General features: G+C 35.7%; 20 protein-coding genes, 4 long non-coding RNA genes, 2 other non-coding genes and 6 pseudogenes across 37 annotated transcripts; 15 read left to right on the forward strand and 17 right to left on the reverse strand.

The window, feature by feature from the left end:
• The first annotated feature begins 1,165 nt into the window (after positions 1 to 1,165).
• LOC104741192 (uncharacterized) lies at positions 1,166 to 5,412 on the forward strand. The gene is made up of 4 exons (XM_010461986.3): positions 1,166 to 1,545; positions 2,118 to 2,267; positions 2,369 to 2,972; positions 3,246 to 5,412. The coding sequence occupies exons 2-4, from the start codon at positions 2,169 to 2,171 to the stop codon at positions 5,153 to 5,155; spliced, it is 2,613 nt and encodes an 870-aa protein (XP_010460288.2). The 5' UTR covers positions 1,166 to 1,545; positions 2,118 to 2,168; the 3' UTR covers positions 5,156 to 5,412.
• A 308-nt stretch (positions 5,413 to 5,720) lies between these two features.
• LOC104743517 (uncharacterized) lies at positions 5,721 to 7,859 on the reverse strand. Its single transcript, XM_087485672.1, has 2 exons — positions 7,440 to 7,859; positions 5,721 to 7,335 (listed from the first exon to the last, which is right to left on the reverse strand). The coding sequence occupies exon 2, from the start codon at positions 7,333 to 7,335 to the stop codon at positions 5,896 to 5,898; it is 1,440 nt and encodes a 479-aa protein (XP_087341798.1). The 5' UTR covers positions 7,440 to 7,859; the 3' UTR covers positions 5,721 to 5,895.
• Positions 7,860 to 8,641: 782 nt separating this feature from the next.
• Positions 8,642 to 9,670, reverse strand: LOC104756883 (CLAVATA3/ESR (CLE)-related protein 9 pseudogene; annotated as a pseudogene). Its single transcript, XR_015580574.1, has one exon. The product of XR_015580574.1 is annotated as a CLAVATA3/ESR (CLE)-related protein 9 pseudogene (transcript).
• Positions 9,671 to 10,539: 869 nt separating this feature from the next.
• On the reverse strand, positions 10,540 to 11,608 carry LOC147928066 (uncharacterized; annotated as a pseudogene).
• A 525-nt stretch (positions 11,609 to 12,133) lies between these two features.
• Positions 12,134 to 14,466, reverse strand: LOC104756884 (uncharacterized). Its single transcript, XM_010479541.3, has 2 exons — positions 13,868 to 14,466; positions 12,134 to 13,774 (listed from the first exon to the last, which is right to left on the reverse strand). The coding sequence occupies exon 2, from the start codon at positions 13,753 to 13,755 to the stop codon at positions 12,475 to 12,477; it is 1,281 nt and encodes a 426-aa protein (XP_010477843.2). The 5' UTR covers positions 13,756 to 13,774; positions 13,868 to 14,466; the 3' UTR covers positions 12,134 to 12,474.
• Positions 14,467 to 14,956: 490 nt separating this feature from the next.
• On the reverse strand, positions 14,957 to 17,778 carry LOC104776626 (uncharacterized). Its single transcript, XM_087485671.1, has 3 exons — positions 17,128 to 17,778; positions 16,616 to 16,768; positions 14,957 to 16,503 (listed from the first exon to the last, which is right to left on the reverse strand). The coding sequence occupies exons 2-3, from the start codon at positions 16,758 to 16,760 to the stop codon at positions 15,188 to 15,190; spliced, it is 1,461 nt and encodes a 486-aa protein (XP_087341797.1). The 5' UTR covers positions 16,761 to 16,768; positions 17,128 to 17,778; the 3' UTR covers positions 14,957 to 15,187.
• Positions 17,779 to 17,886: 108 nt separating this feature from the next.
• LOC104741196 (UDP-glucose 6-dehydrogenase 1) lies at positions 17,887 to 20,290 on the reverse strand. The gene is made up of 2 exons (XM_010461992.3): positions 20,049 to 20,290; positions 17,887 to 19,529 (listed from the first exon to the last, which is right to left on the reverse strand). Exon 2 carries the CDS (start codon positions 19,506 to 19,508, stop codon positions 18,063 to 18,065), a length of 1,446 nt encoding a protein of 481 aa, XP_010460294.1. The 5' UTR covers positions 19,509 to 19,529; positions 20,049 to 20,290; the 3' UTR covers positions 17,887 to 18,062.
• A 492-nt stretch (positions 20,291 to 20,782) lies between these two features.
• LOC104741197 (beta-glucosidase 40) lies at positions 20,783 to 24,539 on the reverse strand. Its single transcript, XM_010461993.3, has 11 exons — positions 24,006 to 24,539; positions 23,032 to 23,157; positions 22,850 to 22,925; positions 22,674 to 22,745; positions 22,417 to 22,504; positions 22,079 to 22,334; positions 21,880 to 21,995; positions 21,559 to 21,782; positions 21,443 to 21,474; positions 21,256 to 21,358; positions 20,783 to 21,171 (listed from the first exon to the last, which is right to left on the reverse strand). Exons 1-11 carry the CDS (start codon positions 24,156 to 24,158, stop codon positions 20,885 to 20,887), a joined length of 1,533 nt encoding a protein of 510 aa, XP_010460295.2. The 5' UTR covers positions 24,159 to 24,539; the 3' UTR covers positions 20,783 to 20,884.
• A 6,296-nt stretch (positions 24,540 to 30,835) lies between these two features.
• Positions 30,836 to 32,640, reverse strand: LOC104741198 (uncharacterized). The gene is made up of 5 exons (XM_010461994.3): positions 32,508 to 32,640; positions 31,740 to 31,885; positions 31,533 to 31,642; positions 31,142 to 31,284; positions 30,836 to 31,048 (listed from the first exon to the last, which is right to left on the reverse strand). The coding sequence occupies exons 2-5, from the start codon at positions 31,873 to 31,875 to the stop codon at positions 31,006 to 31,008; spliced, it is 432 nt and encodes a 143-aa protein (XP_010460296.1). The 5' UTR covers positions 31,876 to 31,885; positions 32,508 to 32,640; the 3' UTR covers positions 30,836 to 31,005.
• Positions 32,641 to 33,853: 1,213 nt separating this feature from the next.
• On the forward strand, positions 33,854 to 37,414 carry LOC147928067 (DUF724 domain-containing protein 3-like). Of its 2 annotated transcripts, none has more exons than XM_087484671.1 (5): positions 33,854 to 34,130; positions 34,463 to 35,035; positions 35,202 to 35,919; positions 36,014 to 36,349; positions 36,560 to 37,414. In XM_087484671.1, exons 1-3 carry the CDS (start codon positions 34,065 to 34,067, stop codon positions 35,673 to 35,675), a joined length of 1,113 nt encoding a protein of 370 aa, XP_087340797.1. In that variant the 5' UTR covers positions 33,854 to 34,064; the 3' UTR covers positions 35,676 to 35,919; positions 36,014 to 36,349; positions 36,560 to 37,414. The 2 variants fall into 2 exon arrangements, with proteins under 2 accessions (XP_087340797.1, XP_087340798.1); XM_087484672.1 differs by lacking the exon at positions 36,560 to 37,414 and having other exon boundaries at positions 33,897 to 34,130; positions 35,202 to 35,679; positions 35,790 to 35,919; positions 36,014 to 36,142.
• On the forward strand, positions 35,784 to 37,296 carry LOC104743519 (DUF724 domain-containing protein 3-like; annotated as a pseudogene).
• Positions 37,415 to 37,487: 73 nt separating the features above from the next.
• On the reverse strand, positions 37,488 to 39,021 carry LOC109128769 (uncharacterized). Its single transcript, XR_002035084.2, has 7 exons — positions 38,884 to 39,021; positions 38,732 to 38,790; positions 38,334 to 38,412; positions 38,150 to 38,228; positions 37,978 to 38,035; positions 37,793 to 37,893; positions 37,488 to 37,695 (listed from the first exon to the last, which is right to left on the reverse strand). It is a non-coding gene; the product is annotated as an uncharacterized LOC109128769 (long non-coding RNA).
• Positions 38,868 to 42,552, forward strand: LOC104741202 (DUF724 domain-containing protein 3). Of its 3 annotated transcripts, XM_087484674.1 has the most exons (9): positions 38,871 to 39,412; positions 39,502 to 39,708; positions 40,028 to 40,098; positions 40,391 to 40,480; positions 40,581 to 40,742; positions 40,845 to 40,964; positions 41,050 to 41,160; positions 41,245 to 41,327; positions 41,644 to 42,552. In XM_087484674.1, the coding sequence occupies exons 5-9, from the start codon at positions 40,593 to 40,595 to the stop codon at positions 41,654 to 41,656; spliced, it is 477 nt and encodes a 158-aa protein (XP_087340800.1). In that variant the 5' UTR covers positions 38,871 to 39,412; positions 39,502 to 39,708; positions 40,028 to 40,098; positions 40,391 to 40,480; positions 40,581 to 40,592; the 3' UTR covers positions 41,657 to 42,552. The 3 variants fall into 3 exon arrangements, with proteins under 3 accessions (XP_087340799.1, XP_087340800.1, XP_010460298.1); XM_087484673.1 differs by lacking the exon at positions 41,245 to 41,327 and having other exon boundaries at positions 38,868 to 39,412; XM_010461996.3 differs by lacking the exons at positions 38,871 to 39,412; positions 39,502 to 39,708; positions 40,028 to 40,098; positions 40,391 to 40,480; positions 40,581 to 40,742.
• Positions 42,553 to 42,641: 89 nt separating this feature from the next.
• On the reverse strand, positions 42,642 to 44,937 carry LOC104741199 (uncharacterized). Its single transcript, XR_015580135.1, has 8 exons — positions 44,160 to 44,937; positions 43,935 to 43,975; positions 43,697 to 43,740; positions 43,539 to 43,612; positions 43,344 to 43,434; positions 43,172 to 43,229; positions 42,986 to 43,086; positions 42,642 to 42,888 (listed from the first exon to the last, which is right to left on the reverse strand). It is a non-coding gene; the product is annotated as an uncharacterized LOC104741199 (long non-coding RNA).
• On the forward strand, positions 44,218 to 46,728 carry LOC104741203 (uncharacterized). The gene is made up of 9 exons (XM_087484675.1): positions 44,218 to 44,579; positions 44,669 to 44,886; positions 45,068 to 45,182; positions 45,450 to 45,539; positions 45,644 to 45,805; positions 45,913 to 46,032; positions 46,123 to 46,233; positions 46,320 to 46,401; positions 46,493 to 46,728. Exons 1-9 carry the CDS (start codon positions 44,442 to 44,444, stop codon positions 46,546 to 46,548), a joined length of 1,092 nt encoding a protein of 363 aa, XP_087340801.1. The 5' UTR covers positions 44,218 to 44,441; the 3' UTR covers positions 46,549 to 46,728.
• Positions 46,729 to 46,870: 142 nt separating this feature from the next.
• On the forward strand, positions 46,871 to 48,058 carry LOC109128759 (putative F-box protein At1g26515 pseudogene; annotated as a pseudogene).
• Positions 48,059 to 48,586: 528 nt separating this feature from the next.
• Positions 48,587 to 49,752, forward strand: LOC104743523 (DUF724 domain-containing protein 6-like). Its single transcript, XM_010464592.3, has 2 exons — positions 48,587 to 49,188; positions 49,298 to 49,752. The coding sequence occupies exons 1-2, from the start codon at positions 48,685 to 48,687 to the stop codon at positions 49,658 to 49,660; spliced, it is 867 nt and encodes a 288-aa protein (XP_010462894.1). The 5' UTR covers positions 48,587 to 48,684; the 3' UTR covers positions 49,661 to 49,752.
• A 2,255-nt stretch (positions 49,753 to 52,007) lies between these two features.
• Positions 52,008 to 53,149, forward strand: LOC104741204 (DUF724 domain-containing protein 3-like). Its single transcript, XM_010461999.3, has 4 exons — positions 52,008 to 52,291; positions 52,379 to 52,457; positions 52,547 to 52,671; positions 52,790 to 53,149. The coding sequence occupies exons 1-4, from the start codon at positions 52,148 to 52,150 to the stop codon at positions 53,021 to 53,023; spliced, it is 582 nt and encodes a 193-aa protein (XP_010460301.2). The 5' UTR covers positions 52,008 to 52,147; the 3' UTR covers positions 53,024 to 53,149.
• Positions 53,150 to 53,381: 232 nt separating this feature from the next.
• LOC104741205 (putative pentatricopeptide repeat-containing protein At1g26500) lies at positions 53,382 to 55,710 on the reverse strand. Of its 3 annotated transcripts, none has more exons than XM_087485674.1 (2): positions 54,595 to 55,710; positions 53,382 to 53,918 (listed from the first exon to the last, which is right to left on the reverse strand). In XM_087485674.1, the coding sequence occupies exons 1-2, from the start codon at positions 55,579 to 55,581 to the stop codon at positions 53,853 to 53,855; spliced, it is 1,053 nt and encodes a 350-aa protein (XP_087341800.1). In that variant the 5' UTR covers positions 55,582 to 55,710; the 3' UTR covers positions 53,382 to 53,852. The 3 variants fall into 3 exon arrangements, with proteins under 3 accessions (XP_087341800.1, XP_087341801.1, XP_010460302.1); XM_087485675.1 differs by lacking the exon at positions 53,382 to 53,918 and having other exon boundaries at positions 54,028 to 55,045; positions 55,125 to 55,617; XM_010462000.3 differs by lacking the exon at positions 53,382 to 53,918 and having other exon boundaries at positions 54,028 to 55,681.
• TRNAA-UGC (transfer RNA alanine (anticodon UGC)) lies at positions 55,680 to 55,752 on the reverse strand. The gene has a single exon. It is a non-coding gene; the product is annotated as a tRNA-Ala (tRNA).
• A 192-nt stretch (positions 55,753 to 55,944) lies between these two features.
• LOC104741206 (14-3-3-like protein GF14 iota) lies at positions 55,945 to 57,621 on the forward strand. Its single transcript, XM_087485676.1, has 7 exons — positions 55,945 to 56,164; positions 56,252 to 56,558; positions 56,653 to 56,740; positions 56,821 to 56,930; positions 57,015 to 57,163; positions 57,241 to 57,305; positions 57,385 to 57,621. Exons 1-7 carry the CDS (start codon positions 56,083 to 56,085, stop codon positions 57,388 to 57,390), a joined length of 807 nt encoding a protein of 268 aa, XP_087341802.1. The 5' UTR covers positions 55,945 to 56,082; the 3' UTR covers positions 57,391 to 57,621.
• A 104-nt stretch (positions 57,622 to 57,725) lies between these two features.
• Positions 57,726 to 58,909, reverse strand: LOC104741207 (uncharacterized). The gene is made up of 5 exons (XM_010462003.3): positions 58,747 to 58,909; positions 58,527 to 58,599; positions 58,297 to 58,348; positions 58,126 to 58,195; positions 57,726 to 58,015 (listed from the first exon to the last, which is right to left on the reverse strand). The coding sequence occupies exons 1-5, from the start codon at positions 58,861 to 58,863 to the stop codon at positions 57,929 to 57,931; spliced, it is 399 nt and encodes a 132-aa protein (XP_010460305.1). The 5' UTR covers positions 58,864 to 58,909; the 3' UTR covers positions 57,726 to 57,928.
• Positions 58,910 to 59,032: 123 nt separating this feature from the next.
• On the reverse strand, positions 59,033 to 62,047 carry LOC104776638 (pentatricopeptide repeat-containing protein At1g26460, mitochondrial). 2 transcript variants are annotated; one of them, XM_010462004.3, is made up of 6 exons: positions 61,239 to 62,047; positions 60,714 to 60,936; positions 60,145 to 60,627; positions 59,748 to 59,954; positions 59,521 to 59,658; positions 59,033 to 59,418 (listed from the first exon to the last, which is right to left on the reverse strand). In XM_010462004.3, exons 1-6 carry the CDS (start codon positions 61,877 to 61,879, stop codon positions 59,224 to 59,226), a joined length of 1,887 nt encoding a protein of 628 aa, XP_010460306.2. In that variant the 5' UTR covers positions 61,880 to 62,047; the 3' UTR covers positions 59,033 to 59,223. The 2 variants fall into 2 exon arrangements, with proteins under 2 accessions (XP_010460306.2, XP_087341799.1); XM_087485673.1 differs by having other exon boundaries at positions 59,748 to 59,948; positions 60,139 to 60,627; positions 61,239 to 62,015.
• Positions 62,048 to 63,686: 1,639 nt separating this feature from the next.
• LOC104741209 (carbohydrate-binding X8 domain-containing protein-like) lies at positions 63,687 to 65,514 on the forward strand. The gene is made up of 4 exons (XM_010462005.3): positions 63,687 to 64,143; positions 64,311 to 64,550; positions 64,644 to 64,671; positions 64,903 to 65,514. Exons 1-4 carry the CDS (start codon positions 64,092 to 64,094, stop codon positions 65,192 to 65,194), a joined length of 612 nt encoding a protein of 203 aa, XP_010460307.1. The 5' UTR covers positions 63,687 to 64,091; the 3' UTR covers positions 65,195 to 65,514.
• Positions 65,515 to 70,206: 4,692 nt separating this feature from the next.
• LOC147928068 (uncharacterized) lies at positions 70,207 to 71,776 on the reverse strand. The gene is made up of 2 exons (XR_015580730.1): positions 71,487 to 71,776; positions 70,207 to 70,978 (listed from the first exon to the last, which is right to left on the reverse strand). It is a non-coding gene; the product is annotated as an uncharacterized LOC147928068 (long non-coding RNA).
• LOC104741211 (carbohydrate-binding X8 domain-containing protein-like) lies at positions 70,958 to 72,995 on the forward strand (annotated as a pseudogene). Its single transcript, XR_015580729.1, has 4 exons — positions 70,958 to 71,391; positions 71,559 to 71,798; positions 72,167 to 72,194; positions 72,423 to 72,995. The product of XR_015580729.1 is annotated as a carbohydrate-binding X8 domain-containing protein-like (transcript).
• A 1,173-nt stretch (positions 72,996 to 74,168) lies between these two features.
• Positions 74,169 to 75,282, forward strand: LOC109128763 (uncharacterized). The gene is made up of 3 exons (XM_019235703.2): positions 74,169 to 74,414; positions 74,563 to 74,649; positions 74,981 to 75,282. The coding sequence occupies exons 1-3, from the start codon at positions 74,346 to 74,348 to the stop codon at positions 75,080 to 75,082; spliced, it is 258 nt and encodes an 85-aa protein (XP_019091248.1). The 5' UTR covers positions 74,169 to 74,345; the 3' UTR covers positions 75,083 to 75,282.
• A 743-nt stretch (positions 75,283 to 76,025) lies between these two features.
• Positions 76,026 to 76,778, reverse strand: LOC147928069 (uncharacterized). The gene is made up of 3 exons (XR_015579282.1): positions 76,630 to 76,778; positions 76,491 to 76,549; positions 76,026 to 76,333 (listed from the first exon to the last, which is right to left on the reverse strand). It is a non-coding gene; the product is annotated as an uncharacterized LOC147928069 (long non-coding RNA).
• Positions 76,779 to 82,623: 5,845 nt separating this feature from the next.
• Positions 82,624 to 84,825, forward strand: LOC104741214 (ureide permease 5). 3 transcript variants are annotated; one of them, XM_087485677.1, is made up of 6 exons: positions 82,624 to 82,816; positions 83,037 to 83,307; positions 83,412 to 83,731; positions 83,793 to 83,910; positions 83,989 to 84,363; positions 84,437 to 84,825. In XM_087485677.1, exons 2-6 carry the CDS (start codon positions 83,041 to 83,043, stop codon positions 84,599 to 84,601), a joined length of 1,245 nt encoding a protein of 414 aa, XP_087341803.1. In that variant the 5' UTR covers positions 82,624 to 82,816; positions 83,037 to 83,040; the 3' UTR covers positions 84,602 to 84,825. The 3 variants fall into 3 exon arrangements, with proteins under 3 accessions (XP_087341803.1, XP_010460311.1, XP_010460310.1); XM_010462008.2 differs by having other exon boundaries at positions 82,638 to 82,816; positions 83,412 to 83,751; positions 83,831 to 83,910; XM_010462009.3 differs by having other exon boundaries at positions 82,632 to 83,307; positions 83,412 to 83,751; positions 83,831 to 83,910.
• Positions 84,826 to 84,974: 149 nt separating this feature from the next.
• Positions 84,975 to 85,048, reverse strand: TRNAN-GUU (transfer RNA asparagine (anticodon GUU)). Its single transcript has one exon. It is a non-coding gene; the product is annotated as a tRNA-Asn (tRNA).
• A 628-nt stretch (positions 85,049 to 85,676) lies between these two features.
• LOC104741219 (berberine bridge enzyme-like 7) lies at positions 85,677 to 87,519 on the forward strand. The gene has a single exon (XM_010462013.2). It carries the CDS (start codon positions 85,774 to 85,776, stop codon positions 87,358 to 87,360), a length of 1,587 nt encoding a protein of 528 aa, XP_010460315.1. The 5' UTR covers positions 85,677 to 85,773; the 3' UTR covers positions 87,361 to 87,519.
• Positions 87,520 to 95,136: 7,617 nt separating this feature from the next.
• LOC104743524 (berberine bridge enzyme-like 6 pseudogene) lies at positions 95,137 to 96,951 on the forward strand (annotated as a pseudogene). The gene has a single exon (XR_015579384.1). The product of XR_015579384.1 is annotated as a berberine bridge enzyme-like 6 pseudogene (transcript).
• The last annotated feature ends 4,988 nt before the right edge of the window (positions 96,952 to 101,939 follow it).

Raw genomic sequence — 101,939 nt, forward strand, 5'->3', positions numbered from 1 at the left:
TGATCCTCTTGTTGGATAGTATCCGTAATTAGTTCTTCATTCCATCGCTGGTGAGTGCCATTGTTTGTGATATAGTCAATGAGTTTTGTGTCTGCATTTGGATCAATCTTGCAAATAGGCTTTGGTAGATGAGCTGTAGTGATATTGTCCTTGTTAACACGTATAGATTCACCATCTCCCAATATGTATCTCGAACGGAGCTTGATTATATTGAGTCCTTCTAGTATTGAAGCCCAACCGTATGACTGATTTTTCCTCAGTTTTGCGTCCAAAATAGAGTCATTTTTGAAGTACGTAGCCTTTGTATACTCTTGCAAATAAGGTATCAGGTATCAAGTGATAATACCTAGCCTTGTATAATCACTTGATGACTTAAACGTATATGTTAGTACGTGGTATAGCGTATGATAATGTTGTCCTGTATTATTAGTCAAAATTTTCGCTCGCATATTCATAAATATTCAAATTATCAATACCATATTTACTTGTATTGACATATTTTTTTTTTTTGCAGTTTTCAATTTTCAATTAAAAAATAATTGTTTACATGCATAAAATTAATAGTGTGTTGTCTAGTCATGTTATCTTGTATTTTTAGTCAAAAATATTCAAACAAATTTAAACCCTCAATACCATATTTACACATTTCTTGCAAAAAATTCAAAGAACAAAATAACAGCTTAGATGTATATAATTAATACAATGTTATCTAATTAGCTGTATTGTATATGAGTCAAATTTTAGAGGGCGTGTATACATGGAAGTTCATCAAAAAGTTTTGAAATTTTAAAATTTGTCAATACCACCATATTTGTTTTAAATGTCAGATATAGTATTTACAGCTCAATTCAAAAGAAAAAAAAAAAAGGGGAATCATAAGGTAATCCAATTAAATGCATGCATAAGATAACATTTTAAAAATGATTAGATCATGAAAGAAAGAAAAAAAAAAAGGAAAGAAAAAAAGCAAAGAGAAGACCGAGTGTTGACAAAATATCATGTCACTGTTATTAGAAGAACCCACATTTAATATATTATTATTTTTTATTTATTTGAGTAATATAATGGAAAAATAGAAGAAAAAAAAAAACACCAAATCCGAGAGAAAATAGAAAAAAATAATTACAATAATAATATAAAAAGGGGTCATATTCTTTTATATTTCACTTCATTCGTTAAAAAGAATCTGAGAGATAGAAAAAGCCACAGAGAGACAAAGGAGAGAAAATCAGATAGATAGAGAGAGAGAGAGAGAAGAGTTGGCCCAGCGGATCGAAGAAGAAGACTGTTCTTCTTCTTCCATGGAGTTTTGATTTTTATTTGGCACACTCTCTCTCTCTTTTTTTTATTTTTTTTTTATAAAATTGTTCTGAGTGAATCTAGGAAACACTTTTTATTCTCTTCGCTTTTTTATTTATTTATTATTATTATTATTATTATTATTGTTTCATTTTTCGATAAATTGACGACGATTTAGGGGATAGAGAGATTTTTGTTCTCTGTTCAAAATTGCGATCAGACGATGATGATGTGGGTCTGATATAGGTATATAAATCTCTATCACCAGATTTTGTATTTTTTTTCTTTTCTTATATAAATAATTTTTTTATATATTAATGATTTGATTTGCCAATTTTAATTTTATTTGGTTCATGTTTGATGAAATTAGGTTTAGTCATTTCAAGTCAATTTGATCCTAAATCTTTTTTTTTTAGATTTTTATGTACTTTGATTATTTTTTTTGTACTTTGATGTTTTATTCGATTTTTTTTTTTTTTTTGTTAATCTTGTAATTGTTTTTTGTTTTGGGGATTTGGTTTGCGTGTAATCTGGTTTATTTTTTTTTTTCCATTGATGATTATTATTCCCTTAGATTGCACACAGCTTCCTGTAATTGCAGTAGAATCTTTGCTTTTAGATTCGACTAATTTAATTTTGATCATCTCATCATTTACATCGTAATTGTTCTGTGATTGTGTTTTAATAAGGTTTTTTGAATCAGAAGAGTTGTGTTGTTGTTTTAGTGGGAATTGAAACAAAACTGTGAGAGTCCACCACACATTACTTCTCCATGAGAGAGATCTCAGTGAAGCTTTTTGTTTTTGTTTTTGATGCAGTGTGGTTGTGGAGGAGATGCAAATCTGCGATATCAGACGGGTTTGTTCGCAATGAGAGATGCGGCCGAGGGTTCATCATCATACCCAAAATACGAGAAAGATTTCTTGAAACAAACGATACTTGAACACGAGGCTGTTTTTAAGAATCAGGTAAAAGTCAATCTTTTGTGATGCTTCTTAATACTCAATATGGTTCATTTAACTGGCAACCCGATTTTCATGTTCTTGTTGTTGTTTGTATTTTGATGTAGGTGCACGAACTCCATCGTTTGTATAGTGTACAAAGGAATTTAGTGGATGAAGTAAAAGGAAAGAACTTGAATGAAGCTATGAACGTGAGTGATCATACATCTGTTAATGCAACTAAAAGGATGTTACCCTCTGGATTTCTCTTACCAAATGCTACTACATATGGAGAAGGAAGCAGCTCTCAAGCTTGCAACGGTCGTTTGCTAAATGGGGTTAGCTCAAAAGATGCGGGGGACGGGTTACATGTTAGAGAATCGAAAGTCAGGAGAAGAATGATTGATCTTCAACTCCCAGCCGATGAGTATCTTCATACTGATGAAACTACTAGTGGTACCGCTGAGAATACTACTATCTGCCATCCATTCCTGCAGTCAAAATCAGGAAGAGGCGAGGCTTTGCATCCGAGCTATCCTTCAGGATCTCGTTCGGATGTGAAGTACGTGAATGGCTTAGCTGACTTGAATGAGCCACTCAAATGGCAAGGTTCAGAACCTTTTGCTCCGTCAAGGGATATGTATTCTCATTATGGAAGAAACAATGCTGATGTTCGGGGTCAGTGGTTGGAGAAAAATCAAAGTCAAAATGAATGGATGGTCCTTCAAGCAGGTGAGATTTTCTTAATAAGTTGCTAGTCACATGCTCTTCACTTATATTTGATTCCTCTATAATCTTTGAAATGATGTGAAACCGGGGCGCAAGTTTTTTTTGTGTGTGTCTCGCTGCTCTATATGTCTTTAATGTCTCTATAGTTTCTTATTATGCATGTACGTCTCGATGGCTCATAGTATGGTTTTGAATTTTATCCTGATTCAGTAATCTGTTACCATTTCTGTCTATCTTCTATTTAATTGTTTTCATGTGGCTGTGTGTTAATAATAGGGCACGATAGAAGCACTCAAAGAGATCAGTTGCATCTGCCTTCCTATTCTGGACAAGTACTTTCGAACAATGCATTTCAACCTCAGAGCTATCCTACAACTGATCATAGCACGGCAAAATTCTACGGGGAAAGAGCATATCGCGAGCTTGAAGTTCGCTCAAAGGCTCCTCAAGTTTCTTATGATAGCTACGCGGAATCAAGTGTGGCATCTAATGCTCCAAGATTACACAATGACTACCGCCCTGACTTTGTCAGACCATGGACCCATTGGTCTTCTTCATGGGAGAACCCTATGAGCAGCAGCTCACATCACAAGTCTTACCCAGTTCAAACAAATCCCTTCATGCATTTCGACCCACATGCAAGAGCAGATTCGAGTTTGGAGACTAGAAGCCGTGTTTCTAATGGGCTTTATCAAGGATTATCTTCAGGGTCTAAGCAGTCTATCTTTAATTTCCCATCAACCGGCTTTAAACCAAATGCTTCTCTAGGCGAGGTAGCGAAGAGACAGAGTTTTGAAAGCCTTCAAGGGCCAAGAAAGCAGGAACGCTCAACTGGGTTGCCCTGGCTAAAACCGAAGCCAGCTTACAAAAGTGATATATCCAATGGCTGCTTTGATTTGAATGCTTCGACAAATCAATTCATGGATGGAACTGAGACAGGGGGCAACCTGACTACTGTTTTTCCTCAGAATGGTTTGCGGTCTGCTTCGTACTCTAATAGTGCGAACATGGGAAGAGTTGAAATCAAGCCTCAGAGTAGTTCAAGAATTATTGGGGGACCAATCTTTGAGAAGCAATTTATTCGCAAGCAGGAGCATATGCCCCTTATCTCTCATTCCTCGTGTATTGCTGATCAACACAAGGAAGTGAATCACTTGGTAAAGCGAGACCTCGATATCAACATGCCATGGGATGCCTCGGTTTCTGCTGACCAGCGTGGTGCTAAAGCCGTTTGTGTAGACAAGAAAGAAGGGAGCAAAGCTGCCAAATTCAGACACTGCATTGATCTGAATTCATGTGCTAGTGAGGATGATGCAGATGCCGGCTTGCGTTCCAGTCTGAGAGAGAAAAAAAAAGGAAGAACTTGGATAGATTTGGAAGCTCCCCCTACTCTCGAGAGTGAAGAAGAAGGAGATACCTCGCAGGAGAAAGCAAAAGAAGAAACTTTGGGATTGATGCAAGGCCAAGACAGAAATTCTATGAACGAACTCATCAAGGTAGCAGCAGAAGCAATAGTTGCCATCTCATTGTCTGATCACCAACGCCATCCCGATGACGCAGCTTCCTCTTCAACTGATCCGGCTGCGGAAAGCCGGCTCTCTTGGTTTGCAGACATAATCATTTCTTGCGATGATGAGTTAAAAAGAAAGGGTGATGGTTCTCCAGAAGCCACAGACTTTGAGGGTTACCGTGAAGAATATTCTTCTGGGGAGATTGATTACTTTGAAGCCATGACCCTGAATTTACAGGAGATGAAGGAAGAAGAGTACATGCCAGAGCCATTAATCCCTCCGCATCTGAAATTCGAAGGGACAGGTATCAACCGGCCTAGAAGAGGACAAGCAAGACGTGGAAGACCAAAGCGGGATTTCCAGAGGGATATTCTCCCCGGACTCTCTTCTCTATCAAGGCACGAAATAACTGAAGATATGCAATTGTTTGGAGGGCTTACGAAAACCACAGATTATTCTGGATTGGCTGCTCGAAGGAACTCAAAGAGAAAACGACTGGTCACTAACATAAACCAAGCTCCAGTTGGCTCATCAATGGCGCAGCCAATGGATGAGAGCGTATCAGTGGTGGGACTCGAAGAAGGGAAGCTCACAGGATGGGGACAAGCAACAAGAAGACCGAGGAGACAAAGGTGCCCTCCTGCAGGTAATCCCGCAACCGTGATGTTAACATGATAGTTTCAGGAAATAATCGGAATTTGCCAAACTTTAAAACTCTATAGAGGGGGTATAAAACAGAGAGATTATAACAATCATTTATTTATACAGTAGACTGATGTTGTTAAATTGGTCTCACCTATTGTTTTGGGTGATTTGTGTCTTTTTTTTCTTTTTCTTTTTTGTATATCTCTGTCTTCTGTAAGATGGACGAAACATGATTTGCTTTGTATTATAGCCTGGTTGGTTATAAAACAGATAGATTTCTTTCTTAATTGTTGTCACTGTTTAAACTGAACCAAGTATCATAACGCTTGTCCAGTTGAAACTTAGCCAGCCCAAAACATGATTTGATTCTATATACGTCACATCAATTTAATCTAGGTCACAACATTTAATTGGTTGCGTGTTACATATGTTATCTACACCAAATTAGATCAGAGGAGGGTCCATACATATGTTTTACGATAGTTTTGTTTTTGTATGCAAGAATCACTTAAAAGAAAGAAACTTTATAAGGAACACTTTTGCCAAGAGTTTCTTCTTAGAGGCCAATAAAATGTGGTCCTTCTTAGAGGTTCACTTGCTCTATTTCAGTTGGATTATCATTGAACTCTGCCACAAAAGCACCAAGCTTTTATATGATTATGAACATATAAAAGAAGACTTTGATTTACCTTCTAAACCAAAAGCATTCTTGAATCTGAAGCAAAAGAATAAATAAACAGAAAAGAAACAATGAAGAGAGCAAAAATCAATCATTCATCAATAGGAGCAGGAAGATTGAGATCGATGAGTGTATGCATCTCATGAGCTACTTGGTGTTGAATCACAAAAGTCCTGTGTTCTTGATTCCCGATGAAATGTGATCTCTTGTGACCACCTAAAGCTTGTCCCGATTTAAACACCCTGAAGCAAATCGGACACTCGTGACCTTTGCTTTTCTTCTTTACAGTACCACTTGCTTTCTTAACCATTGGGGACTTACTATGATGAATCTTGATAGTTCGGTTTGTGTCCGCACATGAATCAGTATCCAAGCTGTGCTCACCACTGTCATAGACAGATTCGCTGAACTCGTACTTGATTTTCTTACGGCCATAAGAAGGAAAGCCTCGTTTGCTTTTCCTCAGATCATACTTTGTAGAAGAACGACCTGATCCTGATCCTCCTGACCCTGACCCTCCTTCCTTATACCATTCCTTTCTGAATCTGTTCATGTCCTTGTCCTGTTTTGTTGGGGAGCTGTTGAATCCGGATCCAGATCCCATTACAGCCTTGTTATCAAACCCACTGTTCCTGGTGAACCCATCAACAGAAACATCTGAGTCCAACTTCTTTGGTCCATTCCTGAAGTAGCCAGAATCAGAATTATCTGAATCATAAAGAACACCACCATTATCCTCACCAGATCTCGTCTTGTTATCCACACCAAGTTTGTTCTTCTTACAGAACGCTTCAACATTGTTCACATTGAACATCTTAAGCAGTTCTCCTGAAGATGACTTATTAGTCTCAAGAATCACAGAGTTGTTGTCAGATGACTCAGCGAAAGAGTTCACCACCAAGTTATGCCCTTTCTTGAAACCAGAATCCATCGACAGCATCATCAGGGACAATGCCATTTCCTTCTGCTCAGGCTCAATCTCAGAAGCATCAGAATATGCTGAGTTGAATTGGTTCATGATACCATTATCATCACCAACAACAAAAGCAGCTTTGTGGTGGTGATGTTTCACAACAACTCTCTTGGATCTTCTTCTGATAGGAGAGGAAGAAGCCTCAGTATCAGATTGACTGTCCATGACAATCTTCTCTCTCTCAGAGTGACAAGCCATGTGACCACAAAGAGCTTTAGAAGAAACAAAACCTTTACCACATTCTCTGCAACAAAGAAGCTGGTGGGGTTGCTGCTGCTGCTGCTGCTGCTGCTGATGATGATGATGATGTTTCAGAGCCATGATCTGTCTGTGATCCACAAACCTCTTGTTCTTTTTAGGATTCTCTCTGAGACCGTAACTAGATTGACCACCATTATCATCAACCATCTTGAGCTTATTAGACTCATCATCCTCATCATCAGAATCAACTGAGTTCTCGGTCATGTGAGTTCTGATGTGACCTCCAAGTGATTTCCCACAAACAAACCTCTTGCTACAGAACTTGCAAACAAACTTCCTCTCTTTGAACTGTTCCATCTGATCAAACAAACAAAGATATATATATATATATATAAGCCTGCAGGATCATCATAAGAACAAGAAAAAAAGTGAAATTAATGAGAAGCCATTAATATACATACCTCATGAAAATCTTGAAAGAAAGCTTCAGATGCTAAGAGAAGGAGGAGGAAGAGAATCAAGCAGAAAGCTTGATACTATTCCCAGAGAAGATGAGAGTTTGGGAGATTTAACAGTAGTCTTGTTAACTAGAGATCCTACCATCAAGCAAAAGAGGAACACAAAAACAGGAAACAAATAAAACTGACTTTGAAATTTCCTCAATATCTAAAGTTAGCAGATTTGCTTTCTTTTTGGGGTTGGGATTTATGATGAAGAGATTAAGTAATTATAATATGATTACAATTTTATGCAAAAAATTATCATCTAATTTTTTTACATTAATAATTTAAAAAGAAAAAAAAAGATTAGGAGAGAAATGAATGGAGTGAAGACGTGACCATTGTCTTAGGCCGATTTCAGCTAAAAGAGTGAGAATACACGCTTTTATTTTTTAGTCTGTTTTTGGTATAAAAGCCAATCAAATTAAACATGTAAGAGATTTATTAGCAAATTAATCTCAAATAAGAATTTTTAATCCGATCCGATCCGACACTCTTTAGCTGACTCCATCATTTTGTTGCGATTAGACCGGTCGGTCCGGTCCGTTCCAGAGATTTGTAACCCCCAAACAAGTGATACTCATACTACTAGACAAATACTCGAAATTTACAAACAAAAAAACGTAACTTTTTATGTTTCACAAATTTTTTCTTGGTTTTATATTTGGTTTACACTATATGTTCATCATCATCTTAAACGTATAAATTTTTGGGTTAAGTAAAAACTAAAAAAAAAAAAAAAAAATCCATCAACTCATACATGCACTGATGCACATTCTAATTAACCTAGGCTACGATACGAAATAGTAATACACACTTTGCGATAAACATTAAATTTAGAACTGTACAATTAAACATTTGGTTTTAATAAAAGATTAGTTTTGTCTACAATGTATAATTTTGTTGATTTAAATCGGATAATAACACGGTGCCAAATGCCAAGTGCCAACATTAGTGAAAGTAAACTAGACATACAAAATATGGTTGGCAAAAATAAAAATAGCATTATCAAAAAAAAAAAAGGTTTAGAAATAGAATAGGAAATCGCAATTCACAAGTTACATAAATAAATAAAAATCTCTATATTTGCTGACTTATACTAGTGTGACCTATTGACAGAGACAAGCGAAATAAATATCTTTACAGTGAGATAGAACACGAGAGAGAGAAGAGCTTGCATATGCATATGCACCCATCAATCTTTTTATTAGTATTCATAGACCAATGGAAACTTCAGAGTTACATAAATACAACTCCCAAATTAATGGAACTCATGCTTTCTCCACCTCTCCTCTCTCCCAACTATACTAACTCTTTTCTTTCACAACTGGCTTTTCAAAATTATAATTAATTATTTTCTCATCAGAAAGACCTTTGCAAAATAACACTCACTATTTCCAAGATTGTTTCCACACTCTCTACAAAGCCCCAAAAACAAGCGTGGAAATAGTAACAATATCTCTCCATAACGTAGGACTCCTCCATTACAAGATCAAGAGAGAGTAGAATCAAGAAAAGATCCGCTAAGAAGATCAAGAAAAAACTCTATGAAAACACACATATATCTGATCTCTTTCTTGAACATAAAAGTCCAAGAAACGTCAAAAAAATGTGTTAATTAGAAAGAAGAAGAAAAAAATGTAACAAGGGTCGCGGTCTCTGTATAATATGTATTATGTATAGAAACTTGAGGATAGGGTTTTAGTTGTGAAGCGGGTTTGGACCGGAGGGGACAAGTCTTTTGTCGACGCCGTACCTTGGGTCAATCTCCAGCGGAGGAGGAGAAAGAATTGGCTGCTTCCGACTGCTGCGGTGGATTCTCTGAAGCTCAATGCACATAGAACGCGCGTACGGACGAGTAAAAGAGTCGCACGAACCGTGAGGAGGAGTCACGTAGTACGGGTGGTGAATCCTCGGGACGAATCGGTGGGTTTGGTAACGGTAGCTACTTGATGTTATGTTTCCATTGGCGACTGTTGCGGTGGAGGTTTTGAGAAGGAAAGAGACGACGAAGAGGAGAAGGATCAAGATCGGATGGCTCGTATGAGTCGTCGTCGTCATAGTTTGGTTTCCAAGAGAGAACGAGAACGAGAGAGAGAGAGAAAGTGAGAAGTGTTTTGTTCTTGGAGAAGGAAAAGTTTAAAAACTTGAGAGAGGGAAGAGAGATTTGGTGGATATACAAAAATTGGGATTTAAATGCAACACAGAAGATGCACATGAATCGATGTTATGACGGTTTGTTTTAGTAAATGAGAGGGCAAAACTGGTTATACACAAATGTGGGTCACCTTTGCTTAGTTTCGTTTTCATAGACATAAATACCAACCCGTGAAACTTTATAGTATACATTTCCATCGATTTATTTCACTTTTGTAGACTGTAGCTTTTTACAATACGTACAAACTCGTGGGTCTACTACGTAATTTACATGAAATGTGTAGACAAGAACCTTCATACAAGAGAATGTGTTTTTGAGTTGTTTCGTGAGTCTCAAGCTATCTGTTGGTGGTTTTATTGGGTTCCAGGTTTTTTAGGCCATTGTCATCCATAACAAAGTGTTATAATATAGTAAAAATACCATATTTGGTGTTTACAAATGTTTTGGGTTCTCTATTTATTTATTTTGCTCTTCCTCCTTTCAATTGAATCAACATCTTAAAATTGAACACATGAACACAATTCTTTTGCTGTTGTTGTTGAAATCAAAACATCATCATTAAAGCAAGAGACAATGTCTCTTGACTTTGGCCTTATAGGGTGAAAGCTGGAAAAAGAAAATAGAAAACTTAAAGGTGACAGCTAACTTTGAAGACAAAGAAGAATGAATCTCTCAGTAGGAAACAAGAAAGGTCTCTAGAAAGCTGAAGATACATCAACACTTGAAGCTGAAGAAAGGTCTCTATGCGAGAAGCATCTATTATATGAACAAATCAAAAAACGTTTTGATCTACCTTTCAAACCTTGAGCAACTTATAAAAGTCTGGAGCAAGCAAACAAACAAAAGGAGGGGATGAAATGAAACACCAGAGCTGAGAACAAGAAACCGGAATAAGTTCTAGTTTCAGGTTTCGATTCGTTCATCATCAGTATCTGAATCTGAATAGTCAACAAGCCTTAGATTGATTTTGTTAGGCATTTCAGCTACTTGGTTGTGTTCTCGGTTCCCAATGTAATGTGATCTCACGTGATAATCTAAAGCTTGGACTGATTTGAACACCTCGAAGCAAATTGGGCACTCATGACTTTTGCTTTCCTTCTCTTCACCACCTGCTTTCTTAACAACCTCTGGAGATTTGCTATCTCTGAGCCTATGAATCTTGCTGTTTGTATCTGCACGTGAATCAGTTTCATACTTTGATCCTCCCTCATCACCATTCCTGAACCTGTTCATAGAGTTGTTGAATCCAGATCCAGTGTTCCTACGAGATCCGTGAACAGAGATGTCTGCGTCAGAATCAAAGCCATCTGAACCACAGAGAATAACACCTTCAGCAGATCTCAACTGGTCACCGTCTGCAACTTTACCTTTCTCTGAAAACTTGACTCTTCACATAAGAGATCGTTATAAGCTTCTTTCCTGAAGATGACTTCGTCTTAACAACCTCAAAGTCGTCCTCGTGCATAGAGTTCATCACAAAGTTATGTCTTTCCTCGTAACTACAATTTTCTACCGACTTCATCATCATGAAAATATAAGACGCCACACCAACATCTTGGCTTATACCAGAACCAAAAGACAAGATCTCATTACTAAAAGACTCTGAATCTGATGATCTTCTCATCACTTTCTTGGACCTTTTCTTCGTAGTCTCAGAGTCAGTATCAGATTGGCTATCTAGCAAAATCGCATCTCCCTCACTGTGACAAGCCATGTGATCTTCAAGAGCTTTCAAAGAAACGAACTTTTTGCGACATATCGTGCAATCTTGTTGTTGTTGTTGTTGTTGTTTCTGCTTCTCTCTCTGACGACCCACCAAGCTCTTCTTCTTGTTGCCATTGTAACGATCTGAATCAACTGAATCCTTCTTGTTCGAATAATGGATCCTAATGTGACCTCCGCGTCCTTTCGCAGAAGCAAACGCCCTGTTACAGAACATGCACACAAACTTCTTCTCTTCCCCATCATCCATATCTTCTCTTTGACAAAATGATCAAACACAACAAAACAAGCAAGAATCAAGAAAAAGAGGTTTCTTTACGAAACGCTTTCAAAAGAACGCATTAGTTTTTAAAAAGTAATAGTGAATGGGCTTGCCTCAAATCAAAATCTTTGAACAAGGATGCTTGCACAAACCGAAAAAACTGTAAAATTCCCCCAAATGCTACAAGAGAACGTGTTTTTGAGTTGTTTCGTGAGTCTCAAGCTATCTCTTGGGTCTTTATTAGGCTTCAATAGGGTGAGGAGGCCCAATAAGAGTCTTCTCTGATTCCCTAACTAGCTAGCTAGTAAACCACAAGTGTTATAATATTAGTAAAAATACCAAAATTGGTCTTTAAAAATGTTTTGGGTTTTCTTTTTATATATTTTGTTTCTTTCCTCCTTTTTCAGTTGAATCAACATCTTAAATTAAACACGGTTTGTTGTTGTTGTTGTTGTTGTTGTTTATGTTGTTAAAATCAAAACATCATCATAAAAGCAAGAGACGACGCATGAATACAGGGAAAGGCCTTATAGGTGAAAGCTGGGAAAAATTAAAAACTTTAAGGTGACAGCTTTCTTTGTAGACAAGAAGAATGAAGCTCTCAGTAATTGTAAGAAACAGGAAAATTCCCTAGAAAAGCTGAAGATATATACATCCAAATCCAACACTTGAATTCATAAAAGAAAAGAATTGGCTCTAACTGATGAATAGCTTTATATGAACAAATCAAAAAATACTTCTTGATCTAGCTATCTTCCAAACCTTGAGCAATTTTTAAAACCTGGAGGAGCAAGGAAACAAGCAAAAACGAGGGGGGAAACAAACACCTGAGAGAAGCCTGATGAGTTCTAGTTTCAGGTTCTCTGATTCCATTGATCAATATCTGAAGCAGGAACATTGAGATTAATTTGGTTACGGATTTCAGAAACTTGGTTGTGTTCTTGATTCTCATAAGAATGTGATCTCTTGTGACCACCTAAAGCTTGGCCTGATTTGAACACCCTGAAGCAAATTGGGCACTCGTGACTTGTCTTCTTTTCACCACCTGCTTTCTTTACCACTGGAGATTTACTATCTCTGTACCTATGAATCTTGCTGTTTGTGTCTGCACATGAATCAGTTTCATAAGAACACAAGTCCTTTTTGCTTTTGCTCAGCTCATACAGTGATCCTTTCTTATCACTATTCCTGAACCTGTGCAATCTGTTGTTGAATTCAGATCCAAATCCAGTGTTCTTAAGAGATCCCTCAACTGAAATGTCTGAATCCGACTTCTTTGGTCCATTCATGAAGTAATCAGAATCAGAGCCATCTGAATCACAGAGACTAACACCGTTATCATTAGCAGATCTCAACTGATCATCTGTCTCTATAACTTGACTCTTCACATTTAAGATCTTCAGCTCCTCTCCTGAAGGTGACTTAGTCTCAACAATCCCAGAGTTGTTGTCAGATGACTCACCCAGAGAGTTCATCACAAAGTTACGTCTTTTCTTGAAACTAGAACCTCTCGACAACACCATCAACAAATAAGCCCCCTCTCCAACTTCTTGGTCTATATCAGAATCAAAAGACAAGCTCCCATCACTAAAAGATTCTGAATTTGATCTTCTCATCACTCTCTTGGACCATTTAAGAGCTGAGGAAGTCTCAGAGTCAGTATCAGATTGGCTATCCATCAACATCTTCTCTCCCTCAGAGTGACAAGCCATGTGAGCGCTAATAGCTTTCAAAGAAGCAAACCCTTTATCACATATCTTGCAAAAAAACTGTTGTTTATGTTTATGAGCCATCACCCTCCTAGACCTTTTCCTCAAAGGAGCTGAGGAAGTCTCAGACTCATCATCATCAGATTGGCTATCCATCATCATCTTCTTCTCTCCCTCACAGTGACAAACCATGTGAGCTCTAAGAGCTTTCAAAGAAACAAACTTTTTACTACATCTCCTGCAACAAACTTGTTGTTTCTCTCTCTGATCCACCAACCTCTTCTTCTTGACGCGATTGTAACGATCTGAATCAACTGAATTCTCGTTCGAGTGGATCCTAATGTGACCACCGAGTGCTTTCCCAGAAGGAAACGTCTTGTAACAGAACCTACACACAAACTTCTTCTCTTTCCCTTCTTCATCCATATCTTCTTCTCTTAGACAACTGATCAAACACAAAACAAACAAGAATTACAAAAAGGCTTTTTCCTCAAAAGAACTCATCTTTTTTCTAAAATCCTGAATGAGCGAGCTTTACCTCAAATCAATATCTCTGAACAACTAATGCTGCACAAACCGACAAAAAAAACTGTAAAATCCCCCAAATGCTACAGAGAGAAAGAAGCAGCAAGTTTGATTCTTTCTTTGTCAACAGAATTAGGGATGTGACAGTTTAGTACAAGATCCGACCTTCAAGCTAAGATAACAGGGAGAAGCTTTTTTTTGTGTGTGTAATTTCCACTGTAGTATCCTCTTTTAAAGTTTTGATTTTTAATTTTTGTTTGTTTGTTTGGGAGGAAAAAAAAAAAAAAGAGAAAAAGAAAAGAGAAGTGTTGTTACTAACACGAGTAATCAAAAGGTCAGCTGCATTTTTGGATCTATTCCTTCCTACTCAACAAACAAAAACACTATCTTCTACTCTTTTATCTCTTTCTCTCTCCATCTCTCCCGGTGTGTTTGTGTTTGTGTGTGTGTGTGCTGTTCAATTCATGCATCGAATCAAAACAAAAGATATGAAAATAAAGGAGAGAAGAAGCTATTGGACGGTCTAGATCTGTTATAATTAACCCCATTCCTCATATTTCAAAAAGGATCACACATTTACGGTAAAGTTTCAATTTTTTTTTTTTGGCTATCAAAGATTTTTTCCCTTATTGAAATAATCTTTATAGATTGTTGAATTGGAACAATCTGTTATTCGGGTTAGTAGTGGGTATAACAAACCATGGGGCCAAACATAAGAGACTTCTTGACGTCCAAACAAACACACCTCACACACAAGTCACACTACAAAGCCTTTAAACGTTGTCCATGAGAGAACCATAATTGGCTCTGCCCACATATTCTCCTATTCTAAAGCAACAAACTTTGGCATTGAATTTTGTGATGTTTGTTTCCTTTTTTGGTGTTTAACAATGAAGATCTTTTTTTTTTTTTTTTAATTCCTTTCGCCACCTAATGTACAAGGTTACATTTTATTTAATTTCCTTTACATGTTTCAAAAGTGTTTTTTTTTTTTTTTTTTTTTTGGTTACTCACAAACTGTGATGATGGTTTCTTAAGGCAAAAGCAAAATTTTGCCTTCAAACTTCATGTAGATAATTTAAAGATCAATGAAGAGAAGATCTTTTCTGCAAATCAGAGAGATTCTGACATACTAAGCAAGAATTTTGAGCAAGAGGGTCCCAAGAAAAGTGGAACAACAGCCCATTCACAAAACTCCACATGAAAAAAATCTTAAGTCTACAAAGTCTCTCTCTCTCTCTACTTTTAAATAGGAACATTTTTGTAGGAGGACCCCATAAACCCCAATATCTCTCCCAGGATTCTGCAAGTTGTTGAGAATGATGTTGCTTCTTCACTTGTTTCTTGCCTTGTTTTCCCAGGATCCATGACCTAATATCTCCTCCATGATGCTTTGGGTTGGTTGAAGGTTTCTGCCATTCCTTAAAACATTTGTGCACTTCGTAGCCTCACGAACTTTAGCGTCATCAGTACTCTTCTGATGCTCTCCAGGAACAGTCTCATCTTTCTTTGCACAGTTGACTGCATCATGTGCAAGTTCAAAGGAAATGCACAAGTCATCTTCCCCGTTCAATCTCTCTCCATTGTTCCCAGAAATTACATCCATATATTTAACTTTTGAATTCATCGTGGGCTCATCATACAGTCCAGTGCCACTTTCTCTAGTATCAACATAGGCATCATCATCTTCATCTTTGCTGCTATTACTGGCATCTTCTTCACCCTCTTCATGATGGAGTGGATACACTTTCTCAGTCCCTTGATGAAAAGGAGACTCGATAGCAGAATCTTCTTCATCATATCGAGCACCCGAAGAGCCACCATAACATCCATGCCATTCATCATCATCGCTATCAATGTCCAATATAAAAGTTCTGTTCTGGATGGCTCTTCTTCGGAGGACAAAAACATTAAAGTAGAAGCTAACTATCTCTTTCTGAGTTCGGGAACAAAATGCAGCTTCCAAGTGCTTCCAAAAGTTCCGACCCGATGTAACAGGATTGGAATAAACAACCTCATGAAAAAGTTGTGCATCTTCATCACTCCAGTTCCATGCAACTTCTTCCCCCATATCACATAAGCCCAGGTCTTTAAATCTCTCAATTCCAAACGTCTTAACTAATTCTTCTCTAGCTTCTTGGATGTGCTGGCACACACACCTGACAGAACCCCTATCCTGGCAGACACAGAACTTTCTACCCTTCCCTACTATGTCATCAATATGTGCAGATGTATTCAAAGCAGGCATGGGAACAACACACGTTCCAAACGGCTTCTCACCATCAGCAAATTCAATAATGTGATTTTGAACCGACATGCCTGTGGGTTCTACACACCCAGTCTGACTACCTTCCCATTCAGGAATTTCAGCTTGAAAACCTGGTCCTATGGGGACTTGCTTTCTAGCAGGTTGATCGATGAGAAACGAATAGAAAGTCGCAACAGGAGCAAACACTCTTGGAGGTACATCCAGCTCGAAATACTTTCCAGAATGGAGAGAGTGCGTTGCTTCTCTTCCACCACAACCGTTTGTAACCCATAAAGTATCATCCATGTCATGACTGGGGTAAACAAAATTGGACTCTTCATCAAACATATCACCATTAGATGATTCACAGCCTTGTGACTTACACAGATTTCCCTCATTCACTATTGTCCAGTAACCCCATTCAAAAGAGACAGCAAATAACATAAGCAGGTTTATTCTTTCAAAACAAGAGTAAATCCTGCGAAGAAGTTATTAATTACACATAATATTTACCCATGGCAACAGGTTTCTGGAAAACAGCATGGCGAGGACCAACTTCTTCAAACTGAGTCGTCTTATCAGCATAACCAAGCTGTCTAGAATGTTTGAGCGGGAGCTCATGAAACTTCTCATCTTCAAAAGGGCGCTTGGATCCCATGTTTCAACCTGCATAATAGGTGATAAATTGCAGTAAACTCTAAGGAAGAATAGAAATGAACATAGAACTCAAACCATGAATCCTTATAAATGAAAGCAACAACATGCGCATTTGGACAGTGAAACAGGTATACGGCAAGATTCAGGATTCATACAATTGGTTAAAATGAATGCAAGAGACTTCATACAAACCCTATGTAGGATGGCTCATTATATAAGTTCTCCTTGAGACAATAACTATACATTATCATGCTACTTTAACAGACATGCAATTCACCCAAAAACAAACTAACATAATCACTAACGTTAAGGAAGACCTATTCTGTTCAGACAAGAAAAAATGTCCAGTTAACATGAATGTTATTTACCTCTCTAAAGGGGCAAAGCTCGGATAAGGTTTCAGGCCAATACCACAAAGGATAGAACCAAACTAGAACTTCACCAGAAGACTCAAATACGATAATATAGGAATAGCCAATAGGAACTTTAGGCGTTTAGACGCTTAAGCTAGAAAAAATCGAAAATCCCCAAATCAGAGAAAACCCTAACCCCAGAATCCGGCCTACCCAAAAAATTTAACCAAATCAGGTGTTAAATGGATAAGAATTGACAAAATATATACAAATCAAGAGAAAGCCCTCTACTAATTTACAGATCTAGGAAGCCCCGAGATAGATCGATAAAAATATGAACCCTAGATCTTAATCGGGGACGAAAAACATGAAATTGACATCAAATTCAAAAGGGTTATTTATGAAAATAGATGTAAACAGCGAAATAAAACGGTGAATCGAGATACTAAACAACTAGAGAGGAGATGAACAACCCTAACCCTAGATATACGATGAACAAAAATTGGGGAAGAAGACGAGAGGAGATAATATCGAGAAAAGTGGATACGGTTTCGTGGATCTATTTTTTAAAAACAATTCAAATTTGACCCGCAAAAATCCCTAAAATCAAGCTGGACCCCAAATTTAAAAGCAGTACATTTTTTAATCTAGTCCTTAATGTTTTCTAAGTTTTACACATTATTCCCTTATTTTGTTCGATGCCACAATTAAACTCCGATTTTGTTGGAGATATTTACCATATTATTAATAGTCTAATCATGGTTAATGCATAAATTGAAAGATACTATAGTATTTTTATTCATATTCTATTCCAACTTAGGCAGATTCAGAATCAGCAGATACATATCATTTGTTTCAGCTTAGTAACAATGAGAGAATCAGATATTAAAAGGAATCTTAATACTACATTAAAGAAAAGACATAATAGTTTGGTCCAAGTTTGGCCAACTTCATGCCACAGCAGGCATGTCCTTGAGCCATGAATCAAGTGGTTTACCAATAGAGTATACGATAAACCCGATCTCACGCAGCTTCACTGCATCAACGACGTTTCTACCATCGAACACAAAAGCAGGTTTCTGCATATTGTCAAAGATTTTCTTGAAGTCCAAGGATTTGAACTCATCCCACTCGGTTAAGACACAAAGGCCGTGCGCATCTTTTGTTGCTTCGTAAGCATCTGAGACGACCTCTACTTGCTCTGAGATACCTTCAGCTTTGATCTGCTGGAGAGGAACCGCATGGTCCCAGTCAAACCTAGCCATGGAAAGATCTTTTTTGATCTGTTCTTCAAGGACTTGTGGGTCGTATATCCTCAGCTTGGCCTTGTCAGCAACTAATCTGTTACAAACATCAATGGCTGGAGTCTCTCTCGTGTCACCTGTGTCTTTCTTGAAAGCAAAACCGAGGATGGCGATTTTCTTGCCTGAGACTGTGTTAAACATTGAAGAAACAACCCTGTTTGCAAAACGGATTTTCTGATAGTCGTTCACCTTTATGACTTGTTTCCAGTAATTAGCTGCTTCGGGCAAGCCGTTGCACTCACAGATATAGATAAGATTTAAGATGTCCTTTTGGAAACATGATCCACCAAAACCAACGCTAGCATTCAAGAACTTGGGACCAATTCTAGAATCTGTACCCACGGCATGCGCAACTTGTGTGACATCAGCACCGGTTGCCTCACATAGAGCTGACATGGCATTGACAGATGATATCCTCTGAGCCAAGAACGCATTTGCTGCAAGCTTAGAGAGCTCAGCAGACCAGAGGTTTGTGCAAATGATCTGTTCCACTGGAACCCAATGAGCATAAACAGCTTTCAAAGCTTCAATAGCCTTTTGCCCCGCAGCAGTATCCCTACCACCAATTAGCACACGGTCAGGATTATAAAGATCCTTAATTGCAGTACCTTCCGCAAGAAACTCCGGGTTAGAGAGAATCTGAAACTCTATGCCTTTGCTGTTATGTATCAGTATCTTCTCGATAGCCTCTGCTGTTCTCACAGGAACCGTGGATTTCTCAACAACGATTTTGCTAGACTTGGAGACATCAGCGATCATCCGAGCAGCACTCTCCCAGTAAGTAAGATCAGCGGCTTTGCCAGCACCAAGACCTTGCGTTTTGGTTGGCGTGTTGACTGAGACAAACACAATGTCACTCTCAAAGACATGTTTCTCCACATCTGTGCTAAAAAACAGGTTTTTCCCTCTGCATTGTCTCACCACATCGTCCAAGCCTGGCTCGTAAATAGGAAGCCGATCACTGTTCCAAGCATTGATCCTTGGTTCAGAGATATCCACAACAGCTACTTCAATCTCAGGACACTTAAGAGCCATCACTGCCATGGTCGGACCACCCACGTATCCAGCCCCAATGCAACATATCTTCACCATCTCTGAATTTCAAAACTTCTCCTGACAATACAAAGCCATGATATATAGTCGACGAGAGTGGAGGAAATTAGTCAATTACACAAAGACAAAACCTTTAATAGAAACAACAATGTAACAATTGCTCCAACAGCTACAAGTCGATGATGGCAACAACAGATACTACTAATGTAATTACTCCAGTAGATTAACCAAAACAAAATAAAGTTATATAAAAACATGGATGCAGCATTAAACACCTTGTAAGCTTAGATCTATGATATATTTCAAAAGAAACATACTTTCAGATAACGTTTTGGAAAATATAAAGCAATGCACTTGGGATCAATCTGGTTCTTTCTGATCACAACAAATATATAAAAACACAATCTTTGGTTTGTACGATCTAGAACAAAATAAAAACAAACCCATCTTTGCTATAAACGCGTGAGAGAACGACCGACAAAAACGGAAAATAAAGGAAAAAAATCTCATCTTTCGAACAGAGGATGATCGAAAAAGACGATACATTTACGAAGGAGAGATCAAAATTCAGAATTTTACCTTGAGAGAGTTGGGGCTTGTTGTTGCGGTGAAGAATGAGAGAGAGAAAGCAAAAAAAGAGAGACTGTAGCGGCGAAGATGAAGGAATGAGAGCAGAAGAAGATGTAAAAATAAATACGCTCTCTCTCTCTCTCTCTCTGTATCTGCTCTTCTGTCTCACCCACTTGACTTGCACAATTCTACCTTTTTTATTTATTGCTCTCAAGATAAATCCCACACGCTTTTTTCTTTTTTGTTGTTGTGGGTTCAATTATTTATAGATGCCTACTTAAATAATTTTGGTTAACAAATTTTACTACCAAAAGATAAGTAAGACGTTTAATTAAACCTTTTTTTGGGATTAAGATTCACTCTTGTAGACTTATCTCTTGCTTTTAGAATTGTAACACTAAGCTAAGTTGGCAAAAAATGGATTTAGCTTGAGGAGGATAATCATTATCATCATTATAAAGATGAGTTAAACCAATTTAAGATCTTCGTTTTCAGTAGTTAATACGGTATTATCTTTGCATATATATGTATATATATTGAAGATATACACTAAACGGTAATTAATTTTGTTTTTATCAATATGATAATCATGAACGTTTGCTTTAGACATGTATTTTTAATACGTTTTGATTTTTGAATAGATGCATGACTAGTAACTTCCAATGATGTTTTTGTGTTTTCTTGTTTTTGTCAACAATATAAATATGTCAATTATGATATCGACAACAATATGGAAACCACTAGAGTACAAGTCGTGATTTAAAATATATTTTTTCTAAACTGGAAATACATAACTAAATCATAAAATTTTGTATACATTATGCGATATATATATATGGAAATCATCAAGAAGTGGAGTTCAAGAAAGAAGTGAACCATTGAACAGAGTCCTTAGGATATCTCTTGAGGTTGTCTCTATAATCAACGAAGTAGAGACCAAACCTCGAGCTGTAACCTGCTGCCCATTCCCAATTGTCCAATAGCGACCATACGAAGTACCCTTTCACATTGCATCCATCTTCTTTTATCGAAGCTTGTAAGTTTGAGAGATAATCATGATGGTATTTGATTCTTTTTGCATCTTTGAGAGCGTCTTTTCTTGAGATTAGAAAATTGTTTGAGTCGTCCATTCCTACACAAACAAACATCGTGATTACAGTTACAAACTCTCTTTATTGTCTAGAGAGTTTCACAGACGTGTGGTTTTATTAGTTACCGTTTTCAGTGATAAAGACTGGAGGGTTTCCATATCTATGTTTGATGTAATTCATCAAGCTTCTCATCCCTCTAGGCACTATGTACAACCATATCGAACTTGCCTGTTCGCGACATCAACAAAAATATTACAAGTTTAGAAAATTTGGAACTTGAATAACTAAGTACGAGTCAGAAATGTTTCTTACCCTATCTCCAATTGCGGTTAAACCCTTGAACGCTGAAATTTTACAGCAAAAGAAGATGAGTTATTATCAGATTTTCATGACTAGGGTTTACGTGAGAGACAAGTATACGTATTTACGTAGAGTGACGGTTCCAGAGTCAGAAATGGCGTCGTGTAGAAGAGTGCCGATGAGATTAGTGTCGTTGTTCCTTGCGTAGTACGTTGTGTAGTGATTAATCCCTACAAAATCTAGAGAACCCTTCACCAAAGCAGACTGAGATTTCGTAAACAGTGGTAATCTGCTTCCGACTCTGCTTCTCATCGAACTTGGGTAATCCCCAAACATCAACGGATCCAAGAACCTAATCAAGATCATATTAGATACATAACTTGTCACTTAATATAGATTATGGAAAACGGTAAGCCGTTTAAAAAGTTAAAACATATATATATATTTACCAGCCAAGTTGAAAATCTTGAGCTCTTTGTGCAGCTTCAATGTCCTCTGTCTTGTTTGACTCCGGTTCGAACCACATTACATCAAACGCTATCCCTAACGAACCTCCTTGTTTTGCCTAATCATAATTATACATCAAAACTATATTTTATTATTCATCTAATTAACATCATGTTTTCAATATATATAGTATTGACTTACCTTATAGTTTTTCCTGTAGATATCGGATACGGTGGCGTGAGTGAGAAGAACATTGTGACCGACAATGTAAGGTTCAGTGGATGAGTTTCCTGAACGACAAGTGAGCTTAAAAAGAATGGTGCAACGGCCTGGAGCTTGTAGGCCAACGTCATAGCCTTGGATGGCGAATGTGTGTGGTTCGTTGAATGTAAGCCAGTGCTTCACCCTATCTCCAAATCTCTGGAAACAAAGCTCAGCATACGCTGCAAAATCATTTCTACAAAATATTGCCTTTTGAAATTAGTTTCTTCGTTTTAGCTATGTAATAGTTTTATTGAATGTTTTGTATGGATTATTACATGATTTGTGAGTTTAGCCAACCGAGGTATCGATCATGGAGTGCCTGAGGAAGGTCCCAATGGTACAGAGTCACGTACGGCTCGATCCCTACAATTATTTTGTTTATATTCCAAGTGGAACTCAGACCAACCACAAATAAATATTTTTTTTAAAACATGATATTCATATACAATAGATGACTACCGTAGAATTTGAGATTATTATAAGACTTAAGACCCTTAAAATCATGCAACAAGAAAATAAAAAAAATAAATACCTTTAGCAAGTAAAGCATCTATGAGTTTGTTGTAGTGATCGATTCCAGCTTCGTTTATTTGTCCCACGCCATCTGTAAACCATCCACACATAGTATTATTATCACGATTTGAATTTTGTAAAGTAGATTCTAAAACAAAACAAAACAAAACACAACAAGATTAGAGAAAAACATACTTGGAAAGATGCGTGACCAAGAAATGGAGAATCTGTAAGCATCCACCCCCATGTTCTTCATAAGTTGTACATCTTCCTGCCCTCACCATAATTTCAATTAATCAAAACCTCATTTAATAAAAATTTGGAAATGTATAAAATGATTGATGATTTGGTTAATTAAATTTGTTGGGGATATTAACCTCGTAACGATGGTACTGATCAACAGCAACATCAGCATTGCTAAAATCGGTGATTTTACCAAAAGTGTGGGAGAATGTGTCCCATATCGTCGGACCTCTGCCATCTGCGTTTACTGCTCCTTCGTGCTGCAGTCATTATTGATTTCATTAAATTTTATTATAACATAGGTCGTTCATCTATACTTATACTAATACTAGTATTTGCATATTCAATTTAGGTATTTTAACAAGTAACAACTCAGCTCAAATTCCAGCCAGGAAAAAAAAGGTATCCGAAACATTAATTGGGTGTGCTTGGTTAGGTGAGAGACCGAAAGACTTTGATTTTAACTTGACTTTGGTGATAATGGAATTGGAAAATAAAAAGTAGAAAAATAAAGATAAAGGTGAAGATTGTAAAAATGTGCAAAAGAATGGGTCGTTGTTTGAAAAAAAAATGCTTATATCTTTTTGGAAAAAAACCTTAAAATTTGGAGAAACCGAAACCACAAGAAGAGGAGTAACTATTGGCTACCCGTGATTGATGAACATATACATGGCCTGGTTTACGCGTCATGCACTCGTTTGTTTATCAAATTTATATGGACCAGAACTTATAAGCAAACAAAAACACATTCAACACACAAGCTTCTGTATAATTTTGTCAGAAAATATACATTTTCAGATATGATGTACTTGTATTACTCCATTATATAAAATTAAAGTTTTAGTCTTAATTGGTTCTCCAACTACAAGAGAAGATGTGGGATTTTGCTTTTTTCTTGTTTTTTTAAGAAAAGTTTTTGCTATTGGGAGAATAAAAACATATCACATGTGATCTTATATATTCTGATGTGACCTAAGTGGTGAATATTTAATTTTGTTTTTCAGTTTTCGTTAAAACTTAGAAGGAAGCGATAAACATAACTTTAAAATAAAATTAATGGAAAACAAAGAAAAAAGAAGCGGAGAGAGTGGAAGAGAGGAGAGGGGACCTGAAAAGCAGAAGAAGCGGTTCCAAAGACAAAGCCCTTTGGAAAACTGCCTCTGGAAATGTCCGCACAGAAACATGTCTTATGCATCAACAACATCATCATTACCATCATCGTCATCTTTGGTATCACCATGATGGATCTACTTGGAGCCATATCTCTTCCTTCAATATGTTTTCTTCTCCGGCCAGTCACATATATATTTTAATTTGTATGTGGAGATGGAAGGAAACTGTTTGGGATAAATAAGAAAGAAGTAAGAGAGAGACCAACGAGAAGAGAAAAGAAAGAAAAAAAGGAGTGCAAGTGAGAAATAAAGCTATGTAAGGACTACTAGTATATATAGGAGAGGGGAAAGAAAAGAGTTATGAAAACCTTCGGATCCTTTAATAAAAAAAAACTAAACAAATTATAATTTGATTGATAACCACATTTGCCAGGAAAACAATTAGGAAGAAAAAAAAATTCTAGAAGTAAATTGAATTATAAATTATCAATCAATCAAGTGAAATGGATCATATTGATGTAAATTATTTCGATCGAATCCAAATTAGATCAGTCTCCCTATAAGCATTAAATATTGTCAAATTTTAAATAGGTACCTATATCACATTGATTTTTTTGCTAATTTTTTTAATTTTCTTTTTGTGTGCAAAAGCTAAGTTTTTTAATTAAAATCAATTTTATTTTCTAATTATTTTTCTTTGTTATGAATTAAAATCTTCAACATGTTAGGGTATATATATATATATATATATTAAAAACATATTAACTAAAACCATATCACTATTTCTATTGCTAAGAATGTTATATATATATATTAACATTTTTGAAGTACATTTTGTGTTATACCATTTTAGTTTTACTTATTAAAAAAGTTATTTACAACATTAATCCCTAAAATTTTGGAAAATTAACCAGTAACTAAAACAGAAAATTCCTAAAATATTTCCACAATTACTTTCTGTTTTACTTTATTTTTTTTAAACAAAATTATCACTTTAAGAACCATATCAAGATTAAAAATCCTAAACTTCTCTAAAACAATTGTAACAATTACAGTAAAACCTCTATAAATTAATAAGGTTAGGACCATGAAATTTTATTAATTTATAGAGGTTTTAATTTATCGATAAATTAATAATTATTAATTTATCGATAAAATAATATTTTATTAATTTATGAAGAGATTTTCTCATTTTCATATTGAAAATTTTCTATGACAAAATAAGATACTTTGTTATCATTCACATATTTAAAAAGATTTCTTAATTTATAATCTTGGTTATCGTAATAGGATGAATGTCAATTGTTTAATAGATTATCTAGATAAAAATGAGAAATGTTAGAAGTTTAGAGTTTAGAAAAAATTGTTACTACTATCCTTCATTCTAATGATGAAGCCACAAAAGATATTGTGGTACCTTTAAAACCAATAACTAAAGAAGCAATTATCGCATCTATGACTCTTCACAATTTATGGATGCGAATTGAAAATACAACAATAAAAAAATTAGAGATGAACTTCAACAAGAATGCAAATTCAAGAATAGACAAACAACAATAGAATCATATTTCACTAGATATATATATATATATATCTCAATTTATATAATTATTAATTTATAATATTTATGGGACCATATTTTTACATAGGATTTTTTAAAAAATTATTATCTTATTATTTTATCGAAATGTGTTATTTTTTACACCGGCCCAACTCGGGATCAGAAGAATTTATTAATTTATAGCGAGTATTAATTTAAAAAGTATTAATTTATGGAGGTTCTAGTGTATTCAAAAAATAAATGATTATTCATTTTTTTGGTTAGTGGTATCTTAGATATTGTGCTTGGTATTTAGTACATTAATTCAATTACAATGATGTTTTCTAAAAAAATATCCCTTGAAATCTTTCTTAATTTCCCCTTTAGTATAATTCTATAAATATGAAGTATAACCAACAATTAAATTGTATATTAACTCACTTAGATTGGTTCCATCCTATAATAATTGATATTAGATTCTTTAGAAGTTAAAAGAATTTTATTTTTAACCATTGATTATAAAAATATAGTCTCGTAGTGTACTGCGGGTTAAAACCCAGTATATCAATTATTATTAAAGTCATGAAAAAGTGAACATTTAATCACTGACGACATTATTTAACTCAATAATATAGAAAACAATAACTAGAGTATTACTATTTTAAAACCGTAGTATGTATTTGAACAAAAAAAAGGAAAAATGATCGCCAGCTACGCCAAGTATATGCTAACACATCGCCACACATACAAACAATATAAATATTTTATTAACTACACGAACTATTGTCATTACATACGGACATGCATAAACAAACATGAGTTTTTTTTTTAACGGCAAATCAATTTTATTATATCATAAAAATGTTACATGATATATTACACATCCATACAAATACAACCATTAAACCAAATAAAAGAAATTGAACACAATTTCCATGAAGAAGTGGAAGTAACCCTGCTTTCCAAACGAAAGCCTTACATGCAACAAATGAAATCTGTAAAGTCCTCTCTTCATATACTCGTAAAGGGCCAACACCTTATAGATGAAACTCCCAAATGCTTTCTGCATCACTTTAATTAAACATTACATATTCGCCGACCAAAACACCAATATACTTCACAGCCAATTCACTTCACAGCCAATTCGTATCACACATTACCTTCCCGTTCATCGATGTATTGTTCCTATGTCGACTTGATTTTCCGGGATCCCATATTCACCGACCAAAACACCAATATATTCTTTGAATTCTATGTTTCATTCCTTCTCCACAAGGATATTGAAAATATTGGTTATCATGGAGAGTTGACAAACTCTTCACGTATCACGGGCTTGACTTGAATAAATCCAGAAAAAAAATTCGCATTTACTCGCCAAACAATATTCGGCTCTACTATCGGAGAAATACATCAAAAACGATTTCGTTTCAGATCACCATAACAAAAGACTCTAACCAAAGTTGGTTGCGTTTGACTGCTTGTTGATGCCGTTTGAAACAAATTCAGTCTCGACTGACTCTGAATTTTATCAACCCAATTCGCTGGCACAGTCACCAACACAACCATCACCATGAGAAAGAGAAAACAAACGGCACTTAGCCATCGTAGGACACATAAACCTATAATCAAATCAACCGATGTAACCATCTCTGGGAAAGGGGCTTCTGATTTTGGATTTGGCAACGGTTTTAAAAAAAATTGGTAACTGTTTGTCTTAGTTGTGAAATCGATCATTATCATCGCTGCCATCCTAAAGAATAAATTTAATCGGCAAATCCAGTGTAATCCTATACTAGTTACTAGTAAACAAGAAGAAAAAAAAAAAAACTGAACAGGAACCACCTGCAAACACCAACAGTTCCTTTGTCTATATAAGTATAGATGACTTAAACAACATGAGTTATGTATACAACACCATAACCATCTAATTCTGATATATTCTTTGCCTGGATCCGGTGTTGACCGACATTAACTGATGTTGACCGGCGTTGACCGGTGTTGAGCAATTTTTTTTTTTCATAAACAACTAAAATTAACAAAATAATTACAGAACTTTACTAAAAGATTATATCATAAAATTTTACTACAAAATAGTATAACAAATATACATTTTCCTTTTGTAAATTCAAAAGTTAGTTTTTAATTTTATACAATATTATATTTATTATATACAAAAGGGAAATGTATATTTGTTATATACCATATTATATCTGTTATAATACTTTGTAGTAAAATTTTATTATATAAAAAACTTTTCTTTTTTATATAACAAATATAAAATGGTATATAACAAATGATGAGACATATAATCTTTTCTTAAAATCTTTTGGCTTAAAAATCTTCATAGACTTTTTGTAATTGAGTCTAATTTGTTACATTGTTTTTTTGTCAAAGTATATTGCATCTTGCTATATATTTAGACTTTGATTTACCATTTTTTGTGTTATATATTTGTTATATAAAAATATTTAATAGCATGCTACATAATAAAATATAATAGGGTATACAAATGATATGGTATAAAATAAAAAACCAACTTTTGAATTTATAAAAGGAAAATGTATATTTTTGTAGTAAAAATTTATTATATAATCTTTTAGTAAAGTTATGTAACTTTTTTTTTAACCTTTGTTGTTTATAAAAAATAAATAAAAATTTTAAAATTTTTGGTCAACATTGGTCAACATCGGTCAACGCCGGTTAATACCGGTCAACACCGGATTCCAGCAAAGAAATCATCGGAATTAGATGGTTATGGTATTGTACATAACTCATGTTTGTTTATGCATGTTCTTATGTAATGACAATTGTTCGTGTAGCTAACAAAACATTTATATTGTTTGTATGTGTTGGTCAATAATCGGCGTAGCTAGCAATCATTTTTCCAAATTTTAATGTGTAGAGTATATCAAAGTTATCCAATTGAAAAATATTTTTTATAGTTTATTACTCCCTCCGTTTCAAAATATAAGATGTTTTAGAGAAGTTTTTTGTTTCATAATATATGATGTTTTCAAGTTTTTATGCAACTTTTAGATTAGTTTAGTATTTTATATTATACAGTATTGTTTCTGATTGGTTGAACTTGTTAAAAGTAAAAACTTCTTAATCTGCGTGTTTTAGTTAGAACATTCTATATTTTGAAACGGAAGGGGTATTATTTATTTTGTTAAGATCTTAAACATAGTTGCTTGGTAGGATATCTAATTTTTTTGGGTCAACTTTAAGGACATGTATTATTTTATTAAAACATTAAAAAGGAAAGATAGGTGTTGACTTCACTAACTATCATAATATCATGTAAAGACTTATGGCTAAAATATATTATTTTCAAAGACTTATGGCTAAATATGTTCATTATGTTCTTTAACTTAATAGTAAAGCAAATCACCATTGTCTAGATGTTGTCTGTCTATTGGTAAGAATAATTCAACAATATTTCCTTGTACACCGTAGTTGTTGCTCTCTGGTTCGTAGATCTCAAACGTAAACGAACGAAAACATTTCCTTATAAGAGAAAAAACATTTCAATTTTTCTACGTACAAAAAGTTTTCCTTTTCCAAATCTAAAGTCATGTGTTATGTAATTTTTGTTGGTTATATATGTGTCCGTACGTACGTGGTTAAGTAGGAGATTAATTTGATTAATTTAGTTAATGAATATAGAAGTTCACTAGTGGGAATTATTGTGGCTTATTTTTAGGTTCTCATGTTTGAGACGTATGTCACGTATCGAGTTATTATTGCTGTTACACAATTATCTGTTGTTTTGTTTTGGTTTGATACACAATGTAGCTATGTATGTACATATGGGGAATTTTGCACAGTTATCGACTTCTGATGCAACGTATATATCTTGGTGTTTTTGTTTAATTAAAACACGTTAGTAATTTTTGCCGTGTTCTCGTTTTTCTTTACAATTTTTACATTTCAATTTGCTTTCTTCCAAGAGGGATTTGTTGCTTTTGTTATTAGATAACCCAAATAGACTTCTGAAAGTTTGTGATAAACTCGAACATTAGCAACTTTAATCTACAATTTTGAATGTTCTTAGGTATAATTGTCTGTACGTAAACTAAACATTAGAAGAATACATCATACACATGATTGTTTTTGTATATTTTCACAATATTACATGTTAATAAATTTTAATTTTGCATTCATCCTCATTGTTTGTGGTAGGCCTGGGCATTCAGGTACCCGTTCGGATTCAGATATTTCGGATTTTCGGGTTTAGAGGTATAGGACCCGTTCGGGCATTTCTAGACTTCGGGTTCGGATCGGGTTTGGTTCGGGTATTTCGGATTCGGATTACCAGAAGTTCACAAAATTCAAAATTTTAGTATCTAATTTACTCTAAATTATTTAATAATACGCAATATATCTAAAAATCTGAAAATTTTGGATACTTATATTATTAAAATTATAAATATTACTAATATATTACTACTATATATTAATAATATAGATATATTCGGATACCCGTTCGGATTTCGGTGAAATTCGGATTCGGGTTCGGGTTTTCGGATTTAAAGAATTAGAACACGTTCAGATATTTTACAATTTCGAATACGGATTCGGATCGGGGTTTTCAGATCGGGTTCGGATCGGATCTTCGGATCCGGGTATTTTGCCCAGGCCTAGTTTGTGGATTGCGGTTATATATAAAGTCTTGTGTTCCCATTTGCTTTGTCCAAAAGTATTTATAGGAATCCCATTCGGATTTTGTTCTCTAAAACCAAATCCTTTTATTCAATATATTCCTCACAAATAAATTTTCTTCTGGAATGAATAAGGTTGTAGTCTAATTAATACTTATGATAAGCATGATTTCATCGGACTAATCAAGGAAGAAGAAGAAGCCACACAAGTGGGAAGTGGGAACTATTAGCTCGTGAAGTCATTGCTTGTGTTTGAAATTTGGTTACGCGACAACAAATCTCAATATTTATTATTTCTTTAATAAAAAGTGGATGGAGGATTGGGGGTTTGGGCAAATTATCAGTCATAGGACTATATGCGTTTGCTAGATTCACACTACCAAGTACACAAGTCAACAACGCACACTACACTCGTCTCTTTCCTCTGTTCTTTTTCATATGCATTTACACACTTGTGTTCACATGTATGACCATTGTTTATTTAGAAACGATTTCTTGCGATGTTAGCAAACCTCTCTAAGCCTCGTCTACGTTCAGAAGCTTAGAAACCAAAATGGCAAACTCTGACTTTCCCAAAGCCAAAGTATCTAACGACGAGCTACTAATATCAGAGTTGAGATATGACTTATTCAGAAATCAACACCGACATATATTATAGCCTTTGGAACAATTCATTATTCAACTGAGAAGACTTTTTTAAACAATTTGTAAAACCATTTAGGGCCAAAACAACAAAGGCTGTGTTTTTTTAAGTTACAGTAGCAACTTCCATAAGAGTAGCAGAGGAGATTTCTGTCAGTTCTTCCTTCCCTCTGATAAGATAATGTGATATCCGTGCCTGCAATGCAATTGCCGTACACTCATATTCATCATACACTAATATATAAGCAAAATTCAGATTGAAGAAAGAAGAGATAGGATGTGGGCGTACGTTGATTTGAAGGGTGCACTGGTGACTCCAACAGGTGTGTTAAAGGCGACATCTTGGAATGGACCTGCCATCTTTCCACGAGGGAACCATCCAAGATCTCCTCCTTTTTTCCCTGATGGGCACTCCGAGTACTCTGCTGCAATCTGAGATAAGTTCCATGCACAAAAAATCGTGTTCAGATTCTCCACCATTCATTACACACATCTATCGAAGTATAGCCAACGGAAACTAAAACTTATAGGTCTCGAGAAAGCAATGAACTATGAGGTATTGAAATGGGTTTTCAGCAGATGTCACAGCTAAAGATGGAATAACAATACTATCTGAACTATCTTAGATTGATGTTTTTTATCCCATAGACATAGTAAGAAAGAAGAAGAAGGAATTTCACCTTTGCAAATTCAGCAGGAGGAACCTTGTCTCCATTGCTCAACCAACCATCCTGCAACTTTTTGTAGGCCTCGTTGATCTTGCCTTGCTTTTCGCACAAAACATGTCTTGCTGTATAATAAAGCCATCTCAGTTTCGACAAAACTTTCGATGTTGTGGAACCAGAAGCGCTCAAGTAGGCACAGAAATGAAAAGAAAAGGAACAAACCTTTAACGTAAGTGCAAGTCCCGAGACCATCAGCGGCTTTTCCTGCTTTGCCTTTACCCTTGGAGGGTGCTTCATCACTGCCACTTGCTTGCTTTCCTTTACCCTTCCCACCAGCTTTTGCGTCACCCTTCCCCATTTACTTAAAACTGTAAGAAACAACCTAAGATTAAGCTTACCACCATCATCAGATTTCAGGGGTTTTAAACATCGCACACAACTTGTAAACCCTGGAACCCTAAACCTCCTAAACCCTGAAACAACTCCAGTAGGAATTTCCAATGTAGATTTAAAGACAAATAATACAAGTGACTTGGAATCTATACTGGAACCAAATACAGAATTGGTAAAACATGTTTAAACAAGTAGAATTATTTAAGGCTATTAATCAAACAGTTAGTAAGCATGGATTCATCTAAATGATCAAAACAAACAAGATTACAGATTAAAAAAAAAAAAAGCGTACTTTAACATTTTGACAATCGAAACACGAGGAACCCAAAATAGAATCAGTGCGTCCAAACACATGATGATATCTCAAATGGGAAAACAATGATCCTAGGCTGAAGATGTAGCGCAAATAACACAAACCCCAGTTTTCAATTTCTAGGCTTAAAAACAAAAATAAAAATAAACAGAGAATTTGACAAACTAATAACAAAACCCTTTTTCGCCATCGGAGAAAACACAAAAGGGACTCTATCAATTGAGACCATAAACCATGAAAACAGATTGAGAAGCTAAGAAAATTTACAAAGACGAGAACTTTACCTTGAGCTTCCTCTTCTTTCAGATTGAACAATCGAGAGCATCCGAGTGAGAGAGAGAGAAAGAGAGACTTTTAACAAAAAGTCTCTCGTGCAGATTAGAATATGGGCTCGGCCCATTGTTATGTGACTCGGGCTTCAGATCTGTTAAGTATGAACTCCCTTTTTGATGAAATGAATAAGGTGTTCCTCAATATTTCTCTCTAGTCTCTATTTTAGTTGAAAAAAGTAATCTGTATCCATATAAAAAGCGTGTTATTAAAATCAAATACTACAAAAGCTTAAAAGGATATGATTCAATGATCTTAGTCAAAAGGTATTTTTTTTTTGAGTCAAAGAGACTCGTGTGGGTGGTCTTACTCGTACAGTCGTACAGTACAAATCATACGTAGAGAGACTAGAAACAAACATAAAAAGGCTAAAGCTAATTTCATTCAAGCCTCTGTTGTGGCATTTAATGTAGTACATATGTGATACTATAAATTAATAATATTGGGACTAAGACATTTTATTAATTATAGTGATATTAATTTATTTATAAATGAATAATTATCATTTTATAGTGTAAAATAATAATTATTAATTTATAGATATATTTTTAGTTGTTTGAAGTTTTAAATTTAAAAATTATGAATTGAGATAATTTTAGCAAAATAAGATTAGAATTTCGGATGTTGTAAATTTTATGGTATTGGAACTGAATTTGAAATATTTAGAAAAAATTATTGAAAATAAATTACAAATACTATAGACAAATTCACTTATACACATGACATACATAAATTCAAATTTATGAATAAGAATATCAATTGTCGTATTTTAATAGCCTATCAAACTATAAAAATGTAAATAATGCATATTTAGAAATTGAAAACTTTAAAATGTTTTAGTTATTTTATGAAATGTTATAGAATATTTTATATCATTATAGTTTGAAGATACAACATAACAATTGTATTATAAATATGAGGTTTAAGAGAAGTATACTTTGTTGTCAAAAAAAAAAGTATACTTTATTATATCAGCATATATATATATGTGTAAATTTACATGATTATTAATTTATGATATTATTGGGACCATATTTTACATAAAGATTTTAAAAAATTTATTATCTTATTATCTTATTATCTTATCGAATTTTGTTATTTTTTACACTGATCCAATTCAGGATTAATAAAATTTATTAATTTATAATATTTATTAATTTATAGAGTATTAATTTATAGAGGTTTTAGTGTATTTTGTGAATTCGACAATTACAAGACGAGGCCTTGAGGCCCAATAAGGTAATCTTATCCAAATATTTCTAGTTTCGTAGTTATTGAGGATTCTCTCTACCAGTTCAACAACGTAAACGTAGTCTTGTACAACAGAGTTTTGCGATGCTCGCGCCAAAAAATAGAGAAATGAAAAAGAGTTAATATATTTTTCCTTTTATTTCCGTCTCTGTTCCCCACAACAATTTTTTTTTCTAGGGTTTTAACATTGTGCTTCTCTCTTTGCTCAATTGGGATCTGGGTTTTGTTTGTTATTCTGTAAAAGTAACCACATTCCGGAGATGGAGCAGCAAAAGACGACGAGGATTGTGAAGGATTGTGAAGTGGAAGTCCGACCAGAACTCAAGGTACGAAAGCTTTCCAAGTTCTCGATTTTGTTGCTTTCTTGCAAGACTTTTCTCTATTTTCAGTGTTATGGTTCACTGGTTAAGAGATTGTTTCTTAGATTTGGTTTTGTTTTTGCTTGTAGCTGTCTCAATTTTGTTCCTTTCTTTGTTCTTGTAATATGCGATGGTTAAAATGGGTGAAAAAGTTTTAGCTTTGGTTAAGAATGTTAAAGAGTAGACTTTAACTTTCTATGTATGCTGTCCTTGAAGGCATTGGATACTAATTTCAGTCAAAGAGTATTTGGTTTATTGGTATTATCTGAAGCTGTATTGTTTTTTTTTTCCATTTTCAGCGGAAACCCATAAGAGAATCTCCTCCAAACGTCCCAAGAAAAAGGCCAATGCGTTCTTGTTCTGCTGCTGCTGTTGAGGAAAAGCCTACTGTGCCTTTTCCAAAGCTTATGCCATTTTGGGAGAAATATGAAACGACGAGGATGATTATGAAGGATTGTGAAGTTGAAGTCTCTTCGGAAGAGGAAGGATTCGAAGGGGCGTGGTTCAGAGCTATTATTCTAGAGGATAGCCCAAGAAGGATTTCAGGAAAGAAGATACTTCGCGTTAGGTACTTAACTTTGCTTGAATCGGACGGTTCGTCTCCTCTATTCGAACACTTGGAACAGAGGTTCATCCGACCTATCCCTCCTCCGGAGGAGAATCAAGACAAAGGGGTCGTTTTGGAGAAAGGGACGGTTGTGGATGCTGACCACAAAGACGGGTGGTGGACTGGTGTGGTCGTTAAGAAACTGGAAGATGACAACTATCTTGTCTATTTTGACTTACCACCTGACATTATACAGTTCCAGAGGAAGGATTTGCGACGTCATCTTGATTGGAATGGTTCCAGCTGGGTCCGACCAGAAATCAAGGTACCAAATGGTTTCCAAGTTCTCAATTTTACTTATAAATTGTCTCAATTTTGTTCCTTTTTTTTCTTCTTGTTATATGCTATGGTTAAAATGGGTAAAAAGTTCTTAGCTTTTGGTTGAGAATGTTTAGAGTAGACTTTAACGGCTATGTATGCTGTCCTTGAAGGAATTGGATAAGTCCTCCGGGACAATGGTGGAAGTTAATTCTGCCGAAGATGCTATGTTGTGGTTCACTGCAATGATAATCAAAGAGACTGGTGTGGATGATAAGAAGAGATTCATTGTGAAGGAATGGAATAGGTACCGGAGGAGCTGCGATGGTGATGAGGGGAGACCAAACATGACCGTTGATTCGTGCCGTGTTAGACCCATACCGCCTCCTTCTTCGGTTGACACGTACTCGTTGTTGGATTCTGTCGAGGCGTTTTCTGGTTCGGGATGGCATAAAGGGCTGGTGAGAGTAATTTACGGTGACAAACGTTACACGGTTAAGTTAGAGGCTAGAAAGATGGAAACTGTATTTGAACACTCGGATCTTAGGCCTTTCATGACGTGGGAAGGTGGAGTTTGGCGTGATGATCTAAAGGGATCAATTATACTAATTTCAGTCAACATTATTTGGTTTATTGCTAGTATCTGAAGCTGTAATGTTCTTTCTATTTTCACTGTACGCTTAGACACTCTTTTGTCGCTTTTACTAGATGGTGCTTATTATCTTAGAGCCTCATGGTTGTTATTTACTTTTTGAATGCAGGTGCCTCAGGAGGAGAATAGCAAAGATAACAACAGAAAAAGGAAACTAGAAGAAACACACAACTCATGCCATGTTGATGATATTGTTGATGTGCCTCTCTCTGCGTGGATAAATACACCTCCACCTACAGGTTGGGTACATATTTCTTTTCAAAGTCATCATTAGTTTTGGGTTGTTTATGCTAAAGCAAATTTTTATTTATTATTTTGCATTGATCTATGCAGATGTATCCTTAGATCAAGTCCCAAACGTCCTAAGAAAAAAGCCAATGCTTTCTTGTTCTGGTGCTAAGGCATTGACCCCTAAAATGGCCACAAAGCCTCTGAGAAATTCCCAGAATCCTGAGGACATTGGTATGACAGTCACTGAAGCTGAAAACGTAACTGGATGTTCGACACTAACTAGTTTTTTTTTGTTTTCCTCATGTCTTTGATTGTTGTTTCACATAAATTGTGTTACATGGTAATAGGCCACTGGAGATTCGGGAAAGAAGGGAGCTGATGCTGTGATGATGAATGATAAAACTCCTCCAATTGTAACGCAGCAAGTAACATCAATAGGTAATTTGATCTTCCTTAACTCCCTGTGTTTAATTTCTGCATCACATATATAATCATATGTAATGTCAAATGTTTTTGTTTTTCCAGCAAAAGAATCTGTTTCACTGTACTAAAGCTATGTCTTTTCAAAGTAGCTTAGACGCATCATTAGTTTTGGTTTGTGTATGCTAAAGCAAATTTTTATTTATTATTTTTGATTGATCTATGCAGATGTATCCTTAGATCAAGTCCCAAATGTAGTACATAATTCTGCTGGTGATGTTGAGGAAACTCCATCAAAGCTTATGCCATTTTGGGATAAATATGAAACAGAGGAGGTATACAAAACATTACCACAGAATCCTCATTTCAGCCGTTTAGTCGAGCCTATAGAAGATGCCCAGGACCGGGAAATGTTAGCTGTTAGTATGATATCGACTTTCGACTGGTTGGTAAAAGAAGTCAGAGATCTGCCGCCCAATGTTTCTTCAAGTAAACTAAGGAGCATCATAAGTTGTTTTGCCAATTTAGAGATGTATGGTTTCGACGTTGGAACCCCTCAATCAAGGATTGACAAAGTGTTGTCTCTCCAAGATGAGCGAGCAAAGAAAGTGGAGGACAGAAAATCTCTCGACAAGAAGATTGAAGCTCAATAGACCGAAAGACGCATATTTGAAGAAGAAAAGGTTGAGTTTCAGAGACAAGAAGCGCTTGCCAAAGAGAAGAAGGAAGCTGTGATAGAGAAGATGGGAGCTGCGGACAAAATGATTGATGAAATGAAATCTTGTGCGGTAACAATTGATCAAGAGATTGCAGATGTGGAGCTGGAGATTAGAACATCTATGTTGGCTCCATGGTAATAAGTTAGGAAACAACATGTAAATGAAGTAGATGTAAGTGACTTGTCTAAGATCTTTTGCGTATCGTTGATGATCTTTTTAAAGATTAACTAGAAATCTAGCTTTTGTTGATCTTATGGTGATTAGAGTCGATCTCTATTTTGTGATTTTAAAATCTTAAGCCATAAATGTGTGAGAATCATTCTGGTCTTACAACTGTTAAATTGTTTCCTCGTTAAGTATAAAACCCCAAAGCTCAAAGCTAAACAAACACGTTAATTTCCATATCAAGTAACAAGTTAACAAGACAGCGCAAGAGCTTGAGAAAAGAAATGTCTTATATTAGCTTAAAGAAATGTGTTATATTAGCTTACAAGTGCAACAACATTATCAAATAGAGGACACAATAGAACAAAAAATGGCTCAATATCGCATAATACAACAGCGCATAAACCAACACTAACTAAGGCTTCCCAAAAATCTTCTTGAATCATTAGGGGTCTCTGTTCCTTTATCAGTATCTTGGAGCTGCACCATCAAAATCACAAAAGTGAATTCAAATAAGCTAATACCAAGTAGCATTATATTTCAAATTTCACAGTCGAAGAGATGATACAATGCATACCTCCACATACATGATTGTTGCTTCAGGCAACTTCTCTATTGAGTACTTGAGTTGCGTCACATAAATGAGTACTAGCTTTAACACACAGTGAAGTTAACATTCTGTAGAAAAACTAAAAGAAGTTAACATCCAAGGATTACAGCCATGGATATCACCAAGCATTCATACCAAATTACTAGCTTTACCTTGAGAAACCTTCGCTCTAGATCTCTGTCACAAGTAAGCCACTGTGAAGCACTTGTGCTGGTATATCACAGAAGAAATAATCAAACAGAAGATTAGACTATATGCATAAACAGTACATCTCCTTGGAGAAACAGGACACATAAGTAAACAAAGCCAGAGCCGAGGCATTACCAGAGTAAATCTGTCCACAAGATATGTCCCTTTGTGTACACAAAGGTAGTCTTTCAAATCGGGGAGAACCTTCACAATCCTATCCAAAATTGTAGAAGTAACCAATGAAGAATCCAGTAAATGGATCCAAGCTGCAATTCTACAGAAGAAAAAGTCCTACTTTGAAGTCTAAAAAAGCTTTTACCTTAGAGCAACAGATACTTCTGACTTAACTTCTCTAGCTCAGCTTAAGAAGTGTCCATCATTCCCTTCTCAAGATCAATCTATAAGACATCCATTTGCACCATAACAAATTCAATCAAAATCGATCTTTCTTTATCATGCACATTCCGATTACAGCTCTACTTAAGATCATGCAACTGATTGTTATTATAACCATATTTTTGGATGGAGAAGTTGATGAAATTGGTATCCACCAAAAACCCGGTAAGGAGGAACCAAAGTAAAGTTGTGAGAACAGAAAAGCCCTGAAGAACACACTTGGACTGATACCAAAAAAATCAAAATCCAAAATTTTTAAAGAAGACCCCAACATCACCAAAGTAACAACAAAAAAAGAAGGGTTTATGATATATAGCTTACACGTTCCTCGGAAGTTCAGTGGTCCCTATTTGTTTGGATTCAGAACCTCTTCCTTGTAACTGAAGATAAGTATCCATTAAGAAACTCCCAGTAAAAAAAAAAAACCCCTAAAGACATCAAATTTAAAGGAAGAATAGTCGTTCTTTACTTACTGCTTTGTGGCTTATCATCTTTTTCATTACAGCAAACTTTTGAGGTTTCTTTGCTCTTCCCATCGTTGAACTCAAGCAATAATTCAGATGTAATGGAGACTAAAACAGGCAGAAATGAGCTTTCTTTCAACACAAAAGACAACGAGACCTTTAGGTTCTTCTTCTTCTTCTTTCTTTCAGATGCAAGAATCGAGCAGAGAGAGTGAGAGAGAGATTAGTTTGTTCAAATTAGGGGTTTAGTATTTTATCCGAACCAAATCTGATCAAATTAAACCGAACCAAACCGAGTTGATGTGGGCTCGGCCCATACACGAAGCTCTGATGAGTCTTCTCTTCTCTGACGGCGTCTCTGCATAAACCGGCGATGACGCTCAAGGAAGGAAGCTGAGAGAGAGTTACAAAAACAAAATGGAAGATGATGAAGAGCCACCGATGGCTATCCAAATCCAACCGGATGTTTCTGTCGGAAAGAATCTCTCATCAAGCGACGCTGTTTCAGTTGGTGTCTGTCGGCGCGGGAAAATCCACCGTAAGCAATGATAAAGCTTCTTCCTTTCAATGATTTAAGGTGTTGGGTTTTGGTTTTTGATTGTTGATTGATTTGTTTTTTGGCTCCAGCTTGTAAATTAACGATGGAGAAGAGAATCGCTGTGATCTTGAATGAGTTTGGGGAAGAGATTGGTGTTGAGAGGGCTCTATGATTAACGATGGAGATGAAGGTGCCATTGTTGAGGAATGGGTTGAGCTCGCTAATGGATGAGTTTGCTGTACTGTTAAGCATACCCTTGTTCAAGCCCTCGAGCAGCTTGTTCAGAGAAAAGACAGGTGCTTTTTCTAATTTCTCTATACTGTAACGAACTCTGAACTGTTCAGCTCGTGAAGTCCCCAAATTTATGAGCCTTTGCTTAATCTCTAGACTCTGTGAGATATTCTTGATGATCTAAGATTTGGTAAAGGCAAGCCTTGAACCACATGCATATATATGTCAACCTAATTTGAAGCTTTGGTACTCTGTTTTGTTCTCTTTTTTTTAGTCCTCTGTTCGGAATATTGCTTTTCCTGAGTTGTAGTTGATAACTACTAGTTGAATCTGAGACAATATTTTGATTTATTAGACATTCTGCTTTTGGTTTCTCAAATGCAGACTTGATCATATATTGCTGGAGACTACAGGTTTAGCAAATCCGGCTCCACTGGCTTGACTGCATTGTTACTGTGAGTAGTGAACTCTTTAAATCTGATTCACTTCTCCTTTGTTGATCTTGACATTGCTTTTACAATTCTAGTATCATCTTGTACACAGCAGAGGGATTAAAAATACATTGAATTGTGTTCTCCACACTAGTTTTAGGTCTCTTCATCATTTATAGCTAGTTGATTCTTTCTTTATCTGGTTACTTCTTTATAGCATATATGTCTCAAGTTGCACACTCTCTCCCTAGTTCCAGTAATTTAGTGCTTAGGAATTTATGTTGTAATGCCTTTACTGACTTAGCTGCTTGAACAGGCTGTCGATGCAAAAAAACTTCGTTTTCAGCTCAATGAGCGCCGTGACACATCCTCATTTCCTGAGGCTTTAAATCAAATAGCATTTGCGGTAATCATATTGTGTGACTCAACCAATTGGTACACTATTATCGCCTTCCGCATCTTCCCTCTCACCTCATCATGACGAGATTGTTTTGTTTGTGTTATAGGACACGATAATAATGAACAAGGTGGACTTGATTTCTCAAGAGGAATCTGATGAATTAGAGAAGGAGATTCATTCCATCAACTCGCTCGCCAATGTCATCCGATCTGTTAGGTGCCAAGTTGATTTGTCCAATATATTAAACTGCCAGGCATATGATACAACTGTTAAGTCTCTGAAACCTGTTCACTCTTCTTTGTTCGATTACTACTTATGCTTTTGTCTGTAAAAACTGAACCTTTTTTTCCCTGTTCATTGTTGAAATTAGCATGTTAGTCGTCTGGAATCACTGCTGGAAGCAAATAAATCATTAACGACGACAGATCTTCATGATAGTGGAGTAAGGACTCTATGCATCAGCGAACCGCAACCTATAAACCTCGATAAGGTAGCAAATTTATCAGACGTTCTTGGACAACTAGTTAAGAAACTAGTGTTCTTCGTGACACACCAACTTGTTCTCGGATTGACAGGTTCGTTTATGGCTGGAGGAAATTCTGTGGGATAAGAAATTGGAGATGGATATATACCGTTGCAAGGCTGTGTTGAGCATTCAAAAATCAGACCAGCTGCATATATTGCAGGTAATGTAGTCATGAATTAAGGTCTTGTGATCCTCCTCAGTATGCTCTTCACATTCTTGTTTTTTATTGAATATGCGTACGTAGGCTGTTAGAGAGATATATGAGATTGTGCCAGCGCGAAAAATGGAGCGAGGGAGAGAGCCGGACGAACAAAATAGTATTTATAGGTCATCTCTCCTTTTTTGCATCATTGCTCCCAACACTCTTTTTTTCTTTTTCTCTCTGTTTGCTGATTCAAGTAACTGAATATAAATTTGGTTTTGTTTTTGCTTGTAGCTGTCTCAATTTTGTTCCTTTCTTTGTTCTTGTTATATGCGATGGTTAAAATGGGTGAAAAAGTTTTAGCTTTGGTTAGAATGTTAAGAGTAGACTTTAACTTTCTATGTATGCTGTCCTTGAAGGCATTGGATACTAATTTCAGTCAAAGGGTATTTGGTTTATTGGTATTATCTGAAGCTGTAATGTTTTTTTTTCCATTTTCAGCGGAAACCGATAAGAGAATCTCCTCCAAACGTCCCAAGAAAAAGGCCAATGCGTTCTTGTTCTGCTGCTGCTGTTGAGGAAACTCCAGCAAAGCCTACTGTGCCTTTTCCAAAGCTTATGCCATTTTGGGATAAATACGAAACAGAGGAGGTATACAAAACATTACCACAGAATCCTCATTTCAGCCCTTTAGTCGATGCTATAGAAAATGCTCAGGACCGGGAAATGTTAGCTGTTGGTATGATATTGACTTTCTATGACATGTTGAAAGAAGTCAAAAATCTGCCGCCCAATGTTTCTTCAAGTCAACTAAGGAGCATCCGAAGTTATTTTGCCAAGGTAGAGAAACATGGTTTCGACGTTGCAGCTCCTCTATCACTGATCGACAAAGCGTTGTCTCTCCAAGATGGGCGAGAAAAGAAAGTGGAGAAAAGAGAATGTCTTGACAAGAAGATTGAAGCTAAGAAGACCGAAACACGCAACTTTAGAGAAGAACTGGGCAAATTTGAAGAAGAACTGGTTGAGTTCAAGCGTAAGATTATGGAGTTGGAGACACAAAAAGCGCTTGCCAAAGAGGAGATGGAAGCTGTGAAAGAGAAGGAGGAAGCTGCAGACAAAATGATTGATGAAATGAGATCTTGTGTGGAAACCATTGATCAAGAGATTGCAGATGGGGAGGTGGAGTTCATAACATCTCTGTTGGCTCCATGGTAATAAGTTAATGAATAATGACATGTAAGCTCTTATTAGGCTAAATGAAGTAGATGTAAGTGACTTGTCTAAGATCTTTTGCGTATCGTTGATGATCGATCAGGTTTAGTTTCATTAATCTTTTAAAGATTAACTAGAAAACTAGCTTTTGCTGATCTTATGGTGATTGGAGTCGATCTATATTTTGTGATTTTAAAATCTTAAGCTATAAATGTGTGAGAATCATTCTGGTCTTACAACTGTTAAATTGTTTCCTCGTTAAGCATAAAACCCCAAAGCTCAAAGCTAAACAAACACGTTAATTTCCATATCAAGTAACAAGTTAACAAGACAGCGCAAGACCTTGAGAAGAGAAATGTGTTAGATTAGCTTACAAGTGCAATAACATTATCAAATAGAGGACATAATAGAACAAAAAATGGCTCAATATCGCATAATACAACAGCGCAAGAGCTTAAACCAACACTAACTAAGGCTTCCCAAAAATCTTCTTGAATCATTAGGGGTCTCTGTTCCTTTATCAGTATCTTGGAGCTGCACCATCAAAATCACAAAAGTGAATTCAAATAAGCTAATACCAAGTAGCATTATATTTCAAATTTCACAGTCGAAGAGATGATACAATGCATACCTCCACATACATGATTGTTGCTTCAGGCAACTTCTCTATTGAGTACTTGCGTTGCGTCACATACATGAGTACTAGCTTTAACACATAGTGAAGTTAACATTCTGTAGAAAAACTAAAAGAAGTTATCCAAGGATTACAGCCATGGATATCACCAAGCATTCATATATACCAAATTACTAGCTTTACCTTGAGAAACCTTCGCTTTAGATCTCTGTCACAAGTAAGCCACTGTGAAGCACTTGTGCTGGTATATCACAGAAGAAATAATCAAACAGAAGATTAGACTATATGCATAAACAGCGCATCTCCTTGGAGAAACAGGACACATAAGTAAACAAAGCTAGAGCCGAGGCATTACCAGAGTAAATCTGTCCACAAGACAGTCATCAGCAGGTGTCCCTTTGTGTACACCAAGTTAGTATTTCAAATCGGGGAGAACCTTCACAATCCTATCCAAAATTGTAGAAGTAACCAATGAAGAATCCAGTAAATGGACCCAAGCTGCAATTCTACAGAAGAACAATCCTACTCTGAAGTCTAAAAAAGCTTTTACCTTAGAGCTACAAGATACTTCTGATTTAACTTCTCTAGCTCAGCCATGACACAATCCGTGATACAAGTGAGTGCCTTTCAAATCCGAAACGATTTAAAGGTTACGAAACATAAAGAATATGGCATAACTGTAAACTGAACATAGTTGAAGCAGCTCACATTTTTGCGTACAAACAGTCCATCATTCCCTTCTCAAGATCAATCTATATGATAAAACAGAAGAAACCAAGATTAAAAAAAGGGATATCCATTTGCACCATAACAACAATCAAAGTCCACCAAGACAAACTCAACCAAAGTTGATGAAACTGGTATCCACCAAACCATGATCTTTCTTAATCATGCACATTACGATCACAGCTCTACTTTAGATAATGCAATTGATTGTTATTATAACCTTTGGATAGAGAAGTTGATGAAACTGGTATTCACCAAAACCTGGTAAGGAGGAAGCAAACTAAGAGTTGTGAGAAAAGAAAAGCCCTGAAGGAACACACACTTGGACTGATACCAAAAAACTCACAAATCAAAATCCAAAAATTTTAAGAAAAGAAGCGCTTATTATCCATTAAGAAACTCCTAAAGACATCAAATTTTAAAGGAAGAAGAGTCGTTTACTTACTGTTTCAGAGCTAATCATCTTTTTCATTACAGCTAACCCATCGTTTAATTTAACCAATAAACCTAAAAGGATCAGAGTGAAATGGAGACTAAAACAGGCAGAAATGAGCTATCTTTCAACACAAAAGACAACGAGACCAAACCGGATCAAATTAAACCGAACCAAACCGAGTTGATGTGGGCACGGCCCATACACGAAGCTCTGATGAGTCTTCTCTTCTCTGACGGCGTCTCTGCATAAACCGGTGATGCTCAAGGAAAGAAGCTGAGAGAGAGTTACAAAATGGAAGATGATGAAGAGCCACCGATGGCTATCCAAATCCAACCGGATGTTTCTGTCGGAAAGAATCTTTCGTCAAGCGACGCTGTTTCAGTTGGTGTCAGTGTCATCACCGGCTATCTCGGCGCGGGAAAATCCACCGTAAGCAATGATAAAGTTTCTTCCTTTCACTAATTTAAGTGTTGGGTTTTGGTTTTTGATTGTTGATCGATTTGTTTTTGGCCCCCCAGCTTGTGAATTATATACTGAATGGGAAACATGGGAAGAGAATCGCTGTGATCTTGAATGAGTTTGGGGAAGAGATTGGTGTTGAGAGGGCTATGATTAACGATGGAGATGAAGGTGCCATTGTTGAGGAATGGGTTGAGCTCGCTAATGGCTGTGTTTGCTGTACTGTTAAGCATAGCCTTGTTCAAGCCCTCGAGCAGCTTGTTCAGAGAAAAGACAGGTGCTTTTTTATTTCTCTACACTGTAACGAACTCTGAACTGTTCAGCTCGTGATGTCCCCAAATTTATGAGCCTTTGCTTTATCTATAGACTCTGTGAGATATTCTTGATGATCTAAGATTTGGTAAAGCCAATGCATATTTGATTTATTAGACATTCTGTTTTTGGTTTCTCAAATGCAGACTTGATCATATATTGCTGGAGACTACAGGTTTAGCAAATCCGGCTCCACTGGCTTCTATACTTTGGTTGGATGAACAGTTAGAATCAGAAGTCAAGCTTGACTGCATTGTTACTGTGAGTAGTGAACTCTTAAATCTGATTCACTTCTCCTTTGTTAAGCTTGACACTGCTTTATAGTTCTAGTATCATCTTGTGCACAGCATTGTGTTATCCAGACTATTATAAGAAATTTAAAATTATAGCTAGTGATTCATTCTTTTTTTTTCTGGTTACTTCTTTATAGCATATGTGTCAAGTTGCATACTCTCTCCCTGGTTCCAGTAGTTTTAGTGCTTAGGAATTAATGTTATAATGCCTTTACTGACTTAGCTGCTTGAACAGGTTGTGGATGCAAAAAATCTTCGTTTTCAGCTCAATGAGCGCCGTGACACATCCTCTTTTCCTGAGGCTTTTAATCAAATAGCATTTGCGGTAATCATATTGTTTGACTCAACCAATTGGTACACTAACTTATCGCCTTCCGCATCTTCCCTCTCACCTCATCATGACGAGATTGTTTTGGTTTTGTCTTGTAGGACACAATAATAATGAACAAGGTGGACTTGATTTCTCAAGAGGAATCTGATGAATTAGAGAAGGAGATTCATTCCATCAACTCGCTCGCCAATGTCATCCGATCGGTTAGGTGCCAAGTTGATTTGTCCAATATATTAAACTGCCAGGCATATGATTCAACTGTTAAGTCTCTGAAACCTGTTTTCTCTTCTCTTATTTATTCGATTACTACTTCTGCTTTTGTCTGTAAAAACTGAACCTTTTTTCCCCTGTTCACTGTTGCAATTAGCATGTTAGTCGTCTGGAATCACTGCTGGAAGCAAATAAATCATTAACGACGACAGATCTTCACGATAGTGGAGTAAGGACTCTATGCATCAGCGAACCGCAACCTATAAACCTCGATAAGGTAGCAAATTTATCAAACATTCTTGGACTTGACAACTAGTTAAGAAAACAGTGTTCTTCGTGACACACCAACTTGTTCTCGGATTGACAGGTTCGTTTATGGCTGGAGGAAATTCTGTGGGATAAAAAGTTGGAGATGGATATATACCGTTGCAAGGCTGTGTTGAGCATTCAAAACTCAGAACAGCTGCATATATTGCAGGTAATGTATGTCATGAATTAAAGGTCCATTGATCCTCCTCAGTATGTTTTTCACATTCTTGTTTGTTATTGATTATGCGTACGTAGGCTGTTAGAGAGATATATGAGATTGTGCCAGCGCGAAAATGGAGCGAGGGAGAGAGCCGGACGAACAAAATAGTATTTATAGGTCATATCTCCTTTTTTGCATCATTGCTCCCAACACTCTTTTTTTTTTCCTCTCTGTTTGCTGATTCAAGTAACTGAATATATATATACAGGACACAAACTGGATGAAGAAGTTCTTAGAAGCGGATTAAGAGATTGCAGACCCTGAAGGAAAACGCAAACTTGCAGTGACACAACCAGATTGGTCTATTTTGGTTTTTCTCCCATCTGGCGTTTAAGTTTTACCGTCATGCACAATACTTTTGTATCAATCGTTAACTTGATCAGTTTATGTATTATAAATTATGTAACAACTGTGTAAGGTTATTTAGTTAGTTGTTTCAGTTAATTATGGAGTTATCACTTACCTAAAATATCTCCTACAATTATAACCGTATATTGCTGATTAGAATCTCTATCGTATATTCGTGTGTACAAATAAGAAGATCTGCTTTTTAGGGTTTCGAAAGAATTAGAGCGATTGGTCGATCATGATAACACGCAGCAAAAAGACCAAAATCGTGAAGAATCTTCAAGAGGAAAACAAGTTTGATCAACTCCCTCCGGACCTTGTGATCGAGATATTTAGGCGGTTGCCTTTAAAAACTGTAGGTAGGTGTCTCACACTATCCAAGTCATGTGCAACAACTATCCGCAGTCGAAGTTTCATCACATCTTTTCCGTGGCAGCCTTGTACCCTAATCGCTTTCGACCGGCCCCTTCACATCGCTAACCGCAAAAAGTTGCATTTCTTCTTGTCGTCTTTCTCATCATCAACGTCGTCGTTTCTATCACGTTTGAGTACATGTCGGTCCCTATGTCCTGATAAGTTAGGGTACTATTATATATAGATGCTAATGGATTGATAAGCATTGGATATGGTCAAGAGCATGTAGTAGCTAACCCCAGCACTGGTAGTTTCATATCTTTACCAAGAGTCAGAAGAAGGGGAAGGGACAAGGTCGTAAAAAGTTTTTTCGGGTATGATCCAGTTAGTGATCAATACAAAGTCTTGTCCATGACGGAAAGACGTGATGACCATCAACAAGACCCATCATCTCACCATCAAGTGTTCACATTGGGAGGAAAAAAGCCATGGAAAATGCTGGATTGTAGCATTCCTGATCACCGTCCTTGGTCTAACGGTGTGTGCATAGATGGTGTTGTGTATTATGTTGCTAAAACGGGGCAAGGTATGTCACAACTGAGCATAATGAGATTTGAACTGAGGGCTGACCGTCTGAATCTTTTTACTAGTTTACCTGGAGAGATTCAAACACCAAGTCTACATAGTGACACTTTGATGAACTTCAAGGGGAAACTAGCCATAGCTATTGAAGTCACAGCATCTACATTTGATGTGTGGGTTATGGATCTGGATGGTGAAAAACATGAACCGCTGAGGAAAATAACTTTTGGTATCGAAATTAAGCAACGCTTACGCGTCAGAGGCGCTACTCATACGGGTGAGTTTATCTTCGCACCATCATGGCGCTATTATGGTGATTTTTTATGTCACCTATTACAATCCCGACAAGAATAGTTTAAAAAAGATTTAAGATTGACGTTTCCGCATACAGTGATGAGTTCGTAAGTCGTTTTATAAACGCTATAGTTTTTTCGGATTACCTAGAGAGTTTTAGGTTGTTGTCAGAGAGACAATTCATGATTTGATTACCCATATAATCTTTATATTATTTCTTTTACTTTCGTTGATTTGTTAGTTTTATTTCATAAACAATGTCACCATTTCTTTCTAAAATCAGTTGGACCTTTTCTCTTTGCCTGCTTGTGTGAGGCAACCATTGCTTTCCAAACAAACAAGAGACTTCAAATTTGTATTTACAATATCAGAATTTGCGTATGTCCATGAATATGTCAGCCAAATCAAACAAGCTCACTTCTCTAAGTTTGAATTTGAATTTGAATTTGTGTAACGGCACAATCAATAGTGATTGACACATTTATGAAGTCACAAGACATACGCAATTCTGAGATTCTAAGTACAAATTTCGAGTCAATAGTTTTGAATTTGTGTAACGACGTTTTAATCAATAGTGATTGACACGAATAATTTGTGATTGACACATTAACGTGAGAATTGATATATTCTCATTAATGTCTTATTCTCCTTTTGATTACATGTACGTGGAAGACTTTGGCTATAAAAGCAAGGCTTCTTCATCTCATTTCAAACCCTCACACGCACACTCTCTTTTTATCTCACTTTGGTGATAACAACACCCTTACTCTCTCTTCTTATCTCTCTCTCTCTCTCTCTCTCTCTCTAGAAGTAAGTGTCAGAATGACTCTGCCTTTTGCAAAGCATATGCCATTTTGGAACCAATATGAAACAGAGGAGGCATACAAAACATTCCCACAGAATCCTCATTTCAGCCCTTTACTTGAGGTTAATGAAGATCACCGGGAATTGGTAGCTGTTGGTTTGATGGAGAGTTTCTATTCGTTGTTAAGAGCGGTCAAAGATCTGCGGCTGGATGATCCTTCAAGTAAAATAAGGAGCATCAGAAGTTCTTTTGCCAAGCTAGAGATGTATGGTTTCGACGTTGCAACCCCTGGATCACGGATCGACAAAGTGTTGTCTCTCCAAGATGCGCGAGCAAAGAATATGGAGGAACGAAAATGTCTTGAGAATAAGATCGAAGCTCAAGAGAACGATACACGCAAATTGGAAGAAGAAATGGTCGAGTCAGAACGTAATATTATGGAGCTTAAGAGACAAGAAGCAGCTCGTCGTTTGATTATGGAAGATGAAAAGAAAATGATTGTTGAAAGGAAACCATTTGAGGTAAAAAAATTGCTAGTTACTTCGTTTGGTTTTTCACTGGATAATAGATTCTTATTATTTTTAAGCCTCATCATGATTTTGTTATTTATCTTTTTGAATTACAATGCAGATGCCTGAGGAGGAGGAGGAGGAGAATAGCAGCAGAAAAAGGAATCTAGAAGAAACCCACAAGGTCGAAGATGTGCAAGTAAAGAAACTGAAGGAGGAAGTAGAACGTCTTCAGAAGACGCTTGAAGCTTCTAAGACCCAAAAACACAAATTGGAAAAAGAACAGGGGGAGTTAGAGCATGTGGTTGCGAAAGTTGAGGAGGAGTCAGACCGAAATATTTTGAAGCTGAAACATGTGGTTGCGAAACTGAAGAGGTCTGCGGCCAAACTGATTCTTGCGTTGAAATCTTGTGTCGAAACCATCGACCAAGTGATTGCACATATTGAGCAGGAGTTTACAACGACTGTGTTGGCTCCCTGGTAATGTGGAAGAATTTATTAGAATGTTTAATTCCAGTGTTATTAGTTTAAAACGTTTTATAAATTCTTCTAAATTCAGGTGTTATTGGATTAAAAGTACTTTTATAATCAATTCTTTTAAATTCCTTAACATTCTAGTGTTATTCAAGTTATTGATTTTTCATTTCTGTTGTTAAACTCTAGTGTTATTCGATGTCGTTAAGCACGGGTCAACATTTTTCAAAAAAAATTATAATATAATAATAAAAATTATTGTTTTATTTTTTTTAAAAAAGTTACTTTGTTTGAGATATTATTTATTTTAAATTGTTTTATAAATCTATTAGTCTATTTGAATACTAATTATTTTAGAATATTATAGTATTTTATTTTTCACGTATAATTACAGTTTTACATTGTTTGTTTGTTGTATTTGTATCATTATTTTGTGAAATATAAAATAGTAATTTTAATATTATAATTGTCAGCAAATAAAAATTATTAATTTATCATCTATATGAATTTAGTTTTATCAACCTGCCAATGTGGAAATTAAAATACACATTTTTCATACATTGAGTAATATATCTTCGTTTAAAAAAATTCAAATCACAACATATGCAAAAAAAAAAATATGCATTTATTAATCATAAGTGTTATATAAAAATTCCAAACAATTTGTAAATAAATTAAAATAAAGATGATAGGAGAATCATAATTTGAAATCTTAACATAATCTTCGAATTTAGTTATTAAAAATAATTATATTGTATACTTGGATATAAAATCTTAGTTTTTAAAATTCTGATTGGTTTATATATTTTTTTTAAAATATTTAGTAATTTCGTCCATAATTTTTTAGAGAGAGAAAATATTGTTTTTAGATTTTTTTAGATTTTTTAATATTTGATATGTGAGTGTTTTTTATTTTTTAATTATTTTTATTTATTTAAATTAGTTAATTAAGTTTAATTAATTTTTTCTAATGGCAATTGAATGTATTTTTTACACATTTTAAGGTTAGTTTCATATTTGTACTTCCCAATTAATATAGTAAGATTTCTTTTTAAAGCAACATGATTTAACAAGAAGGTGAAAAGAATTGTTAGTGCAAATTGTGAATAACCTTTTATTAAGCCGAGATTTGGTTATATAGAGAGACGACCTCACATGTGTTATATATCTCTCCTTGATGATTTGATTCAGTTGCAGAGCATTGAGGTGGATATCTTATTATGGTCTTCCTTTATGGGGAACGAACGATTGAGTTTCTGAAAATCTCTCTCCCGTTCATTTTATGACAATATCTGTAATATATTTGTCCACTCTACTGCAATTATTTGAGTTAAAAACTGATTCGGTTTTGTTTTCAATTTTTCTTGATCAATTTAATTTGAGCTAGAAGTTAGCATAGATGATGTTGATTGTTGTGTTATTATGTTGTTAAAAGTTAAAACTGGGGAAGGTATGTCACAACTGATCATAGTGACACTTTATTACACTACAAGGGAAAAATTTAAGTAAAATTTTCTTAAATTTCCTAATCGTTTGCAATGAAGAGAGGAACAGTACGTTTTGATATGATATTAAGAATATTTTCAAATGATTGATATCTTTGTTATTGTTATGATTTTAATAAATGAAAATTTCAAACAATGAATCTACTACACTAATTAGTTAACTTTATTAGTATCCTAAATTATAGGATCGATCAAGATTTTTCATTTTTGTAATTAATTACGGGAGATGATTGAGCGTCCGATTAAAAATTTGAGATTTTAACTTGGTGCTGTCAAAATTCAAAATTGAAAATAATAGGTGCTATCAAAATTTAAATTCAAATAATTTAGAGAAATATTCCAGAAGTGATTTTTTTTTCATTTCATTTGAATTTTAAAAATATATATAAACCATGTAAACTTTTTATATTTTATTTATAAAATAACAATAGTCAATAGGAACTATATTAATTAAAATATATATATATATATATATATATATTGTGAATATAATAGGATTGGAAGGAATTGTTCATGATAGATATGTAATTGTTCTCATAATTTGCAATCAATAATAAATCCAGACGATAAAAAAAAATAACTACGATCCCAACATATGAACTGACCGGTGTCACAATAGGATCCGCCGCGTCATGTGCCCTCTTCAAATTCAAACTGATATATGGCATTACTATACGTAATAATATGCTCCAGGAGAATTAATATACGTTAATATGCTTCAAATTCAAATTCAAATTATTCAATCGTTTGCTCCTTGACTCATGCCATTGTCATTATTGCTCACGTAGTAAATGTGGTGATTTGGTCGTGGTTGCTATAAAAACCGAGCCTCTGTTCTCAGTTTATATACTCTCGGACCATTTTTGGTGATTACAACTCTCTCACTCTCCCTCACGTCTCTCTCTCTCTCTCTCTCTATCTATCTATCTAAATGTCTCAAGAGTGTATTTTTGCTTTTCCGGACATGGAGCAAACGACGACGACGAACGATAATGAAGGATTGTGGAGTTGAAGTCAGTCGTGAAGAAGAAGGGTTCGAAGGTGCATTGACTCCTAAAGTGGCCACAAAGCATCTGAGAAATTCCCAGAATCCTGAGGACATTGGCATGACAGTCACTGAAGCTGAAAACGTAACTGTATGTTAGACACTAACTAACTAGTTTTGTCTGTTTTCCTCATGTCTTTGATTGTTGTTTCAAATAAATTGTGTTACATGGTAATAGGCCACTGGAGATTCGGGAAAGAAGGGAGCTGATGCTGTGATGATGAATGATAAAACTCCTCCAGTTGTAACATCAATAGGTAATTTGATCATCCTTATAACTCTCTGTGTTTAATTTCTGCATCACATATCTAATGATATGTAATGTCAAATGTCATTGTTTTCCCAGAAAAAGAATCTGTTTCAGTTGTAACTCCGTCCCTGATCATAACGGCAACACCCTTGAAACAAATAGAGGCTGAAACTGAAAGAAAGAATCAGAATGGTTTGGAAAATAGTTCAACTCAACAGGAGGTAAAGCTAGTTGGTCGTTTGATACATAACCAAACCATTATTGCTTTCACTAGATGCATGATGCTTATTATCTTTGCCTTATGAATTATGATTCTTATTTATTTTGGAATGAATGCAGATGCCTGAGGAGGAGGAGGAGAATAGCAGAGGAAAAAAGTTAGAGTGTCTGCAGAAGATGATTGAAGCTGAAAGACACAAACTTGAAAAAAAACTGGGGGAAATAGAGCGACATGCTTTGGAGCTGAAACATTTTCTTGCGAAACAGAAGACGCAAAGACACAAATTTGAAGAATCTCTGGATGAGTTAGAGCAAAACTTGGAAAGAAAAAACTGGGGGAGAAAGACCGAGTGATTTTGGTGCTGAAACATATGCTGAAGTTTTACAACGAATGTGTTGGCTCCCTAGTTATATGAAAGAATTTATTAGAATGTTCAATTCCAGTGTTATTCGTTTAAACGTTTTATAATTTCTTCTACATTCAGGTGTTATTTTTTTTGAATAAAATGTTCAATTTGAATTAAAAAGAAATAACGTGTTTACATCTAGTGCCACATCTGTTTAAATCAATGCAGAAGAAACAGAGTTTAGGATCCTCTTATGTGGAAAGTCTTGTTGCTAGCCAAAGTTGCAGACCGTTATTGGATTAAAAGTACTTTTATAATCAATTCTTTTAAATTCCTTAAGATTCTAGTGTTATTCAAGTTGTTGATTTTTCATTTATGTTGTTAAACTCTAGTGTTATTCGATGTTATATATATAATGTCTTGATATTGGTTAAATACATAAACATAACTTTCCTCTTCTTTTTTTTTATATGCGTTTTACTCTTTGCAAGAGATGTCTTTGCTTCGTGATTGTTAGACTGCAAGCTTATAATCGGAAAGTTGTCACGAGACTGGGTCAATTGATTAACTTTGCAAAGTCTGTGCTCACAAAGATTCAACTCCCTTGATATGGTTATACGTTCTTCGTCTCCTACTCTCAGACCACCATTTACTCCATTTGGCGAGAACGTAACAGACTCTCTGCTGCAGTCGGCATCTTCAACTTTTTCATCGATGCAACTACAGAACAGAACGTAACAGACGTAGCAGAGACAACGCGTTTATCAAACGTGTTGTTTATCACCTCTACATAAATCTATGGGGATAATAAGCCCGGTTACTCAACAAGGATTCCTTCACGTGTAAGTTTGTTTCATTAAATCCTTTACAATGAAGTAGATGTAAGTTACTTTGTCTGAGATCTTTTTGCAAATGTTTACTTTGGTTGATTTGTTAGTTTTATCACCATTTCTTTCTAAAATCAGTTTTAACATTTTCTCTCTTTGTCTGCTTGTTTGAGACAACCATTGCTTTCCAAACAAACAAGAAACTTTCAAATTTTTATTTACAATATCAGAATTTGCGTATGTCTATGACTTCATAAATTTATCTATCTCTCCTTCTCTCTCTTGTACTCATCTTCTCTCCATACCTCTGGAATATATCAGCCAAATCAAACAAGCTCACTTCTCTAAGTTTCTTGGCCATCTCTTCAAACATAACCACACCTTCCTCATTAGAATAACACTGCAAGAACTTGCTGTAATCAAATCTAGGAACTTCAAGCCCTCTCTTCAACGTTCTCTCAACATACTTCGTTGCTTCCAACCGTTTCTCTGCCTTGATCATACCTCCAACGAATATCGTATCGAAATTCACTAACGGGTCTGGTCCTTTCCTTCCTCTTCTCCCCAAATGTCCTTGCAGCAACATAAGATACGTATGCATTATCGGCTCGCACCCTCTCTGTATCATCTTCCTGAAAACATCAGTCGCTTCGCTTGCACGCTTAATCTTCACATTCCCTTTAATCAACGCATGATAGATACTAATATCCGGATTCTCAATCCCTTCCACCATCTTATACGCCTCTGCAACTCTTCGTTTAACCAACAGACCATAAATTATCTCCCCCCAAGTTAAGTTATCCACCTGAACACCTCTCTCACGCATTTCCTCCAACACCTTAAGTGCCAGATCAATCCTACCATTGTTACACAACCAACCAATCATAACCCTGTAGAAAGACACATCCAAATCACAACCTCTCTTGGAAACCATCACGTAAAAGACCTTGGAAGCTTCATCGAACTGGTTTTGCTTCAGAAAAGTCTCCATAACCTTTTTACCAGCTTCAACATCAACCTCAAACCCTTCATCCATCATCAAATTCCAAAGCTTAGCAGCTTCAACCAAATCACCAACATCACAAAACCCTTGTATCATCGTCCTGTAAGTAACCTCATCAGGTTTGATAAACTCCTTCAGCTTATTAACAACAAACTTAGCTTCCTCAACAAGCTTCTCTTTACACAGAGTCTCCACTCCCCTGTTCATCGTTCCCACGTTATACAAATACCCAAACCCGTTCATCAGATGTAAAAAGCTTACACATTTATTCAACTCACGAGCAGAAGCAAGCGTTTTCAACACAATCCGAAACGTCTTGTCGTTAACCAATCCGCGTTTCCCGATCTCTTGAGCTAATTCCCAGAAAAGATCCATGTTTCTCGATTTCCCAATGATTCCGAGCATCTTGTTAGAGGTGGTTGAGGTGTGTGAGAAATCGGGGTGGTGGGTTTGAGAATAGAGGAAGAAACGGTGTACCGGACGCCACGAGAGTGGGAAATTGTTGCAGACTTGGAGGAAGAACTCGTGGGTTAGTTGAAATTTTGTGGAGGAGAGCTTTGAGATGAGACGTGAATCAGGAGAGTGTTGTTGCTGGTAGAGGATTGTACAGACTCGGAGGAGATGGTCTTGGTTTATCGGTGTGATGGAACTCGGTTGAGTTAACTCGGTGAAGAGTCGTCGTATTGGGTTTCTGATGTTTATCATCCTCCGTGAAGATACGACGGCGATAGCCATAATGTTTTCCGGCGAATTGAGAAAAAAAGATGGGACAAAAAACTAAATTAGGGTGAATTTGCGACTTTTGAGTGTTAAAAAAAAGAAAGAAAAAGAAATGGAGATGCGGGGGATCGAACCCCGTGCCTCTCGCATGCAAAGCGAGCGCTCTACCATTTGAGCTACATCCCCATCGATGCTTACGATCGTAATTAAATGTTTATATAATTACACAAAACGGTGTTGTGAGGAAGCGAAAAGGTCGTTAAGTTAGTTAGGAGGAACAGCGAAGAAAAACCCAGGAATTGCGGGAGACACAGAGAGGCGAGCTTGGGATCTCAAGGTTGAGATTTAGTCTTCTTCCGCCATTTGCGAATCATCTTCAGTACTCTCTTTTTATATTTCTCTCTTTCCCTCCCCATCTCTTCCGAAATCAATTTTTTATTTGTGTTGATTTATCTATATATCTCACATAGGAAAAACAAAACAAACGAACATAGATATCAAGATCATTGGAAGAAAATGTCATCGTCAGGATCCGACAAAGAGAGAGAGACTTTTGTCTATATGGCTAAGCTCTCCGAGCAAGCCGAGCGATACGACGGTAACGAAATGTCTTTTTTTATTATGTCGATTTTAATTTACATATATCTCTGTAAAAATTGATGGTTTGGTGTAATGTAATGTGCAGAGATGGTGGAGACGATGAAGAAAGTGGCGAGAGTGAACAGCGAGCTGACGGTGGAAGAGAGGAATCTGTTGTCGGTTGGTTACAAGAACGTGATCGGAGCAAGAAGAGCTTCGTGGAGGATAATGTCGTCGATCGAGCAGAAGGAAGAGTCCAAAGGCAATGAATCGAATGTGAAACACATCAAGGGTTATCGCCAAAAGGTAGAAGATGAGCTTGCCAACATTTGTCAAGACATTCTCAACATCATTGATCAGCATCTCATCCCTCACGCTACCTCAGGGGAAGCCACCGTCTTCTACTACAAGATGTGAGATAACATTACAAAAACACTCTTCTTTCTTTCTTGCATCATCATCTTCATCTGCAAGTGAAACTAAATGTTTTAATCTGGAAATTTGTAGGAAAGGAGATTATTACCGTTACTTGGCTGAGTTTAAGACCGAGCAAGAGAGGAAGGAAGCCGCTGAACAGTCGCTCAAAGGCTATGAGGTATATATTGAATATTATGTTTTTCTCTCAGACACTTGTATATTAGGAGAACTTTGGTCTGATGCATTTATCTTGATTAGGCTGCAACACAAGCTGCAAGCACTGAGCTTCCTTCGACCCATCCGATTCGTCTTGGCCTTGCTCTTAACTTCTCTGTTTTCTACTATGAGATCATGAACTCTCCTGAAAGGTCTCAATCTAAAACATCAATTCAATAAATATACCATCAAGTGTTCAACTTTGTTGTGATATGGTTTCTAGAAAACTGTTGCAGAGCTTGTCATTTGGCTAAGCAAGCCTTCGATGAGGCGATTGCGGAGTTAGATACTCTAAGTGAGGAGTCGTACAAGGACAGCACTTTGATCATGCAGCTCCTGAGAGACAACCTCACTCTCTGGACTTCTGATCTTCCTGAAGATGGAGGTCTGTCTGAAAATCACACAGCACACATGATGTCTCGAAATGTTTGAGCTTAAGCAATGGTTTTGTTATGTTTTCAGGAGAAGACAACATCAAGACTGATGAACCCAAGCAAGAACAGGGTAAGCCTGCCGAAGCCACTGAGGTAACTCACTTTAATATGAAGTGCATGAATTGTCCTTGTTGGGTCAAAAGCTCAATGTTGTTTTGTTTATTTGTTTCAGAACTGATCAAAGGGCTTGGAAGTTGAATGAGATTAGATTCGATGCCCAGAAGGGGGAGGCAAATTCCTTCAAATTCCATAGCTTGGTTTCATCAGCAAGATGGGATCAGAGACAATTGAATTCAATCCTATATTGTTTCTGTTTTTTGTATTACTTTTCTTCTTCTCTAATTTTGTTGTCAATTTTTATGTCATCAATATTTTATGTTATGCAATTATATTATGATTTGATCAGATATACCTCTGCCGTTATACATTTCCAATCAAGTGTATACTAAAGAATGGCCAACTGAACAAACAAACAAACACAAATACCCTGACTCTAAATGTCAACAGCAAAAAAACGCAAAACAAAAATCTTGTTATGATTTATTTAACTCTTGGACAGAGTAATGATCATTATTGCTGATGGTTTTATGGACATTCAAACTGCATTGTATACAGAAAGAAAGAAAAACTTAGCATAAGAGCTAAGGACAAACCCTAACCATATACAAAAAGATGGGAGAAGATAAATGAAACAAAAAACTCTTCTTCTTGCTCTGTCATGGTTCTTCCTTATCAAAGAAACTCTGAGGCAAGGTAAAATCTTCTTCATGATTCAGAATGTCAATGTCCTCATCGTCTGATTTCTGAAACCCACAGAGGTAACAGATTAAAACCATTAGCACAACTCCAAACAAAGCCATGAAGTGAAACCTACAGCTATGAGATACTATAATCAACCATGCTTATTACTCACCAGCATGTCGATGTTGTAGAAACGATCAAGTAGCTGAAGAACCTCATCAGCTGTGAACTGTCGGTCAAAGCTATGGACAGGAATAGTTCGATAGAAAGACTCAAATCAGTAAGGATCAGAGCTTCATTTGATTGAAAGTATGAAACAGACTCTGTAACAAAACAAACAAACCTTCTTCCGAGATACTCCATCAGACCATAAAGAACAAAGTGGCGATGTATCCCTACACACACCATCATATATAATCCCATTAGTAGAAATCAAAGAACTGATCAATGTCCAAGCACAAGAGACATTGAAATGATTTGCCTTTCTGTTAAAGGGTTATTTCTACGGCTTCTGATCACTAACATGAAAGAAAAAGTAGCAAAAAGGATCAAGATTTGAGTTGTGAAACTTGCCTTTGAGTTTAACAGGAGGATAGATTTCAAGAGCTTCTAATAACTTCAGCTCTAATTCAACCTGTGACTGCTCCTGAAGAAGCATATCCAATAAAAGAGGAACCTTTAAAAAACCTCAGATCATATAATAAATAAAATGGTGGTGAAGAGAAAGAAGAGAGAGAGAGAGAGAGAGAGAGAGAGAGAGAGAGAGAGAGAGAGAGAGAGAGAGAGAGATGACCTTGGAGAGAGAGGAGGCGGAGGAAGGTAAAGCTTTGCAGGGAGAGTGTACGGACATGCCGTCTTGCTCTTCCTCTTTTGCTTTCCCTCCGCCACTTTCGTCCGTTCTTCCACCCATTTTTTTTTAGGGTTTTGTGGCTTTGATCCCAAAAATGTGGTGGAAGCTTCTCAAATGCTGTTTGTATACAGAAGAGCTTGTTGGATCTCTGATCTGGGCCGGCCCATCTTCATTTTCAAGGCCTTGTTTTTGTAAATTCATTTTGATAACATATATGCTGACGTGGACATCCACCGGAAGAAGTAGTAACATTAACTCTAAAATGTAAAATAATACAAATGTGAATCCTAATTTAAATCATGCAAGTTAATGGAAATTTTGGTTTTAATAAACAAATTTGAGGATCCCATAAAAGTATAAAAATGCTGATATGAGAGACAAACACTCTTATTATATATAGAGAGAGATTCATTTTGGATTTTAGTTGTTTAGTGCTCGGCCCCTGGAGTAGTCAATGTTGAACAGCATGTTCCTGCGGTTCTCTGTTCCCATCCTGATCTGAAACTTCTTGGCCAATTCCTCCACTTGATCATTGTTTTCATGGTCCATTTCCCTCACACATCGCCTTCTGAGCTTTTTCAATGTCTCCCTGGAGGGTTCAAATCCAGCCTTGATCTGTATAATTGTAACATGTATTAGTTTCTCAGAGCCATGTAAGCAAAACACACATCAGTATCTCATAGTGTGGTTAGGTTTTGTTTGTTATATCTTGTTTACCATGTCATCAACGACTGTCAGAGCTGATTTGGGATCCCGGTTAATGAGATGAGCATCAACCAGCAACGAATACGTCCGCGAATCAGGTTTAACACCTATGCTAACCAGATGCTCGAATACATTGGTGGCCTCAAAAGTCTGCAAGGCAAAATAGGCTAGAGTCGTTAGGCCTAATTGTTCATTCATGTAAAAGAATACTAGAGAGTGAGTTGATATCGAAACACCACCTTCTTGACTTTTCCAAATGCATATAGTAAAGCATTGTATGAATCGATATTAGGAGTCAGTCCAAAGGAAGCACTTATTGCCTCAAACGTCTGATAAGCGCGATCCAGATCCCATGTGTTTGCGCAGCCAAGAATTATACAGTTTAGTGCAGCAACAGACTTATATGGAGTATCACCTTTACTCAAACTTTCCAACTGGAAGTATACCTGGTGGATTATGTGACAGTGCAAGGTCAGATAAGCTAAACATTATATCTGCTTAGTCCCAAAGCACTCAAAAGTTCGACTTCGATAAACAGGTTCTATTAATTAAATGCAATGACCCTAAATTACTTCTTGTTACGAAGACAACTGAGAATATGTAGAAAAATTACCCTTAGAAAGAGTCGAGGTATACCTCATCCAAAGTCTCAAAACCTTTCTTAGAGCACGCGACAACCAGCGGGTATAACGATGTAAAAGGTGAAAGCAATTCCTCCACAACTTCTTTTCCAGAGTCTGCATAAGCGGATTCAAGTTCATGAAGCGTAGTGAAAGCTTTTTGCAGATTCCCCAACGATGCATAGGCATTTATCTTTGCAATGTAAGATGCAGGGTTAGCTGCCTTCCTCCCGCACAGACTCTGTTTCAGAATCGTCCATGATCCTTCCACTAAAGATGAACTACAAGTCCTAGCAGCAGTTGCAAGACCAGCTACTACCAACCCTTCATCAACAGAGAGAATAACCGAGGGCCTAGCCATTTCGCCTCTAGTGATCCACTTGAACATAAATTCAAACGCATAAAATGCTAACTTGCTATTATCCTCTTGAATTGCAACTTCTGCAATATAATTACACAGTATCCAGCTAGGGCAAAGGGACTTGTTCCGATCAACAGCCTACGCAACAAGAACAAAATATAGTCGATAAAAGGGGCGACAAAAGCTTCAAATGACGACCAAAGATAACAAAAACTCGTCTTTACCTTGCACCTTTCGATGATGGAGACCAGTGTATCTGTCCTACCTCTGGCTACACAACTACGAACACATTCAGTAAAGACTGTGGTGGATAACATATAACCAGATTTGAGTGCCAAGTCCATAATTTTCATGGCTTCGTCATTCTTCCCAGAACCAAAATGCATTCCAATAACCAAATCATATGATTCATCATCCGGAAGAGACTCCTTCCCCAACAGGAGCATCCTGACGTAATTACAAGTCATGATACATTCTTATAAAAAAAAATCAACTTTAGCATTACACCAACATCAGTGACAGCTATCAGAGATAATAACCCTTTTGGTATCAGAACCTATCACCGTTGTTCAATCATGTAAATTTCTATTCTTTTGCACTATGTTCTAAGCTATCTCCGCATAGAAACTACAATATATAACAGAATAGGTAATAAATCTCACTCACTAACTGGACAGTAACTTAGCAGCAATGTTTCATTTCTGAAAGATAAAAAAGTATTAGTCTTTATCAAAGTCAGAGGATCTAACCGTTCAAGTAGCTTCATGGCAGCATCGGTCTCTCTAGACTGGTACATAGCCTTCAAGACAAGATTATAAGACGCAGTATTGGGAGCAACAGAGAACTCTTCCATTGGCGCAACAAGATCGAGCATGTCTGCAGCCGAAGCACCCATCATCAAATTAGCACGAAGGTAATGATTGTAAAGGTTAACATCAGGCTTGTTCGGCTTCCCATTCTTGTCAAGCGATCGAACCCAGAACTCGAAAAGCTGTTTCATATCGGACCAACGCTGCGAGGCGGTCCAATCAGCAAACATGTTCAGAAGAGAGTTCATGTCAAGCGTCTCGGAGAGAGCTCTGATTCGAGCAGCAGGGGCTTGGTTTAGAAATCCCAAGGGGACGAGAGACTGGTTGAAGGAAGGAGTGTTTGGGATCGGGCAACGCCAATTCTCTTGGTAAAGAGGGCTTCCCGTTGCTGGGTTAGGTGGAAGAGGGGTTGAGTTTGATTGGTGGTTTGGTGTTTCGTGATCTGTTGTTGTTTCGGTTGCGAGCTGAGGATCTTGAGAGAGGAATGGTGTACCGGAAATGGCTCTGATGGTTGAAGTAGGATTGGGTTTAAGGGTTTTGAGGAGAGAGAAACGGGATCGGGTAAAGAGATGAGACGCCATTGTTGGAAAGATCTGTTCTGGGAAAAAGGGGTTTATCTGTGTGTGTTTTAGGGTTTTCTGAGTTCAGATGAGTCTTCCCGGTCGTGATGATCTGTAACCTCGATGACAACAGTGGCATTTCAGAGATTATCCCACAAAGATGATGTCATTTTTTCAGGAGTTGTCTTTGACTCTCGGGACATGTTTAGGCCTTTTAGTATAAAGCCCGGCCCATTAATATATACAGCCCACACCATTTTCTCAAAACACACGTAATATTGTTGGTTTTAATTGTCAAATTACTTTTTTTAATGGTTAGTGTTGCGAGATAATCTTTCACTAATGGTTGGTGATGAGTTTCATACGTGATATCAGCATGAAAGGTTCATTTGAAATAGGAATGATGAGAATAATTAAGGAAGTTTGCTCTCTGTGCAGCACATTATTCGTGGATTAATTTCTCGGTTTAACAAAGGCACTTCATCGGCTATGAAGGGTATATTAAGAGGTGGAGTCTATATTCAGAGTGAAATAGAAGCTATAAAAATGTGGTTTTCGCTAACAACGTATCACGAACAGTGAAAAAGATTGACCGTAGGAATTTGAGAGAACAAGCGAAAATCTCAATAGTCGAGTTGTGAAATATCGTCCTTCCGCATGATATCCCTCTAACGGAATCTCATTTCATGGTGCATGTATGATATGTACCGATATGTGTTTAGAATTACTTTATAACCTTTTTTATATATATTACGCAGACGGCAGAACGGATAAAATTTTTTTATTGAACTTCACATGCATTTAATAACTCTCATACGAAAGATGTCATTTTTTTGTCCACTGAATCTAGCATACACGCATATATCTATGACGTGAACTAAATTCACCAACCATGTCAACATTATAAATTTATATATCATCAATTCATCATCATGCGTCTATAAACATATATCTATGACGTTGAACCTTTCGTTTAATTCTTTTCAATGACAAGGTTATTTTTAATTTAAATTGTATTTATACTTTAATTTCTTATATTTTCATAATTTAATTTGAAGTGTATTTACCGTAACTTATATTTCTGTTTGAACTTATATTTATGACGTTGAACCTTGACGTTGAACTTATATCTAGCATACACGCATATATCTATGACGTTGAACCTTTCGTTTAATTCTTTTCAATGACAAGGTTATTTTTAATTTAAATTGTATTTATACTTTAATTTCTTATATTTTCATAATTTAATTTAAAGTGTATTTACCGTAACTTATATTTCTGTTTGAACTTATATTTACTAAAAATACTTTTCAAATGACCGATCTAAAGTTTAAAAATAAATGACTACCAAAAAAAAAGGTCATTAATTCCGTACGTTAGAGGTAACGTTTATAGCTAATTTTGGTCGTCTCATCGTCAACAATTTGAATTCTCGGATGATTAGTGCGACTTTGTGACTTGTGACACAATCACACGTGTTGTAATGCGGATGCAAAGTTTTTCCCTGCACATGGATCCCTCGCTTAGCCGCTTTGCCTTAGAAAAGTACTTAACACTTAAGTTTTTGCCTTTAAAGAGTAATACTATTTCCAATAGTTGTGTTCTTTTCCCTGTTTTTCTCCATTACTTTTCATCGGTTAGTGCTTCAGAAATCAAACTACTTTATAACTTTAAACATATCATTATATACTAGTTTATATCTTATAATATGTTTACAACAGTTTTTACTTTGCAAACGTGTGCATGCATGATGCATCTTTTGTTGTCTTTGGGGAAAGCTACACTCTATCTAAATCCTATAAAAGTAAAAAGAATGCAGCAGATGTACGTAAATTGAGGTGACAAATTAGTAAATAACAAAGCTAGTTTCCTTCACATAAAGTCCCACTACAATATTATGTGCGTCAACCGACCAATCATACATTGAATAGACGACAAGCATGCTTTCCACTTTCTCTGTTTGTTTCTCTCCAGACCCACATTGCTTTGAGTACTCAAAATCAAACATTTACAAGTCATCACACATTATTATCAGAACTTTTCTTAACTTAGGCTCGAGGGTATACTGCCTATTAGTACCCGAGAAATATCATAAACATTAAGCTCCATCATCGTATCAAGATCTCTCTCTCTCTCTCTCTCTCTCTCTCTCTCTCTCTCTCTCTAACAAAAACATAAACTCACATTTGTGGCACTGTTAGGGTTAAACAACTTCGACCAGTTTTTAGTAGTCATGGCGGTTTTGCTTCCTCTGTTTCTTCTCTCTATCATGTTTACCTATTCAAGTAAGCTTCTACAATATCCTCAACACATTTGTTTTCTTGGCTTTACGTACGCCTCAAATAGCTCTTGTCTTTTTTGTTTCTTAGTTAACGTTTACCTTGTAATGCTAATCTTTAACACATCTTCTATCTTTTATCTATTCTGATCCGATATCTCTGTTCTGTACTAGATGCGGCGGTTTGTGTATGCAAGGACGCGAGCGAGCCGGAACTTCAGAAGGTGATAGACTTCGCGTGCGGAGGAGGTGCTGACTGTACTCAGATTCAGACGACCGGAGCTTGTTATCAACCAAACACCATCAAGAACCATTGTGACGTCGCCGTTAACAGCTACTACCAGAAGAAAGCTCCAACCGGCGCCACCTGTGACTTTAACGGCGCCGCAGTCATCTCCACTTCCCCTCCTTCGAGTATATATATCTTCCATTGAAACCATAACTTCTTTTTATCTCAAATGGTGTATATATTTTTTTTGCTGACTCTTTCTTACTCTGTTCTTGCAGCTACTTCAAGCTGTTTATCTAGTTCCAGGTATGTTTCACTTCACCTTGCCTGCCTTATAGCTTAGATTAGGTTTTTTATAACTCGTGATCGTTTGCTTAGTGTTTTCTTTAGATCAGTATGAGCTCTCTGATTATTCTAGTCGTTGATTAGTTCAATAACTTGTGTATTAGTTTACTACGTATTTACCAAATTTTTAAAACATTTTTAGAGATTGCGATGATGGTTCAAGTGTGTTTATAAGAGTACATTCTTTTGCAGCTCCAACGGAACCCCCACAACCGGAAATACATCCACCGGAAATTCAACCGCCGGAACTCCAGGCATTACAAATCCAACCACAGGCAACTCCACCGGCAATTCAACAACCAGCACACCTACCGATGATAGGCCGACTTCGTCTTCGTTAGCATTTCCTGGAAATACTATGGGACCGTCAAGCAGCACCAGCGGTTTAGGTGGCGGTGATCCCAACGCTGGAGAAGAGCTCTCTGTCCGATCCACGACGATCATCTTACTAGCTACCATCGCTGCCGTGGCTTTGAAGGTTTAGGTGAAATCATCTCGGATGACATGGATGCTCATTTGTTATATGAGATATTAAAGCCAAGTTAGAGCGTCTCTTTCTTTTCCCACTTTTTAATCTTTGTAGGGTTGTGATTCTCTCTTTCTCTGTCTTTTATTTTATTTTGGTTTATAGGAAACCATAATAAGGAGTTTTCTTGCTTTCTTTTGTAAATCGACGATGCTCTTTGGTATGTATTCTTTTTCTTACCTATCGTTAGTTATGCGTCCAATGTGTCATTGTCGATTTCATATTTCAAAATTTCGGATACTGTCTTCATTCTTATCTAATCTATCATCTTCTCTAAAGAACATTGGCGAGATTAATTTGTCTCCATATAGGGTTTATTATAGATGTGTAATAAATTAAAGTAAAAACGTAGTAAATTTTAGAAAAAAATACATCAACATTTGAACATAGAGTTTGTAATGAAAGTGAACCGAACCGAACCGAATTATTAATTTATTTACCGCCGATTGACCTACTTATATATTTGGTATTTGCTTTTAAAACCATTGTTTCGTCCGAATTTTCTAATTGTCAATTTTTGCACTCGAATTCTTACTTGAGATTGGTGTTTAGAAAAGGTTTACATGAATGGGTTTTCAATCTTATTAAAGGAACAAGAGAAGCGATTGCAGAAATTAATATTAGCTCTCGAGGCTGAAAAACTGGAAATAAGTTAGCGAGTCCTTGAAGGATGACCACGATGATGCATTCATGGTTGTTATGGGAACCTAGAACCGCCTTCGGGTTTTTTTTTTGTATTATGGTCATGGTTTATTTTTAATATATATTTAGGTTTAAAGCGGTTTATTTTTTGAATATATAATACTAATATATTTTGTACTTCACTGAAGAAACTGAAATTATAATAATACCTCCATTGGTGAGATACCCCATAGTCGATAGAGTATCTCATTCACAAATTTAATAAAGAGTTTATATTAAATTAATTTCTTTATATCTTTAAACATATCAAATACATTTTAGTTACATTATATTTTTTAAAACAAATGACTAAAGTTAACAATTATTTTATCCAAATTCCAGGTATATATAAATCACATTAGAAATTTTGTAAAAATAATGACAAAGATTTGCATATTATTTTATCTAAATATCAAAATGTTGGAAAATAGTTAATTTTATATTTTTATAATAATATTAACCTAAACTAATACTAATTAAAATAATATTAATATAATTACGGAGCTTGGTGTATAGATAGTTTTATTTAATAAAACCAAAATATTAACATATATACTATTTCAATTATATTATAATTCATAGTGTATTTGGTTTATAAAAGGAAATATTAAATCAATTCTACTATGACATGTGTATGAGATAGATATCTCTGAGGGTCTCTCAAATCGAATGAGAAACGATTCCAAACATTATAGTTTTATAATTATATATGTTTTTAATTTTGATTTATTTTTAATGAGAATTTCTAAAAAAAGAGACCCCAAATGAAAATATATGCCTTATGATTTATAGGAAGAACTTCATTAAGATATATAAGGAGCAACTCATCAAGAGAAAGAACAAGCTACTTGTTATGGGTGATTTAAAATTTTGTTTATGTCTTATTTTTTAATTAACAAGTGGATTGTAAGTGATTTGTATTTGTTCTGGATTTTGAATGGGTATATATATATACAAACTATACAAGCTAATGAAGACGAATGGAATATATTGTCAGAAGTGGTACATTTTTTGTTCTAATGTCTCAAATGTTATTATCTCAAATGTCTTGTTCAAATAAGTGTGTTGCAAAGTTTGATCACATTGATTATTTCTAACAAGTTTTCTTTTCTAAACTAGCGTATATTTTTTGATCTTGAGGATTGAGGATGTCTATGGGAATATCTGAGAATCCAACAACCAGAAACACGTAAATCAAGTTTAAATAGAATGTCCATTTTATTTGAAAATTTGGTATTTATTTGATCCCATGTTTTGATTTTCTAGAGATTAGTGTTTCTCTTTTCATTTATCGGTAATAATCGGTTCATATTGCTCAAATTTCTGTTTTCGGTAAAATGACTTAACACGAAACCTCATGCTTTTCTTGTGCCATGTCCTCCTGAAAACAAAACATTTGATTAGCGTAATAAATATACACTAAATTTAACCAACCTTCAATGCAACAAAAATTTGACCGATTACCAGCATCTTCTTGTAGTGGGATATTGCACTCTTTTCATACTCCAACATAATCCTATTAGCTTCATCCACATAAGGAGCCTTTGTCTTTATATTATCAGGAAAACCGCATGTCAAAAGCATAACAATTCTACGCTCCTAGACTAGTTAAAAACTAATAATGATAATTAGAATACATATATAATCCATCTTAGTAGTCCACGGTGCAGACAACTCTTTCATCTGTCATCAACTTTTTAAAAAATCTAGATACAATATCAAGCTATACAGCTCATAAGTGAAGTTTCTAAAATGTCATATCACATCACACTCACAAATTCAGTAATGTTCTCCATAGGGTCATTCTCATATTCCTCTTCGAACTAATCCCTGGTTTGTAGACAAAAATAAAATTTTCCATTCAACAAAACAATTAACCACATAGATTTTTTTTGTCAAAGGCATACTACTTAACACGGAAAATTGAGTGTTGTGGCTATGCTTACAGGAAGAGTAAAAATCCAGTTGTTGCTGTCTCCTCATATTCTGTTTGGACACATCCTTTAGACTCTGGCTATGGCTCATCAGATACCTTTCCCAAACACAACATGGGATTGGTATCAACCTAAACATAAGATAAGCTTCCATAAACTATGCAATGAAGCATTTACAGGTTGCTTCATATAGAAGAAATCTAGAGCTTTCTTCTCATATGTCTGCATGAGACTCTCAGCCTTCAAAAAGTAAGGACCTTTCTCTTGAATTAATGCAAAAGGCAGGCTAAGTCGCTTAAGAAAACATGTACACAATCTGCCCATCAAGCTAAGTGACTTGAGAAGAAAAAAAAATACTCAGAGAACTTGTCATAGATTTCCACTTTTTAGACAAATACTCAACCTATTTTCAAATGAAAAAAAAACGTGATAGTAAAGAACCAGGCGCAAGACATAATATAAATTTAAGATGGCAGAATTCTTTACATTCACATAGTCGTCAGCTGATAGGTTCTTGGACAACTCCGCTGAACCGAAAATGTTCTCCTCCCTAAAATTAAAGAAATATAAGTAAATAACACATAATATAGGTAGAAGACCAACCGAGGGATATTATGAAAAGCTTACACGAACAATAAGAATCCCGTGGCTGAAGGTGCAGTATCCTCAGGATTTGATTCCTCGAATTCCTCTGACATTGCATCGCCGAATCCCTCTTGAAAGCGGGCTACAAGAATCTTCTCATATTCGACTATGTTCTTTTCGGCCTTTGAGATGAATGGAGCCTTGTCCTAAGGCATATACAAGACATCAAAAGTTAGAAAATAAAAAAGGAAAGATTATGTTTTTTTGTAAGAAGACAAAACAGCTTAAAAATATACGTACAACATCAGTCATGGATTCCCACACATTTGACAATCGCTTGAGCAGTTACACAAACAAATTGTAAGTAAGACTACAACGACTGAAGCAAGTTTAATAGATAGAAAAAGAAAAAAAAAATGAAACTCACATTTGCTGTATCACCAGCTTTGATATCCATCGTAGGGTAGAGCTCCGCTATTTCAACAAAAAAATTAAGAAAAAGCATTAACTCCGCGAGAATGTAAAAGTATTAAAACTGGAAAAATACGACCAAAAAAATAAAAAAATAAAAATCAGTAGAGTTACCAAAAAACGGAAAAAGAGGAGATGGCTTTGTGAAGTTCAACAAAATCGTGAAAAAGAAATGACCTATCAATCATTAATGGTATTAACTTTGATGTAAAAGATATTTCTCATTTATTAATCAATGTTGAGGTACGATTACAAAGGTATTTATAGTGTACATAAGTATATCAGAATAGTAAGCTAAAGGAGACAGGCACCTCCATTGGTTATACATAAGATGTCTTCCCTAATTTTTTAATACTGGTCTAACACGGGTTGAAATTCATTTTATTTATATTATAATTTTTATATAAAATATAATTTATGTGATTGTTTTTAAAAGTTTTTTTGGATAAAACGTTATGCAATAAAATCATATGCTAAATATGATGACTTGAAAAAAGACACTTATTTCGTAAGTTTTCTATTATTAATGATTCTAGATAATTATCTGTGCTATAACATTGGTTAAAATTTATTTTATATAAAATTTTGTATATTTTATATTTTAAAATAAAAATTTAATATGTTGTATTAGGTTATATATGTGAAGCTATTTCAACAATGTATATTCTACACCATGACTTGAATGTTATTATTCTACACCATAATTTTGTAAATTTGAATTTAAATATTCAAATTTTGACCCGTTACTCAGTAAATTTTTTAATTCAATTGACTTTATATTTAAAGAATAATATTACTAAAGCTTGAATATTTTATAGATTGAAAAATTTATATTTGTTTTTAAAAATTCAACTTATGGTATATCCGGAAATAAAACTATTTTTTGATTATAATAAATAATATGATAATTTATTTGTTTCACAAAATAGACTCATATATAAAAATCAAAGGTGAAGTATAATGATAGTTAACAAATTAATATGTTAAGTTAGATATCAAAAGATTTTATTTGATGAATAATTTAATAAAGGAAATTAATATGGTAAGTTAGATGATATGATTCTTTAGAATATTTTCTTTAAGATTTTCGGTATAATCTATTTGTAAATAGTTAATCTATCATTAATATATAACCTATTTTTAATCAATTTATTAAAATTATATAGACTACAAAACAATGTTGTGTACTTCCGTTTTATTATATAGGCGATTAGATTAAAGACATTTATCAAGAGAGAGAAATAAAAATGTCTTTAGGAAGATATTAAAGACACTCTTAAACAATATGTCATATTTTCATTGGTTATAATTTATTTAATTTATTATTTGAAAAATAAAATTAATTAAAGACATTTTTGAAGAGTTTATGCGATGAGGATGGTCTAACTACGTACTCTAATATAGTAATATACAACCATAAATTTATAACATGTACATAAGTCAATATACCCCCCTCCCCTTCAAGCCGATACTTCCTTTGAGGAATAAAGGCTTGAAAGAGACATACGTTGAAGAAGATGGTGAAATGGTCCAGGTTGGAGAGGCTTCATAAGAATGTCCGCGAGTTGGTTCCCTGAGACCAGATGAAAAAGTTTGAGGAAGCCATTTTTAACCTGGTCTCGAGTGGTGTGGCAATCGATCTCCACGTATTTCGTTATCTCATGAAAGACATCATTGTTTGCAATGTAGAGAGCGGATTTGTTGTCACATAACAGTTTGGCCTGTGAAGCTGGTGTAATACGCAAGTCTTGTAACATCTGTTTAAACCAAAGAAGCTCCTTTGTTGTTTGAGCCATACTCCTATACTCTGCTTCAATTCTGCTGGAGCTTACCACATCTTGTTTCTTTGATTTCCAAGTAATCAGTGAAGTACCAAGAAAGATACACATACCAGAAATTGATCTCTGTGAGTCTTTGCAAGTTCTCCAGTCTGCATCTGCAAATCCGTTTAAACAGATCTCTGATGATGCTGAATAGAAAAGAGGACTATTCTTCAGATATTTTAGAACATTACGGGCCGATTGAAGATGGACGTCAGTAGGACACAACAGGAACTGACTCAGCCGAATAACTGCAAAAGTGACATCAGGTCGAGTTATGCATAAGTAAAGCAATCAGCCAATCAACTCTCTGTATGGACGTGCATCAGATAGGAGGACACCGGTCTCTTTAGTCAATTCTTCTTTCGGATCCATTGGATCAGTTTTTGGCTTACACCCTAATAATCCTGCATCAGCCAATAAGTCTAAGCAATACTTTCTTTGACAAACAGAGATGTCCTCTGAGTTCCTAGCAATCTCCAATCCGAGTAATATCATAAACATTAAGCTCCTTCATCGTATCAAGATCTCTCTCTCTCTCTCTAACAAAAACATAAACTCACATTTGTGGCACTGTTAGGGTTAAACAACTTCGACCAGTTTTTAGTAGTCATGGCGGTTTTGCTTCCTCTGTTTCTTCTCTCTATCATGTTTACCTATTCAAGTAAGCTTCTACAATATCCTCAACACATTTGTTTTCTTGGCTTTACGTACGCCTCAAATAGCTCTTGTCTTTTTTGTTTCTTAGTTAACGTTTACCTTGTAATGCTAATCTTTAACACATCTTCTATCTTTTATCTATTCTGATCCGATATCTCTGTTCTGTACTAGATGCGGCGGTTTGTGTATGCAAGGACGCGAGCGAGCCGGAACTTCAGAAGGTGATAGACTTCGCGTGCGGAGGAGGTGCTGACTGTACTCAGATTCAGACGACCGGAGCTTGTTATCAACCAAACACCATCAAGAACCATTGTGACGTCGCCGTTAACAGCTACTACCAGAAGAAAGCTCCAACCGGCGCCACCTGTGACTTTAACGGCGCCGCAGTCATCTCCACTTCCCCTCCTTCGAGTATATATATCTTCCATTGAAACCATAACTTCACAGGTGGAGGTCGGCGGAGGTTGGCGGAGGTTGGCCGGAGGTTGGCGGAGGTTGGCCGGAGTTCGGCGGAGGTTGGCGGAGGTTGGCCGGATGTGGCCGGAGGTCGGTGGCGGAGGAGTTGGCCGGAGGTTGGCGGAGGTTGGCGGCGAAGAAGGTGGCCGGAGGTGGGTTTATTGGTGGGTGAAGGTAAGGTGATGGAGGGGTAAAAATGTCATTAATATATATTATACAGAGTATATTATAGATACATGGTTAGTATAGTTAGTATTTAAATTATAGTTTTATTTTTGGTTATACAGCCCAATTTCCCTTATTTATATACTCTGTTCTTGCAGCTACTTCAAGCTGTTTACCTAGTTCCAGGTATGTTTCAGTTCACCTTACCTACCTTATAGCTTAGATTTGGTTTTTTTATAATTCTTGATCGTTTGATTAGTGTTTTCTTTAGATCAGTATGAGCTGATTATTCTAGTCGTTGATTAGTTATATAACTTATGTATTAGTTTGCTACGTATATACCAAATTTTTAAAACATATTTAGAGATTGTGATGATGATTCAAGTGTGTTTATAAGACTACATTCTTTTGCAGCTCTAACGGAACCCCCACAACCGGAAATATATCCACCGGTAATTCAACCGCCGGAACTCCAGGCATTACAAATCCAACCACAGGCAATTCCACCGGCAATTCAACAACCAGCACATCTACCGATGATAGGCCGACTTCGTCTTCGTTAGCATTTCCTGGAAATACTATGGGACCGGCAAGCAGTACCAGCGGTTTAGGTGGCGGTGATCCAAACGGTGGAGAAGAGCACTCCATCCGATGATCCGAACCACGACGATCATCTTACTAGCTACCATCGCTGCCGTGCTTTGAAGGTTTAGGTGAAATCATCTCAGATGATCATCACGACATGGGCGCTTATTTGTTATGAGATATTGCCAAGTTAGAGCGTCTCTTTCTCTTTCTTCTATAGTGTTTTGGACCTTTTGGTTTATAGAAAACCTTAATCAAGAACTTTTCTTGCTTTCTTTGAGTCTTTGGTTTGTATTCTTTTTCTTTCTTATATGGCTATGTGTAGTTATGCGTCGCATGTGTCATTGACTCATTGTCGATTTCAACATCACGAAAATAATAAAATGACATTTGCATGCTAAATCGTTTAATTACAATTATTGTCATTGTCGATTTCTATCTACTATATATGTATATATTTGAATATATTTCATCAATCAACTCAATATGATCTTCATCAATGTTTTCCTAAATAATTTCCTAATTAAATAACATAAAACTGACAACTAAGAATTTATAGTTAATTCTAGGAAGATTTTTATATTTTAGTGATATTCGACTTATAAGAAGATTTATATTTCAAAATTTCGGCTACACTATCACGAATCTCCTATAGGTTACGAAGTCTTCTCCAAGAGTCCAAGTATGGTTTCGGGATAGATGATATACTTCTACACATCATACATAAAATACTTGTTTATATCCTACCAAAAAACTACCCCAAAAAAAAAAATACTTGTTTATAAAAAGATTAAAAAAAAGTCATATATAATATACCGACCAAAAAATTATATTTTAGGTTATTAATAAATACTTTATTTACAATGAACGTAGGTGAGTCACTGAGTCTAAAGTTCTATATATATGGAAACAATTACCAAAGATTATTTACTGACTGGACTATAAGCATTTCTCTATCTATTATCTTCTCTAAAGAACCAATTACCCAAGACTATACCCTTGTGGGTACAGCCGTACAGGGTACATATGATTTGTCTCCATATATATATATATAGAGCTTGGGTTGGAAAGTGCAGAAGAGAGAATATAATGGATATAACAAATTAAAGTAAAAACTTTTATAAATTATAGAGAAAGAAATCAACACTCGAACATACGGAAACAAATAGATAATTTATAATGGAAGTGAACCGAACCGGATTATTAACGTACCGGTCCGATTGACCTAATTATATTTGGTATAGCTTTATATAGAGATGTGTATAAGTAGTAACCCTATTCGGCTATTCCTCTCAAGCTTCTGCGTGGCGTTCTCTTAAACTCAACCTAATTGAGACAAGAAAAGAAAAACCAGCTTATCTAAGGTTAATTTTGTTTCGTCTGAATTTGTATACTTGCCAAGTTTTGGAGTCAAAATCTTTACTGATTTGGATATTGGTGTTTAGGAAACGTGTGTGTGATCATTGGGAGTAATAAACATTAACCGGTCCGATTGACCTAATTCTAATTGGTATAGGCGTATATATAGCTTTTTAAATTATTGTTAATATGAGTAACCCAAACCAATAAAAAAACAAAAAAAGAGTAACCCTTCCCTTCTCCTTCTCATCTCAAGCTTGTGCGCGGCGCTCTCTGGAAACTCATCCCAAGGCAATTTATACCAGCTTCTTCAAGTTTATACTGTTTCGTCTGAATTTTCTAATTGTCAGTTTTTGGACTCGAGATTGGTGTGTAGGAAACGCGTGTGTGATCATGGCGACTCCGGCTGATTCTGAGGCTGTCAAGTCTCTCAACAACTCCAAGGGAAAGAAGGAGTTTGTGGTTCGTCTTCTATTTCTTTCAAAATTTATTATATGATAAGTTTTTTTTTATTGTAGGTTAATTTCATCCCTTTTGACTTAATTTTTGTTTTCCGTGGAACTCCTTAATAATTAATGGTCGTTTGTGGCTTCTTACTTGGTTGATATAGTTCAAGAATTTCTCTCAAAGAATCAGTGACATTGACATCCAACTCTATAGGAGCCTGGATAAGATGAAGGCTGAACCTTCATTCGAGGTATATGTTTGATCATGTCACCTTATAGTTTTTTTTTTCGTCCCTCTAAAGTTTCAATTTTGTTCTTTTTCTTCTTGTCTTCTAATGTTGTTGCCTACTTACTATGCTCAGTTCCTAGGTTTAACTTCTCTTCATTATCTCAGATAATTTAATTACGATGATTATTGAGTCATAATAAATAAATAAAAAAATTTATGCAAAACAAATATATATATATATATATATATATACTGGCTATTTCAGCTACATGATTTGATTTTATTTCAGAGAAAAGAAAAAAAAACGAATAAAATATGTCAAAGATTTATATGGTTTTTTCAATCTTCTAAAGGAACAAGAGAATCGAGTGATTAAAGAATTATTAGCTCTCGAGGCCTCCAATGACGACCAAGATGATGCGTTCATGTCTGTTATGGGAACAAGACCTCAGTAGAACAAGGTCCAAACTCGTGTCCAGCCGGAAGAAGTTTCTAATTAAAGTTTTGGTGTTTCTTTTTATTATTATTATTATTTTTTTTATTTAGGTCTAAACTAGTTTTCTCTTTAGATTTTTTCTATATTAGGGTCTTTTATGAACAATAAAAGACAATTTTTTTTTATTTAATCTTTCTACAATTAAGCTCTATATCGCTAGCACACACACATTTATTTCTAGCCATTGTTTTGGGTTAATTTAAACCTATTACAATTATTATCAATAAAATATAATTTTGTAGCCAAAATACAAGGTTTGATCCTGGTTTATTGATATTCTGCTTGGGTCGCTATTTGGAAGCTCTTCGATTCATCAACTATATCCGTTGTCTAATCGTTTTCTTTTGTTTATTTACAACATTTTTGAATCTAAACTATATGAATCTATTGAATCTACTGAATGGGAGAAGACAATATATATATATATATATATCCTTTGATATTTTTTTCTAACACTCTTCGTATGATTTGAAGGTAGAAACTTTAATATGATTAAGAACAAGAAAAAGAACAAGCTACTTGTTGTGAGTCTTCGATTATGCCTTACTCAAAAATCCAAGAACTAATCTGTCAAAATTGTGAATAAAATATAGTTTTGTCATCTTAGGATCAAATTATGTTTTGTATTGTGCTTAATATTTAATTTTCATTTGAAAATAGGTTGAAAATGTTTCTAAAATGGTTTCTTACGTTACTGAGGCTACGAAGTATATGTGTGAAGATGAGATGAAAGCTCTAGATTTCTAAAACAATATATTTAGGCCTGTGATGCCCGTTAGAGCATGTACACTGCCAGTAATATATTAAAAAATTAAAAGTAATAAAAAAACAGGAAAAAGAGTTAGAATCGATTCTGGTTTAAGCAATCTAAAAACTTAGCTCGGAAACTCACATGACACTTGGCTTTATAATATTGATCAAATATTTATTTTATAATTTATTTATTTGTTCAATAAATCATTTTTTACAAAAACATTAAAATAATTTTTATGAAGTACGCATATGAGCATTCACCGGTAATAATGGTGTTAAGGAAAATGAACCCATAGACTGAAAATAGAATTGGGACTCACTAGAAGGTGGCAATCCGAATATGTCTGCACGAGACTCTTGGCCTTCAAAAAGTAAGGACCTTTCTCTTGAATTAATGCAAAAGGCAGGCTAAGTCGCTTAAGAAAACATGTACACAATATGCCATCAAGCTAAATGACTTGAGAAGAAAAAAAATTAATTAGAGAACTTGTCATAGATTTCCACTTTTTAGACAAATACTCAACTTTGTTTTAAATGAAAAAAATAACGTGTTAGTAAAGAACTAAGCGCAAGACATCATATAAATTTAAGATGGCAGAATTCTTTACACTCACATAGTCGTCGGCTGATAGGTTATTGGGCAACTCTCGCTGAACCGAAAATGTTCTCCTCCCTAAAATTAAACAAATATAAGAAGTAAATAACATAAAATATAGATAGAAGACCAACTGAGGTATATTATGAAAAGCTTACACGAACAATAAGAATCTTGTGGCTGAAGGTGCAATATCCTTAGGATTTGATTCCTCGGATTTCTCTGACATTGCATCGCCGGATCCCTCGTGAAAGCGGGCTACAAGAATCTTCTCCTATTCGACTATCTTTTTTTCGGCCTTTGAGATGAATTAAGCCTTGTCGTAAGACATATACAAAACATCAAAAGTTAGATACTAAAAAAAGAAAGATTATGTTTTTTTTAAGAAGTCAAAACAGCTTAAAAATATACGTACAGCATCGGTCATGGATTCCCACGCATTTGACAAGATTGTTGTGAGTGATTTGTATTTGTTTTGAATATTTAAATGGATATGCGTGTACAAATTACTAAAGTCGAGTGGAATTATTTGAAGAACGTTTTACAAATAAAGTTAATTAAAAAATAGTCTTATTATCTCAAATGTCAAATGTTTAAGCAAGTATAACTAACTTGTGAATAAAAATAATTTAAGAGTTCATTTGAGAGTAATTTTCTTTTTATCAAAATCATCGTAATTAAATTTAGGAGTTTATTTTGAGTAAGGTGAAAACATCCAAAAAATCTGTCAAAATTGTGAATAAAAAGTAATTTTGTCATCTTAGGATCAAATTATGTTTTGTATTGCCCTTAATATTTTATTTTCATTTGAAAATAGGTTGAAGATATTTCTAAAAAGGCTCATTAGTGGAGTACCTCTCCTAAGTTACTCTCAAATTAATTAATCATATAATTAATACTAATTAAAGTAAAGCAACTCTAAGAGTATTTTTGCAAAATCATTCTTTTAGGTTGCTCAATCTTTTAAATAATAATTTTTTAATTTATGTTTAGTAATTATCAAACTAATAATCTAAAATGACAAAACAATTATTAAAAAATTTATATTACATAAAACTTTGGAATCTTAAACATATTTTACAAACTTTGGAATATTAAACATATTTTACAAAATTCAAAATAGCACATATATTACAAAATTTGAAGATGAATCTTGTATCAAATGCATTTTTCTCAATTTCTTTTACTAAGAGCTTTACCAAAAATGGTTTTTTTTGTTCCTTAGCTCCAAAACCTCTGTTTTAGGAATAGACTGAAAATATAAATGGATTCGAGAAAGTATATATAGTTCAGTGAGGAATCATATGGAGGGGAGTTACAAGCTATGAAAGTGAATCCTCTGCCAACGACATTGCTGTTGTCTCAATTTCAGATTCGCTCTGTTCTTCATTCCAAAATGTTTCATAGCGCCCTGGAATGCTGTAATTCGTAACAAGAGTGAGTATTAGCAAATTACCAAAAGCCAATTTCCTACAAAACTAATAGCTAAGACACGCTGTGGATCATAAGTTGTGTAATCAGGACTGTTAAAACATAATAGGCACAGAGACTAACTGAATCATCAGGGATTTATCAACTTAATTCCATCGAGGACAAAAAATACTAGAAGATAACACCAAAGTTCTCAAGCACATCTGTTTCAGTTCTATCAAAGTCTATAAGGCAAAATGGCTGACTACTCACAACTAATGCAAATCCATTTCTGCAGTATTATCTGAAGATTAATGATGTTTCAAAAGTATGCATAAAAGGATAGTCTGATAAAAGAATTCTCAGCAACACTGACTCTAGAGGCTAGAGCATGGCCCTTGGAAACATGCTTAGAGAAAAAGAGAGAATGAAAAGGTAATGACCTAGCTAGACGAGTGTAGAGTAATTGCTTAGACAATTCGTTGCACTTCTCAACAGATGCAGGCTCTTGAATTTGCTTGTTCTGCTCCAACAATTGCTTGTAGTAGGAATTCCCATGCTTGGCCACAAATTTTGAAGCCTGACATGCCTTTGACTGAAGTTGTACCAATTTTGATGCCATGTTTCACAATCACAAAGTCCTTCAAAAAATTACAGAAACCCAGTTTAGCTTCAGAAATCAAACTCAAGCAAGAGAGATTAGCTCATCAATATGTACAATTCCAAAGTTTCTAAAGCAATCATATTCAAGTTCATGATTCATTACACACCTCCACGATAAAATATCCAATACCTAAAACAGAAATTGAAAATAATATTCTCAGAATCAAGTCATCCAAAAGCACAAGACTTTTAATATAATTCACATATATCAAAGCTAAATCACTTCTTGTCCAACCAAATCCTTGAAGTAAGAAAAGAACAACTGCCACGAGAGAGAGGGAGATAACAAAACAAATCATAAAAGACCCATCACGAGAAACCCCTATAACCAATCGCTTACAGAAAACTAAATCAACGAAGAAAGAAGAAACCTTTGTTACAAGAAGACTTAGGTCAAACCAAACAAACAATAATATCAAATCCCGAAACTCAAATTCACGAAAGACGAAGCAAAGTTACCATTTTTCCTCTGCCTTCCTCTCTGCTCGCAATTCAACGAAGAAGGTGAAAGCTTTAGCCGGGATTTGAGTTAGGGTTACGCCGATTTTGGTTAGCCATCGCCTCCGGTGACCATGAACCTCCAGATTAAGCCGGGACATTCGACGTGAATCCATTAATTTTTCCGATTACATATGAATCGCGTGTTCTCTCGCCGGGGTTTTCGAGAGAGAAGAGAGAGAGACATTCGGGAAGAAACGGAAAAGAAAATGAAGAAAAAAAAAAAATGCTTTTATATTTACAAAACCACCATTCAGCAGCCGCCACGTAATGTTTCTAAAGTGTTGCTCAAAATACTTCCGACACAACGGTTCTCTCTTTATGGACTCATATATGGGTTGTTTATTATTAATTTGGGGCCCAAATCCAAGAGTAACTTACTGAGTATCCCCACTAGTGATGGTCTTACGTTACCGAGGCTAAGAAGTGCATGTGTAAATATGAGATGAAAGCTCTAGATTTCTATAACAAGATATTTCTCATTGTAAAATTAAAACTTGTGGCTCTCTTCTTTTAAATTAATTAATTAACTTTTAAAACATTTTCAGCAATCAGGTCAAACCATTTTATTAACTAATCCACATTTTTATTTGTGTTGTTGTGAGGCACATATTTATAGCCATTGTTTTGGTTCAATATATTGTATGTTCATTATAATTATTATCAAAAGACTAACTATAACAAAATTTTATGAGTTAATAATCACTATAATTTAATAAATTTGTCTTGTCCCAAAGTTGAATCAGTGTAATTTTGGATAATATTCTATTATTATATGGTCTCATCAATTCTACAAGTTCATAATTTAATAAAATTATCCATATATACATATAGTAAAATTTAGTGAATTATGACTCTTGTGTTGTTATTTCTTAATTTTACATTAATTTTTGTTAAAATTAATTTCTAAAATAATTATAATAATGAAAATTTATTATAGTATATTTTTAAAAAAGATTACCATGTTCGAAAGATCTCTATTGATCCATAAATTAATACTTTTATAAATTAATAAATTTTCAAGTTCTTGATATTATTTATTAATATAGGGTTTTACTGCATACTTGGTTTGACCCCGTGGTACACTATGGGGCAATTTTTTAAAAAATAACTTTTGAATATACTAGGTTTTGAACCCACGCAACGCGTGGGTTTATTTGATATATTTTGATAAAAATTATATATGATTGATTACGATAATAAAATATTATCTCATAAAAAAAATTGAAATTAGTACTAAGGAAAAATTAAATTTCAGATACACAATTTTTTAAAATATAAAAATCAGTTGTGTTATAAAATCAAATCTGAAAAAAAAAATCATAAATTTAACTTGACGTCTAGGCGAGGCAAATCAAACCGATGACCTCACAAATCCTAAACCATTTTCTTTGACCACCAGAAAAACAAAACAATTTTATAATCATGAATTTAACTCGTTTTCATATTTAATTGATCGCTACCGCCTATATTTTCGTGTTTTTTATTCAATGTTTTCTTATTCTTCATATTCTTTTTTGTCATTTTCATTGTCAAATTTTGTATTAATTGTCATCGTAACTTTTCTTGTTTGGTTCTTCGTTATACTCTTTTTCTTCTTCTTCCTCGTCAACTTCTTCACATTCTTCCACTGAAAAACCTTTTTTTAGACTACCACACAACTTGTTAACCTATCAAACTCCAAAAACAAAATCATTTCTTTTCTCATAAAATTTGTGAAATTCATGATTACCAGCATAGTCAACACATGCACCCAATTATTGACAATTTTATCCATATACTTATTTGGTTTTAGATCCACGCGTTTAGAAACTTCTCAAACCAAAATCTTTACTTAGTTTATAATATTTTAAAAACATAATAAAATATACTAATAATTATTTATTTAATATGAATCATATGATATACAGAAATATGAGTACATTATAAGAACATATTAATTATAAATAAATAATATCAATTATATTATATCATCAAATAATATTAACCGTATCATATTATCAAATAATCGTAACCGTATATAACAGTAACCGCTTGAACTATAACCGTATTTAAACGTAACCGTTTAACCGTTTGTTAAACGGTTCTGGTTAAGGTTACAAAAATTTCTAACCATAACCAATGGTTAATAAACCTTAACCGTGACAACCGTAACCCTAGTCATGCCTATGTATAGCTAATAAAACATGTGTGTTTGTCGTCCATCTTTCTTCTTTAAACCTCAAAATTTGACTCAAACATCAAATTAAGGTCTTGCGATGTCAATCATTCTTCCTTAGACCCAAAAATAATAAAATTAATGAAAGAATATCAACTCATCTATAAAATCATACCAAAAATATGTTTTACAGCTCATAAGAAATAAAATGCACAAATATAGATAAATAAGATAATTTATGTTTTGCATCAATATTTATAATATTTTAAACTTTTAAAAGGTTTCGAAATATAAAATTTGAACCTTTTAAAAATTTTCAATATTTATAATATTTTAAAATTTTAAAATTTAAAACTTATAATATTTAAAAACTTTTTAAAAGCTAAGAACTTTTAAAAGTTTCAATATTTATAATATTTAAACTTTTAAAATTTTTAAATATTATAATATTTTTTTGAAACTTTTTAAAGTTTTAATTTGATCAAATAAAAAACCAGATCAAACCAAATAAAACTTCTAAACTTGAACGCCTGATAAATCAAGCTTTTCTGCTCATTCGTTGTTGGAAGCATATTAATCTTATTTATACTGGTTCTGAACCATTGTCTAAAAAATTTATAGCCGATGTGGGATATTGTGCTTAGTTCTTTGATTTCCATAAATTTAAAATTTTCTTTTTTCTAAAAAAATTCTGTAAGTTTAAAAAATGTTAATGAATGACATGTCAAATCATGATAGGTTGTTTAAAATAATTCTTAATATAGAAAATTCTGGAAATTGTATAAAATGTTAATAAGTGATATGTCAAATTTCTATTGGTTGTTTAAAATCCTATGTGGATGGTCTTAGGAGCTTAGAGCTCTTACTTTTTATTAGTATAAATTATAAATAGATCAAGTTTCTTTGAGTTTTAATATAAATGTTACATTGTTATATATGTGTGTTCTCAAGTAATTAATAAAAAAAGTTAAGATAGATATTCATTATATATTAAAATAACTTAAATGTGAAATAATCTATATCCGAATATACTTGTTTGGGTACAAAAATTCTAAAACAATTTTTAAAATATATATCCGTTTATAAAAATTCAAATCACATCATATGCTAAAAAAATCTAAAATTTTATTAACTTAATATATTAAATAGTAATTTAAATAATTAAATCTAAGATTAAATAAAAGGGAAAGGAGAATTATATTTTAATCTAGCATATTGCTTTAAATTAAATAGATAGATTTTAGGAAATTAATATTATCAAATAAGGAAATCATTGTGTTTGGTTATAAAAATTGTAGAAAATTTAGGTGGAACTTGTTTGGATACAGAAATAAGACATAATGACATAAAAATGTACTCTCAGCATGTTTAGATAGATAGTGGTTTTGTGCAGCAATTTATGCCAATCCAACCAATGGGGTAAGAATAAAATATAGTTTAATTAATAGCCAACAATAAGACAGATAGGTTCGTTCCCGGTTCCCAATAAAAATATATAGTTTGATATTTGCATTTTTAGTGTTCGGTCTTCGTTGGCCTTGTCTTCTACTGTTCTACAGATCGTTCATCTAGAGCTCTGTTCTGTTCTGTTCTGTTCTGTTCTGTTCTGTAGCAAGGTAAGAAGGAAATCTTTAAGTGGGAGTTTTGTAATCAAACTCTGGATTCTTGTGCATCTTCTTTTCTGCTTTCTGTAGTTTGTTCCTATGAATGATCAAAGTCAACTGTTCTCGATCCTGAAACTATTCGCTTCCTGATTCTATAGCTGACTAAGGTTCTAATTTGGGAATTATGGTGAGATTCTATGGTAATTTGATGCTGTTTCCTTTGCACTCATAGGTTGATGATGATATTGGTATCTCAAGGATTGGGAATTTATGTGGTGGAGAGCAAAGGAGGAGCAATATTATGTATATTGCTTTCTCTGCTCTGTTTAGGCACTTGGCCTGCTCTTATGGCTCTTCTTGAACGGCGTGGTCGTCTCCCACAACATACCTATCTTGATTATTCCATCACTAACTTCTTGGCTGCAATCTTCATAGCCTTTGTGTTTGGTGGGATAGGTGAGAGTACACAGGAGGCACCAAGTTTTCTTGGACAGCTCACTCAGGTTAGGATTATTGAAGGATTCTGGACCTCTACTGGAGATTGTTGCATTGCATTGATGGGTTTATATATATATATATATAAATCTCCCCTGTTGCTGCTACACAGATTCAGGATAATTGGCCTTCTGTGTTGTTTGCTATGGCGGGTGGGGTGGGTTTGAGTATTGGGAATCTTGCTACTCAGTATGCTTTAGCTTTTGTTGGTCTGTCTGTTACAGAAGTAACAACTGCGAGCATCACCGTTGTTGTAGGCACCACTGTCAATTACTTTTTGGATAACAGATTGAACCGAGCAGATGTGCTTTTCTCTGGTGTCGGCTGCTTCTTTGTAGCTGTTTGTCTTGGTTCTGCTGTTCACTCTTCCAATTCTGCTGATGTAGAGGCTAAACTAGGAAAAGTCTCGAGGAATTGTGAAACTGTGGAAGAGTGCCAGAGACTATTTGGAGGTGAAGTTTCACATACAGTGTGGCTTTTGATTGTGTGATAGTGTTGAGATGATCACTCATCACTTCTTTAGTTTTATAGTAGTGGAAGAAGAGATGGAGAATGCAAAGGAAGGGACTGCAGCTTTTCTTGTAGCACTCGAAAACACGAGAGCAATCAAAGTACTTTCTCTTTTGTTATGTGTTGTTGATCATGATTCTGGAGGAAACCAGTCTCTTATGTAATTCTCTTGGATTCAGGTGTTTGGAAAGAGCATGGTTGTTGGTCTGGGCATTACCTTTTTTGCAGGTCTTTCTTTCTCATTGTTCTCACCTTTATTCAACCTTGCAACAAACGATCAATGGCACACTCTAAAACAAGGTGTTCCCAATCTGATTGTCTACACTGCGTTCTTCTACTTCTCACTATCTTGCTTTGTGATCGCCATCGCTTTAAACATTACTTTCCTGTACAACCCTGTGCTCGGCTCACCAAGATCTTCCTTTAGGGAATACTTGAGTGACTGGAACGGAAGAGGTTTGGCTTTTATGGCTGGATTGATTTGTGGGTTTGGTAACGGTCTTCAGTTCATGGGTGGACAAGCTGCAGGATATGCAGCCTCAGATGCTGTTCAGGTCACTTAAAGACAAGAAAGTTTTTTATCTTTAGTTTTGTTTTGGTGAAATCTTGAGTGATGATCATGAGCAGGCACTTCCTTTGGTATCTACTTGTTGGGGGATATATCTGTTTGGGGAGTATAGGAGATCATCTCCGCGGACATATGCTTTACTTGTTGGAATGCTGGTGATGTTCACTGTTGCTGTGGGGCTCCTAATGGCCTCGGCTGGGGAAAGAGAGACGCGGTTTACCTAAAGAGTTGATCAATATGGACCATATTCATAGACGGTGTGGCTCTTGGAGGTGTTGTACATTACATTGTGGTTAGTCCAGTTACAAGCAAATGTATATGTTCACTATTTGGTGTTGCACATTACATTGTGGTTACTCCAATTGAAAGCAAATGTATATGTTCGCTATTTGGTGTTGTACATTACATTGTGGTTACTCCAATTGAAAGCAAATGTATATGTTCGCTATTTGATATTCATCAACGTCATTGAAGAAATAAATGACTTCAGATAACACATTAGCAGAAGTTGGATAAGGTTCCATTGCAGAAAATATGAGTTCTACTTCAGCGCAAAATGTAACTGAGGATATGAATAACAATATCATAAAATTGATACGCTAGAAGGAGGGGTCGAACCTCCGACCTTGTGGTTAACAGCCACACGCTCTAACCAACTGAGCTATTCCAGCTTTTGCTTCTCAATATAAGCTGACATCTATATATATATATATATATATAAACAATAGTATCTCTATAGTGTTTCTGTCACTATCTTGATTCAAAATTTCAAACTCATATACTACAAGCTGTTTTCGAAATCGTAATAACCATTTATGTATTTGCCATTGAGACAAAAAAAAAAAAAAATCAACGTTTCTTCCCTTTGAAAAGTCTAATGCACGTAATTATCATCTACGAAAACAAAAAAGTCTCTTTCAAAAATTACGGCCATTTAAAATCATTTAGTAATACAAGAAAGATAAGTTTCTTGAAAATTGATTTCAACAAAAGATATGTTTCTTGAAAATATGATTGAAATCTCACCTTACAGTTCCATTTATAAGTTCTCTTTATCCAATTTTCTACCACTATTCAAATTTGCAATACACAACGTACACACAATAATCCAAAAACATGCATGTCAATATAGATGCGAGTCAATCCCTTATCCCAATCATGAAAACGATTGCTCTCTATATTAGACATTAGCTTGTTCATACTAAACACCTACATGTTGACTAAAAAAAATTCAAAGTCTACCTACATTTAATTTCGGGGAATACATATTCAAAGTAGAGCTATATGACAGACGATATACAGAAGTCAATTTGAAATTCAGTTTCTCTCTAGATTTTTATTCTATAAACTAAAATCCTGATAGAGTAAGACATTACATAAGACCAACAAAAAAAAAATGAAAGAAGCATTTTCTGTTTTGTGTCTTGTTATTTTGGTCTCGGTTTTAGAAGCAGCAGTAACGAAACCAATTTCTGAAAAATTCATTGAATGCCTTAGCTATCGGACTAGTCCGGAGAATCCAATCACCGATGCCGTCTTCATCGCCGATAACACCACCACATTCTTGTCTACTTACTTGTCATACACGAAAAACAAGAGGTACTCGAGCCCTAACTTCAAAAAACTACTAGCCATCGTAGCGGCAAAACATGTATCTCATGTTCAGGCCACGGTGGTTTGCGCAAAGACCAACGGTATACAACTCCGTATCCGAAGTGGCGGTCATGACCTCGAAGGCCTTTCTTACAGGTCGTCTGTGCCATTTGTCATTCTTGATATGTTCAATCTCAGATCTATTACTGTTGACGTATCCAGCAAGAAAGCATGGGTTCAAACTGGTGCGACCTTGGGAGAGCTCTATGTCAAGATCAATGAGGCTAGCCAAACGCTAGCGTTCCCGGCTGGTGTTTGCCCGACGGTAGGAGTAGGAGGACACATAAGCGGTGGAGGGTATGGAAATCTGATAAGAAAATTCGGAATCACAGTGGATCATGTTAGTGATGCTCAATTAGTTGATGTCAACGGCAACCTCTTGAATCGAGCTACCATGGGAGAAGATCTCTTTTGGGCCATTCGTGGTGGCGGTGGTGCGAGTTTTGGAGTTATCATCTCTTGGAAAATCAACCTCGTCGAGGTTCCAAAGATCTTGACAGTATTTAGAGTTAACAAAACATTGGAACAAGGAGGCACTGATCTTCTCTACAAGTGGCAGCTTGTTGCTACCAAATTCCCTGAAGATCTTTTTATGAGAGCATGGCCTCAGATCGTAAATGGAACAAAACGCGGCGAGAGAACCATCGCGGTTGTACTCTATGCTCAGTTCTTGGGTCCAGCAGATAAGCTGATGGCGATATTGAACCAGAGGTTGCCTGAACTAGAGCTAAGACGTGAAGATTGTCATGAAATGAGCTGGTTTAACACCACGTTGTTTTGGGCTGATTACCCGGCCGGTACACCAAAGAGCGTTCTTCTAGATAGGCCGACGAATCCAGGATTCTTTAAGAGCAAATCAGATTATCTCAAAAAACCAATCCCTAAGGAAGGATTAGAGAAGCTTTGGAAGAAAATGTTTACATTCAACAATGTTGTGTGGATGCAATTCAACCCTTACGGTGGAGTGATGGACCGGATTCCATCGACCGCAGCAGCATTTCCTCATCGGAAAGGAAATTTGTTCAAGGTTCAATACTCTACGACATGGTTGGACGCAAATGCCACAGAGACTAACCTAAGTATGATGAAGGAGCTTTACGAGGTTGCGGAACCGTACGTGTCAAGTAACCCGAGAGAGGCCTTCTTTAATTACAGAGACATCGATATTGGAAGCAATCCGAGTGGTGAGACAGACGTTGATGAGGCTAAGATCTACGGATACAAGTATTTCTTGGGTAATTTTAAGAGATTGATGCAAATCAAAGCTAAGTATGATCCTGAGAATTTCTTCAAGAACGAGCAGAGTATTCCCCCTGTTCGTGTAATGTAGTAACGTTACTCTTTGTTAAGATTTATTAAGTAGTAGTAATAAGTTATGTGGGCTTGTTAAAAGCTTATGTAATTTTCATTATTGTCACATTTGCATTATGACCTTCTTGTTATAATTAATCATTTCTCAATAAGAAATTTCATGTAATCATTTTACTAACACATATATTATGATAGATCAGTTTTACTTTTACGTCTTACATATGATGGTTTTTCAACCATGGCCATGAGCCCATGACCCGTGAGAGTTGATTTCTGAAACTCGTTTAGTATAGGGATTAGTATACTTCTTTAGATATCTCCTTACTTTCTAAAAGATGTCATTAAATTAATTTCGTATAAATGTTTCCGTTTTTGCACAAGGATTTATCCACTCTTCCTAAAACCATTTTCTGATTCAATGCATGTGCGACCCGAAGTGATTGATTGCCGGCGTAAGTCATTTTTTTAATTACTAACTAACCCAACTACAGTACAAGAAAATCACAAGACTGAGCTAGCTTATTAGGCTTTAGCCCATGTCCCAACTCCAATGCTATGTCGTCATCCAACAGGTTACAGGGCATATATATCAAGAAGGGCTTATCTTAAATTAGTATGCTCTTTGCACATTGAATTTTGGGTCAAATATTCTTACATTCTAATTAATCAAAAAAAATTATTTTACTCGTGCTGACGTGGCAAGGGTGATTGAAAAGGTGATTTAAGATTTTCTCGTGTTGAGCAAGGATGTTGCCGGCGGCAGCCACTCCGGTGGAAACTGGGACGACTTCGATGTCGGAGGGTGAAGGTAATGGTTTGGCAAGAGTTTTTAAAGAGATCTTGGTTTCTAGTGATGGTTAGGGGCAGAGTCTAGAGAGTCAGAAACGGGTTCAGTCGAAAAAAGTTTTGAGGGTCAATCTGGTTTGATAAAGAACATCTCAGGTGCGACGGTAGCTAACCCTTTGGTCCAGAAGTCGTGGCTTAGGGCTGCAAAAAAGCATGTCTTTACCAAGCAAAATTTTGTGGTAGAACAAGTGGATGGGAGAAGGAGAATTGTGGTCCCGAGAGATGTGTTTGTGGAGGCAAAGCCTTTTTGGGAAGATTTTTTGGTTGGTAAGTTTTTTAATGGCAAAGCACCCCATGTGGGGAAGGTTCATATAATCGTGAATAAGATTTGGCGGCTGGCGGATAAGTCAACCTTGATCGATGTGTTTGAAGTGAATCAAGCCATAATTAAATTTTGTGTGCGTAGCGAGGTGGCTTGGAGGAGGGTTTTGAACAGAGGTATGTGGAACATAATGGGCATCCCCATGATTGTTTCGAAGTGGTCGCCTTTCACGGAGGAAGTGCAACCGGCAATGAACTCTATAAATTTATGGGTGAAGTTACAGGATGTCCCTCCCACTATGTTTACACATAAGGGGTTGGAGTTCTTAGCTAGTGTGGCGGGTACTCCAGTTCGTCTTCATCCTAAGACGGAAGCCTGTGAAAGTTTTGATAAAGCGCAAGTGTTAGTGAAAGCGGATCTAAGTAAGAAGTTACCGCAGGAATTTGTGTTCACGGGAGAGGAGGACGGTGAGGTAAAGACTGTTATCCGGTATTCGTATCCTTGGCTCCCGCCGAGGTGTAGTCAGAAGTGGGGTCATTTTCGTGACTCATGTCTCGTGGAGGTTTCAAAGGATGATTCAAACAGTGCAGTTATCCAAGAGGCTCACTCTGACAGGGCAGTAGGAATTGTCAAGACAATGGATCCGGTTGGGAGTAACGTCGTAACTAAGGCAAACCCTCCCTTAGTTGGTGATCAACTGTTTCTTACGAATGATGATGAAGGTTGGAGCACGCCTCAGAAATCTGCTCGTAGTCCTGCACGTCGTCGCGAATTGCATACATTGGGGGGGGGAGTCTCAAACTCTTATGCGGCTCTAGCGGTCTCAGATGAGTTGGGCGAGGATGTGGGACCAGAGGATGAGGTGGTGGTAGAGATTGCATTATCTAGAGATGTACTAGTGGCTATGGAGAGTAACGTGGTTGACACGCTACTTGTGAAGGCCAATTTGGCGGTGGATGATCACAATCAGACGGTCCTGCTGGTGGAAAAGGATGTTCTTCCCAAGGCTTCAAAACCCAAAGTGGCTCCTCAACTGCGTCTGGTCCTCCCAAGAGACTCAAAAACGGCTCATAAAACGGTTTCAGTTTCTTCTACTCGTGATTCGAGTAAGAAGAATCCTCCTCAACATTGATTATGTCAGGCTTCTTTTGGAATATTTGTGGTTTAAACAAATCTTCTAAGCATTCCATTATAAAAAAGTGGGTGGAGGGAAATAAGTTTCAGTTTGGTTGTTTGCTGGAGACTAGAGTGAATGAGGGTAAGGTTTAAAGATTGGGTGACATTTTATTGAAGGATTGATCCATTTTAACAAACTACGAATATAATCGACGAGGTCGTCTATGGGTGGTTTGGCGTAGAGATGTGGTGCTCAGTCCATTCTATAAGAGTGAACAACTAATTACATGCTCGGTTAAATTGGCTGATCTTGACGAGGAGTTTTTCTGCTCCTTTGTCTATGACTTTAATGATGTGGGGGGGGGAGCGGAAGGTATTATGGAATGAGCTTAGGGATTATGTGGACTCTCCCATTATTCACAATAAACCGTGGATAATATTTGGTGACTTTAATGACACTTTAGATATCTCGGAGCATTCTCACGTGGTTGATCACCCGTTGGTCGCTTTGGGTATGAAGGATTTCCAGGGGATGGTAAGTTATGGTGATTTAACAAACTTGGCTGCTCACGGACCTCTCTACACCTGGTGTAATAAGAGGGTGAATGGCTTAACATCTAAGAAACTTGATAGAGTCTTGGTCAATGATACTTGGTGACAATCTTATCCAGCGTCTTATAGTGTCTTCGAGGCTGGAGGATGTTCGGACCACTTACGCTGTCGGATACAAATGAATTTGGACGCGGGAATTCAATCCCAATGTCGCAAACCTTTTAAGTTTGTTAACGCAAGTATCAGGTTGGAAGAGTTTAAGCCTCTAGTTGCTACCTTTTGGAGGGAAACAGAGCCACTACATATGTCCACTGCAACTCTGTTTCGTTTCTCAAAGAAGTTGAGGGCTTTAAAACCGGTGTTGAAACAGTTGGCAAAGAACATAATAGGTAATTTGGTCAAACAAACGAAGGAGGCTTATGAGGATTTGTGTAAGAAGCAGGAACTGAACCTGTTTATACCTTCTTCTAGGGCCATGGAGGATGAAAATGAGGCTTACAGTCGTTGGGATTGGGTTGCTAGTCTTGAAGAGTTCAATTTAAAACAAAAATCCAAATTATTTTGGTTACAAGTGGGAGATCACAATAATAAACACTTTCATAGAGCCGTCATGGCCCGCGAAGTAAATAATTCTATCAGGGAAATTTTGTGTCGCGATGGTACCCTGACGACGAAAGCGGAGGAGATTAAGGTGGAGGCTGAAGGTTTTTTCGTGAGTTTTTACAGCAAGTCCTTGATGATTTTGAGGAAGTTTCCCCAAGTGTTCTTGAAGGATTGTTACCGTTCTGCTGCTAAGAAATGGATAAGATGTTGTTAACTCAACCGGTTTCTGCAGATGAGGTGAAGAAAGTGTTGTTTGCTATGCCGGCTGATAAGTCTCCGGGGCGAGATGGTTATACGTCGGAGTTCTATAAGTCCACTTGGGATATCCTTGGTCATGAGTTTGTATTGGCAATTCAATATTTCTTTGAAAAAGGTTTTTTGCCCAAGGGAGTCAATACAACGATATTTGCGCTTATTCCAAAGAAGATGGAGTCTAAAGAAATAAAAGATTATCGTCCGATTTCGTGTTGTGACGTCATGTATAAAGTGATCTCAAAAATCCTTGCCAACCGATTGAAGCAAGTGCTCCCACAGTTCATTGCTGGAAATCGATCTGCTTTTTTTCAAAACAGTTTGTTAATTGAAAATGTTCTCCTTGCTACAGAGTTAGTTAAGGATTACCATAAGAGCTCCATTTCCAGCCGCTGTGATATTAAAATTGATATCTCAAAAGTGTTTGATTCTGTTCAATGGTCTTTTATGAGAAGTGTTCTCACATTGATGGACTTCCCTCTTGAGTTTATTCATTGACTTCTACTTTGTGTGACAACAGCTTCCTTCTCCGTTTAAGTGAATGGTGAACTAATTGACATTTTTCAAAGTTCTAGAGGTTTGAGGCAAGGGTGCTAACTATCTCCCTATCTATTTGTTATCACTATGGATGTTCTATCGAAAATGTTGGACAAAGCAGCAGGAGCACAACACTTTGGGTACCACCCCAAGTGCGAATATCTTGGTTTAGCCCACCTTAGTTTCACTGATGACCTGATAATCCTCTCGGATGGTAACGTCCGGTCTATTGAGGGGATTTTGAAAGTGTTTGATGACTTTTCCAAGTACTCTGGGTTGAGAATAAGTATGGAAAAATCTACTGTCTATCTAGCGGGTGTCTCTAATGCAATTGCTCAAGATATTATTGGGCGGTTCCCCTTTACTGTGGGCTCTCTTCCAGTGAGATATTTGGGGCTTCCTCTGGTCACAAAGCGGTTATCATCTACGGATTATGTCCCTCTCCTTGAGCAGCTTAAGAAGAAAACAAGCTTGTGAAATGCAAGGTCTTTATCTTATGCTGGTAGGTTGAATTTAATCAGTTATGTTTTGTGGAGTGTGTGTAACATCTGGATGGCGGCTTATCGTTTACCTCGACAGTGTATTAAGGAAATCAATGCGCTTTGTTCTGCATTCTTATGGTTTGTTGTTGAGATGAGCTCGAGTAAAGCAAAGGTCGCTTGGGAAAATGTTTGCAGACCAAAACAGGAGGGAGGTCTCGGCTTAAGGTCCCTTAAGGAAGCAAATGAAGTTTGTTGCCTGAAACTAATTTGGCGTATAGTCTATGGTGCGGACTCGTTATGGGTACGATGGGTGTCCACATACTTGCTTAAAAAAGAACCGTTCTGGGCATTTAAAGACACCACACAACTAGGCTCATGGATGTGGAGGAAGATTCTTAAGGCCCGAGAGGTGGCAAAATTTTTTTGTAAGGTTGAGTTAAAAAAATGGAGCATCAGCCTCCTACTGGTTTGATGATTGGTCTGGTATGGGACGGCTCATTGAGTTTGCTGGTATTCGTGGGACACTGGATATGGGGAAACGACGACATGCTACAATTCTAGAGGATTGGACACGTCACAGCGTCACCATCAAGTTGATCTTTTGAACAGAATGGAGGCTGAGCTAACCATGAAATGGAATTACAGGAAGCCGGAACAGGACATTTTCCTCTGGCGAGAGAAGAATGATGTTTTTAGGCCTCGTTTTATCACCAATGACACTTGGAATCATACTCGTTTTACGTCCCCTTCAGCTGTTTGGAGTCGGGGCGTTTGGTTTGCTCATACCACGCCTAAGTTCGCTTTTTGCGTTTGGCTGGCTGTTTAGGATCGTCTCTCTACTGGTGATCGGATGCAACGATGGAGTAGAGGAGTTGATGCCACTTGTGTTCTTTGTCAACGCTCTATGGAAACTAGAGATCACCTGTTCTTCTGCTGTGTTTTCTCTGCAGATAACTGGCATGAGTTGGCTTTGCATATCTACAAAGTCCGGTACAGTACGAATTGGCAAACACTTCTTGACTATGTCTCTAATCTTCGTAAGGATTGTGTGGAAGGCTTCCTTGCTCCATACACATTCCAAATATGCATTTAGACGATATGGAGTGAGAGGAATGCTCGGCGACATGGCTCTGCTCATCGCTCACCACAGCAGCTGATTCAGTGTATTGATAGACAAATATGAAACCAACTATTAGCGATTCAAGCTAGTGGTAATGGGAAGTACAAGACAGGACTTCTACTCTGACTCGCTTCAAGATCGCACTAAATTTTTTTAATTTTATGTTCTAAAACTTTTATCTCCTAATGCTTAAAACTAGTTGCACTCGTTGTACAAACGTTATTTTCTTTTGAATCTAATTTAACATTTTATTCAAAAAAAAAAAAAAAAAGAACTATGCTAAGATTTTTTTTTTTTTTTTAAATACTCCCTACTGTCGTCAAGCAACTCGAAAAAAAACTGTGTTTTGGGAAGTAGTTGTTGTTGCGAACAAAATCATGAAAAATCACTTAAGAACTTGCTCTCTAACCCAGCTCTCAATTTTTACAACTGTCTTTCAGCTTTCTATCACACTAGCACCGCATGCACTGAGCATTTGTGCTCTATCTTTATATAGAGACAAAGACAACTTTAGGAACTTAAACATAAAGTTTTCTAATTAACTCGAGTTAAACCATAGTTTTCTCCTCTGAATTTGCATTAATGCAATAATGCTCATAGATCCAATTTTTTTTTTTTTTTTCAGTTGTAAAGAAAAGAAATATTGTATGGAGTGTGGGCTATCACTTCAAATTTAAGTTTATTTTCTAATACTAAATTAAACTGTAAAAAATGTTGATCACCCTGTTAACCTTGCAGGAATACTATACTAAGAGTATATAGTAGTATAGAGTTTGGATAATATATAAAACAGGGACACATTTTTGACTTTCGAATAAAGGACCTCCCAAAACGTTGAACCCGGCTCTGCTCCTCGATAACTCACCGTTTTGCTCAGTGTACAAACCTAAAACTGTTTCAAAGAAAGCATATGGAAGTAGATGAGTTTTCAAATCTTTTCCTTGGAACCCTCCGGTTCACTATGAGCCTTTCTTTTTTCTATACTCAGTGGAAGTCTTCTTCTTAGAACAAGTCTTTGCTTTGACTTGTTCTTGAATCGACTTTTTCTTAATGCTTTGAATTCAATCTAAATACATATAGCGTGTATAAACGTAAGAAACGGAACATATGACGTATAAACGTACGTAGTTACCACTTGACCATGACTTTTAGTTTAGTGGTTTATGACAATGTCTATGTTTTTTTTTATTTACATTCAACCTGACATTATGTTGTTGTTGGAAAAGAAAAAACTAATAACAAAAACAAACAATCAACGTTTCAGCTATTTGAAAAGTCTATTGCATGTAGTTATTATATAAAGAAACAAAAATGTCTATTTCAAAATTTACGGCTATTTATAAACTCATTAGTAATTTTCAACACACAAACCTTGTCCACTAATAATGAAGTCAAGAGAAAAATTTAGTACAATCATTAATTGTAATTTCTCCGTATCAAAATTGTTGTTGTTTTAGATTTTTACACAAATTAAAAAAAAATAGATAAACGTGTTATTATATTTTTGTTAAATTTTTAATATTTTCTTCGTTTAATAAATCAACGATTAGATTACAATAAAAATTAAGTTTAAAGTAACAATTATTTTTAAAAAGGAAAAAATAATATTTTACATAGAAATCAACGAAATTTAAGAGTACGTAGTTTTCTACAAGATAAGTTTCTTGGAAATACTCACCCTTACGTGTCCATTTATATACTATCGTTTCCAGTCTTTCTCTGTATTCAACTTTCTTCCACTAATGAAATTTGCAATATATAATACTTGAGAATTTAGATAATACAAAGTACAGTTAATCAAAACAATTGTGAAATATACAAAAGGTTTAATTGATGCGACTCAATCCTTAATATAATCATGAAAACCATTCCCAGTCATATACGTTAAAATGTCCATTAGCTTTGGTCAAAATAAACACCTACAAGTGGACAAAAGAAAACTTAAAAGTAAACCTATATGACGAAAGTCGCGAAACAGAAGTCACTTTTAAATAAGTTTTCACTCTACACTTTGATACTATAAAGTTAAATCCTCCTAATAGAAGCGTAGGACTACACAAAAGATTAAAATGAAAGAAGCACTTTTTTTCCTTCTTTTTTCAACCAACAAGCTTTCAAAGAAGTTCAATAGTTGCTCAAAAAGGAAAGGAGCATTTTATGTTTTGTGTGTTGTTCTTATTATTTCGGTTTTAGAAGCACCCGTAACAAAACCAAAATTTGAAAACTTCATCGAATGCCTTGGTAATCGGACTAGTCCGGCGAATCCTATCACAGATGCCATCTTCATCGCCAATAACACCACCACCTTCTTATCTTCTTACGAGTCATACACGAAAAACAAGAGGTTCTCGAGCCCTAACTTAAAAAAACTACTAGCAATCGTAGCGGCGAAACATGTATCTCATGTTCAGGCCACGGTGGTCTGCGCAAAGTCTAGTGGTATCCAGATACGTATACGAAGCGGTGGTCATGACAACGAGGGTTCTTCTTACATGTCTTCTGTGCCATTTGTCATTCTTGACATGCACAATCTAAGGTCAATTAGTGTTGACTTGTCTAGCAAGAAAGCATGGGTTGAAGCTGGTGCGACCTTGGGAGAACTCTACGTAAAGATCAATGAGGCAAGCCAAACCCTAGCGTTCCCGGCTGGCGTTTGCCCTACGGTAGGAGCAGGAGGACACATAAGCGGTGGAGGGTTTGGAAATCTGATGAGAAAATTCGGAGTTACAGTGGATCATGTCATTGATGCTAAATTAATTGATGTCAACGGCAAGCTCTTGAATCGAACTACCATGGGAGAAGATCTCTTTTGGGCGATTCGCGGCGGTGGTTCGAGTTTTGGAGTTATCCTCTCTTGGAAAATCAACCTCGTCGAGGTTCCAAAGATCCTGACAGTGTTTAGAGTTAACAAAACATTGGAACAAGGAGGAACTGATGTTCTCTACAAGTGGCAGCTCGTCGCTAACAAATTTCCTGATAGTCTTTTCATAACAGCATGGCCTCGAACCGTAAGTGGAACAAAACCTGGCGAGAGAACCATCGCGGTTGTATTCTATGCTCAGTTCTTGGGCCCAACAGATAAGCTGATGGAGATAATGAACAACAGCTTCCCTGAATTAGGGCTAAGACGTGAAGAATGTCACGAAATGAGCTGGCTTAACACGACGTTGTTTTGGGCCAACTTCCCGGCGGGTACACCCAAGAGTGTCCTTCTAGATAGGCCTATGACGAATTCAATATCTTTTAAGAGCAAATCGGATTTTGTTAAGAAACCAATCCCCAAAGAAGGACTGGAGAAGCTTTGGAAGACAATGTTTAAATTCAACAATAGTGTCTCGTTGCAATTTAACCCTTACGGTGGAGTGATGGACCGTATTCCAGCGACGGCCACAGCGTTTCCTCACCGGAAAGGAAACTTGTTCAAGATTCAATACTCTACGATGTGGTTGGACGCAAACGCCACAGAGAGTAGCCTAGCTATGATGAAGGAGCTTTTCGAGGTTGCGGAACCGTACGTGTCAAGTAATCCGAGAGAGGCGTTCTTTAATTTCAGAGACATTGATATTGGAAGCAATCCGAGTGGTGAGACAAACGTAGGTAAGGCTAAGATATACGGATACAAGTACTTTTTGGGGAATTTGAAGAGATTGATGCAAGTTAAAGCTAAGTATGATCCTGAGAATTTCTTCAAGAATGAGCAGAGTATTCCTCCTGTTCGTGTAATGTAGTGATTACTAGTCTTTTATCAAGTTATGTGGGCATGTGGTATAGGCTTATATCTATATGTAGTTGTTATGTTTAATAATAATTAATAACTCAATAAAGAAATTGATTAGTATACGTAGGTAACTTCCCGCTTTGGCGAACGTTGTGTGAAAACACAGGAACGAAATTTTTTTTCTCTCTCCCTCGTCTAAACCTAATAGCCGCCGCTCAAAATTTTCTCAGATCTGAAGCCAGAGTGCGGTGGCTCCTCTAGCACCGGCTCTGGTCTCCATGCCTTGTTCCTTTCTTTTTCTGTTTTAGTTTCATTTTAAGTTCTAGGAAGTTTTTTAGCCTTCGATTGGAGTTTCTTTGTAGTTTAACCGGTTTGTGATTTCTGGGTGTTTTGCGGAAGCGGTCGAGCGTTTTAGATTTGGTTGGTTCATGGCTCGTGCGAGGAGGATGGTGCCGGATCCAAGATCGACGGGATTTTAGTCTGTTAAAAAAATCATTTTTTCGCCTGCCCACAACCCAGATCAGTTTCTCGCTTTTGTGCTTCATGTTGCTTTGATGCCGCGTGTTTGGCTAGTGTTTGCTCTGAAGGCATACTTCTCTTTGCCATTGTCTTTTCGCTCTCCGTTATTGCCTGGTTTTAGCTATTAGTTTCTCAATTGGTTCATCTCCGTTTCTAAGAAAAGGTCTTTGTTATGTGAAGTTTATGCTAGGTTCTTTGCTTCAGATCTTTTTGCTCTTAGGTGGAAGTTACTGGTGATGATAACTTCTGTAGATGAGTTTTGTTTTTGTTCCTGATTTCAAAGCTCATCGAGGTTGTTTGGTCTTGCTCCTTGTCTCTGTATTTCCGAATCTGGAGGATGTTGGATTGCTTTTATATGGCTTCTATCTAGGCGCTCCCTTGACGCACCGTTCGTCTCTGCCGCATCTGGAAGTGTTTTATGAGGTTCTGAATTGAGCTTTACTTGTCAGGTTATGAAGTCAGGTTCTTGGTTCCGAGAGATCATCTCTCATTGTGATAGGAGGAGGTTTTTGTGATTGATGTGGTTGCCGTGGGCAGCATTGGTACATTTCATTCGCAGGAACTTCAGAAGAATAGATCGATTTGTTTGTTTAGTCATAGCATTTATCTTTGGTCTTAATGTTATTTGCCTCTGTTCTTAGTTGTTGGGTCCGTTCTCTTTCGTTAAGGGCTTTCAATGCTTCTCTTTTGTATTTCTACTTGACTCCGGGGATTTATCCTTTGTCCGCCGGCCTAGCTTCCCTCGTTTGGGCTTTAGACTTGCAGGATATATCTGTTTTTCGCTGACTAAGTTGTATTCTACAATGTATCATTCCAAGTATTATCAATAACAACAGATGACAAAAAAAAAACGTAGGTAACTTCCTCATGCATGCTCATCACTCTCATTTGAAATTGTAGAAATGTAAATGTTTCTATTTTATTTTAGAGAATATGCAATAGATACTATTGAAACCAAAAGTAATTAAGAAAGTACCATTGATGTGACAGTTGCTCTCTCTCTCTTTATCTACAATTATTCTTATACCCATTACATATATTATTTGTTATTTGTTTAAATATCATGTCATTTTTTAAATCATATATATAAAAGTAAGGTTTTGATCTCTCCTTATTGGTTGATTTTCATTTAATATTTTCTAATTTTTTTATTTTTTAATTGCTCTCCTTTAAACAATATTTAACACTCAATAAACAAATTACATTTAACTCACACATTAAAATAAAATTATAACTGAAAATAAAATAAATTATGCATTAATCATATTTCACCACTCAATTTTATTCAAACACAATAAATTACTATTGTAACTCCATAATTCTAAATGTAACTTCCATCATTTATTATCATATAAATAAGCATTCTCTCAATCTCTCAATTCTCTCATATTGGCATTCTTTTACTATCTCATTTTCACATTCTCTCATTCTCTTCTACAATATCTCAAATCATTTTTCATTTTATTTTTGATTTCTTATTTTTGTTGTATGGGTTGTAAAAAACAAATAAAATATCATTGTAAATTTTTAATGCTAAATTTTAATTTTAGAGACTACATGATAAAAATTTTACATTGTTCTTATTTAAAAAGATTCATCTTCATTATCTAATTTGGATTATTATCTTATAAGTAATCATTCTGTCTTCCTCTCCCACCAATATCAAATGTTGTTATATCTCATATGTGTTGTAAGAGTTTGATTCTATATTTTAATATAGAAAGTATTATATATATATATTTTACATTGTTCTTTTTTTAAAAGATTCATCTCCATTATCTAATTTGGATTATCATCTTATAGTAATCATTCTCTCCTCACCCACCAATATCAAATGTTGTTATATCTCATATGTGGGGAAAACGAGCTATTTCCCCCCAAGAACTATCATATCTCGCTGGATGGAGCCCGAACTTGAGCCACAATCTATATAGCTATGTAAACTATGACCAATCTCTATGTCCCCCCAAATTAAAAGTTCTATACCTATATCCCCATGAAAAAAAAGTTCTATATCTATTTACACCTAGACCTGGTTATGTGACGGTTTACTATTTGCTTAACCGTCTAACGAATAGCCTAAACCAAAATTGACCAGATTAAACCTGATTTCTTGTCAGCCTTGGTCCGGTCTTCTATCGCCTCCTCCTCTTTCGCCGCCCATCGGTGGTTTGATTTCAAATCCAAGAAGAGAAGAAGAAACGTATCAATATTAATCTCTTCCTCCTCCTCCTCCTCAGGAAGATGCTTTGGATAATGAGATTCTCCTTCTCTCCAATCTTTTCCTCCAGCTGAAGCCATCAGATCCTCTCATCTCGACGCCTACCTCCGCTTACCAACCTCCGATCCACAGACCCATAGGTTCTCCTTCAGAAAAGCTCCCGTCTTCCGCAATGCCGCCGATTGCCCCGCCGCCGACATCGATTCCGGCGTCTGCAACCCTTCCTTGGTCCACGTCGCCATTACTCTCGATTTTGAGTACCTCCGTGGCTCGGTCGCCGCCGTGCACTCGATCCTGAAACACTCCTCGTGTCCCGAGAGCGTCTTCTTCCATTTCCTCGTCTCCGATAGAGCATCGGTGGAACCAGCACGGGCTAGGTGGAGATAACGTGAGAGGAAGCTGTAGAGATCTACATCTAGGTCCGGTTAGCTTGCTTCATTGGTCCGGTAGTGGTAAACCGTGGTTCCGGTTAGATTCCAGACGGCCTTGTCCACTTGATACTCTTTGGGCACCTTATGATTTGTATGGACACTACAACTCACGCTGATGATTGATGATTGATGATCTCTGTTTTACATATTATATAGTCTCTCTCTCTCAGTCTCAGTCTCAGCTGGTAAATTCTCTCATCTCTCTCCTTCATTCACTCGAGAAAAAAGAATTAAATTCTTTCTTCTTTCTCTCCATTTTTTTTTCTTCTGTTAAGATTTTTACAGACTTTTGGAATTTGTTTTCTTCGTCGTCCTCTGTATTCTATGATTGTTCTGTGCATTGAAATAAACAAAAAAAATGAAAAAGAAGAAGATAGGAGATACTGAATTCAGATTTGTTGTACAGACTTTTTTTACCATATGTTTTTATATATATGATTGTGTCATTTTTTTTTTTTTACTTAAAACATTAACTGTCCCATATATATAGTTTATCGTTTGATCCAAATTAGCACAACTGGACCAAGGCTGACAAGAAATCAGGTTTAATCTGGTCAATTTTGGTTTAGGCTATTCGTTAGACGGTTAAGCAAATAGTAAACCGTCACATAACCAGGTCTAGGTGTAAATAGATATAGAATTTTTTTTTCATGGGGATATAGGTGTAGAACTTTTAATTTGGGGGGACATAGAGATTGGTCATAATTTACATAGCTATATAGATTGTGGCTCAAGTTCGGGCTCCATCCAGCGAGATATGATAGTTCTTGGGGGGAAATAGCTCGTTTCCCCCTCATATGTGTTGTAACTTGTAAGAGTTTGATTCTATATTTTAATTTAGAAAGTATTATATATATTTAACATTGTTTTCAATTTTTATTTTATTTATATAAAAATAAAATATTTCTTTTATATTTCTTGCCTTTCTAATCTATTCATATTTATTTTTTAAATTTGCATAGTTAAATTTAAATTCACATATGTTGGTTTTAACAAAAAAAAATCAACTTTATTTGAGAACTAGATGTTCCTATTCATTTTTAAATGATCAGTGTGTAACATAATATATATAAGCATTTTGTCTTGCAATCACAAGTTTCATTTCCATTGCTTAACTCCATGGTTAAACTATAATATATGTTGTCCTATTTGTAGGAACAACAACATACTTATTTAATATATTTAAAAGAGCAGATGATTAATTGAAATAAACATTTCTCCAAATTTTATAATTCAATCAGTGTGAGTGTACTTATTACTTTGAAAAACCTTTACATTGAAGTTCATAAAATCATATAAGAAAACTAAAATACTATGTCACTTCAAATTTGGAAGAAAACACTTGGTATTCCTTTTTTAAAAAGTCAAGACACATATAAAAATTTATTAATATTTAACTCACTTTAAAGGCATAAAAGGTCATTTAACTCAAAAATAACTTCTATCCAATAATTCCATACATTCCTCCCACATATATATATATATATGTTCAAGATTATATTTAAATATTACATAATTTTTTGGTTAGCTAAACTTATAGTCACATATATACAATATTTATACATAAGAATTTATATTACTTATTAACACCATAATTCGACCCATTATTTGCTTAACTCAAAATTGGTTTCAAAGCCAACTAAAGAAAAACAGAAACGATCTTATTGATATTAGACCAAAAGATGGGCATACAAACATAATCACTTACACGAAAGATAATTATTTTTTAAAAATAACTTATTATTGCAACATCAACGTACAATATGAAGGGTTTACATAAGCAGTTAATTAGAAAATCTAAAATACAATAAATGTATTGGAAACAATATCAGTCAATGATAAGATTGGATCCTCGAAAGGAAAAAACAACATCCTCATAATTCATAAAAAATAAATGCCACAATTGTACACATCTAAATGAAATGGTATAAAGATATAG

This window comes from Camelina sativa, chromosome 14 (genome assembly GCF_030686135.1).
Source record: "Camelina sativa cultivar CO46 ecotype springtype chromosome 14, ASM3068613v1".
NCBI classification, from domain to species: Eukaryota; Viridiplantae; Streptophyta; class Magnoliopsida; order Brassicales; family Brassicaceae; genus Camelina; species Camelina sativa.

What these genes read in the sequence shown, in the direction of transcription:
- LOC104776638 (XM_010462004.3), bottom strand. Translation starts at nt 61,879, where the DNA reads ATGGCGTCTCATCTCTTTACCCGATCCCGTTTCTCTCTCCTCAAAACC. An exon ending in CCATCATCGAAAGGTGCAAG is followed by an intron (nt 60,628 to 60,713) that starts GTAAAGACGAGT and finishes CTTGTTGCGTAG; the next exon opens with GCTGTTGATCGGAACAAGTC. An exon ending in CATTTGGAAAAGTCAAGAAG is followed by an intron (nt 59,659 to 59,747) that starts GTGGTGTTTCGA and finishes TTTGCCTTGCAG; the next exon opens with ACTTTTGAGGCCACCAATGT.
- LOC104743523 (XM_010464592.3), top strand. Translation starts at nt 48,685, where the DNA reads ATGACTCTGCCTTTTGCAAAGCATATGCCATTTTGGAACCAATATGAA. An exon ending in TTGAAAGGAAACCATTTGAG is followed by an intron (nt 49,189 to 49,297) that starts GTAAAAAAATTG and finishes ATTACAATGCAG; the next exon opens with ATGCCTGAGGAGGAGGAGGA.
- LOC104741207 (XM_010462003.3), bottom strand. Translation starts at nt 58,863, where the DNA reads ATGGGTGGAAGAACGGACGAAAGTGGCGGAGGGAAAGCAAAAGAGGAA. An exon ending in TCCTCCTGTTAAACTCAAAG is followed by an intron (nt 58,349 to 58,526) that starts GCAAGTTTCACA and finishes TGGTGTGTGTAG; the next exon opens with GGATACATCGCCACTTTGTT. An exon ending in ATGGAGTATCTCGGAAGAAG is followed by an intron (nt 58,196 to 58,296) that starts GTTTGTTTGTTT and finishes TCCTGTCCATAG; the next exon opens with CTTTGACCGACAGTTCACAG.
- LOC109128763 (XM_019235703.2), top strand. Translation starts at nt 74,346, where the DNA reads ATGGCGACTCCGGCTGATTCTGAGGCTGTCAAGTCTCTCAACAACTCC. An exon ending in AGGGAAAGAAGGAGTTTGTG is followed by an intron (nt 74,415 to 74,562) that starts GTTCGTCTTCTA and finishes TGGTTGATATAG; the next exon opens with TTCAAGAATTTCTCTCAAAG. An exon ending in AGGCTGAACCTTCATTCGAG is followed by an intron (nt 74,650 to 74,980) that starts GTATATGTTTGA and finishes AATCTTCTAAAG; the next exon opens with GAACAAGAGAATCGAGTGAT.
- LOC104741204 (XM_010461999.3), top strand. Translation starts at nt 52,148, where the DNA reads ATGAAGGATTGTGGAGTTGAAGTCAGTCGTGAAGAAGAAGGGTTCGAA. An exon ending in CTGAAGCTGAAAACGTAACT is followed by an intron (nt 52,292 to 52,378) that starts GTATGTTAGACA and finishes ACATGGTAATAG; the next exon opens with GCCACTGGAGATTCGGGAAA. An exon ending in ATAGTTCAACTCAACAGGAG is followed by an intron (nt 52,672 to 52,789) that starts GTAAAGCTAGTT and finishes GAATGAATGCAG; the next exon opens with ATGCCTGAGGAGGAGGAGGA.
- LOC104743517 (XM_087485672.1), bottom strand. Translation starts at nt 7,335, where the DNA reads ATGGAACAGTTCAAAGAGAGGAAGTTTGTTTGCAAGTTCTGTAGCAAG.
- LOC104741203 (XM_087484675.1), top strand. Translation starts at nt 44,442, where the DNA reads ATGGAAGATGATGAAGAGCCACCGATGGCTATCCAAATCCAACCGGAT. An exon ending in AGCTTGACTGCATTGTTACT is followed by an intron (nt 45,183 to 45,449) that starts GTGAGTAGTGAA and finishes CTGCTTGAACAG; the next exon opens with GTTGTGGATGCAAAAAATCT. An exon ending in GCCAGGCATATGATTCAACT is followed by an intron (nt 45,806 to 45,912) that starts GTTAAGTCTCTG and finishes TGTTGCAATTAG; the next exon opens with CATGTTAGTCGTCTGGAATC.
- LOC104741196 (XM_010461992.3), bottom strand. Translation starts at nt 19,508, where the DNA reads ATGGTGAAGATATGTTGCATTGGGGCTGGATACGTGGGTGGTCCGACC.
- LOC104756884 (XM_010479541.3), bottom strand. Translation starts at nt 13,755, where the DNA reads ATGGATGAAGAAGGGAAAGAGAAGAAGTTTGTGTGTAGGTTCTGTTAC.
- LOC104741209 (XM_010462005.3), top strand. Translation starts at nt 64,092, where the DNA reads ATGGCGGTTTTGCTTCCTCTGTTTCTTCTCTCTATCATGTTTACCTAT. An exon ending in CTCCACTTCCCCTCCTTCGA is followed by an intron (nt 64,551 to 64,643) that starts GTATATATATCT and finishes CTGTTCTTGCAG; the next exon opens with CTACTTCAAGCTGTTTATCT. An exon ending in AGCTGTTTATCTAGTTCCAG is followed by an intron (nt 64,672 to 64,902) that starts GTATGTTTCACT and finishes ATTCTTTTGCAG; the next exon opens with CTCCAACGGAACCCCCACAA.
- LOC104741205 (XM_010462000.3), bottom strand. Translation starts at nt 55,581, where the DNA reads ATGGCTATCGCCGTCGTATCTTCACGGAGGATGATAAACATCAGAAAC.
- LOC104741198 (XM_010461994.3), bottom strand. Translation starts at nt 31,875, where the DNA reads ATGGGGAAGGGTGACGCAAAAGCTGGTGGGAAGGGTAAAGGAAAGCAA. An exon ending in GACTTGCACTTACGTTAAAG is followed by an intron (nt 31,643 to 31,739) that starts GTTTGTTCCTTT and finishes TTTATTATACAG; the next exon opens with CAAGACATGTTTTGTGCGAA. An exon ending in CTCCTGCTGAATTTGCAAAG is followed by an intron (nt 31,285 to 31,532) that starts GTGAAATTCCTT and finishes AACTTATCTCAG; the next exon opens with ATTGCAGCAGAGTACTCGGA.
- LOC104741206 (XM_087485676.1), top strand. Translation starts at nt 56,083, where the DNA reads ATGTCATCGTCAGGATCCGACAAAGAGAGAGAGACTTTTGTCTATATG. An exon ending in ACCGTCTTCTACTACAAGAT is followed by an intron (nt 56,559 to 56,652) that starts GTGAGATAACAT and finishes GGAAATTTGTAG; the next exon opens with GAAAGGAGATTATTACCGTT. An exon ending in AGTCGCTCAAAGGCTATGAG is followed by an intron (nt 56,741 to 56,820) that starts GTATATATTGAA and finishes TATCTTGATTAG; the next exon opens with GCTGCAACACAAGCTGCAAG.
- LOC104741202 (XM_087484673.1), top strand. Translation starts at nt 40,593, where the DNA reads ATGAACAAGGTGGACTTGATTTCTCAAGAGGAATCTGATGAATTAGAG. An exon ending in GCCAGGCATATGATACAACT is followed by an intron (nt 40,743 to 40,844) that starts GTTAAGTCTCTG and finishes TGTTGAAATTAG; the next exon opens with CATGTTAGTCGTCTGGAATC. An exon ending in AACCTATAAACCTCGATAAG is followed by an intron (nt 40,965 to 41,049) that starts GTAGCAAATTTA and finishes TCGGATTGACAG; the next exon opens with GTTCGTTTATGGCTGGAGGA.
- LOC104741197 (XM_010461993.3), bottom strand. Translation starts at nt 24,158, where the DNA reads ATGGCTCCAAGTAGATCCATCATGGTGATACCAAAGATGACGATGATG. An exon ending in ATCAGTACCATCGTTACGAG is followed by an intron (nt 22,926 to 23,031) that starts GTTAATATCCCC and finishes TGGTGAGGGCAG; the next exon opens with GAAGATGTACAACTTATGAA. An exon ending in AGTCTTTATCACTGAAAACG is followed by an intron (nt 21,172 to 21,255) that starts GTAACTAATAAA and finishes TTGTTTGTGTAG; the next exon opens with GAATGGACGACTCAAACAAT.
- LOC104741192 (XM_010461986.3), top strand. Translation starts at nt 2,169, where the DNA reads ATGAGAGATGCGGCCGAGGGTTCATCATCATACCCAAAATACGAGAAA. An exon ending in AGGCTGTTTTTAAGAATCAG is followed by an intron (nt 2,268 to 2,368) that starts GTAAAAGTCAAT and finishes ATTTTGATGTAG; the next exon opens with GTGCACGAACTCCATCGTTT. An exon ending in ATGGATGGTCCTTCAAGCAG is followed by an intron (nt 2,973 to 3,245) that starts GTGAGATTTTCT and finishes TGTTAATAATAG; the next exon opens with GGCACGATAGAAGCACTCAA.
- LOC104741214 (XM_087485677.1), top strand. Translation starts at nt 83,041, where the DNA reads ATGATGATATTGGTATCTCAAGGATTGGGAATTTATGTGGTGGAGAGC. An exon ending in TTCTTGGACAGCTCACTCAG is followed by an intron (nt 83,308 to 83,411) that starts GTTAGGATTATT and finishes GCTGCTACACAG; the next exon opens with ATTCAGGATAATTGGCCTTC. An exon ending in CAGCCTCAGATGCTGTTCAG is followed by an intron (nt 84,364 to 84,436) that starts GTCACTTAAAGA and finishes GATCATGAGCAG; the next exon opens with GCACTTCCTTTGGTATCTAC.
- LOC104741219 (XM_010462013.2), top strand. Translation starts at nt 85,774, where the DNA reads ATGAAAGAAGCATTTTCTGTTTTGTGTCTTGTTATTTTGGTCTCGGTT.
- LOC147928067 (XM_087484671.1), top strand. Translation starts at nt 34,065, where the DNA reads ATGGAGCAGCAAAAGACGACGAGGATTGTGAAGGATTGTGAAGTGGAA. An exon ending in AAGTCCGACCAGAACTCAAG is followed by an intron (nt 34,131 to 34,462) that starts GTACGAAAGCTT and finishes TTCCATTTTCAG; the next exon opens with CGGAAACCCATAAGAGAATC. An exon ending in GGGTCCGACCAGAAATCAAG is followed by an intron (nt 35,036 to 35,201) that starts GTACCAAATGGT and finishes CTGTCCTTGAAG; the next exon opens with GAATTGGATAAGTCCTCCGG.
- LOC104776626 (XM_087485671.1), bottom strand. Translation starts at nt 16,760, where the DNA reads ATGGGATCCAAGCGCCCTTTTGAAGATGAGAAGTTTCATGAGCTCCCG. An exon ending in CCAGAAACCTGTTGCCATGG is followed by an intron (nt 16,504 to 16,615) that starts GTAAATATTATG and finishes ACTGGACAATAG; the next exon opens with TGAATGAGGGAAATCTGTGT.